The sequence below is a fragment of the Glycine max genome, chromosome 14, assembly GCF_000004515.6.
Source record: "Glycine max cultivar Williams 82 chromosome 14, Glycine_max_v4.0, whole genome shotgun sequence".
Classification (NCBI taxonomy): Eukaryota; Viridiplantae; Streptophyta; class Magnoliopsida; order Fabales; family Fabaceae; genus Glycine; species Glycine max.
The window spans coordinates 4,979,606-5,121,742 of NC_038250.2; the positions used below are offsets into that span (position 1 = coordinate 4,979,606).

Genomic DNA, 142,137 nt, shown 5'->3' on the forward strand with positions numbered 1-142,137 from the left:
GCTTAAAAGGCTTAGGATTGAACGGGGAGATGATGATCAAGGAATGGAGGATGAAGAAGGTGTTGTTTCCCAGAGAGGACTAATTGCTTTGTCACATGGCTGTCCAGAACTCGAATACTTGGCCGTCTACGTATCCGACATTACAAATGCATCTCTAGAACACATTGGTACTCACTTGAAAAACCTTTGTGATTTTCGCCTTGTCTTGCTAGACCGCGAAGAGAAAATAACTGATTTGCCACTTGACAACGGAGTGAGGGCTCTACTGAGGGGTTGTGACAAGCTCAGAAGATTTGCTCTATATCTCAGACCTGGGGGATTGACTGATGTAGGGCTCGGTTACATAGGGCAATACAGCCCCAACGTGAGATGGATGCTTCTTGGTTATGTGGGAGAGACTGATGCAGGGCTTTTGGAATTCTCTAAGGGTTGCCCCAGTCTTCAGAAACTTGAGATGAGGGGATGTTCCTTTTTCAGTGAGTATGCACTAGCTATTGCTGCAACTCAACTGAATTCTCTCAGGTACCTATGGGTGCAAGGGTATGGAGCATCTCCATCTGGACGCGATCTTCTGGCAATGGCTCGCCCCTATTGGAACATTGAGTTGATTCCTTCTAGACGCGTTGTTGTTAGCAATCAGCAAGAAGAGCCCGTAGTTGTTGAGCACCCGGCTCATATTCTTGCATATTACTCTCTTGCTGGCCCAAGAACAGATTTTCCAGATACTGTTATACCTTTGGATCCTGCAACATATGTTGACACCTAAACTTGTACATACCATTTTTTTTTTCTTCTTCTTCTTTCCAAGGTTTTTTTTTTCTCCTTTCAAATCTTGTTTGTAAGTGGTGGGAGTGTTTTAGTTTAGAGGGTTTCAATTTTCTCTGCAATTCCTAAACTGGTGTTCTTTGCTTCTTATCAACTCTTGCAGAAGGTAGTTCCTTTTCCACTGAAGATGCTCAATTTTGTGAATATAAAAGCATGTATTGTTTCTATTTGTTATTTTTTCCTTGTTTTTTTTGTTCCAATTTGTAATTTTGCAAAATTTTCTCTGGCCTTCTAAGGATTTTAAGTGTGAGATTCATCTTCCCTGGGCTTCCGAAATGGGCAATGAAATTCGTATATCTGTGAGTATTTGCTTAAACTCGTTCCGATTTTGATGGGAAATATTGAAGTTGACTTACGGGTTTGAATTCGGGAATTATCTGACTTTTTTAATCGGGGTTGGGGACGGAGATGTTACTATCCGTCCCATACTCATTCTCGTAACTTTTCGATGATGAAATTATTAAAATTTTATTAATTACTTGTTAATTTTTTTATAATTTTTACATAATTTAATATTTTTTTTTATGATTTTTTTAAATAAATACGCTGCAAATACAAGTAGTTAAAAATAAATGTGTATCAATTAATTTTTTAAAAATCAGATTTTTAATATAATTTATTACAAAAAATTTTATAAATCTTTACATGTTTTGCTTGGTTGAATCGTTTCCTCACCCCCTGACTAAGCAACAAATTAAAGAAGAGTACCTACAACATAAAAGTAAAAATGTGTAGAGGTTTTCAAGGGGCCGAAGAGTTCAGATTTGCTTCATGCCGTAGAATCTATAACAAATGTTTTGGTTCATTAGATATAAATTAAATTAAATTTTTCTGCACAATGATTGCGCGTTTAATATTTTTTCTAATTATAATTTTTTTAATTAATTCACGTCTCTCGAAAAAATTAGTTAATTTAATTAATTATATTAAATCTATAAATTATTTGCACCATTATTTTAAAATTGTATTTTTTTATTTATTTATTTTAATTATTAATATTTGAGGAAAAAATAATTAATGTATTTAAAAATTAAAAAAATCTTTTATAATAGGATAAAGAAATTTTTGAAAATGATGTTCTAATTAGGTTGATGAAGGAGATAGTGATGAGAGTGAAATGCGAATGAGTGAAAGGGTGAAACAATTTAGTAGAAAGTTTGGAACAGAATGGAATGATAATTTCTTCAAAATTTGGTTGCTCACGTTAATATATACATAATTTCTTTTCTTAAGTAATATCTCTCCCTGCCTTAAAAAAAAAAAAATCTTTTTCTGCAACCACCTTGCTATCAAGGTGCTGTCACTTTTGTGACCACTACACCATCAATATTGCCCATCACCATTCACCATTGTATGGAAAAGGGAACATTTGCGGATTGAAAAATAAATACGTGAGGTGCAAAATGCAGTAATAATACACATTTGATTTATAATTTTGATAGGCTGAATTTTGTTATAAAATATTTCGGATTTTGTTAAATTTTTAGAAAACTGCAAACCATACAGCTCTTGAATTAAATGAATGTCAGCATCTCGGATTTTAGTGTCTAATTATTGGTCGGGAATATCCTGAGATAAAGAAGATAATATTGTCATTGAATAGTTTTTCATTCGGTTATTATCTGATGTGATATAAAATATTAGAATTAAATTTGTTATTGGATATACATATTAATACAAATTGTAAATAAAAAATTACTAATACAAATGACCATTATAGGCCACGGTTTTAAGATCCACCAGATATTTACTTTGTTGGATTTTCAAAATAAAAGCGGATGAGAATATACTATAAATGATATTGACTCAAATGCAAAACTGAGGTTTATTATTTCATTGGCTCATTGCCAAAGTTTTGTTTTATTTTTATTTCTAAATGAATTTTTTTTTATTTCTAAATGATTTAAATGAATTTTATTTGTAAAAGTAGAGGGAAAATGTCAGGATAAAATACATGTGTCTTTACTCTCTCTTTTTATTACTCAATTGTTAATTTTTTTTGGAATGATAATAAGATTCAAACTCATAATTTTTTTTTAAAATTCTTACAATATCAAACACAGAAGATTTTTGGTCATATTGACGCCGGTTAAAGGACAACAACATAAAATTTACCCTCTGTTTAGAGGACATTTTAATGGCTGCTCCCTTTACCCTTTGCACAGTTGTGCCCCTCTTATAGCTAATATCATGCAGATATGTGCTGAGGAAGGACAGGTTCAGTGGCTCTATACACTCCCATAGGGAAATCAAGGCGCAGATATAGTATTGTCGTTAATGCAAGAATTTTTCAGTTTCCTGATTTCCCTCGTGGTTTTTGAGGTGATGTAAATCCTTTTTCTAAGAAAAAAAAACTTAATTAAACTTTTGTTGAATATAATAGAAGGGACTTAAATCCTTCACAATGTTAAAAATTATGGTCGAATTTGTGTTTGAAAGAAATACTTAATTTTAGTTTATAATAATTTCTTAAATATAATTATTTTTGAAGAAGGATATTTTTAAAAAAAAATAGAAAAAGTAATCTTTTACATGAGATTATCTTCACCATATATGAAATGAAACTTCACGGACGTGTTATGCATAGCTAAGTCCAAAAAAGATGTTATGCATATATAGTGAAAAGAATCCATGGACAGAAAGAATCCATGACCACGTGGGTCAAATGGAAGTACAGTGGAACAATCTTTTTCCTTAGTGACTGGTACAGTTAATTATCCATTGTCGTTGCAGAGGTAAGTCCAAAAAAGATGTTACAAAATTTGTGTCCTAAACTCTTTTGAGAGATTAAATGAAAGATAAAGATGTCAAAGTTGTACGATTATCTTTCTGATCAAATTTGGTTTAAAGGTGTGGCCTACACTTTTCTGAATTAATAATAGATAAAGTCCGTATCACTGTATCAATCAACCTATATATAAACTCGTTATCAAACAGTAGAGTTTACTATCTTTTGTCTCTAAACATTTAGATTTTCTGTTTTTTTTTTTTTTTAAATTTTTTTGTTGACGGTTAGATATCTAAGGGTGTTTATTGTATTAAGATTTTAAAAGATTATATTAATATAAAAAATATCATGAATTTTAAAATATATGTAAGAATATTATGAGTTATTAGATTTTTTTATAAAACTTTTATAATAATTTAGATTTTAATAAATTTATATTATAAGAATTTAAAAAATTTAAAAGAATTTTATAAATTTATAAGATCTGAAAAGATTTTATGAGTTTTTAAAAATACATTCAAAATTACAATAAATAATGAAAAGAAATAAGAAATAAGAAATGATAATGTTTGGATAAAAATAAAACAAAACTAATACAAATTTTTTAATCTTTTAATAGTTATATTGATTCTAGTTTTATGTTCTCATATACTAATTTTTCTTGTAATAATATTTTCTCATTTTTACTTTTAGATTTGAACAATAAATTTAAATTTATACGTTAATTTTTTTATTTTTTAATTACTAAATCTAATGACATATATTTTTAAACGAGATACAATAATAAATAATAAATATGTACTGGAAGAGAGTAGTGAGAGTAAAAAATTCGTGATAAACATACAAGAAAAAATAAGATTAGTCTTAACAGGATAAAATTTATTTTATTTAGAAAATAAAAGAAAAAATGTAGAAGAACATAGTATATTTAATATTTTTTTATTCTAAAATAATAAAGAAATATATATGTGACACACGTATTTTGAAAAATATTAAAAATAAAAGATGATATTTGTGATGAGATAAAAGGAAATTTGATAACTAATAGAAAAAGAAAGAAAAAAATCTATCAAAATTTCAAAGATTTGAGTGAAATTATTTATAGATATTTAATACTAAAAAGTCCAATGAAATCCATTGATTTTTTTTTTAAAATATAATCCATCAAAATTTGTGTATTTTTTTAATACCAAAAGACTTTTTATAAGGTATAAAAAAATCATAATTAAATACCATTAAATTTTGTTACATTCATTAAAAGTCTTAATTAAATATCACAATACTTATTTATAATATTTAAATAAATATTTAAATTGAATATTACAAGACTTTTTTTTATAAAAAAAATCTTTTAAAATTCTAATCCAATATATCTCCTAATTTTTTTTTCATATTTTTAATTATTATTATCTTTAAACATTGATGTTGCCATAATTTTTCGGTTGTCACATGTAAAAATTGAATGACGTGACATTAATTTACATGTATCTTTTCAGTTTCTAAATTTTTAAAATTTTTTATTTTAAGTCCTTAAATTTTTATTGACTATTGAAGGTTCCTAAATTTATTTTTCATCTATAATTTTAGTCCTTATCATCTATAAAAGTAAAACAATACAAATTCCTTTGATAGAAGTAAATCAATAAAAAATATTCATATATTCATGGCTAAATGAATTTGTATGATTTCATAAAAATAAATCAATCCTGAATATTCATATATACAAACTTAATCAATTTTAATGATTTTGTTTTCTTTTTGTTACTTAAATGCACATGACTAAACGATTGTGTGGTGTAAATGTCACAATATAACTGTTTAGATGCCATGGCATCACCTGATTGTAGATGTGTATGACCATGTCAGTATTTAATGATAAAAATAGATGATAATGACTAAAAATACAGATGAAAAATAAGTTTTGAAATCTTAACTATACAACAAAAATAAACATGTAAAATTGTAAATGTCAAGTCATTAATTTTACACGCAACAACCAAAAAATGGTGATATGTACGACCACGCAGAAATCAGTGATAATTAATGATTAAAATTATGAATGAAAAATAACTTTAGAAACCTTAACTAAATAATGAAAAGTTTAAGATCAAAAGTAAAAATTCCAATAATTTAAGAACTAAAAAATAATAAATCCAATAATATATTATATAGATAAATAGGTAATGGATTTGGTAACAATTTTTCATCAGGGGATTAGGATTTAGAGATACAATGAGAAAAATTGTTCACCTACGTAAGCGTGTTTTTTATGCCACTCAAAGGGGTACAATTTTTATCAGTTTGGAGACTAAGGATATACAGATCCAAAAGAGTGAAACCTTGAGACGTACCTCCAAAACAACATGTTTGGTGTTGAGTGTAAACTTTGATAATATTTTTAAAAAAAAAATTCTTTTAAGAGAAAATAAAAGATTTTTTTGTAAAATTAAACTAAATTAATTTGCTCTTGTTGGGTAATACTATCATATTGCAATCATTTATTATTTATATTGCTAGGAACCAATCGTGCTAGAATATAGTATTAAATTAAAAGTAACATGGTCTAATAAAAGGATTAAATATTTTTTTTTCATTGTAATTTAGCAATTTTTTAATTTTTTTAATCATTATAAAATGTGTTTATTTTATTTTTAATTTTTAAAACACTTTAATTAACACATTCAATGGAATAGTAAAAAATACTTTAAATAATAAAAAATATAATCTAAAGCGCTTTTAGGAAAAAAAATAAAATAAACATATTTAAAGGCTAAAACAATTTTTTTTCCCTAAAGATTAAAAAAAAACACTAAACTACACAGACGAAAAAAGTATTTAAACATTTAATAAATTAAGCAGTTTACGCACAGATAAAAATAATAGAATGATTATAATAACTTTATCGCTAGATATACGTGTACACATATACATATATATGCAATGTTTTTCTGATTTTTAGGTAGTGCCAGGCACTCGTAAGAAATGGCATAGAATCCATTTGGTAAAACTTTAAGTTATTATAATTTTTTTTAAAGAATATATTGGAATTATAAACTCCTAGTACCACTAATTTCTGAACAAAATCAAAAGAAACAATTCTAATCTAAACTCGGGAATATCAATGTATATAAGCTTATATTCTCAGAAAGACTAATGAATATAGTCCTTCCAGATCTTGAAGAGCCCATTCTGCAATATATATAGTCCAAGGTCGGTTGCTTTATTCCTAGGAAAGTTGTAATAGTAGATATAAAAAAAAAGAAAGGAAAGTAGTAATAGTTTTAGTATGAACAAAATTATGAGCATAATGCATAGGACTAGAATATGCTATGGGGTTCTCAAGCAAAACAAAGAATCAAAATAAAGCATGATGCTTGGAGAGACCAGTAAAAGAAGGAACATGGCTAACGCAACAGTGTTGCCACCACCGAAATATCAAAGAAAAGGCAGAACAAGATTGGATGAGAATCAAAATTAATAAAAGTTCACTGTGATAGTGTGAACCACATTGGCGCATGCTTACGTTAATCTGCCGATATTCTGAACCAATGAAGCATGGGATTCTAGCTAAGTGGAATGCAAACTCGGATTCGACTAGTAAAGTGTGATCCTAATCAAAGATGGTCAACTTGGCCATATTGCTCTCACAATGAAAATGATTAATAATCATCTGATTCTCAAAGACACACAAGGCTTAATACGTTACCATGCTGCCCAAAAATTTCAATGCAAGTGCTCAAGTGAGTCAGCCACATCAGCAAATGAACTTGCTTTTCAAGTTTTTGTGCAGTGGTTATTAATTACTATTTCATTTTGAAAGGCACGAGGAGTGTTAGTTTTGGAATATCTAATAAGCCCATTATGGCTAGAGGGTATCATGTCTTACTTTTTGGGCCTACCCTGTGGCTAGTATCAGAAAACCATCAAATTTGAGGGTGGCCTCAAATATTGAGGGCTGGACAACTTATGCGGTTCAATTTGTAGCTTGTTGGATAAGGATGAGAGCTTATGATATTTGAACCTATATAGTAATATACGTGTGATAATTGAGTTCAATTATTAGTGATGTTTGCCATGTTGCTTTTGAGACATAGCATGCCTGAATGGTACATCATATTGATTCTGATCGGGTCACCAAAGAAATAGACATAAAGAGGAAAACTTTAAAATAAGTTCATTCCAAATTCAGTTTTTAAGGATTGAAACATTATTCTAGTTTTCTTTTAGGTTGTTCACTAACCATGAACAAAGTAGCTAGCTAGCTTATGGTCATCTACATTAATCCTACAGAACAATGATCTATGACGTGGAATTTTCTTTGTTTAACATCATCAGGGTTGGCATTACAGTGCATGAATACCAAAAACAGCTTCATTATTGAAGTCTCTAGGAGCCATGCTGAAACCTGGAACTTTTACCTTGGCATAAGCCTCATGTAAAGCACAGTCATAGAGATCTTGCCCTTGCATTTTCAGGGCCATAGAAGTGACATCAGGTGAAGATGACACAAACAAGGCATCACTATTTGGGTTGAAAACCATGAATGATCCATCATTGTAGTGGCTACTAGTCCAGCCCAGCTGTACCTTTGATATGCTATTCAGCTTCTGCTGTGGTGCAAGCACAGGAGACGCATTAAATAACTGAGGCTTGTTCTTATCTGATGCAGAAGTTTCTGTAAGATTAACAGTGGTTATATCATGAATGCTTGGTCTCCTTTTATCTTTCCCTCCAGAAACCTTTTGCCTTATGTAGTACTTTTGTGCATGGCTAGCAACTTGTGTCGGAGTCTTAGTGACCACAAAATTGCGAGAGATATTTCTCCAGTCTCCTTTACCATACTTTAAAAGTCCCATCAGAAAACGTCTGTAATTTAAAACCAAAGTCATCAAGTACAGGAACCAAAAAGGATAGAGATTGAAATACCTCACTTAGCACAACAGATAAGATGAAAAGCAACAAGTTTATATAGGAAACACACAAAAAAACTCAAAATTATGTTTGACATGCCGGCTCTTTTGGCCATGCCCAAAGTTCAAATTGCAAATTATTTTAAAAAATTAAAAACTCACTGATCAAATTATAGTATAGCTGCTTTGCTAGATAGACAAAATAGCTAGTATAGAAGACAATTGGATCAGTGATAAAAACATTGGAATTCAAGGTAAATGATATGAACAATGATTAAATATTTAATCCAAGACTAATTGGTTGGTAGGGCAATAAAATCATGTTCGATCAGCAGAATTTCAATACCAATATCTTGCAGCAACTACAGAAGGGAGCAAAAGGTCAAGTCAGATAAACTATTGGATATTCTAAATTGGTGAAACTCACCTGTGTTCATCTTCAGTCCATGGGACTCCTTTCTTTCTCTCTTGATCAGAGCCTCTGACAGGTGCAAGCCTTCTTCTGCATCCATCATAGTTGTGGTTGTCAACCAGCTCAAAGGTGAAAGAAGAGGCAAGATAGCCAGGAATTGGAACACGCCCGGCTTCGATTTCACTCACATCTTCTTCCAGTTCCCTATACTGCTTGATCACATCAAACACAGTCTTCCCAGGGATCATAGCTGCCACCTTGAACCATCTATCTGGGGTGTCGTTGTCATATATAGCAAGGGCACTTTCAAACTTCTTGTTATCTTCTCTAGTCCACTCTGTGCTGTGGCTCTCTTGCACAAACCAATTTGAATTTGGCATAAAACAAGGAGGGTAGATGGTTTCCAATTCCATATCTCAAGCCACAAGCATACAAAAACTTAGTTGAATTAAGTTCCTAAAGAGATGGAAATGGAGAGGAACTAGAAAAGGGTGCTCACAGAAACACAGAAAGGAAGAAATTATAGAGCTTTGATTCACAAGGTGCACAGATTTCAGAATCTTTTACCTGTGTGATCAAGATAAAGTTGAGAATCTATAAAAGCCATACCTTTTAGATTCGTACAAAACCTTGGAAAAATCATGGTGTACCAGAATTTTGGTGTGTGGGTGAGTATAACGAATTCTGAAACTAAAAACAACAAAGATGTTAGTGTCTTGTAGATGAAACCAGGAATAAGATAGCAACTCTCACCCCCGCCAAAAAGAAAAGAAGTTTTGTTTCTAAGGTGAGCCTACAAAGTTGAGGTCCACGACAAGAGAGAAAAATAGGAGAACCTAAGAGGAAGAGGGTGCAGAAAGCTATGATCCAATATAGAAAAGAGAGAGATTATTTACAATCAGCCAAGAAAAAGCTAGAAACTGTTTCCCTTTGTCGTTACTTGGTGACCAAGCAAACTATAAAAGCAAATGCAAATATCATCAGTTCATCACATACATACATATACAGATATACAATAGAGTGGAAACTGAGAGAGTAGAAATCAGGATATCAAACGAGATAAGGAATTAGATTTGGATTTCTTGGTGTTGTGTAGTGATTTCAAAAGAGAGAATGGGAAGTATTTGAGGTGAGAGTTGGTTTTGTTAAGGGAATAAGGTTGGGATTAGAGTGTCACAATTGAAAGTAGCTATTAGCCTATTAAGTACTAACGACAAAGTTCCGTTCTTAATCACTGTATTCAAAGAGATTCAAATAAAGATAAAGGTAAAAATATAGTAAATACACAAACTTTTTCAGGGGAAAGTATAATTCCCCTCCAGATATTTAGTCTATTTACAGTGTCGTGCAAGTATCAAATTAACCTTAATCTAATAGGGTCTATTGTGTTTCTTTTTTCTTCTTAACATAGCAATCAAGACAACATAAAAATGAGAAGTTAGAAAATCTTTGATTTGGAAAAATATTTTTTAATTTTTATTTCTTATTTTTATAATTAATTACAAAATTACCATTTTATTTCCTATTTTCAAATATTTATAGAGAAAAACGTGAACAACTTGTTACTGATTTTTATTCAATATTACAAATGGCATGCATATTTACAAGTCTATCTAGTTTGTAACTTCTAATGCTCCATTATTTTTTGAGTGTTGATTTATAGACATTTAAAATAAACACCCAATTAACATTTCTCAATTCTTTATATTTCTGTCTTCTATCATATCAATTTTTTAATCATAGTAATAACTTATTTCAGTCTTAGTATCTATACCAAGAGAGGTGTACATAGATTTTTTTTTCCTTATTTATTTGGTACCTTAGTAAATGTGATTATTTATTTATTTCTTTCTCTTTCATATCTTTGTTACAATTTAAAAGATAAAGTAAGTAATATCAATTATTAATGAGAAAACTGATCATTAATATTATATACGCACAGATAATAAATCATACGAATGTTAAAATATCAACTCTTAATCTTTTTATCAACTAATTAATTCATCCTTATTTCAGAGAAATGAATTTTAAAATTTTAGTTAATAAGGATAACAAAGCGGTGATTAATGAGGACGACTCATCCCTAAACCGGTCCTCATCTCATTAGATGATCAATTGATACATAATTTTAAGAGTATATATTTAGATTAAATAATACATAAAAAAATTAATGTTAGGAGTGTTAGAAATTATGAAATTTAAGAATCAAATCATTGTTAGTATAAACATGTAAACTTAATTTTATAATTTAATTATCATCCAAACAGAGTAAAGTCGGCTATCTATTTACCTAACTTGCCCCATCCCTACCATTCATCTATTTACCTAACTTGCTTTTAATATTATATTTACAAGTGATTAGAAGTTTGAACTCTTTAAAAATATGATAGAAATTTGATGTTTGATTATATAAGGAGCATGTATGATAGAAATTAGTACTCTACTCTCTCATAAGATTAGTTTCATAGTTTTTTACTGTAGGGAAATACATATCTAGATTTTATAAAAAAAAAAAATAGAAAATATGAAAGTGAATTGTGCTATTCTCGACGGAGCCTTTTTCATACAAATAGAGGAGTCAATTCTTAATATATTGTTGATAATTATAATTATGTATATTTTAGACTTCAAAAGGTGGCCTGTAGCTCAGTGGATAGAGAGTCTTTTTCCTAAGCAGAAGGTCGTAGATTCGCCCCCTATCTGGAGCGTCTTTTTTTATTTTTGGTCTTTTCTGCTCATTTACTTACTTTCTCTTGGATGAGTTGTATCCAAGCAACAACTACCAACCAAACTAATTGGTCGATATATTAATATTAGAACATTTTGAAGCAACGGATGAATCTTTGACACGGTGACAGATTGTTCTCAAGTTGAACATAGATAAGGAATAGGAATTCTAAAAGACCATTTTTATCAAATTGAAATTTTACCAAGCACATACATCACATTTTTATGAACCCAAAACTTACATTAGTATCCTAAACTTGACAATAGAATAAAAAGGCCTTGAATTGCTATCTACAGCAAGTTTTTATTGATTTCTGCTACAAATCCAACTTCACAAACTGTCACAAACAATTTGATGTCTTCCCCTTAGGCCGTGACATCACCTCTCCAGCATAATAATGTACACTCTCATTGTCTCTCTCAGATTCCAAATTTCATCAGAAACTTTAGCACATTGGAAGGTCTTTGGGTGGTGGAAGCGAGGACTCATGGGGACCGTTCCCGTTGTCTACTATGAATGCCATCTTAAGTCCCCATGTGGTGTGTACTTCTAAGTGGCAATGCAGGAACCAAACACCTTCACAGTTCACACACATTATAAACATCAATTAGGCAACAGAAACTAGATGTTGATTATATTATAATATTCTTTTCATATCTGTAGCATAACTTTAAATCTTGCATACTAGAAGAAACGGAGCATAAAAATTATAGTACAAAACTTATTTACAGTTCCTTAAGTGCAGTTTGTATTGTTCTCCAATAAAAATGGAGTTTCAGTTTGATAATCTCCTAAATCTTTAATACAAATCTTTAGGTTTAATTATTTTTTTCATCCGAATAAATATTTGAATTTTTATTTATTTATACTTATTTTTGGTCGTTGATAAATTAGTAAATTTTATATTTTTTTAATAAATTAATAAATTTTGTTTTAGCCTCCACTAATAATAAATAAAAAAATTTATAAGAAAATAAACACAAAATTGACTAATTTATTATGGATTAAAAATAAATATCAAAGATAAAAAAATTATTATTTTATTAAAGACTCATCATAAAATAAAAATTTATCAACAAATAAAAACAAAAATTAAATATTTATTAGCATAAAAAACTTATTTAAGTAAAATCTTTATTACACAGAGATTATAGATTATGAAGGTGCGTAAAACTCAAATTCTGACTAAACAACCAAACAAAAACAACACCCATAAAATTTGTATAAAGCTTTGTCTTTTTTGGAAAAAGACAACATATATAGCTCCTTAGGTGCTATTTGTACTTCAGAAAAAAAGAAACACACCTACACATACAAAGTGAATAATAACTACCTGGGTTATTTGCTCTGAATCTGATTGCTGCCCATCCACCATTTGGTACCCCAATGGTGTTTCTCTCAACTGGATCAACAAGATTAAAACTCAATGGGTCCTTCTCTGGATCAAAGTTCCCTAGCCCCTGGCCAACAACAAAGAAATTGTACCCATGCAAATGAAAAGGGTGATTTTCTGGTGCTATCATTGCAGTGCCCTGGAGAATAATCTGAACAGTTGAATTGAAATCCAATCTGTATAGTCTTGTGCCATTATTTGTCTGAATATTAGCTGGTTGAGTACCAGTGTAATTAAAAGCTATAGGTGGGAATGAAGGGAAATCATCAGTGAAAACACCCTTTATGTTATAGTAATGTGCTTCAAGAAGTGATGTGGTTGTTGGCATTAGAAAGGTGATGTTATTAATAGCAGACACAAGCCTGGCCCCAGTGAGACACGTGTGACATGGGTTAAGGCCTACAGTTATGGAAAAGAAAAGAGAGTGGTCAACGGTTAAGGGAGCTATTGCAGGGTATTCTTTTGAGTTAAGGCTTCTTAGGGAATCAATGAAGTCACTTGTTAAAGGAGTTGCATTTAGTGCAGGAATGGTGGTTAGTGTTGTTTTGGGATAAGGTGGTGTGCCTTTGTAGCGAAGTGTAGCAATTGAAGTAACGTTGTCAAAGCCTATAGGGGCGTCCATGAAAGGAGTAACTGCTATTAGGTATTTGCCAACAACTTGGTTAGCGGTTAATAGGACATTGGTGGTTTGGCCTGGGCTCATGAAAATTGTGTCTGTTTCAAAAGGCTTAACGTAAGATGCATCTGCTTCAACCACTGTTAACTTGTGCCCCGCAATTTTGAAGAACAGTTCATCGTTCAAAGCAGCGTTTATTATGCGTAGAAGATAGGTCTTGCCACTTTCAACATGCAGAGTGTAACCTGTACAGGTTGATAAAGCTCTATATTTCAGGACATGTCTAAACACAGGTTGATAAAACTGTAATCATAATAACATGCTTTATTAACAAAAGGACAATGATGAACTTAAATTATCCAATCACGATGAGTTTCATTTGAGTAAATTATGGGTATGCTTGATTTATATATTTAAAAGCCATTTTTAATTTTTAAAATGCAAACATTTATTACACACTTTGCTGAGGTAAAACTTGAACCAAAAACCGTATCAAAGTTTAGCCCTTAACAGAAAAAACTGCTAAAAGATATGAAACAACATTAGTGAAACTCAAAGAATCTCTAAACTAAAACAATTTTTCCCTCTTAAAATAAGATCTTCATTCTTCATTAGTGTCCATTTCACTCGTGATCGATTAAGATGCCATTCATAAGACTTTCCATAAAAGGAAATGAATAGCACTGTTGGTAATATTAAGCTATGAAAAAACAAATAGTTAGGCTGTAATAAACTCCATTATATTATATTAATACCCTGAGAAGTGCAACCGGGAATTGGTCCTGTATGACCATTGATGGTATGAGCATCTGATATGTTCGGTGGCAGACCAGAATTTTCAGCCTGATTGAGAATTGCTTCAACATCTGATTTCCACCACTCACCTGTAACTCATACAAATCAAACTTAATAAAAAGGAATATAACGTGTAAGTGCTAAGGAAGCATAGTTGAATCAATACCATAAGGGGTAAATGATTTTAGTCTCTAAATTTTTTAAAACGTTGGTTTTAGTCTGTATTTCTAAAAAAATTGGTGGATTTTGTCTCTTATAAAGTCAAATGAAGTATATGATCAGAGACAAAATTCACCACATTTTAGAAATATCAAAATGAAACCATCATTTTTAAAACATAGAGACTAAAGCCAATTTTGACTTAAGACCAAAAACATTTTATTCTAACATAAATCTTGCCTAGAATGATTATCTTTTCTTTGTCAGGTTTAGGAAATGGATAAGAAATGCCTCGTTTAGGCAATATGACAATGCCACCATACACCGTGGCTCTTAGCCACGTGATGTGTGCATGCCAGAGAAGTGTGCCTCTTTGACCATTGATGGTGAAGTTGTAGACATAGCTCTGCCCTGGCTGAATCGGACATTGTGTAACATATGCTGGCCCATCAGACCAACCAGTTCGAAGCTGTTTGATTCCATGCCTGTTATAGTCCAAAATTTATGATCTAGTCAATTTTTTTTATTGCCAACTTTCTTGGTTCCTTGCAATTTGTATAATAGTGGAAATTCTCACCAGTGGATTGTAATATTGTACTTAACGTGGTTAGTGACCTTTACAATAACCGTATCATCCTCTCTTGCATAGAGAGTAGGCCCTGGACATTGTCCATTGACCGTGACAAATGATTTTGTGGAGCAAAGCTTAGTGGTATTCTTCAAGACCACCTGTAACATTGACCAACATGAATTGGTCAAATGCCTAGCAAATAATGATTTACGATAGTATTATTTTATCATAAGAGTAGCATAGGACTTTCAGTAATTTTCACTTGTGTTAGACAGTGCCAGCATAGGAAGTACTTACACTAAACTTGTAATGACGCACCAAGGACTGAACAAATGGTGAGAATGAAAGAACCACAAAGAATATTGTCAGAAGGCGTGGCTCCATTCACTTGAGCAAATAATATTTTTGTGTGTCTCTTCAATTCTTCCTTTGCCCTTATTGATCTCCTCTCTTTTCAATACTAATTAACACATGACCAAGAGCCACCTTATAATGGAACAATCTATGATGTTATGTCGTTTTACAAGTGGTAGGTGACTATTAAATAATGCTATCTAGTCATGCATTTTAAGCGTTACCAAGTTTTCTTGCATGCTACACAATATAATCCTTAGTTGTCCACTTCGATGTGAACCATTTAGGCTATTTTCAGTCGACAGAAACCCTTCTATAAGTTGAAAAATACTTCTCAGCAATAACTTTTTTTTCTTTTTTCATCCTTACCTAGAGCATGTTTCTTAAATTTCCTACCCATCTTTTTCTCATGTATGTATTTATTTGAAGGTCTACTCTCTTCGAGAAGATACACCATACACTGTTGGATTGTAGCAGCGGGTAATGATCTCCATTCACATTTAGAGACAGACTTTAAGATGTCGTTGATATAAAATTTCTATGGTTGGGCTATGATTTTCAGCTCATCCACTTCATGCCCTTGATTGGATGTTTCAAAGCTTAAGAAGAGTACAGACAATTTACACAATCTTGTGGTCATCAAAACCAACTAAATGATTCAAATGGCGCATCTTTTTCAATGTGGTTTTTTATGATTCTTTGTCAAAAGATGCTGTGTTTGTACTTCACTAAAATCACTTTCCCTGGCAAAGATGTTCAAAATTAACTCACATTTTTGGCGTTGTTAAATAAAGCTCAATCCTTCTCATCTCCTTACATTAGTTGGAACTTGGAATTGATAATTTTGATTTATTACCACTGCTAAAAAGGCTTATCCTCAAAACTTACAAAGTTAGCAATCAATACACGGTTAAGGACTTCAACTGTTTTCTTGTGTAGATTTGAAATGTGAACTAAGAAGTTTGGTTGAAAGAGATGCCACCTCCTTTCTAACTATTAAAACAAACAAATTACATAGCCACTTGCACAGGGATATGTATGCTAGAAGATTAAGTACAGCTACAGAAGAAAAGGAGCCAACCAACGCAATAACAATTCTGCCCAATAGCTCAATTGCCTTCATTCCGTAAGCAAAGCAGAAGGAGGGACCGGAGAGTTAAAGGAAAGAAAGGAAAATTGTAACAGTGGAAGAACGGAGAAAGGGTCTATTCAGTTGAGTGGAACGAAATGAAAAGAAAGTGAATTGAAATGAAAGTTTTGAATTCAAGTAGAGTGTAAAAGAATGGGTCTCATCATTTTATTGTTCATTTCTCTCTTTTTTCACCCTCTTTCTCTACAAACTAACTCTGCCTAAAAGAAGAGAATTTATTGCATGATCCCTACTAATCTTCATGTGACACAATCATTTTTAATTTAGGAAAGTGAAGATTTTCCAAAACCACATGGTCTCATACTAAACAATAATTTCTCGTAAATGACAAATTCGATACCACATTAGTTGCAAGATTATTTAGTTCTTGCTGGTAATATCATCTGCACTCTGATCTTCTTTATAATTCTGTCCTCATAAAATTTTTGATAGGCCATCAAACTTCAGAACTAAAAGGATATGAAGAGGCACAATGTTTCATGTGTCAAGTTAACAAGGTGAGTAAATTCCTTTACAAGTAAACAGTTGGCTACACCCCAAGTTGAAACCCAGAGAAAATGACACAAAGCCCTATTCACATAACTTATATATAAAAAAATAGTTTGGACAATCACATTGGAAACATGTTATTGACTGTGTTTTATGACCTTCAATAACAAAATTACCCAAACCGTGCAACAACCAAGTAACTCACATAACTTAAATATATATATATAAAAGTTGGATCAATCACACTAGAAACATGTTATTGACTGTGTTATATGATCTCCAACAACAAAATTACCAAACCGTGCAACAACAAAGTAATTTAACCCCAGCAAGAAAGGTAATGGTGCTATCACTTTAATGCCGGCTTCCAAAACTGTACCTCCTTTGTTAAAAGAATTCCCCTCCTCAACTCTCTCCTTTACCAATTGAATCCTTACAATATTTTCATTTTATCGTTTGAATATCTATTACCAAGTGATTTCTTTGTCATATTCTACCACAATTCTTGTATATAATTAGTCCCTTTTGACTTTGATACCCGTGAGACATAACAGCAGTAAACTAAACTCACACGGAAGCAAGAGAGGAGAGGAAGAGATTTAACACATTGTTTCAAACTGAAAATTTTAATTACAAGATAGTTGTACTGGTAGCCTATCTATAGCTTTAAATATACATATTAGTATAATATATTTAGAAAAATTCATTTGTGTAGAAAGTATAAGATAGGGTATATATGTAAATTGTCTGCTTCCACTTCAATTTGTGGCTTCAATTAATCGGTGCATACTACTGCTCTTACGTGATTCAATGAAAAATGCCTGCTTAGCAATTAAGAATTAAGAAATTTAGTTAATTTAATTAATATTATTAAAATTGTCACCATTTTATATATATATTTTTAGAATTAGAATTGTCCTTAAAAGTATTGACATTCAAATCTCTTAATCTCTTTCTGCTTAATTAATCAACTAATGCATCTCTATTTAAGGGCACTTTCGTAAAAAAGGTAAGAAAATAATGGAAGACAATTTTGAACCAAGACAAACTTAAAAGCAATACTCAACGAGAATTGAAATATTAGATTGTTACCATCACCAGGCAATTATTATTCATCATTAACATTATGACTCCAAATTATATCTTAAGGGAAAAGAAAAGCATGAAGAACGACTCCATCTATATCTGCATACATATGAATTGAAAAGAAGCTTATAATGGTTGGAATAAAATGATGTTCACTATGGTGGTGAAACATTTCTTGATGCTGCTTCTATTGCACCCTCAATCTTATTGATGCAAGATTTGTAGAGAAATCCTAGATAATCCACTATGGTGTCCTCAGATACATCTTCTAAAGGGTTTATCTCAAATGACCAGCGAATAAGAGTTGATTCATCCCCATAGTCAACTAGTTTTAGAGAGTTTACAGATCCATCTAGACCTACATTGCTTGCTTCCATTCTGTAAACATAGCTATGTGATGATGAGTCCAGTGAAACCAACCTCTCCTTGATCCATGACCTTTCTCCATCTTGTTGAGGAAACATGAAACCCGAGACTAGCCTAACATAGCCCGGTTCATCGTCATCTCCAGCCAAGGAACTGCATCTTTCTACCATTGGCATCCATTCGGGTAGTCTTTTAGTTTGAGAGACCAAGGTCCAAACCTTGTCAATAGGTACACAAACTATGCCACCAACTGAACCTTGCCATTTACCATTTCTCACTTCAATAGCCTACAAGACATGAATTAAGGTTAAATTAAAATCATCTCTAACTATAACACAAATACACAATAATATATAGTTCAGGCAGGCTTGTACTGAATGACAATTGACAGTGCAATGTTAGAGTAAGTACCAAAAATTTCAGTCTATATGTACTTCACCTAAGAGAAGGAAACTAAACATATAATCTTTCAACAGAGTGCATAAATTGCAAGGAAAAGGTGACTCAATGACTACTGTGAATCATATCAGAACATTTGTATACATACCATGTTTAATTCTATGATCCTATCCTGTTTTGGTGTATAACTTTATTTCTAATTAATTGGAAGGATCTTCACTGTTTCATCTTTTAATCACTTGCACTTTTATATGAAGGGTGATACCATAAACTCTTTAATTCCTTATTAGTCATCAGCCAAAAAAATAGCAGCATAAGTTGATAACAGCTCGAACTCTAGCTTTCTACAGCAAATTAAATACTTATCGTTATACCATATGAACGCAACATCTATCTCGCAAATTAATCGGGAGATGCAAGGCAAAATTTGTCATGTTTAAAGGAAAAATACAAAATAGTTCGGCTACTTCCATTTCTGGACTGATAATTCCAATGCCAGTCTTGAAAGTTGCCACCATTTGATGCCTAAATTACTATTTATGATCTTGTGATATTCTAAGTATACCTTAGATGATTTCATTGAATAATTTCATCTCAAAATTTATTATTAGATTCAAAGTTCATATCATTAAAATAAATCGTGTTAATAAAATTTTATATTAATTTCGTACCTCAATTTATTATATACTTATAATTATAATTGGTGAAATAGTTAGTGTAACTGTAACACTGATACAAGGATCTTTCATCAAATTCAGGATCACTTTTATCACTATAAAAGTATTGACGACCAGGGTGGTAATTTAAAAAAACTACACAATGTCTATGATGTTATATGGTCCCTGCACATCTGAATCTGATGACCATCACTGCTGAAACCTCCAGCTTTTTCAATTAAAAATCCTGAAGGAGTCTCCCTTGGATTTGGCTGATGGGAATGTCCCTTTATGCACTTCTCTTTACAATAATCTGCACACAAGGAGACATTTTGAAAGCAAATCATGATACGCTGACCATCAACTTAGAAATATCAAAACAAGGGTATTATATATAAATAAATTGCCAATGGCCTTTTAGACTAATGACTCCAAGGGTTGTGGGGTTCAAGGTAGGAAGGTTCCATTCCTCCATACCCCCTTATACCTAATCTAAACCCCACCTACATCCCATTTTACCTAGCAAAAAAGGAACAAAGTCATGTATTATGCACCATTTCTCTTGTATATCTCATTGTGTATTTTTTGCTACATAGTTTATATTGAGGTTCAAAATGTAATGGTCTTTGTAGTAGCAAAGTGATCTCATAACTTCAACTGGACCTCCCATGTACTTCTGAGCACTTAAGAGATGCCATATTATTATTATTATTATTATTATTATTATTATTATTATTATTATTATTATTATTGAGATGAAAATCTAAGGTCCAATTCATTGTAGAAATAAAGAAATTGATCCTAGAAAAAAAAAAAAAAAGGAGTTCTGGGGTACTCGAATAACCTGCGCAGAAGGTTAGAATGGGCAGTAATTTACCAGCAAGACCTCCTGATTAGTCGGCTAGCTGGGATTAAATCTGTTGTGTTTTTTTAATCAAGTTTTTAGTTCCTTTAAATTTTGGATTTTCTATAATTTTTTTTTACTATTTAGTCATTCATTTTTTTTATTCATCAATACTTTCTTTTTCAGAAACAATACTTTTTAAAAACTTAATTAACTTATTTTTGTCAAAAACAAGAGAAATATATCAAAACATAGGTAATACCGAACTTTGTATACTAGTTAAAGTGAAATACAAAAGCTAAATATTAATAGCATCCTAGACTTGTAATCTTGTAAATCATTATAATATATAATAACTATTATAATATCTCCTTTAAATCTGTCTGCGTTGTCATGTCTACATTCTTTTCACTCTTCCTCATATACTTATAATTTTCTCTCATGAAATTATAAACTTTACTCCCCTAGACTAGCCTGCATATCATCTTATACTTTTAAATTTTAATAATATGCAACTGAAACCAATTTAAGTATTTTATGTTTAAAATTTAAATATGATCCTATCATCTTATAGTTTTAATATTAAACTGTTTAATTTAATTTTGATTTAATTATTTATTTTTTATAATTTTTAAACTTATTTATTTTAGTCTCTATAATTAATAAATAAATTTGTTAGTTCTGAAATTTATTAAGTGAATTTTTTAGTCTTTAAAACATTTTAATTTTCAAAAATCCTTTTCATTAAATATTTTTATGACCAATAGTTAAATAATTTTAACCATAGAGATTTTTTGAGAATTAAAATATAAACTTTATATACTAAAAAATTTATTTATTAATTATAAAGACCAAAAGGGATAAATTAAAAAATTATGGGTAATCAAACCTTCATTTTTTTTATCTCTTTTAATCTATCAGTTTTTAACATCTTTAATACTAATTTGAATTTAAATATTTTTTTAAATATCAATTAATATAAAATGACTATCATTATTGACACAACAAATTATAATATAATAATTATATCATATCTTTAATATCTTGGTCACCAAATGGACTTAAGTTAATTTTGGGCTTTACGTTTACTTCACACCTACAATTAGCCTCGGAGAATCATTTTAGTTATAATCTTTTTAAATTTTCCAATTCGGAAGGGTCAGCTTAGCTTTATTTTTGAACAAGACTGATTTGGAATAAAAGGATAAAATAAATTCAAATAATAAAAATAAGAATTGTGGGGAACAACACGGTTGAGTTTATTGCATATGATCTGTATAAGTAAATATTTATTTTATAAACTAAAATTCATGATAAATAAAAATAAATAATCTTGAACATATGAATTATATTAGTGTTTAAATTGTAAAATACACATGATAAATATTTATTTTATATAATTAAAATTTATAATAAATAAATACTTGCATATAAAAATTATATTGTAATTAAATTTATAATAAATAAATATTTTTTGGAATATAGATTATGTTTTAAATTTAAAATAAATATTTTTTATCTAGTAATGTTTTTTAGAAAAATATATTGAAATTTTACTTAAAAATAAATAAAAAATGATATATTAAAAAAAGATATTATTTAAAATCACTATTGTTATTTTTGTTAAATCCTCTCATGTTTTGTGGTTTGTTTTACTAGGAAGACGAAGACGGGTTCTTCTGTTTGAAAGTGTGACTGCTTGACAGGGTTCTTCTGTTTCTTCCTCCAAAGCTTTTCATGGAGTTCGCGGCACTCTCTAACGCTACCCAACTTGGGGGCTTCAACCCCCTCAGAACCAACCTTCAAAGTTCTCTTCCTTTTCGGCATGCTTCTTTCCCTTCTTCCTCTCGCAGAGATTGCTCATGCAAAGCCCTTCTCAGCACCCGCACACCCACCTCTACCCACAACATGTTTGGACCCCATTCCACCGATTTTGAGCTCTCTGCTTTGACGGCTCTGTCCCCATTGGATGGTCGTTATTGGAGCAAAGTTAAGGAACTTGCTCCTTTTTTGAGTGAATATGGCTTAATCTACTTTCGGGTTCTTGTTGAGGTACCCTTTCGTTAATTCCCCTCTTTTCTGAGAGCCTTTTGATTAAAGTACCCTTTTTTGTTTTTTGTTTTGAATTTTCTCTTCTGTGTATTGTTGCTCTCTGATGTGGTATATGTGTGTGTGCTTCCTGTTAGATAAAATGGTTGCTGCAGCTGTCTGTAATTCCTGAAATTGTTGAGGTTCCCAGTTTCAGTGACGGTGCTAAATCTTTCTTACAAGGTCTGATTGATGACTTTAGTGTTGAGGATGCCTCGGAGGTTAAAAACATTGAGAGGGTCACGAATCATGATGTGAAAGCGGTGGAGTACTTCTTGAAACAGAAGTGTCAATCCAATGCTGAAGTGGCTAAGGTCGGGATTCACTTTTGTGTTTCTTTGTACTCTGAGGCTGTGCACTGCTTTACTGTTTTGATTAAGGGTTCTGATGGATTGTGTTATTCTAAACCTTTTCGCAGGTGCTTGAGTTTTTCCACTTTGCTTGCACATCTGAGGATATAAATAATCTTGCCCATGCCTTGATGCTGAAGGAAACAATGAATTCTGTCATGTTTCCTGTCATGGATAAAATAATGATTGCTTTGTGTGACGTGGCTAAAGATAATGCGGATGTTCCTATGCTTTCTCGCACTCATGGACAGGTATGTTCATTTGTGCATTTGTTGCATATTTTAAGAATCAATATATATTGTGGGATGTAATATTGGGCTATTGCAAATACTTTAACTTTGATGTGACAAACAATTGGATTGGTAGATAATTCCTTTTTAAACAGTTTTGCAATTCATTAGTGTTATTGTTCTTCCACTTTATTGGTTTTTAGTTCTTCATCTTTAAACAGTCGTGATTGACCTTTGCAATTTTTCTGCACTACTTACCAGCCAGCTTCACCAACTACTTTGGGAAAGGAAATGGCGATCTTTGCTGCAAGATTAAGCAGAGAAAGGAAAGATCTGTCTCAGGTTGAGATATTGGGGAAATTTGCTGGTGCAGTTGGAAATTACAATGCACATGTTGTTGCATATCCCAATGTTAACTGGCCTCACATTGCAGAACAGTTTGTACACTCTCTTGGATTAAGTTTTAATCCTTACGTTGCTCAGGTATGGTTTTACCTTTCCACTTTTTTATCTTTTTTTTCTGTTCAATTTTACCAGATCTTTGTGCAATTTTTTTTATAAAAAAAAACTGAATCATAAAATTTTAGACTTCTGCTATCTCTATTGGTATGTACATGTGCATTGTTTTAAATTTTTTCATCAATTGTCAATGAAGCCTGTGTTAGTTTTTTGGTTAGTTCTTCCCTTATATTATGATAGTTATATCTTGAGTACTTACACAATCAAAGCTAAGTTGACTTGTCATTTCATGATCATCTGATCATGCCAACTTGAGATGGTAACTTAATGTATGGTGCTGATTATATTACTCCACTTGGTTAACAGATTGAAACTCATGACTACATGGCAAAGCTTTTTCATTCGCTCATCCAGTTCAATAATATATTAATCGATTTTGATAGAGATGTGTGGGGCTATATATCTTTGGGTTACTTTAAGCAGGTGAGCTTTCTTATATGGTAAAATTAACCAGAGTATGGTGCTATACTTTAAGAGCAGCAATAATCTTTTCATTTACAAAACTTTTTATGCAGACCACTAAGGCTGGGGAGATTGGGTCATCAACTATGCCTCACAAAGTGAATCCTATTGATTTTGAGAACAGCGAAGGTAATCTAGGTGTAGCTAATGGAGGTCTGTCTCATCTAAGCATGAAGTTGCCGATTTCACGTTGGCAGGCAAGACCTCTTGATTTTGATTTCTTTTTTTGGTTTTATTCTGCTCATTTTGGTATTGCTATTATTCTACACTATGATGCCAAGAGGTTTTTACTAATATATCTTCTGGAAATTGGTTTGTGTAATTTTCTGTACACACACTGCCAAATTATATGCTGTGGAAAGTGTTACCAGAGCTATTGTTGTCCATAGTGTGATTTGGCTAGCTAGTGATTTGTATCATAACAAATGATTTTAAATCTTTTTTGTGACAAAATGATTTTAAATTTTACAATACATGAATGAATTGGTAAGCGTACGATTTAATATCATTGATACAAATCACACGATTTAATGATTCATTATTTTATTTTATTTTTTCACTTATCTTTCATCATTTCTCAAAGAAATTGAAAAGTAATATAAGCTAAAATTGTTAAATGAAAATGAAAATGAATTGAAGAGAAACACTACTGAGCTTATCCTATTTGATTATTTCACTACACTTTTTGGCACTCACTCATTCAATGCATGCATTCTATTTGGCTGTTTCATTGCTTTGTTTTCATCCTTCCTAAAATAGAGGCTTCACAAACTCATATAACTATAATTTTGCTTTATGAGACTTATGGCTAAGTTGCTTTATCTATTTCTAGTTTAAATTTTTCATATAAATGAGTGTTCAAGATTCAAAAATTATCTTGACAATTCACAGTTTGAATCTTTAGTTGATAACCTTGTTGTAATCTATTGACTTTTGAGCATAATTTAGTGTAGTTATAATCTAATTGTGATTAGCTCTTGGAAATAATTGTTGTTTTCTATATTCATTTTTTTCTTTTGTGTAGAGGGACTTGACTGATTCAACTGTCTTAAGGAACATGGGTATAGGTATAGGTCATTCTCTTCTTGCCTACAAAAGCACACTTCAAGGAATAGGGAAGCTTCAGGTATGCAGTGCAACATGGGATTGTTGCTTTTCTCCTACTATGTGCATGATTATCTTTCTTTTTTTTATTGGAAATATAGCATTATTAGATGATATATTTTGGTTATTGCAACTGTTTCTTTGACTGTAGTATAATGTTCATTTGAGCAAGATGCATGTACAAAGTTCCTATCACTGTCTATTTGCATAACTATAGAGCAAGTTTCTCTAGTTTTCTATTAAATCTAGAGGAAAGGCAGTAGGTTTTTGTATTTTTGTTGAGCTTTCTTGTCATATTTTAATTTACAATTTAGGTTAATGAAGCTCGCTTGAGTGAAGACTTGAACCAGTGCTGGGAGGTGCTTGCTGAACCAATTCAGACTGTAAGTATATGCTTCTGGCTTTATATGTTTATTTAGTTTAATCTATTTGCATTTTATATGGAATGCTTAAAATATAATGAAGTCTTGAGTTCTTTGTGGTGATGCTATTTACTTCATGGGGTTCAAGTATAAAAAAGAAGCAAATTAACTTGACTCTTTGAAGATAATATAATTTACTAGTTAATGCCCTTTGGGAGATGAAAGGTTGGCTCAATGATCTCAAGCTTTTATCATTTTCTTATCAAAACTGATTTCTAAAGTTAGCTTTTGAAGCATAACCAATGATCTGAAGCCTTTTTGCTAGTTAAATAGTATTTACGTAAGCATGTTTGAATTTAGACTCAATTTCTATGGAAATTGAATAACCTTTTAACTTAGCATCTTATCCAGACCTTGCTTGGAATGTGAAATGTCTTTTATTATTATTATTATATTCATAAAGATGCTGAGTAAGTTATATACGGGAGTGTGTTGTTTTAGGTTCGGTTAAGCAATGGGCATAAATTCTTATTGAGTAAAGGCATTACTCATTCAGAGAAAAAAAAAGGGAGGGGAGTAAAAAAAAAGGAAATGAGGGGACATAGAGTAAGTTAAGAAAAAATTATAACACCGTATGGCATTTGCTCAACTTGTTTAATTGCTTCTCCCTTATGGTTTCAGGTTTTTATCATATACTTCTGAAATTCCAAATGCTAATTGTAAAAATTTAGGCATTCTTGTATCAATGGTTATATATTGCTGGTCCCATGTTGAAACAATTTTTCTTTTCTGTTAGAAATTTTCTAAATTTGTAAAGTTACTGGCGTTTATGAATGAAATGCCCTCATTTATGCTGGATTCATGTGTACTTCTCTGATGTTGCTTGCTGTCCCCCCCTCCCCCTAAAATTCTACTATCATCATTTTGCAAATTTTATTCAGGTTATGCGAAGATATGGTGTTCCTGAGCCTTATGAGAAGTTAAAAGAACTAACCAGAGGAAGAGCAGTTACCAAAGAGAGCATAAGAGATTTCATTGAAGGCTTAGATATTCCAGAAGAAGCAAAGAATAATCTGTTGAAGTTAACACCTGATACTTATGTTGGAGCAGCTGTTGAATTGGCTAGAACAGTGGAAAATGTGGTTAATACTGTGATTGGAATAAAGATCTAGGAAATAAACAAGTGGTTGAAGCAGTTTGCTTGAGATATTAATGAGTTGATGAGACTATTGGCAAGGCAATTTTGCATCCTCACCACCATTGACCAAATGGCTATTAGTTGATATATGAACTTTTAAATAAGACGTTCCATTGGGGAAAAAGGGAGAAAAAAAATTATATTCCCTGATTTTAAAACTATTTTGACATAGAATGGTGTTAAGGATTTTTTAACATAGGGAACTTGTACTGTACGAGTTTAAAGTGCCAGACCTGAATATTAAAATAGGGGTCTGATGAAGCATACAAATATCGTGAGTATTTTACAGGCATTTGAAAATTATATTTCTCCCTTCAGGTGAGTTTAATAAACACAACCTGGGTTCTTTAAAAGAATTTAATTGGAATTTGATTATAGTGTAAAGGTATTTTATCCTGCAATCAAATATTAAAGGTTGGAATTTACTGTTGGTCGATTTCATTTTCCTGTAAGCTCTTAGTAATAGCAATTTGTCAATGATCGTTTACTAAAGAGAACAAACAAAAGTAAGCTTAATAAATTTTATATAAATAATGATGGAACCTGTAATAATTTTTCATTTTTCTTTTATAATGTAAAAAGGAACGTGAGACTATTCAAATGTTTACTGATTTCTGCATCTTGCAAATATTCCACTAATATTTGGTTAAAAAAATAGTTTCCAGCATGTTTTTTTCAATATTATTTTTTATATATAATTTTTAAATTTTGGATGTTATTTTATATTAGTTGCATTTGCATCCAATAACTTAGGCTCATTCTGCATTATTGAGTCAGCTCGTGATTGTATCTAATTATGACAAAGAAGAGACGGTGTTGTTAAGTTAGTATTTTAATGTGATTAATTAATTAATTACTTGTAAGAGTTAGTAAAAGGACAGCATTAGTTGATAATTTTAATGTGTGAAATCTGTTTTTATTAGTAAGCATGGTCTTAAAGGTTGCAACCTCTATGATTGCTCCAAGCGACTATTCTATTATTGTGCATTATTTTTTTTTCTTTTATTACGTGGGACTCGAATCTAGAATCTAGCTAGCCACTAATAACTTTACCCCACACCAACCTGACTCATGTGCTATGGACGCCAAGTGGGGCTTATGTGCGTAATTTCTCAGTCTTGAATGCAACCTGCGACAGTGACACGTATCTAACAATATCAATAATATTACATGTTCTCACAACATCGTACTTTGCTAGTGTTTAACTTTGTTACGCTAATCCCACTAAAAGAAAAAAAAAAAAAAACTTTATTAGGCTATTGGAGTTGGACAAAATTAATAATTTCAGTTGGGTATATTTATCTTCTGGAAAATGACAGAGTAGGAAAACAAATTTGAAGTGTTGTTTTGTTACAATTTGATTGGTGACAGAGTAGGAAAACAAATGACAGAGTATGAATATACGCACCGTAATTGAATAAACCACCAATTCGTTGCTTTTTATCCCTAACAAAGGATAAAAGATAAAGGAAAAGATTATTATTATTATTATGGTTACAGTGACTTCACTGTTCTCTCAATGAAATTATTTCACTCCTCAATCATGTAATAACACATTAAATAAATAGATCAAGCATTACAATGGCGAAATATCTGTCCTGTGGCACTCTTGATCTATATACCATTCCAGTCAACTTCTTTTTTCTTCCATAATTCCCTTTGGCGTGTAATAATGCCTTTCTCGTGTGCTGTTTTCTCTCACTGCCTTCCCAAATCACCAATTTAACAGCATACATTCACAAGACGGTTGATTTGCTTGTCTTGTGTTAAATCTCTTAACAGGATTTGGGTTTTGAAGCTTACTGGGATGTAACAAACAGAAACAGCTTTCTTTTTGGGTCAGTCTCTACTTTTTCTCTTTGACTTTTGTTTTGAATCAATTTGAGTTGTTTGCTGTGTGCTGTGTGATTGGGAACCAATGTGGTTAGGAACTTATGGACACCCCAGATCGTGTGCCAGCTGAAAGTTTTATCTAACACAACTTACATCTTTTATATTCTGTAAATTTTAAGGTTCATTTATTCAGTAATAGAATCAGGTGATTCAGTGGTGGGACAATTCTGATGACTTCTTCCCCCTCTCCCCATCCCTTGAAATGTGTAATTTTCAGAAAAACTTGGGAAGGGCTAGAAAGAGAGAAAGTGTGTGTGTGAGAGAGAGAGAGAAGGTGTTGAGTTTTCACTGTATTTGCTTGTAACTTCTGATTATGCCAAAAGTAGAATGCATAGCAATCCAATCGCATCAGTTGAGACTGATATTATGAATGATGACCAAGTTTTTTGTCTAAAATTTCAGGATGCCCCTTTGATTTCTGGTTCTGGACACAAGCTGTAGGTGTTACTTCAACTGGATTCTGGATAGATATTAGATACAGCTTGAAGTTATGTCTGCTTATGGCCATCAAATGGAGCAGATGTATTCTGCACGGAGTCTCTCAGGTGGTGGTTCTGGTATGTAATGCCAGCTTTGTCACTCTTGGACTCTAAATGAATAAGAAATATTATCATGTATAGTAGATCCCACCCATGTATATATTCAATGTATTGGAAACATAAAAAGTATTCAATACTTCATCTTGTAAGAGAATTTGCACAAGAATGTTGTAGGAGAATTTAGAATTATTTAATGTTTAATCACATTGGAAGCCAGATAATACAGAGCTTGTTCCCATCTATCTTATCTTTCAGCTATGATTACGCTTCGAAATTATTATTTTAGAATGATTTGGATGATTATTTATCCGGTTTCTTTCCTGGTTAGAGTTGAGGAGGAGCAGTTTTGTGTTGGAATCAGGATTCTATATCACATCCTTTGTCGCCACCATCTTTGTTGCTGCATTAGCCGCTGCAGGACTTCTATTGATTACTTTATTGGTTTCACTTGCAATGATGCTGCAATCTTGTCAAAGTAGCCATGCTGGAATCATTGAGCTTCAGAATATAAATGATCAGTACAATTATTGCAAGGTTTATTCTCTGCATGTTAAGCTCAATAACTTGGAAGGACATAATTTTCCTAGCCTCTGCAAGGACCTGGCTATGAAGTATATCAAGGGAGGTCAATATGCTAGAGACTTGGATTCAACCAAGTCTGTGATTGAGGATTACTTCAACAGTGTTAGACCATCAGATGATGGTCTTGATGTGGTGTTGATAGACATAGATGGCATCTTTCCACCAAATCCCCATTCTTCCAATTTATTTAAAAGGTAATCTTATCATCCATCTTATCCCCGGTGTTGAGGGCATAATCTCACCGAAGGAGGAATCTTATATCTAGTGGTTCAGTTTTAGGTATCTGTAAAAGAAATTCTACTTTCTAAACATAATACATCCCCCCACTTTGAAGAAATTCTTGTGGTGGCATGTAATCTCAATCTTGATGGATTTTGTCATTTATTTTTGTAAATCCCCATTTATGTTCCCCAATTATAGATAATATAAAAATTGGATAAAGCTCAGATCATGGACAGCTGGAATTATGGTGTCCAAAATTTTTATGTAAACTATTTGTTACTCCAACTTATCAATTTACCCCAAATATTTTTTGTGCACAACCCCCTTGTTGTTATGTATTTTTAAAGTAGGTTATCCAACTTGATGCAGATCTGCATATCTTTTTGGCTGTAACTTGATATGGTTTTCTTTTTGTTGTGTGATTTTCATGATAACAGCAGCATTAACAATTTTGTATTAGAGGCAAAGAATTTAAAGAGGATGCTTGTTTTAAGATTATACATGAACCTTCAAGCTGGTGGGTGGTCCATAATTTTGTTATCAAGAGAGCATGGAACACGCCAAAATGTCACCATCAGTCATCTTCTCTCCGCTGGATTTAGAGATTGGTCTTCCTTGATGATGAGGTATGTGTCACTAGTATTTATTATGTTCCTTTCGTATACCCAGGATAATGATTAAAGGAATATCTCAAATTCTGTTTGTTTAGACCTTATTATGGTAGATATCTAAACCTCACTATAAAAGAATATATACCCTTCTCTTACTTTTATGTCTTCTGAATTCTCAAATGATTTCAATGCTTATTAATTAACATTGTCGATGTGGATATTCCATTTTCTAATCTCTCTTTGAAATCTCCTGGATCCTATAACCATGTTTAAAATTGGTGGTCTTAAATTAAATTTTACCTTACAAACATCCCTTTCCCCACCAAAACAATAGCCAACCTATGATCTAGTTTTTGCAGTGAAGAAGATGAAGAATCTACCAAAGGGAATGAGTATTTTTCTAGGCAAAGGAATGTGATACAGACGAAGGGCTTCCGCATAAAAAGTATCATGAGCAGTCAAATGGATGCTTTGGCTGTTGCAGATAGAGGAATAAGATTTGTTTTGCTTCCGGACCCTATATTTGACAAGTTTGAGCAGCAAAAGAGAGCATAGATGCTGGATATATAATTGAATTTTTTGCTCACTAGTTTAATTCTCTGCATCTTCCATTGTTCATATTAGGGATGTTGTAATCACATGTCATTGTCTGCCAAAGACAAGTAGGTAACAGATTTGTTTTAATTGAACATAGCATTACTGCTTCTTAGATAATTCTATGACTCTTGGATATGCACATGCATGCATGTGCCGCTTATAAAAGAATTTTACTAAAATCTTAAATATAAATAAGTTTTTTATGAGTACTTAATAAAATTATTAATTATTTTCAATATAAAAGTATAAATGAAACTCTAACTTATGTTCATTTGGGTGCATTCTCACAATCTTAAAAAGAACCTGACACTTATATACACTTAAAATATGCATGGCAATAAGTTTCTTATGCAAGAGCAAATTTGAATTCGACTGATCCGAATAATAAAAACTTCCGTAAGCTGTTATCACAAAACCAAGGATTCCATGCATGTTCATACAAAGTAACATCGAGCTGCTATATTCATCTTCTTACAAACTATGAGCGCCCGGAATTACTTACGGATCGAGGAGAGGCTTTCAAATTTTAGAATATGGTGGGATCTATAGTTGTTAATTCATGTTTCTAATTTCCTCATCAGTAGTCATCATGCTGCACTAAGCCACTAGCACCAGACTCAGCTATCTCTGAATTTTATACTCATCAAACTTCAAAGTGATCATCATATAATTAAGGGAAACTTTGTTAAAAACTTTAAATAATTGTTTATTTTAATAAAATAAATCATTTTAGAACGTCTTTAACCTTTGAGGTAGTTTAGAACTTTAGATGGATTAATTTCTGATTTGCATTACAGATAAGGAGGGGATGGGACTAAATTCAACTTCACGATGCATGGCCTCTACAGAAACTTACCATTCACGCTCAATCAAAGTATATATATGTGTGTATAAGTTTTGCTGTGCAAATATACTGTTGGTATTGAAATATTTATAAAGCAAAATGTCTTGATAATGGAGTACAAAGGAGTATTATCCTTACAATTACATGAAGATAATACAGCAACCTACTTACATAAAATGCAATGAGAGCATAAACAAGATAAAGGATCTAGTCACCACTTAATCTCATAATAACTCATTAATTAAAATAGTTTTAAAGTTAGCCTTAATCCATAACTAACTCCTAATTTTAATCATTTTCATGCATTTATCAAAGTTCACGATACCAAAGTTGAAAATAATATAGTTCCCATACAACTATAAAGTCCATATATCATCATTGGAGCTTCCAGATGTTTTTGTATTTTCTATCTTTAGAGGGAGACTTTTACTTTTTTGTTTGTCTCTATGTTTGACCTTAGTCAAGGGACATTTTGAAGATATGTTTATCAAATTAATTATGCCGTGTTTATATTTTACTTGTATGTGGGAGGTGAAAGAGAAAGAATGTGTGTTGAAATCATTATGTTTTCCTGTTATTTAAAAACAGTAATGCATGTAACAATGGTGTATAATTAAGAAAATTGATAAGCAAAAATTACTTAACAAATTTCATTTGTACAACTTTCTTATAATTATATAAAAAAAAGTATATAAAATAAAATAAATAATGTAATAAAGTTATTAAAAAAAGAAAAGAAAAAAAGATATTAACAGATAAAGGATGACAAATCACGATACTCACTACTTTTGAATCAATCCATTCATGTGGTGAACATTCCCTAGTCATAATCCAATATGTTTTATTTAACAAAAGAACATAACACATTATCCCAATTTATATAAAAAATTTATTTTATTATTTTTATATAAATTTCTTAAAATAGAAAATAAAATAAAAATTCGACATCTATATATTAAAATAAATAAATCTATTTTTTAAGTCAAATGACCTTGTAAGTTTTCTTTCTCTCAAGATTGAAAACGAGAAAATTAAGTGTCATAACTGATATCATATGTATTTTTTAGCTATTATTTCATTTAAAATTAAAGGTCAACTTCAATTATTAAAATAAATTTTAAACCAAAAATAATATAAAATAGCATTTATGATAGTGTCCTTAATTAAGGTTTTTCCATTTTTTGTGTAAAAATATATATCAGACATGACAAAACAGCAAGCACATTTTGGAGGAGCTGAAGCATACCATGTGTGGTTAATAAAACTTATTGAAAAAGCAGCTAAAAAACATGTGCCCTGCCTTATAATATCACTGTAGTTAAGTTTTGTCATAATCAAAACTGTTTTACCTACTGGCCCTATCCGTCCAATTATTAAACCAGCCATTCATCCGTGATCACAGGGCTCTAATTTTATTTCTTTTCTTATGTGAAGTAGATTTTATTTCCATAGTTATGACATAAGCAAAGGTTTTCTGATATTTCATTTAGCAAAAGGTTTATTCTTTTTTTTTAGTAGTGATAAGACTAATGTTAAAGAAAGTGCAACATTTAAATTAAAAACCCATATAATTGTTTTTTTTTCACACATTAAAAACCCATATGCATTTCAATACTATAGACATAGATTGATCCAAACCTATGGGATACTTTCTCAAACTTTAGTTGTTGCTTATGGTCCTATGCACTTAATTGGTTTTGGGAGTAGACAAGAGCTGACAGTGGAGGCAGGAAAGATATCTAATATCTATATCCTATCTCCCAAATAGTAGTTTATGGTTAATACTATATTACTTGACACTGGTCATTACTCATCATCATTTGATTTGTTGTTATCAATCAATTTAATATATTCATATCCTTCCACCTGAGTTCTTAGTCCTGAATGTCCTTGTCTGTCTCAGTGTCTCTCTTCACAACCTCACCGATCTGCCATTTCTCACTCATAACAACTTTGTACAATTTGACTCGATATGTTGAAGTTTCTCTGCAGCTAAATTGACCAATCGTAAGATATTTATCTTTCACTTTGCCAACTGGGGTGGTTTTCAATTCATGTAGCAGCTGAGGTTATATTGTAAAGGTCTAATTAAGAAGCTACATTGTATTGGTTTGGGCATTTGGAATTGGTGGTGGTAGGTTTGGTGCACTTAGATCTAAAAGCTAGAAAGATGTCTTTTATTGGCACTCAACAAAAGTGCGAGGCTTGTGACAAAACAGTGTACCCCGTTGATCAGCTTTCTGCTGATGGCACTGCTTATCACAAAGCATGCTTCAAGTGCTCTCATTGCAAAGGAACCTTGAAGGTAGTTTTGCTTTTATTTTCTTTCATTTGTTTGCTTTTGTCATTTAGGCTGCATTATTGGTTTGATTTAATGCACTGTGAACATATTTCTTCATTCTCAAAATTTTGGTCTCTATTTCAAAAATCCTTGCCTTTTTTCAATGCTGGCAGCCGCTGACACATTATAAAAAATCCCACAAAAAAAAAAGAAAAACATTTAGAGAATGGGTAAGGTTACTTGATTGCTGCAATGCATTACTAGTTCTTATGATATTAAACAAATTTTGAGGTTAATTTTTGGGTATTTAACTTCTCACTTATAAATTTTCATGTTTCAGCTCAGCAACTATTCCTCCATGGAAGGTGTTCTATACTGTAAGCCTCATTATGAGCAACTCTTCAAGGAGACAGGATCTTTCAAGAAGAACTTCCAGTCACGTACGTCTTCTTCTTTTTCTTCTTCTTCTAGGTTAGATTTCTGTTTGTGATTTCTGAATCAGATTAATTGGTGATGATTTCAATTTGAACAGCTGCTAAGCAAGCTGTCAAAACAACTCCTGAGCTGGTAAAAATCTTGAATTTGGCTTTTTGAAACTTTGTTGGGAATGAGCAATTTAGAAATGGGTCTTATGACATTTGGTGTTTCTGCTTACACTGTTGGCATCTTTTGGTTATTCTAGACAAGGTCTCCTAGTAAAGCTGCTAGCATGTTTTCTGGGACCCAAGAAAAGTGTGCTACATGTGGCAAAACTGCTTATCCTTTGGAGAAGGTAGGATTCAGATATCTCATTAACAAATGGTTTGATGATATTCGTTGTAGGGGTCATGAACACCTCAGTTACATATTATATTGGTTATGAATAAGTGTTCACTGTTCATGCCCTAAGGACTAAGGACAGGGATCTTTATTAATATTCACATCTCCTCTTTCTCTAGTTCACTAGTTGTAATGTTGTATGATTTGTGAGTGACCAAAACATTTAGCATTCACTTGTCATTCTGAAAATTGAGGGGTTTAGTAGAGAGCATCAAGTTTATGTGAAAAGTCTCTTTGCTCCCTTCTTTGGAAATAACTCACTTAGTTTTGGGCTAAATTACCAGTTTGAAAAAACATACTAGTTTTACCATTTCTTCCAACGGTTTCAAACTATAGTATCAAATGTAGAAAGTTTGAAATCCATTATCAATATGTGGCCCATAAGTAGTAGACTTTGATACGGCTTCCTTGTTTCATGGGGAGAGTTGTTTGCAGAAATATCATTTCTGTTTAAGGAACTTCTTGGGTTCAGCTGAAAAATGTTTAGAGAAGAAATTGTATTTATATATTTTTCTGTCTTTAGACGTTGGTGAAGAGTATATTGTGTTTTAAATCATAATTGTCACAAGAGAACAAAAGTAGCATTTGGATTTGGCAGTAACTTATACCTGGTGACCTGATTTTGTTGGGTTGGTCGAAATTAGAGATGAGAACAAGTAGCTTTTAGTATTTTACATCAATGTCAAAGGTGCTTGGTTATAACTTATAAGGCAAGTAAGTAAGTGCGACTTCTGTCCATGTCAAATAAATAGTAAATAGTGATTCTAATTAGTCATTTGTTGCATGTTTGCACAGTTAGCCTGAATTAGAAGATTTAAATTTTCTGCTTGTCATGTATAAGTTTATCTCATGTTTTGAGTGTAGGTAACAGTGGAAGGTCAGGCCTATCACAAATCTTGTTTCAAATGTTCACATGGCAGCTGTCCCATAACTCCATCCAACTATGCAGCCCTGGAGGGCGTTTTGTATTGCAAGCACCATTTTTCCCAGCTTTTTAAGGAGAAAGGGAGCTATAATCATCTTATTAAATCTGCATCAATCAAACGGGAAGCAAACTCTGTTCCACAAGCTTGAGTCATGGTGTTGTCTTTTGTTGTTATTATCATCTTTGGAATAAGTGTTTGTGTTTTTTTCATTTTGATTCTACTTACCATGACAAGTTTCCTTCTTGTTCACTTTATATGTGGGTGTCGCTAGTGTGCAATTTACAGTGTGTGATGTATTTGACCAATGCACATTCAGTAATAATAGTGTGATTTGCAAGATGTCGCGTATCTGAAGTTCATGTATCCTCTCTTTTGAATCCACTGAAATTGTGGTATATCTAATTTAACACCAAATTGTGAAATACTCTGCATGAAAATAATAGGAAACAGATTTTACTTTAAATGGGTTTATCTAACTAAGATTAGCAGGGATTTAAAGTAATTTATCAAAATGTATTAAAGGTTTTGAAAAGAATACGCTACATTCAATGGGTTGTTTAAGGGTGTGTTTGAATACCAGTTCTTACATGTTACATTCAATGGAAAAGCTTCTCTCTTGATGAACTCAAATGAATGGACCTTTAATATATTGAAACGTAAATTCAAATACTCTATGTTATGTTTATGCATTTCTATACTATTTCCTGACGAGAGGGAAAAAAGGAAAAGAATAAGTTCAATAGTATCTTTTAAGTTTAATAATTCTGCGTTTTAAAATCAGTTTTGATGGTTTTGAAATTAATCTACAAAGCATTCATAGGTTTGCCACTTGTTCATAAAAACGAAAAACTAAAATCGCAAACAAAATGTATCAGACATGCAGAAGATTCCACACGAAAAAACTAAAAAGTTGCAAAGATCAATATATTAATTCATGTGCATGATGCTGTTGGCGCATCCCAGATACAAATTTTATCATCAATAAATAAATGTAAGCAATGTAAACAACAAATGAGTAGAGATCCTTCTACAACTCTTTCTTCAAAGAATAAATGACAAAAAGACATTCCTCGATTATATGCCAACATGGGTATATATTAGAGAGATCAGTCACTTATTGAAACTTTGTACTGTGGGCTATTTCTGCACAGGTACTAATACAATGGGGAACCCGTTTTTCCATGTAGGGCCAAAAATTTATATAGAGTCTGAAACATTCTGGTCATAATCATGATAACAAATTTGCCTCATGGTATCTGGAGGTTGTCCGCACAGAGATGAAAACAAATATAGGGATTTCACTGCTGATTTCCACAGAATCATGAATGACACCATCAGTATCACTTGCTTCGCTTTTTGGCTTCACTATAAAGTACAACTCCGAGGACTGTGAGTGAATAACCCATCATTCCTGTGACTGACACTGGGTTTCTAAATATCAGAATCGAAACTACTACTGCTACAGCCCCTTTAGCGTTCCCAAGTACCTGCAAGAGTAAAGAACCCACTCTTGGATTAATAGTTGTTAAAGCATGAACTTAACATAATTTTAAGCAAATATCAAATACTGGATTACAGGAAAAATGTACATATTGCCACTGATTAATTTATCCACATTTGAATCACACATATGGTGACAATTTAAACACCATTTAAAAAAGAAATAGCCTAGAAACTAATTTTAAATCCACAACACCTCCAAATAATAACTCCTACAGTTCTTAAAAAACTATATATCTATTAATCAACTTGGCCCAGAACTTAATCAATACCACCTGAAATGTCACTGAACAGTGAACACAGATAGCAACTCTAAGTCAAAAAATTAAAATTTACAGAGAATTTCACTAAATAATTTGGACACCATTAGCACTAGATGTCTGTCAATAGCAACAGAGGCATTTGAAAATACTGTCCTAGCACTAGTTTTAGAAATACAACATAAAATATTCAGCAGTAATCCACGGATTCATTTTCCAAGAGGTTTGAATTACTTATGAAATAGAAACTGGAAAACTAAGTACTCGAGAATTTTCAGAAAGTTGATTACTAGACAATCTAGAAACTCTTATGATAGGTAAATTTGCTTCCAAAGAATTTTATTTATAGAGAAATGAAAAAATAACAATGACAAGACACCAAGACAAATCACAACCACACGAAAATGACAGCACTAAAGGACATATGAAAGTGAACAAATAAAAAAATAAAACAAGAATTAGAATAAACAATAACATGCTGAATATAATATCTGTGAATTGACAATGAACTTGTGTATGACAAGCACAAAATTTTGATGTATCAACTAAAAAGACAGCAGATATGTTCATTTGAGTAAAATATTAAATTTAAAAAAACAAGGACATATGCCTATATGAATAAGTAAGGCATACCTGAAGGGTAAGAGCACTGGTATGTTTGGTGACCAAAAAATTGGTCAGGTTGACAAAATAAGCAAGTGCTGAATTAAATAGCAGATACCAAATGATCTTCACATCATCTCTGGCAAGAGCCAATGTAATACCTACCACATTTTCTTCCATTATAAGTGTAGCAGGAAGAAGGAAAACAACAGCAATTGGAGCCATGTAAAGAAGAAGGTTCATAGAATTCAACTTCTCTCTGATATAAGACAAGAAGGATATCAGTAGCTATTTAATATATATAATCTGACAACAGAAGAAAACAAAGTAATGAGGTAAATAGCATGTTCCTTATACACACCCTTCAGAAGAAAGCAAAATTCCTTGTAACACAGATTTTAAGGCACGTGCTGCAGTAGCTGCAATGCATACTATGAACCCAAATAAATGGAAGCTCGGCTCACCCTATAAGCAAGAAACAAAAGAACAAATACATCAGAAGCCATATATTATTTTTTTGTTTTTTACTCATCAATATCACTTGAATAATAATACATAAAAGGAAAAAATATCTAGCTCTGCTTAAGCTGTCTCTCTGCAAAGTTGAATTTGATTCATGACAATTTCCTAGTTTCTTTTCAAACAAATCAATCATCAAACTGAGGACACCAAATAAGTATACTGACAACCAAGAATGCTACACAACATAAATCAAGAATATGTCATTGAATATCACATAAAGCATGTCAGCTCTGCTTTCTCAAACAAACCTAAACCAGACATTTCTCTAAATAAAGTAAAATATAGGAGAACAAGTTCTTATGTACTATCCGAGTAACACACCACTTTACTGAAAAGTAAAAAACATTTCCAAATGGAGCAGCAGCATAACCCTACATTTTATGATCGTACAAGCAAGTGCCACCAATCAAAAACTCAAACCTCCAAAAATAACAGAGGTAAATCGTCTATATTCTATACACAAACAGTATCAAAGCTTTTACAGTCAATAGACGAAAAATCATCCTTACTATTTAAGACTTTTTAATATACTAGTTATTATAAAATACTGTATTTGGATAAAGGCGACTTCAACAAGATTTTTTATTTTTCATTATAAATAAATAATAAGTGGAACATATCTTCTTTAGTCTTTGAAGACTTGTTTGTAAGTGTCGGTGGTGCTATAATTGTAATTATAATATCATATCCCTCAATTAGCCAATAAGAAAACGAAAAAGATAATTTAAATTTATAATAATTTCATGAAAAAATAAAACAAACCGCCACAAACAAGCAAGAAAATTGCAATTAAGCAAGATCGGGGGATGGCGGCTTGTTACCCCGCTGGCAATGACGACGCCGGTGACGACGGGGACGAGGGTGAGATAGGTGAGCCAGGCCTCGCGCTTGAAGGTCATGATGTAAGCGAAGACGGCGGTGAAGAAGGGGGTGGTGGCGCCGACGGCCTGGTTGAAAGACACAGGAAGGTAGCGGAGGGAGACATTGCCGAAGACGACGGAGACGCAGAAGACGAGGCTGAGGGCGGCGATCTTGAGGAACTGGAGGCGGGAGCGGATGGTCTGCATGGGGACCATCTTGAGCCAGGCGATGGCAACGTAGCTAAAGAGGGAGCAGGCGGTCATGTGGCACATGGTGAGGAAGATAGGATACTTGAAGCCATAGTTGCTGAGAAGGTACTTGTTGAGGAGCAGTACCCCAATGTTGGAGGAGTACCACGCCGACACCAGTCCGATCGTGAAGAGACGGCTTGAGGACTTCATTTCCGTCACGCCGCCACCGCGGATCTGAGAGGCTTTGGCTTAATAATATGAGCCTGCTCCATGGATCTGAGAATCCGCTCCGGAGAAGAACAACATCGCCACCCACGACGGAGGATTAAGAAATTAAGAACAATACTCTCTCTTCGATTGTATTTAAAAGCGTAGGGAGTGATTTTGATGAATGAATTGATGAGAAAGGTAAAAGCGCGTGTGTATTCCAACAGGAACAGGGACCTACCTCACTGCCGCTCGTTTCTTTTATTCTTTTTCTTCGCTTTTATTTCGGGTATGACGGGAAATAATATAAATAAACGGGGTAGGTGATGTTATGTTACGGAAACAATCGCCTTTTATTTTCTCATCTATTAAAAGAAACTTTAATTAAGTTTTTTATATTTAAAAAATAAATCATTTTTATATTATTATCTAATATTTATTTTTTTAATTAAGTGTATGAAAAAAATTTATGTTTAAATTTATTATTGTTAGTTCATTTTTGTCAATTATTATTGTGACAAACAGAATGTTACGTTATCACGCTATATTAGTGTTACATTATTTTTTATTATTTTAATTTTTTTCTCTTTCCGCTTCCCCTTCTTCTCCTTCTCCTTTTCTCTTTCTTTTTCTTCTTCCCTTTCTTCTTGATCGTGCCGTTGCCATCCTCTATTGTCGGCTCCTCCAATCGCTCCAGCACATCGTCCTCCTCATCAGAGTACCCAGATCTCCAACCATCTAAAGCGCATGCGAATATAACATCCTCTTTTTGTGGGTGAAAAACATCCTCATGATCGTCATAATCCTCAAGGGTCTCACCAGAGGTGGTGCTAGTGTCAGCAAGGAGAGAATCCATGTCAGAGGCCTCGTCAACAATTCATAAGAGGCGCATGTAGGCCTCGCAGGGGGTAACTTTATTTTATCTTTAAGTATTTATTGTAATTGTATATTCAAAATCGATATTGCCACCACTCAATAAATTAAAACAACATCACATCAATTGATCCATGGTTTAATGATCCTAAGACCTAAGACTATGTTTGATAAGGCCTTTGAGGAGCTTACAAACTCCTTTGACTAGCTTATAAATTGCTTTAATCAAAATAAGCTTATTTGGTACAAAGCTTATTTTAATAACTTATTTTTCATGAACTACTTGAAGTAACTTATTTCGATAAGTTACTTGAAGTAACTTATGAAAAATAAGCTAACTTAAAAGCTATTAATTTTTTTTTTGTTCTCAATTTGATCCTTACTATTTAATTTGAACTTATGCTTTACTCTTTTATTCAATTTCAAAAATATTTTATTTATTTTTAAATATTTGAAAAATATCTCTTATCTAATTTATCACTCTTACACGCATATGACAATTAACTCATCATTGTCATATCACACTATTTCCTAAAGTTATAAATTATTTTAATCGTATAAATTTTACAATTATTTGTCAAATTATTTTTCTATTTTTTAATTATATAACTTAATTTAAATGAAATTTTAAATATATATAATTAGTTTTAAATATAATATCTAATTTGTATAATATTTCCTAGTTATGCAAGTGAAAGTGATACACGTCCAAGTTATTCATGTATAAATAAAAAAATAAATATTTAAGAAAATTATAAAGAAAAAATACTTTTATTTGTTTCAAAAATAATATTATTAATAAAGTATTTAAATGTAAAAATGATTTTGAACAATATAATTTTAATAAAAATTATTCTATAAAAAATATTGAATTCTACAATTTGAGTTCTTGAAAATTGGAACACTCTTCTGCCATGGAACTAGGGATGCGTTGGATGTATGTGGCAAAGTAACCTAATAGAACATGTTCCATTTTTTTATTTTTTAATTAATTAAAACACAATAAAAGTTACATGACCAAATTTGATAGAGGACTATTCAAAGAACATAAGAACCTATAAGCACTTCATGAGTTAAAAGGCCCAATGACAAGGTTCAAAGCCAAACTTCTACAAGAAGAGATGACCAAGAGAATCAAGGATGGACTACTCATCAAAGGCAAGGAAGAAGAAAATCACAAGGAGCTGAATTGGAACACGTTGAAGATTGTTGAACAACTTGCTTAGCCGCGTTAGCTCACTAAGCGCAATTTCAGCAATTAGGCTAAACGCAAATGTCTGGATTAGTGCAATTCCAACCCGAAGAGGAATTGGGCTTAACACAATTCCAACCCAAAGAGAAATTGGGCTTAGCACGAAGTGTCTAGCTTAGCACACACCTTTAGCATGAATTTACGAAAATTATTAATTTTTGTTTATTTGTGCAATGAACATGAGCTTGATGTAAATAGATCTTATTAGAGGCTTGATTATTTTCTTAAGCCTAGATCTATAAATTCTCAGAAACTCTTAATTGTAGGAACTTTTTGCATAATTGAAATTAAGGTTGTGCTTGTAGAGAAGTTAACATCTTCTTTGGTTTTTTTTACTGAAAACCAAATTGAATCTTATCAAGGAAGTTATTCCTTTGTGACAAATCTTCCTTTAACTTATCAATTATCTATGGATTGTGACATCGTTTTGTTCATCTTCTTCATCTTTTCTGTTTTTCTATCTTGTGTTCTTTGAAGATCAATAATGATATTCATAAATTTGCTCCCGAAATGATCAGGACCAAGTATTCATGGCTTAGATTGCATCAAATTTAAAAATTGCAATTGCTTGTCTGTGTAAAGGTGTTTTACACTGAAAGTGTACAAACATTCTTCTTTTTAAATTTGAGTTTTGAGAAACTCTCATCCCATGTCTCGTTAACTTGCAATAAATAGATTGTGATAAATTTTAAGATATACTTGAGTGTTACTTGGGTTCAAACATTGTAAAAAAGGTTACACTCACAAGATTTGTCTAAAAATGTGTGTTTTTTGTTTAGACACATTGGAATTCATGTAATCAAGATTCTAAAGGGGTTCTCAAACATGCACTTAATGTTGATAATGTTGATATAAGGTGGGTTTCAGTGTTTAGGAAAAAGTGAAAGAAGAAAAGAGGAAGAAAAAAACTATGGGTTTGAACTTTGAATCCTTAAATATTTATAATAAAATTAATAAATTAATATTTACCAATAATAATAAAAACTCTCGATAATGTTATACCCACCGTCGTTTTCTATTTTCTTTATGAATTAAGCATGCTTTGGGGTGGCGCAATTTGTGAAGAAAATTGGTTTCATGCAGAAACACCGGTCTGAAAGTTGGTACGGTCTGATTCTGGACCAAGTGGTGTAGGACCCTCACCTGACGCCAATTTACCACTGTAAGCGTGTGAAAGAAAAAGGAAAAATAGAGGAAGCGAAAATGACAGCGTTCATATCAAAATTGAATTCATGTAGTCATAATTAATGTACAACGACTTGATTAAGTAAACTATATCCAAGGAATTGTTTTTTTTAATTGAAATATACTTACAGTAAATCTAATTTTATACTATCATATATATGAAAATTTATTGATATTTATATTTTTTTTTAAATCATACTTGCTTAGTTAATTTAACAATATAAAAATTTGGTTAAATTGTATTTATAACTCTCAATATGAAATTTTAGTCTTCTAGTTTTTATTTCTATAGTTTTGGTCTTTCAATGTTATAAAATCTGAACCCATGATCTAATCCTTTTCTTTCACCATCTAAACCATTAAACCACTTGTCTTGTTTGAGTTATATGGAAAAGTCCACTATATTATATTTAAGAAAAATAAATAATTTTTTTAAGTACTTATCGAATTTTAAATTTAAAAATAATAAATAATCAATTTGTATAACAAAAATAAATACATTTTTAATAAATAAATCATATAATTTATTATTAATATATTTTTTCTTACAATAAAATAAATATACAACCGCTTTTGTCTTTCTTCTCTTTTTTATCCCATTTTCTTCTCATCTTTTTCAACACGTGACTAATATTATAGTGTTATTTATTTTAATATTGTAGAATTTATATTATTTAATATATTAAAATAACATGGTATATTATGTTTTTCACGTATAAATATTTTTAAATTAAATAAAATTTGAAATTAAAGACAAATTAAAGAAAATAATAAGTACTTCCATAATTAATAAAAAAAATATATTGTATTATATAGAAAATTTTAAAATTAAATTAACAAGAAATTATGAAAATAAAGAACTGAGATCAAAATACATTAAATTAAATTAAAATAGAAACAAAATTTAAGAAATTGTATTTAAAAATTAAGAAAGGAAATGGACTGTTCGAAATAAGAGCTACATGACATAATGAAAATGATAAAGATTCTTTTTTTAAGGATAAAAGTTGGATAATGACTCTTAAAAATAGTCTTATTTAATAATAACAATTGAAATTTATAATACAAGTATAGATTTGATAAAAAAAAATGAGAAATGTTATTTATACTTCAATTTGTATAAAAGTGTTTCTTTTTCATATCTTGTGCACATCATTTATTCTGTATGTCATAGTCATGAAGAGAAGTAAACACACAAAAATTATGTTGAATAAATTGTTGCATGAATTTTTGTATATATATCACATCTAAAAAATATCATTATGTCATTGGTACAAAATATATCCTAGTTTTATTAATAACTAATTTTTATCAAATAATATAGCTTCAGTGAAGTTTTTTTTTTTCTTCCACCAATTACATTTTTTAATTCATATAGTTCAAATTTGAGATCTTATTCAACTCCATTTGAACTAATGACATATTTGTAGATTTGATAGATAAATCTATACAATGTAGTGTGTTTAGATCAAATAATTAATATGATAATATTTAGAATTTAACCTAAATTTTCATATATATTACCCAAACTATTGACCACTACGCTAACCTTATTGAGTATCAATTAATTTATATAGAATTTGTTTGAATAAATTATTGACAATAACTAGTAAAATTGAATCAAACTTTTCTTAAAATTAAAATTAACTTGTACATCTAAACTTTTCCATACTCTTTTATTTAACTTGTCCATAAGTTTCAAATGTATAAGTTAATTTTAATATATAAAAGAAAAAGTTTGATTCATTTTAGTTTTATGGTTTATTTTATTCCATTTTCTTGTAAGTATTTATTAGAAGTCTATCCAAACTAACTTATAGTTATTATATTAGCTAATCATATACTAAAGTGAATCAAAGTGTTCTTAAATGTATGAATCAATTTTAAAGATTAATAACTTCTTAATGAATATAACAAGTAATGTGAATCATGTGATACTAAATAAATAAAAAGTTGGTATATGTTACATATTTTCATGATATTTATTGGATCTGATGTGCTTCTCAAGTGGGAAAACTCCAAACCATAGGTAAGACTGTGTCGTGCTTCCCACCACCCATCAGTCAAAGCAGAGTTAGGTTATTGTTAGGTCCAAATTTGTTACTTCATGGAATTGAAGGTGGATGAGTAATGCAAAGCCACCTAAAGCAGTGCACTTAAAGTGTTCCTATGAAGAGTCCAAACCAAGTAAGCAAGAGGAGCATCTTAAAATAAGATTTATCATTAAAAAATATATAAGAGACCTTACAAGATTTTCAATTCTACATGATACCTTGAGTTTACTAAAAAGTGATTTAAGATTTCAATCTGAAATCTATCACAAAGTTACTCTTATAACATTATGGATCTAAAAGAGTTATGGTGAATCATCCAATTCATTATGGATCTAAAAGACTTTAGTTCAAAATTATATTAGATATTTGGGGGACGGCTTTTAACATTGAAAATGGAAATACGATCTCATCTCATTTCAATCTGACTTCCGCGCAGAATAAAGTGAGTAAATGTAATCCCCTCGTTTTTTGTAGTGAGCCAAATATTTTTATTTGTTATTAATATCTTTAAAAGTAATAAGTACATAATACATAATATTGTCGGAAATAATTAATATTTTTTCTATAAAAAGGTCCTCCTATTCGTATAAAAATAATATTATTTGTATCCATTTTTTTTCCATTGATTAGTAACATTCTTTTTTCCCTTCCCTATCTTTACTTATACTCTCTCATTATCGTAATTTTTGTTTGTGTTTTCTTCTACTTGGTGAAAAACTTGGACTTTTCACTGATTAGAATTAAGAAAGGTAGTAGTCGTACATGTACTAAGGAAACGTTACCGTAAATTATCTACTTTTGCATCCAACTGCATAGTAATGTTCTGTAAAAGTAGAAAATGATACATCAAATTCACATACTTAATAGCACAAGAAAGATTTATCTACCAGTCAAAAATAAAAAAAAAAGTTTGATCTCTTTTTGTTAAATACATATATTATTTATAGAATAATGTTAACAAATTTTAGTAGCCATTGCTTTGGAGAATTTTTTATTAATTAAAACAGAAATGTTAAACGTAATTGATTGGGATAATTTACTAATTATATCTAACTAAGAAAAGTTGAAATATTATTTTTAAAATATGAATAGTTACGACTATATTTATTTACTTTTGAATGGTGAATCGGTGATGTAGTTTCAATAGACTGGATGAGTTGAGTGCAACTCCTCTAATGCCAGTAATTTCACTGAGACTTGCACAAAGCAAATTCGACAAATTTTACCCCACTTTAATCTCGTTATTTCTCACGTGCCAGTTGCTTTCAGTTGAATGCTGTCACAGAAACACCATCGCCGACAAATTAGATGACCAATGAAAGATGCTTTCCCGTCAAAATGCAGTGCAAAAAGTCATTTATATATAAAAAAAAAACATGTACTCAAAACAGTGTTTTCAGTTCCCTCTAAACGCTCATCACAAATTTTATATACCATACACGATTGACTTTTCCGGGAGATCACAATTTAATCCCTTTAACTTCATTCCAATAATAATTAATCCAATAGACATTTCCTTAAGATGGAGATGAAAAGTTCCAATTTTTTTATCCCGAGAACAGCGAGCTCGAATTCTTCAATTCCAATTTTAAGGGGACGGGAAAATGCAACAAGTGAGGAGAAAAATCCGTTTATAAAATTGAGACTCAATCCTCCTTAATAACCATGGCAGTGAGAATAAAGAAAAACACGGGGTTCATTCTCCATCCTAAACAAAGATACTATTCTGCTCAAGAGCTACCAAAAAAGAAAAACACAAATTTAACTCGCAAAATGCAAATTCCTTTCAAATACTCTGACAAACTAGCCCCACGACACACGAATCCTGAGAATCTGCAAAGACAACCAACATGCAATTTCAACGTCAATTAGATCATGTAGAGGATAAAATAAGGGCATCATGATAATTCATTAGATATTCCCAAGTCACTGACAGCACTAATAGGAAACAGAAGCTGGAAAAAAAAAGGTACATTTTGAATCAATTTCAAACAACTAAACAGTCCAACAAAACACACCTCATGTCCTTTAATCATGCCTTTAATAATAAATTAAAACAATCTCAACCAATGAGAAAGCTACCATTAATCATGCCTTTAATACCTTACTATGTGCAAAAACAGCAAAATCACAACACAATAACAATCAACTTTTCACAAATGGATGGATCTGTAAGCCAATTACATTGGAGCATATCTCCACGGATAAAGGAGTAGGCTCAAGCAGAAAGGTTTTACACTTAATATCTGCACAAATAAAATCCAGGGAATTAATATTAGGTTCCCAAGAAGAACTATGTGCAACTTTAATAATGATAAAGTGTTCAAGTCATCAACATTATTTCTTGAAATAAGGAAATAGGACAGATAGAACATATAGACAATACAATGGAGTTTTTGAAAAAGGAAGTAGCTTTGTCCCCAAGTAAGATAAGGTAGCAATACAAGTAACAATCAATTATGAGGCAATGTGAAAACTATTATTAAACATGCCTACTAACCACAACACAGCAACAAATAATAATTTTTTTCAGAAAATGAATGAAACTGTAAGCCAATTACATTGGAGCTTATCTCCATGGATAAAGGAGAAGGCTCAAGCAGAAAGGTTTTTCACTTGCTATCCGCACAGATAAAATCCTGGGAATTGATTTTGTAAGGGTTCCCAAGAAGAACTTTGTGCAATTTTTTAAGAATGTGTTCAAGTCATCCATTTCATTTCTTGAATTAAGGAAATGGGACAGATAAAACACAGACAATACAATGGGGTTTGATTAAGGGAAGGGAAAAAAAAAATGAAGTATGATAATGATTCAATCAACCACAAATGCACCTAGCATGAAGTAATGCTAGGAAAGGCCCACAAAAATTCAATGGAGGAGTGGGGTACCCATCATTGCAAAAACCATTGCAATTGAACTCTCAGTTTCATCTACACACTTATCAGATAGGTTTTATCTTAGAATTTCATTTCTTTTTTAAAAATATAAAATTTTCAAGGTAGGTACACACATTGTGATTGCACAAGCTCTATTTGCAAAAAACATAAACACAATTTGTGATTGCACATTGGCATGAGCAACAACTTGGGGCAGTGAATAAATCAGTGGCAGATGTCAATGTAACTCACGCAGACACAGTGCAGATGCTCGGCACAGCCACTTCGGCTGCACCAAGAGAACAGCGCTAGACATGTCATCAGAAGTACCTGCATTATTCATCACTTTCTACCACAGCCCCATCATAACTGAAATATAATACTTTTATTTCCATGAATATTCCATTCATATCATTGAGTTTCAGAATCACATTAGTAATAGGACACTGTACACTAGTATGGTTGGCAATTGATGAAGCATACAAATAACTTAAAATGTTAACAAAAACGGTAACATTACCTCATATATTGCTTGGATACATGAATACTCTAACCCTTGCACCCTGCAGACGCATCAACACCCAACCGTCAGAAACCACAAAAAATGCCAAAAAAAGGAACCAATTCCGAGTCCAAAAAAATTACCATTGACCTAGGTGGCAGATTGGACTTGAACTTAGCTCGAACTATACCACTGTTACCATGAGGCCTGGTGACCTTACCCCAAATGCAGCGATAGTGGCTTCCGTTCTTCTTTACCTTCGCTTTGTAGATGTAAGCCATGCGCTTCCCACAGTACCACGCAACTTCTTCCTTAGAGTTTACATTCTCAATCTGGATTAGGGAGGTGCTTGGGTATTGATTTGACTTGGACCTGAACAACACCACCATTAATCAATATCAATATCCAATACACGGCACAGATTGAAACTATTTATGAGAAAATCAATAAACCTAATACTGTTGTTTATTGTACAATCTCCAGAAAACCTTTAAATTAATTAATAATAAATAAAACGCACCTCTTGTATCCAAGAATTGAACCCCTGACGTAGAGTCTGGTAAAAACAAGAAAAACAACGATAACGTTAACAAATATTCATGATATGTGCATTACGCATGTTGTACGAACAACTGCTAAAATTTGTGAAAATCAAATTATTATTAGGAGACACTAAACCCATAGATTAAAAGCGATGCCATAAACATAGCAAATGAAAGGAAAGAGTAAGATCGCAAACCTTACACGTTCTCCTTGGCGACCTTTAACCATTGTGGCAATGGTGATGCCTCCTGCTCCTCTTCTATTCTCCTAAGCTCGGCGGAAGCAGTGGCAACAATTGCATCAGTTTCGGGGTTCTTATAGACATAGTCAAACGGAGCGAACTAGCTAGGGTTTTCTGCAAGGCCCATTCAATTGGGCTTCCCGCGGCCTTTTGCTTTGCCTTTTTTTTTTTTTTTTTAAAATGTTCCATATTTATCTTGTTTGTTTTCCCAATAAACTAGTAGCTATACATACTGCATACTATATTTTTAACTCGGTCAATGTAGGAATGAATAATTTTTATATTTTATTGATATATCTATATTAAAAAATAAGTATAAAAGATAATGTATTTTGAAATTAAATAAAAGAATTCAAAAATATAAAGAAACTTCTAGTTTATTAATAAATGTTATTATAATTTAAAGTTAAAATAAAATGAGAAGTCAAATAAATTAAAGTTTAAGAGAGTGGAGGTTTTTTTTTTTTTAATTTTATCTTGCTCTTATATAATATTCTATACCTTTACCATCAAATAAACCCTTAATGAATTCCATAATAGCTTTTTACTTGTAATAGTAATTTTTAAATTGTATTGAAGTAGTGATGAATAATATAATATAAGGGTCAAAATAAAATAAAAATGATAGAATTGTTTAATATAATAATTTTTTTTGATATGATAGAAATGTCTAAAAATTATATAAAATAAATTTAATAACACGATAGAATTTCTTGATTAGAGATGCGTTAAATATGTGTTTTTTTAAAGAGCGTTAAATAATATGATTATTGACTGGAAGTTGATTAGTCAACTTGTGTTACTTATATCAAGATAGTTTCAAAATATTACAGTAGTTAAGATTAGGTCTAATAGAATGAATTAGTCTTGAATCAAGATTTTAATTCTCGCTAAAAGAATTTATATTCAATGTTGGATTGTGTCTCAAACATGAGTACTTTGAAGAAGGAGATCTGTGAAGAAAAAAAAAACTTAAAGTTCCATATCATATTGAATTTATCTTATAAGTATGCTTGCATATTTATATTATGATTTGTCCGCATTATAATCCTATCTATCCTATCCTTTATATAAGAACAACTCGACGTACATCACTAGGTAAAATCTTTTACAGTATCCCACTTTCACTTAGTCATGCTATTAAAATAAGATTGATATAGATTTTTCCATTACAAAAAAATTGGCTAAAATACCAAAACAGATCCTCTCTTGTGGTGTTGTTTTATAGCAAAAGAAATCGAAGACAAAGAGAGAGAATGAACAGAACAGAGATATAATGAAAGAGAAAGGGAGAGAGAAGAGTCATAGAGGTGTGCAAAAAAGGTTACAAGTCCTTAATTTCATCAACCTAACAAAATATTTTTCTTTAAGGAACATACTTTTTTTTAATCATAACCAAACCTTTCCTTATGCCACATATAAAAAAACGTAATATAAATGTAAAAAAATATTCTCTCTTTGTTTAAAAAATTATTTTTATGTTACTAGTGTATTGTTGTCAATTTAATGCATACATGAAATAGTTTGCCACACATTATAAAATTTTATTAAACTCGATATAGCACACAAACTAAAAACATATGAAATAGAGAGAGTGTATCGCCTCATATTTCGGTCCCATGACATATGGACAAATCATTTAACTATACAAAAGCCTCACCAAAGACAAATGAAGAAAGCAAAGTCCATCCCACAAGCCAACCTTCGACCTATGCATGGTTGCATGTTTCTCATGACCTCACACTCTCCCTTTGTTAATTCCTTGACCTTAATCTCTCTAATAATATCTTATCTTTATCTCTTTGCCAAGCGTGGCTCTTAATCAATAATTATCCTGTGCACCATGTTCAAGGTAAGGAGGGGTCTATTAGATGGCACAGAAGAACGATATGGGTTGATGTCTTCTAGCATGAGAGGCATGTCCTCCACGCGACGTAAGATAATACGAGATTGGCAAAAGCTTTTCAGGCTCAAGCTTGGACGTCACATGTTTTTAGCCTTAATGGTTTTGGTTTTTATGTGTGTGCTTACCAAGTTTGTGTTGTTGAATATGCTTTTTGATCAACTCGCCTTGGATCCTGTAATACATGCAAACCTGGTGAAACACGTACCTTCACCAAACAAGTCACCGGTATACAATTATTTGTTCTACGTGATATTTTTTACCCCATTTTGTTGTTATATTTTTTTCATGAATTTTATGATTCATCTTATTTTTCCATCGTTTTTTTTTTAACGTTCTTCTTTCATTGCTTCTAACATCTTCTAACGATGAATTGGGTGTAATTGGTATTGTTTTAGTTGGTTGGATAGAAAGTTTGTCAATCATGTATAGGGTTGTTGTTTTTTTCTTGGTTATCTAGGATTTTTAGTTGCTTGGTTTCTTAATATTTACCATTACACATTTCTTTTCTTCTGTGTATTATCCATTGGAGGTTACAACTATACAAAATCTATCTTCTCTCGTAAATCTCACATGTAATCTCACAATTATTTCAAATATATTTTTTTTGTCTTTTCAACTAATTATTAAATTGCTCACTCACATAACTCAAAGAATACATATAGATCAATACACATATTAAACTCGCAGAGGAAGAAAGTTGAATGCATATTTAATCTCAGGCTCTTGTATTCACTGGTATAAAAATTTACTAGCTTAAGTTAGCAAACGCCTTTTTTACTATTACATTGTTTCTCATTGGAAAAATATATATAACTTTTGTTTTAGGAGAATTTCAGTGTGTTTCATCTGACTTGTTTTAAAAAAATAATTATGTATGTTGTCAATTTCTTAACGAAAAAAACCTTTTGAAAAATAAAAAATTATTTTCATCAAAATAATCATTTCAAATATGCACTTAGTAGTTACATGCCTAAGTGTAAGTGAAGTGTATATATTTTATTTATTTAATGTGGTTTAAAGCTAAGGTTTTAATTTGTTTTGGCGGGTGAAAAGAAAGTATAAGAAAAGCTCTTTAGATAAACTTTCATCCGAAAAAAAAATCTTTGATTTTTTCCCCTTCCCATTATTTTTTTTATACAATGGAAATAACTTTCCCTCTATTGATTTCTTTGTTTCTTTTGTTTTGAACAACTGAAAATATCAAAGTTATCTTTTCACCCTTTGTTGCCTTACAAAAAGTTGGTCAAAATTATCATATTGGACCGACACATGGTGTTATATTATTTTTTGTGTTTGCTTCATATATTTTACTTCACAATATAATCAATGTAAATATAACTTGGCGTTACCTTTAGATTGTGATGCTAGTTTTCCTCTGATATATGTTAGTTAGACTCTTAAAATTTGGAAGCATCCCAACAGTGACAACTACTACAAATGCATGGATCGATCAGAAAGTGACAGACGTGAGTCCAAAGTTCTTTATTCATCAAACTTTGAGTAAATTAAAGTTCATTACAAGTGATTCACACTCTGCCATCTTTGTAACTAGGAAGAATTTCTATTCTACAGGGAAAGAAAACTTCACAAATGGTTACCTTATGGTCCATGCCAATGGAGGATTAAATCAAATGAAATCTGGAGTACGCTATTAAATTGCTTTTAGAGCCATGCCAATGGTTACCTTATTTAGGGTTATTATTTTCAAATTTCTTGTTTACTTTGATCCTATGACATATATATTAGTATATTTTCCATCCAATTGCAGATAAGTGACATGGTTGCTATTGCAAAAATTATGAAAGCCACTTTGGTTTTGCCTACATTGGATCATGATTCCTTTTGGACAGATTCTAGGTATGGAATCTCATCTACTTGAGTTTTGTGTCAAAAATATGCGCATCTCTGATTTCCTATTGTTCTAATTTTATTGTCTCAGTGATTTTAAGCAAATTTTTGACTGGAAGAACTTCATTGAAGTTTTAAAAGATGATGTTCAAATAGTGGAATCTCTACCACCAGAATTTGCAACAATTAAGCCAGTTTTGAAGGCTCCGGTTTCTTGGTCCAAGGCAATACCACACATTATCTACATAGAAACTTCTAGCACATTCACAATGTATCTACTTCGGTTTTTAATCTAAATTCTGTGACCGTTTTGAATCATGTAGGCAGGTTATTACGCAGGGGAGGTGCTGCAATTATTGAAGAAACACAAAGTGATCAAATTTACCCATACTGATTCTCGCTTAGTCAACAATGGTTTAGCTACTCCGATTCAGAGTGTACGTTGTCGTGCCATGTATGAGGGGCTTAAATTCACAGTTCCAATTGAAGAGCTTGGAATGAAGTTAGTAAATAGACTTAGAGACAACAACACCCCTTACATTGCTCTCCATTTAAGGTAATTCCTCTAATATGGTTTATTGCTTTAATTAATTGATAGAGTTACATACTATCACATTGACTCGGAAAAAATAATTAACATTTCTCTCACAAGCACATGTGAATATTGCAGATATGAAAAGGACATGCTTGCTTTTACAGGTTGCAGCCATAATCTGACTAAAGAAGAAGCCGTGGAGCTAAAGAAAATGAGATATAAAGTGAAACATTGGAAAGTGAAAGAGATTGATAGCAAATCAAGGCGCTTACGTGGTGGTTGCCCCATGACTCCAAGAGAGGTTGCAGTGTTCCTTGAAGCTCTTGGCTATCCTTATGACACAAAAATTTATGTAGCTGCAGGCATGATTTATGGTAAAGATGAAATGAAGTCCCTCCGAAGCAAGTATCGTTACTTGCTCACACACTCCACTTTAGCCACAAAAGAAGAGCTTCTACCCTTTAAGGATCACCAAAACCAACTTGCTGCTTTGGATTACATCATAGCAGTAGAGAGTGATGTTTTCATTTACAGCTATGATGGGCACATGGCCAAAGCAGCTCGAGGTCATCGCGCATTTGAAGGGTTTCGAAAAACTATTAGCCCGGACAAGTATTAATTCTATTAAACAACATATTAGGCTCCATTTTAGTATATTTATAGTATAGTTGATGAGTTTATGGTACATTGTTAATCTAATCACAAATCATGGTTGGTATGATTTTTAAGGTAATTTGTAAAAATTAACAAATTTACCACAATGTTGATTTGTGATTGGATAAAAATATAAAATTATTTTACGTTATTGGTATATAATCTTTTTTCTCAAAATTGATATTAATCCAATCTGGTTTTCTAATTGTTGCACCTTAATATGCTGCAGGCAAAAGTTCGTGAGGCTGATTGATCAGTTGGACAATGGTTTGATTTCTTGGGATGAGTTTTCATCGAGGGTTAAGAGCATACATGCAAATAAAAATGGAGGTCCTCATCATAGAAAAGTTAATCGACACCCCAAGTTGGAAGAGAGCTTTTATGCAAACCCTTATCCTGGTTGCATTTGTGAGCGTCGTGAGACAATGATGATGATGTAAATAAGTCACGAATCATGACATAGTAAATGGTATTGAGTCATGAGATGAGACATAACTGCTTTAGATTTGTAAATATGCAGAGCATTTTGGCAATTGGAGCTGCAAAAGCCAAATAACTATTTTGAATTGTATATTAAAGTAAGTAGACAGAGTAGGCTAATTGGTGGTTTTGACATTAACCTGTATCATAGTCATATTTCGAGTTGTAATTTAATTTTTGAAATGTACTTTGAATGTTATGCTATTCAATCATTAGAATTTAAAATGACATTAAGTCTTCTAAAACAACCTAAAATGACTTATTTGCTAATGTCAGTTGAATTATTTGATGATTCAGAAGAAATTTATTGAGCTAAATCTCAATCTTAGACCTCAAGATCGCTTTAAGTTGAATGTTGATGGTGCTCTTATGAGAATTTAGGCAAAGCAAGCTTGCTGATGTCTTATTTGGGATCATCATGGTAAAAAGACAATTGGATTCTTGCGCTTCAATGGTCACAAACGATCATTTTCTTAGGTTTGTTTGCTATGTTTTTCAGAATCAAGTTTAAAAATCTTTTAAAAATATTTTTTTTAGTTTTATTTTCTTTTCTTGTACTTTTAGTTTTTAAATTTCAATATAAAATCTTAAATTTTACAAATTAAGTCATGCCTTTTCTTTTAAACTTGTTTGGAAATGGGGTAACAATGATTAATCAGGTAAACAAAGTAACAATCACACTAAATATACGTGACATTTTTAATAAATAATAATCAATAATGAAAATTATTTCCAAAAATTTTGAATCTATAAAATTTAAAATTTACAAAAAAAAAAAATCAAATTTAATAGATGACCGAAAACATGTTTAAATGTTTTATTTTTGTTTCTAAAATCTAAACCAGAGAGAGGTAAAAAAAAAAACACGCAAAGCAATTGAAAGAAAAACGGTGCGCTTTGGCAAATTTGGGGTTTTGTCTTCTCATTGGTTACCTTTTGTTGTCTTCTCTGATTCCACCGTCCACGGCGCCACCGCCACCGCCATCTACTTTTCGTTTTTGCTCCTTTCTTAGGTTACCTCCTTCACCTTCTCCATTCCTCCATATTGTTTTTTATATTCTACTGTGCTTCAGTTTTCTGACCGTATTCAATCGAAGGTGGTCCTTTAGTTTGTTCCGCTTTAAAAATCACTTTGATCATATGCACTTTTGGTTGTTGGATTTGTTGGCAGATCTAGGGTTCTGTTCTTTGTTAAGATCAGTCTTGCGTCTGTTATTTGATCTGAGTTCCTTTGTTATTGTGAATTCTGATCCATGCCTTAAAATCACTTGTGCCTGCCAATTGTTTCAATGTGTTTGAAGTGTGTACTTTGCACAACAATTATTGACACCCAGATAAAAAAAAGGGACAGAGCCGCAAAAGATAACTACTATCATTGAATTCGAAATTCTTCAATTGAGAGTAAGAGTTTATTTACAAAATGACATGGAATGATTTTTTAGGTCCTTTATGTGATTATTAGAGGAATTTTGATTTTTCTTGCTTTTAGGCTTCTGCTAAGGCCTAAGGGAAATTGGGTCAAGTCTGTTATAAGTCTGTCAGTTCTTTGACAATGGAAGCATCCCCACTGCTTTTTCCCCTACATATATTTCAACAAATAGTATTATCTACTGAATCAGATTCAGGGATAACATGCTTCACTTCAATTTAATGGTTATTGGTTATGAATTATGGTTACTTTTTATCAGCATTTATAACTGCAATAATTTACCGAAGATGAGGCACTATGAGGATAACTGGTGTCTGGAAGTCTAGGATTTGATTATGTAAAACACTTACATAGTGCTGCTAGTTTTTTTCATGCTCATGGTTAATAATTCCTTTTTCCTCCAAACATCAGCTGCATCAATGATCATTGGCCATTTTAATAGAGACAAGTCAATGGAGGAACTACTGGTTAGTGGTTTTGTAGTAGCTAACACTTGATTTCATATGATGCTTCTTGCTGTTATCTGTCTCAATCAATGCTTTAGAATGAACTTGATATTTTTTCTTGCTTGCCAGTGCATAGGTTTTCAGTGATTTGTAAAGCATCTACTCGTCTTTGTTCTAACGTATCATTATCATATCTCCCAATTTTCGGTAATTCATTAGTCATATGATAGGTACCAGAAGTGGAATTAAATTACTGAACTGAAATGGTATTCTAATGCTTTAGGAACACTGAGGAAGTGCCCTCAATAGTCGGTACAAGGATTACCTATAAGCTAAAGTAGAAGAAGAACAATGTAATGAATGGAGACTAGCTCCTTACAAGATGATCAAATTAAAAAGTGTAAAATAAGAAGATAGTGACTCCTTTTTGCTGAGATAGGAATTGCTCCTATACTCAGCACCCCCAAAATTCCCTGAAATGATATCCGATACCTGTTCCAATCCCCTCTCATGCCCATATTCCCCCTCTCTTCTCTCTTGCATGATTCCTTCATGATTCACATGCCCTCCTCCTCCACTCCTTTGCTGCCATCTGGCATTTCTGTAAAGCATCTAGTAGTCTTTGTCCTAACATATCAACTGGTTTTCTTTATAATGCAGGGAAATGGGATTGTGGACCTTACTTGAGGGGTTCCTGCTTCTTGCAAACGCACTAGCAATACTAAACGAGGACCGCTTTCTCACACCTAGAGGATGGGGCTTATCAGATTTCTCAGCTGGACAGACAAAATCTTTCAAAGGCCAGCTTATAGGTCTCATTTATGCAACTCAGTACCTAAGATTTCCTCTTTTACTTCTCAACTCTGTCTTCATTATCGTGAAGTTAGTTTCTGGATGATGCCTGACAAGGTGAGAAATCAATACATATGTATGCTTTAGACACGTATCTAGTGCATTGCCATTGTTATTATTTTCAGATGCTAAATTTTACTTTAATCATAACAATATCTGTTGTTCAAGTCACCTTGAGCTTTTCTTATGTTTGACTAATAAACAAAACACACAAACATGAATTATATATGTTGACATTTCAGACAAACGTATTTTTCTCATTGTTTTGAAACCCGGACTGGATCAGCCAGTTCGACCAGCAACCAGTCACGTGTCCAGTCCAACGCTTTCTAAAAACCAGTGTGTCCTTAAACTCGCTAAAAACCGCTGAACCGGTCAAAAACCAGTAAAACTCGGTGGGTTAACCAGTTTTAAAAAACTTTCAAAACGATGTCGTTTTGGTTTTTGCAAAAAAAATAAAATATTATAACTTATGACACTTTTAAGTGAAGTTTACTTTTTATTATTATCAATTTATGCACATTATGTTATTTTTTGTTTAATATTACTAGGATATTATATTAAATTTTTTAAAAAATTATTTTTTTAAAACCGGTTTGACCATTGACCCTTGAACCATTACCTTGATCGGTTCGATGACCGATCCAGTTCTGAGAACATTGATTTTTCTAAATGTGATGTTTGAAGCATTCTGACAGATATTGCAGTATAACGCATGCACACTTTGTACATGTACTGAATTTAGTCATAGATTGTGAGCTTAGTTTGCTACTTGGGTCACAAGGAGGTTTTTAAGTTCTTCATTTGGATTGTTGAGAACTAGCATGAAATAACTGCTGAAAATGTGGCTGTTTTTGAAGTTATGGAATTTACCTTGGACTAAGCCTAAATGGATAGTTTTAAACTTACCTAGGATAATTGTGAAGTTAATAATCTCTAGTGTTGTTTGATTCAATTTATTTGGAAAAATAATCGCTTATTTATGTTAGTTTCATGAGAGTGTTTAAAAAACAAATGATTTTTTTAAAAAAAATAGTTTATACCAAACATGCACTGCTAGCAAGGTGAGCAAACCTTTTCCTTAATATCTACCTACGCATTTTTGTCTTCTACGTCCTTTCTCTTACACAGATTGAAGAATATGGTTGTTTATTTTCTAATTAAGAAGGGGTATAATGGATGGGCCATGACATTTAACACTATTTTTTTTTTCTCTCTTAATGATGGCAGGTTCCAGGAGTTATCATCAGATTATTTCAATTTGTTCTTAGGTAGGAAAATTTGACAGTAGTAATCTACAAAAAAGTTGATCAAAGTCTATTATTGTAGAAATATACATTAAAAGTATCTTTTTTGAGATATTGATCCATTGATGTTATTTATTGTCTTCTTAAAATCATGTTTGCCATCGTGACATAGGTGATGTCTAGGGTGAGAGACCAGGATAGGTCTCCCTCCGACTGTGAGAAAGTAGTAGATTTTTACCGTTGGATCTATTTATTTTTTAAATGGATGGTTTAGACTTTTTTCCTTTTTCTTTTTTTTTTTACTCATTTCTTTGTCTTTCCTAGTTTACTCCTTTGTTTGCCACACACAATTCACCCTAATCAGACCGTGACTTCTCACTCCAAAACCCCCCATTCTCCCCAACCTCAACACTCGCCGGCGCCGCAGCCTCCTCCTGAAACCGACCACCGCCGCGACGTGTCCATCTCCCCTCTCTCCGACCTCCTTGAAACCAACGTCGAGAGGAAAAGACCGAGAGAGAACGTGGACAGGGGTAGATAGGGAAATACAAAGAAAAAAAGACTCAACCGTTGATTTAAAAAACTAATAGATCCAATGGTAAATTTTTAGTTTCCCACTGTGGGAGACCTATGTAACTCTCACATTAGCCTTCCCCTCGAGACATAACTAGTCAGAAAATTATATGATTCATTTTTTTAAGAATTAATTACGTCTGCTAATGTTCCTGGTGCAGATTCTCATTTTGTTTTTTCCTGCATCTTGCTTGATAGGCGATGTATCCAAATTGACACTGCTAGAGTAACTTTCACGAAATTGTATGATTCAATACCAAGGCTTTGCTCTTTTTCGATTTTTTTTTACCTCAAAGCAAAAGCTTATGTTTACTACCACAATTTAGGCAAGTATATACAAGCAAAGTGCGCGTTTGGTGGTGTGTTGCGTGAGTAAATTTTCACATTCGATATTCACGTTTAAGCAGAAGTAATACATATTAGTTTCTGATTTCTCACGTTTTGGATCTTAAAAGGTTTCGTGCATAGCCCACACAGAGTTTTATAATTTTTTTAAGAATCTCATTCTTAACAATCTCTCTCCTCGAAAAGTGAGTGTCTGTTTGGAAAGCTGTTGGGGCAAAGCAACATTGGCTTGTGAGAAGAAATAAGCACTAGGCGGTCCAGATTGTAGTGTCATAATTAACGAAAGACATTAAATGGCAATAATTCTTAAGCATGTTTGGATTTGTGTTAGAAAATCATGTTGAATATAGTATCATTATGAATTCGCTACTAAAGTTATTATTTGTTGCGTCAAAAAATAATTAATTTTCTTCTTAGCTTTTGGTCAAAATTGATTTTGACCCTTGCACGAATGAAGCCTTAATTGAGAATGAAAGATTCCTCACTCGCTCCTAACCAGATACACTTTTTTTTCTTAGCTTTTGGTCAAAATTGATTTTGACCCTTGCACGAATGAAGTCTTAATTGAGAATGAAAGATTCCTCACTCCTAACGCCACTTAAAGCTACACATTGAGCTATGCAAAGTACATTTTTCTTTTAATGAACGCATATTTGAAGCACAAACCATCAACATTAGAATTACTGATAGAATATAATGCATTTAATCATATATCCGCAAAAACATGGTACGTTTTGGAGTCTAAATCAATAAGCCGCAGGGCTGCAATAGTTGCCGCAACAGACATGAAGGCAAAGAAACAAATATTGATCCAATGCCAGAGCTTTTGGATGGATGTTAGTTTGTTCGCATTTGCCACAAGGTACATATGGTTTGCAAGAATAAAGGTAAGGGGAAATGTGCTGATAGCTCCAGTGAGGCTCATGAAATCTCCAAGAAAGGGCAATAGAGCTGATACAAATGTGTTCAAAGTCAGGTAGCCACCTCTTACCAAGACTCGAAATGACAAGTTCTTAAAAGCCAGGGCACTCCCTTTGATCCCATATTTGGTATCCAAATACTCATACATTGGACTTGCAAATATCTACCAAAAGCAGAAGAGAGGTTATTAGGCCAGTGACACAAATTAGATAAAATATTTAGTAGCTCTAAAATTGAAGTTTAGAAGTTACTACATGCAATGCAATGACTGATTGAAGAAAGGCTGCAATATTGGCCATAGCCTTAGCCCAAACTGGACCATTGACATCACTCATCAAATAGGTAGCTGTTGAAGATCCATAAGCCCAGTATCCTGCAAAGGTTACCAGATATAATGGCAGAACTCCAACAGTAAACTGAAAATACAGGGCTTTCATCATGTTCTTGACTACTGGCTGCCTGATTGTCGCCTGTTAAGATTACAACCATAAATAAAACTCAGTTTCAAGAGCACATGAAGAAATGAAAGACTTGTGAGTTATGAATCCACATAAAACTCGAGAAACAAATAAATATAAGCTTGTATGATACCTGTATCTCAGGAAGCATTCCTGTATTATATGCGAACACAAGATTAGCAGACGCCCCAATTGTTGTGGATATTTTACTGGTTGATGTCCCCGGAATGCTATAATCACGAGGTGGTGATTTTATACCTAATGATGCAAAGAGGGAGGTCAGTATGCAAATTCACACTGAGTTCATCAAGTTAACCTAATAAAAATATATAATAACTTAACTGACTAAGCATAGAGAAAAGCCATTGTTCTGAAGTAAAACATTGTGATTCTCAATTATAGTATAGTCAACCGTTAAGAAAAGTCAGGAGAATGCTTTAGCCTAATTGAAAGCTTGAAAACAAGGTAGAAGGGAAATGGGAGGAAAAAAGATGCTAATCATCCTTTTTATAGTGAATGTTCTGTAATATGATTTGATGTTTGAACTATACTCTAGTATATAAATGAAAGAGCAAGTCTGTATATCGTTTAAGAATAACTTATATCCTTTTGCTAGTTCTCAAAGAAAGAATTCTTTTTGACACCAATTGGTTGGTTCAAATGGTATATACTTGTTTCCCCTTCATGAAGGTCGTGGGTTTGAATCCTGGATAGGAAAAGAAAATCCCTACTAAGAGAGCTAACCCCACCATGTTGTAGATGTTTCCAGCTCGGGCATGAATACTGAGTATGTGGAGGTAAAATCTAGACAGAAAAAGAATACCTTTTGACTTGCATTTAGACACAGCAAGTGATGAATATATAAAGGTAAATCAACAATGAGGGATGCAGTTTCCTCAAAAAAAAAAAAAAACTCACCAACTAATCATAATACTAGACATAAGCTAAAATATTATATAAAGGAATGGCGGCATTTTAAGATCTATTTTTATCCTTTATCAATAAAACAATTAGCTGCCCACAGTATACCAACAGCAGACCAAAATCACAAATGAGGGACATTATAATCACTGGTAAGCACAAAAAAGGAATGGGAAGAAGAAAAAAGCAAAGATAATGAGATTACGGATGGCAGAATGAAGAAACTCAACGGACTAACAAGATTTAAACAGGAATTTAAGATGTATGCTAGAACACTAGTTATTTATCTCTACTTCCGATAACACAGTTAATTATCGTTGGTAGTAACATGAACAGGAAATAAAAGAAACACTTTATTGCTGGGGCACGGGGAAACAGAAAACCAAGCATCGGTCTTGCACATTTCTTTCTTCAAACACAATAGTATATTCATAGAAAAAAATTCAATGAAAATGTTTACATGTCAGATGACATGTTGATGCAAATTGTTGTTAAGTTCAGAGGAGATAAAGTGGATCAACAAGGTCAATTGATTTAAAGAAGTAGTGGTATTGAACTAAGATCAAGTCATTGCATGATAGAAGTATGCAGGTACATAGAGACACAACAGAATGAGAGATTACCATCTTTAATTGACAGTACAAATGCTATAACAATGTATACTAGGCTGAAGACTGTCGAAAATCCCAGCCAAATTCCGAGAGCTGAAAGATGGGGAATGCAAATGGCAAACATTGCACACACAAATCCAGCAATGCCTATAAAATACGGAAGCTTCATCCCATCGTCTTCCCTGAATAGAACATAGGTGGCCTGCACAAAAGTGAACAAACAAGATTCAGAAAAATTCTAAAAGCACACAATCTGTATAACACATGTTCTGCATGACTCCACAAAGCGAAAGCAGAATTGACAGAATAGGTATATATCATGTTTGTTTGTTTTACTGGTCCATAAATATAATAATCCAATCAATATTACACATTAAGTAGAAGAAGTAACAAAACTAAATGAAGGGCAGAGAAAGCAAGGCTCAAATTTTTAAGCAGGCTACTTGAGAAGCAGAAAAATGAAATCACTAATGATTGATGAACAGTTGATATAAAGATTTTAAAAGTGTTACTTTCTGCAACAAAAGAAGAAAAATCACTAAAAAAAACGATAAAATCATAATATCGTTAACAATTAATACACTTGGTTGATTACCTTTAAAGCCGAACCAGCCAAAATGATGTAGCCGGCATTTATCATGAAAAGGTTGACATACTGTAGAGCCCATGTGAGGGAATAAGCCTTTCTACCTGCAATAAGAAACAAAAAACGAGATAATAATAAGAACAAGCATATATGCTTATCAGTTATTTAAACAACAACATAACATGAAAAGAGAATAAGGAAACTAGGTAGTACTAGCCAGTAATTGATTGTTTTATGTTATGCTATTCATTTTTTATTATCTTAGATAGATAGACAGATTAAGGGTGAAGGAAAGAGAGAAAATGTAACCAGTTCAATCTTTTCTGCTAACAAAACTAATATTTGACGATAAAAAAAAAAAATAGATAGATAGATACCATAAATAAATCCAGCAAGATCTCTATATCGAATATGCCTTGTTCCTCCATATTCATGGAGCCTAGCAATAAGAGCATTCGCGTAGAGTGATATTGCGGTGGCGAGAATCAAACCAACCACACCCCCTGCCCAACCCAGGGGAACCATGATGGTCCCTGAATATCCAAGCACATAGGCGCTGTTGATGCCCGTCGTCAGCACGAACCCCACTTGAAACCATGAATCTGCCACACCAACAATAATTATAAATTAGTATCAGTATTTCCCAATTATTGTTCTAAATTCGCAATCCAATAGTAAGAAGTAACGCACCGGTGCTAATTTGATGCGCGGTGTCGGGGATTTGGACGTCGGCGTGGCTTTCGACGTCGGAATTGGAAATCAGCGTCATGTTAACCTGTTCCTCCTCCTCCGCCGCCGCCGCAGAAACGTTCTTCACCGCCAGCGTGAGTCTCTTTTAAAAAAATCTGAATCTGATATCAGAATGAGAATCAAATCTTGTTCCTAGTCCATAGTAACTATAAGAATAAGTGGTTGTTGCATTTGTTTGAGACAAGACGAGTGCGGTGGGGGGTGAGGTAGAGAACAGAGACCAATAATTTTCTTATGTTGTCAAATGTATGGCGGGTGCTGCCACTGGAATTGTAGCTGCTCGTTTGCTGGGTCCCGCAACTGTAGCTAGCTCGTTCATCGATCGCATTCAAATTTGAAACAATCAGCTTCCATCGTCCTACTCTTACGTGCTCTCTGCTCTAATTATCATTTTCAAAGTGTTCTTTTTTTTTTTAATTTTTTTATAATTTGAAAAAATTAAAAAAATAATAATTATTAAATTATAAGAAGTAAGACCACTCCAGAAAAATAAACTAAAAAGATCACTTTTAAAATATTAAAAAAAAATAAAAATCATAAAATTATAAAAATCAAATAAGTAATTTAACCTTGATAATAAAATTTATTTAAGAGGCTGACATTTTTTCAACAGATATCATATTTTCATACGAGCCAAATAAGGATCAAATTTCTTGATGACATGCTTGAAAAACAAGGTTATTAGCCAATTATGCAAATTTGATTTTTAATGTGAACTTTATTTTATTTAAATTTTCATTTTTTTGTAAATATTCTTTTTAAACTCATAAATTAAAATATTTAATTTTATTTAATATAAAAAGGTCTCACATTCTATAAGATATTTTAAAGTTTATCAATTTTTTTGTAGCTGGTTTAGAGTCGCTATTGGTTGTTACTGTATTGGGATGACAAATATATTTAGCTTCTTGCTTTGGTTTTTTATTTGGTATACTTGAATCGTGCTGTTTCTTTGTGAAGGCAATTATCACAGATAAAATAAAAAAGGGTTTTGCTCTTTGCTTTGGATGTTGTTATTATAAAGAGAGACTCTATGAATGATGGAAGGCAATTTATGTTAACAGGCCTTGAGTAAAGGAAGTGATGAGGTAGGGCTTATCAGTTAGGCTAGTCAGAATTGCCCAATAATTGTTGCTCCATGAGTAAAGCAAGTGCCTAACTTTTGCTGTCTGTTTCTGTTGTCCTCTTTGTGTGACACTGTTTCAGGTTTTGTAATATGTTTTGCTGGCTCTGTTCATTAGGGCATTGCTTATCCATTCTACTATTATGGTCGGCCATGTATAGGGGTTCTATTCTTTCTGTCCCTTATTTTTTAATAATATTTTTATTACTGACTATTCATTGACTTTTTAATGATTAATTTTCTTTTGAAGAATTTGATTGATTATTTTTTATAGGATTCTTTTCCTTTTAATCATATTTTTTTCATCTATCAAACTCACCCAACAATTTATAGATTTAGACTTTTTCATCTATCAAACTCAACCAACAATTTATAGATTTAGACTAATTATAAGACTTAAAAGTATATTAGAATAGATTTTTCTACAAACACTTGTAAGACAAAGACAATAAGAGAATTACGTTTTTATAAGTTTAAATTACTTTAAGCATAAATTAAAAATAAACTTTTAAAAAAGTGAATACGAGGAACCTTTTATGAATTAAATTATTAATAAGTTAATTTTAATTTATGAAAAATATTATAGTTTTCATTCTTATTTATTTTCTTATGAGTGATTATAGAAAAATTTATTTAGACAGGTTTTAAGTTATAAGTTATTGACTACCTACGTGGTCCTTTTTAAATAAACATCTTCCTAAACACTTAAAGTTTTTTTTAAAAAAAAGTTGAGTAAATCTGTGCTGATACGAGAAAGACTTCAGAAGAAGAAAAAATTAATCTTATTTTCGGTAATAGTATAGTCTATAGATGACAACTTAAGATACAATCGACAATTGTACTTATTTATTGGTTATTAAGAAATTCTACTTGCCTCATCTTTTACATTTCTATATGAAATTCATGAAATATTAATCCAATGAGCAGGACCCCTCATCATCATGTTGTCTACACTGATATTTTGATTTAGCTTTTGGGATATTGTCTATCCTTTTTGTTTGAATTAATAGTGAGACATCGATTAATTAAAATAAGAGGCAGACCAAAATCATCAATTGGGGAATTTTTAAGGCAGGGGCTATCTAAATATTCATTCTTCGAGCCATTGATTACTGAAAATTGCAAAACATCAAGACTTGTACCATTACTATACGATGAAGCATTTTTTACCAGATCTTTAATTTCTTTTTCAAAATTTCCACTCACAAGTAACATATATATACACGAAAATGAACAATTTAACATAAAAACGATTGGTTGATAGAATTTACATTATAATATACTATTGTTATAGCTTTTTGGTGAAATTAATAAATTTAATAATATTGTGAAAGGGCAAGTTGTTTTTATTAAAAAAAAAAGATAATTAATAGACAGGAAGTAGTGCTCTCAACCTTTTTGGCTTTTTGCAACAATCATGAAACAGTATCCCCTCACGCAACATATGTATTGTTTTTACTTAACTACACTTTTGGTCTTCTTGTTTATTTATTTTTCAATTTTACAAATTTAGATTATTCTGTTTTTTTTAGCAAATTTAATTCTCACTATTACAATTTGTGAGTGTGAGCCAAATGTTGATTATTTATCAATATTTGATAATAAAGGTGATGATCTGACACATTTGTGTGACTTTTTTTTATTATTTAAGTGATAGTATGATTATATAATATGACTTGAATTATTTTTCATGTAACATGCCCCATGTAAAACCTTTCAAATCATAATGTCTCTTAAACACACATGCACACACAAAAAAAGCACGTTTGTGTGCTTCTGCTATCAATTTGATAGAGTTAACGATTAACTTATATTTACAAAATTAAAATAATGAGAATCAAATTTGAGTAAAAAATATAGAGAAACTAAGTTAACAAAATAGGAGAAAAAAAAGTGTAATTATTTTATTTTCTTCTCTTTATCAATTGAGAACATTTTAAAATTGGTCTTAGAAAATATAAGGTTAGTTAAGCAATTGAGAGAGAAGAAAAAAAAAGATCACAGCTTTAATCTCTTATTAAAAAAAAATTAACTGTTAAGATTTATCGATAAAAAAATAATCTTTAAGTTCTACTAGAAAGTAGGATTAAAACAAAAAGAAACAATATATAAATACTTTATATTACAAACACTTGTTTGACACTTATTTTTTCTTTTTATATGTTTCTTTTTACAAAATAAGATTACTTGTTATATTTATATTTCTCTCACTTTTCCACTCAAGGTGTCAAATGTGCATGCATCTTTGTCTTAAAGTAAAACAAACAAAAACGTTGAGTACTCTTCTAAATGTTTGATGCCCATACGCTTCAAAGTTCAAACCTTATATAAAGAGAAAGATGAGTTTGCATTTGCTACGAAGACTAAAGTGGTGAAGGGATGAGACATTCATTCTCTTATAAATTTTATAATTTTTAATTAATTAATATGAGTATATATTAACAGAAAATTGATATATATTTAATGAGTGAAAATCGATTTGGTCCATTAAAAAATAATGGAAATGTTAAACTCTAATAAGTTTAAAACTTAATGTATAATTATGGTCCCTAAAATATCAAATTAGAATCAGATTCTCCTCTTGATCCGAAGAGAAAATAATAATTTCATAAGAAATAAGGTAATTTAGTTAAAGAAGGTCATAAAACTAGCTGTCCATGATGTTCTTATTTTATTGCGTTTGTTTGATCAAGCTCCAAGTATTTCTTAAATCCTTTTGATAATCTAACCTAATGTGTTTAAATTTTATATGATTTGTTAAATTTCCAACACATTACACATCCTTGTGAAAATTCACCTTTTTGTTATCGCTATTTTAGAGTTTAGTGACTAATCACTCCGTAAGGCCATCATATTTTCTGTTTTGACCCACCATGCATGGCCCAGCAAGCCATATTTTCTGTATATATCTTCTAAAATTGAATGCCGAAGTCCACTAAAAGGAAAGCATAATATAACTTACAGTCCATTTCTTTCTTTTTGCTTAGCTAAATATATTCTTCTATAAAATCAATGTAAAAATATATGTCTCCCACTTTCTACATCAAGAACCACCAAGGCCACAGATTAACTAGTGGAGTTTATTAAGTTTGAGTTCCTAAATATACAGTTAAAAGTTTAGAAAGAGAGCTTTGTTATATTTATAATGATCTTATTTGGCCTGATATCTAGATTAGTAGAATTTCAATATGATTTTTGGATATTTGTCTTAGACAAAAAAAAAAGGTCATTTTATCTCAAGAAGATAATTTACTTTGAAAATGTGAGTTAAGCTGATAAATTATTATTATTATTTTGCTGTTGTTATTTGGTGATCTTGTATAACCCTTGAGCTCAGGGTTTTGTTGATCATATTATTATGGACGAGTTAACAATCATGATTATTTATAACCTTTCATTGTGAATGAGGACCAATATAACGTCTATCTATTGTTGAGTTAGCTCCATTTGGTCTTAGCTTTGCCGTTAATTTCATCTCATACCCAAGCCCAACAAGACCTCCTACAGAAGAACTGTTATTGAACCGCTGTTGTTTCTTGCATTTACCAAGTTGTTTCTTGTATTGTTTTTGGAATGTTTATTTGACCTTTGGGATTGGTCATTCAGGAAGTTAAAAAAAGGTGTGCATTCTGGTATGTAATTTGGCCAGAAAGGGAGTGCAGGAAGCCAGGAAGCAGCAACCAAAGAGTGCAGGAAGCAATAGCCAAAATAGTATGACTTCAAAGTTCAAACAGAATAGCAATGAAATTTATGCAATGTTGTACATTCAGGATTTATACATGTAAACAGGGAAATTTGTAGCCGCTTCAATCTGCATATATTTGGGCATTATAACAAATTAGTCAATTAGCAATATCTATCTGTTATAGCAAATTATGTTTATTTTATTTTTAATCTGTAAAACATTCTAGTCTGGTCTGTATATGTTATTTTAATTAGCAAATTTTGTTTTTTATGACTTTAAAATTAAAAATCATTAGTTTGGCTCTTGTATTTTTTTTAATTTTCATCTCCAAAATATGAAATTATTATTTTTTCCTCGACAGTATTTTAAAGTAGATAAATAATTTTTATTTTAGGAAATTCTTGTAGAGGAATTATATGTTTACATAATAGCACGTTTAAGGTAATATCCACTGATGCAGGTGGCACATACATTAGTGGGTATTACTTAGGATAGTTTTATTTAACTTTTTATTAAACAAGTAGTTAATGAGTGTCTTATGATAATAAGGACTTAAAATTAAGGTTTTGCGTTTTTGAAAGATAAAAATGAATATTTTTAGGAATCAAAATCAGTTTTTGTTACAATACCTCTTATAAACTGCTCAAGATATATAAATTATTCGTACAAAAGCAAAACTATAACTAGTTAATTAATCAAACAATTCCAATCAAAATTAAAGAAAAAAGAACACAATAAACTATATTAGTTTGATAAAGAAAAATATCATTTTAACACTCTAATCAGTCTAATGGGGAGTATATATATATTTTTAAGAGAGGAATAAGAAGAAGAAGAAGAAAATAGATGTAGTCAATAAATAATGAGACAGAAATAAACAAGTATAAAAATTGAAATGTGAAAATTCATGCTTATTTTAGTAATCTGATAGATTAACTTCAATTATGAGTCCTTTCCTCCATCACATGGGTCTCCACCTTCAATCACCACCAATGGCACCATGCAGCATCACACCTATGGGGCCAATATTGACAGTACTGCCATCCCACTAATGGTATTGTCGTGGCTACTCTTGTGTAACATGCAGTGCACAGTAGCTAGCTGGACCACGCAAGATTATACAATATACATCATCATATGCCGTTTTATATCCATCCAATTTCTGCGCACACCCCCATGCTTGTGTTGAACTATACTATATACTAGCTCTGCCCACTTTAATTTTCTCCTGTTTTATTCACCTTTAATAGCTCTAACCTAGCTCGCTATATTTGATCAGTCATTTCAATATTATCATAAATACGATGCATCACCTTTTATGGGTTAATTATACAACTAGCAACATAGAAGATCTCTATTCCGGCATTCTTTGTTTAATTCTTCTCTGGCCCAAAGATGGGGAGTACATGGACATGAGTAGCTCAATGAGTCAATTAATAAATGATTGTATTTGAGGGGAATAAATACTGGAAAGATTTATACCAATGAGTCATAAGTAATCATATAAGTAAATTTAACACCACACTTTAACCCAAAAATCTTAAGACTCAGATTTATGAGTCTCCTCCTCACTTATATGATACTTAACTGTTCTACTCTTACCTTAAGTGAGACTTCAACTCACACTTGTAACCCAACAAATTCTAGATCTCCACAACATTGACTATGTTTGGATTTGTTATTGTTTCACAAGATCACAGTTTCTCTTACCGATAGACTTTGATATGCATGTCATGATAGCTGCCTTTAGTCAAATTAGTTAATTTTTTTATTATCTCATATTTTCAAACTTTTATTTTTAATATTTACCATTAATCTTGATCTATTAAACGATGACATGAGAAACTAACATAATATCATATTATCGGATAATAATATGACAAACTAACAAAATATCACGTCATCATTTAATAAACTTAGACTAACGGTATCAAAAGTAAAAATTTAAAAATTTCAAGTAATAAAATAAAAATATATATTTTAGATAGTAAACTAAAAAATAAGTATATTATATGTATCAAAAACATATTTAATAAAGAAAAAAAGCTATATAATGCATGGTGTGTGAGTTTTCTTTTCTGTGCGCCTCAATTCTCTACAGGGGACGTATATCAAGTGAGCAGGGCGGCCCAACATTATTTTAGTTGAGGTGAGATTTAAAACAAAAATAGTAAAAGTAATACAAAATTAGGGTCCTTACTAAACATAAAAGTATTTTTTCCTCTAATAGGTTTGAGCCTCTTCTGTAAAAAAAAAAAAAAGGTTCGAGCCTCACTCACAACAAAGACACCTAAATTATAGTAGTACTGATTAATAAAAAAATTGTATAAATAATTAAATATTAATACTGATTTATTTTTTTATGAGACCAAAAGCAAGGGTTTACATCGTCTCATGCTTGGGCCGATCCTACAAGTGAGAGGAGTTTTTTTTTTTTTATAATGACAGTGAGAAAAATAAATATGGACTATACAATTATATGAATAATTAGGATTAAAAGTTATTTATTGATCATATGACTATATATGCAATAAAAAAAAACTGTTTTATATTTTAAAATAAAGAACATTTAATTAGGACACGTGGGAGGAGGAGAAGGATAAGAAGTTAAAGTTGATGCAAAACCCTTTGATAAGATTTGATCTCGAAACTAAGTTCATATCACTCAAATTGAATTTTGTTTCCTTTTAAATAAGATTAATATGTTTTAAGAATATCAAACCATATTAAAATTTTGTTTTACATTATGTTTACTTGTACTTTATTTTTTTGTTGTTATTATTTTAGTCTCTATATAAAATAGAGATTGCACACAATAGAGATTAAAATGTTTTTCTCCAACAATTGGAAAGCATACTAAAAAAAGTTTCCGAAAACAAAAATTTCTGATAGATTTGAATATTTTATGGGTAAGTCACAAGACAGTTTCACGTGAAGATTTTGATAAAGTTGAACTTGTTGATTTTACCCAATAAAGGAAGACAAACTTAGTCCTCAAACTTTACGAATGATAGGAACAATTGACAAGCATGTACGATGAGGCCATTTGTTAAAGAAAATTAATTTTTTTAGGCCCTATTAGTATTTAGTAGCTGTGATCATGTGGAGAAGATTTACATCAGATGTAAAGAAAGAAAAGAAAAGATATGAAAGGATCTAGACAGCTAAAATACCCGCTTAATGTGCCTATCCATGTGCAAATTTACTGGATTGGATTGGAAGGAAGGAAACAAATGCTTCTCTTTTGGGTGCCCATTATGTGTTTGTCTGCCCATTAAAAGGGAGAAATCTAAGAAAAATCATTTCCTTCTATTTTTTCCATTATGACTAATTAATTTATTCTAACCATTTCATCAACTACAATATTTTTCCTGCAAATTAAACTTGTAATGTCACTATTTAGCTTACAGCTTTAGTTTGCTCAATCTTCAGGGAAAAAACACATAATATAATTTGAAAACAATTATATATACTTGATGGTCATGTAGTTACCAATTAACTTTTAAGTTGACCAATAGTATAAAATTGTATGTTTCAGATTTATATTTCTCATTTTCTTACAATAACTAATAGTTCTAACTTGATGATCTTATCAAGATGTGCAACATGTATGCACAGTGTCTCACTATTGCTAAGGTGATTAAATCGATTGGTTCAAACTTCTTCCTTCAATAAATAAAACACCCTTATAACAAATGAGATTTTCTTTTCCACACACATTAAAAGAAGATAATGTCTACGTGCATAAACTTGGAATATGACTTTCCTATACGGCGAGTTGAATGATTTTAGGATTGAGTAACTGTATGTACTTATATGCGTAATATAATTAACTTACAATGTAGTGGATATTATAGATAAAAGTTTTAGACCATAGCGTATTAAAGGGAAAAGAATTCAATTAATAAAATAGAAGAATTTTTTTTATTTGTTATTGGTGAGATCTTAGGATTCTGATGTCATAAAGGACGGTCGAGTGTGGACATTAGAACTTGCTAGATATGGAACATGAAATCAAATACTTTTTTTTAAGAAAAAGAAGCTTGATATAACCACTAAATTATACAGTCGTTAGCAATATAGAAAAATAATAATGTACAGCCATATGCTTTATAATGTAATTTAATTAAATGATAAGTTATGCGTTATATTAAGCATCTTTGACCAATAGACACAACTTGGATTTCTTCAAATATATATCCCCCATATATTTAATTAGTCTCTGGTTCAGTCATATATATGATCATTCATATCATGCATTGATAAAGTATATTTAATCACGCGTACATACAATGTCATAAATTTTATAATATATACTTCTGAAACAAGTATTATTATAGTTTGTTGTGTGTGAGTGGGAACATGGTTTGGACCACAAACTTTCATTTAAATAAAGACGAAAAGAAAAAAAATTAGAGAATAAAATTACTTTTCTTTGGGAAGACAGGGAATAAAATTCTAATATATATTGCCAGCCCAACTTGTAGAGAATTTCCAATAATGGATAGCTGACCCATTGTCGGGTAAATTTTCTTTCGGGGTGTCTGGATTGTTATGGAATGGGGTCTACATCTCAATCAATATCATAATTTCTTGAGAGAAAAAAAACATTTTCAGATTATTCTGCAAATCTTAATAAATATAGTATTAATCAATTCATGGACAGTTTTTGAAACAAAAGAAACAATGATGGAAAGAGAGTTTTTGTTGTTAATATAAGCACTAGCAATAGCTCTCTTTTGGTATGAAAGCCTCTCCTTCAACCCTCAAACTCAGAGCCATCCATGATCCTTCTACTTTCCTTCAGCACAAAAGCCTGCAGAGAGAGGAGAGAAGGGTTACACACACTTATATATATCTATGTGAAACACCAAAGAATTAAGAAGGTGAAGTTTGGTTATTATATTCCACTGCAACTGGAGGAGGCATCCAAAGGGATCGCATTGATCCCAAATTTCAGATTTATAAATTTGTCTTTCTCTTCCCTTGTCAATATTTGGGATCATTTCTCTTCCCTTCTCAATATTTGGGATCATGCTATCCCTTTGGATTCCTCCTTTGGTGGCTTCTACTGTATACAATGGTTAATTTTGGTGGACTGCCTCTAATTACTGCATCAGAAACCATCAGATGCTTAATACCCAGTTCATGGCCTAGAAACTGCATTCTGCATATGAAAGAGAGTGGTATGATTCATGTAAGTCCATATTATATATTGACCTTGGTATTGCTCTCTTGGTCTTACAAAACCAATTTATTTAATCTTTCCTTTCTTCTTTTTATTTATTTATTTTATTTTTATTTTTAACTGTGCTAGATGGGATTGTGGTGTGATTCATGTAATCAATTCAATTTCAGTAGTCAGTGGAATAAGACTTTTGTTGTTGTTGACTTTTTTTTTTTTTTTTCCTTTTTCATTCTTTTCATTCTATTAAGTGATAACAAGTTAACTTTTTTACAGAACCCCATATATTATACTCTTAAATTTAGAAGAAGAAAAAAAGACTTAATGATTATACCTTATTCATGCTTGTTGAGCATGGTTGAATAGATCCACTAATTCAGTCCCGGGGGGGCTGGATCCTACCAAGGTAAATTATTCGTGAACCCAAGTATATATATATATTTTACTGAAGTAGTTTTCCATGAATGTCAGTATATGTCAGTGTATATGCAGTATATATATTTCAGACCCTCGAGTGAGGTCAGCCTCAACTGCTGGGTACTAACATACTACAAAATGACAACATAAAAGTTAAATGCCAACTTTAACTAATATGGAGCCGTTGATGCACTAAGATTTATGAATTAATTAATGGCCATTCGATGTTTTTCTATTATATGATAAGTGTGCTATAGACATTTTGGGGTGCTTCTAATAGATTTCTTCCATCTGTAGGAGGTAAGACATTTTAAAGCCATAGACTAAAAACAACTTTGACCAAAGAATTAAGGATACTTTCCTCATATCTTTCATGGGATGAATAAGAAAGATTTCATCCTCTCTGAGTAATTTTCTTGATTTTAGTCAAGCACTTTTTTTATGTGTTCAGAAATGAATGGAAGGAAAAAAGTAATCTCTCTCCAAAGTCACAAGCGCATATTCTCCCTCTTACAAGTTGAGGATGTCAAATAAAAAATAATATTTATCAGAAAGTAAATTTTTATAATAATATTTATCAGAAAGTAAATTTTTATGAGAGGTTATGTACGATTTTTAACACACCCCTTTATCTAAGTGTAAGGTGAGGATTATTCTTTATTTTTATAATTTATCTTAACGTTATCTTTATTTAATACACCACTTTAACAATATTCAAGTCCAATCCTAGCAAAATGGAAGCAAGCTAGTTAGTTAATTTGCAATCCATCGGTATGAATAGAACAGTGCCGAGTGATACATATTCTATGCATTAATTCTAACTTGGAAAAAAAATCATTTCTACCCCATTTAGAAGGTTTTGAATTTTTATCATTACATATATTCAACAAATCAATTTCACCTTTTGATAGAGCATCTTTTTGCCTGGTTGAATATGATCATTTAATGGACAAAAGCTAACTGGGCAAACTTGGCGCTCATAGTAATAGTTTACTGATGACCACACTTGAGTTGTCATATGTTGACATGATATTTTCTGTTGAACCAAACAGTTTGCTGTTGCCATAGTATTGGAATAGGCTTCATGGGTCACACACATTCACAGTCACAGTGCCTATATATATATATATGATAACCTTACAATTTTAAATTAGCTATTGTAAATAATTTCAGAAAAATACAACTGAAATATTGGTGATAAAGTGGAGCACTTTATATAAAAGTATAGTATTGTAGCCAATTGAAGTAGCATATGGCATTTTGAAACCACTGAGATTGAGTCAATTGCACTCCGAAACCACATGGTTTTATGGACTTTAATTAGAATCCAAGGCAGTGAAAGTTTTTATTTAGGCAATTCTGTATATTGCTTTGAGACTCACACTGAGTGTTCCATAGGAAATGGAATCATACACGTCCTTATTCTTAGCACATGACTCCCAACGTTCTAAATTTAAGCCCACACTTTCCTCACGATTGCTTTTATCACATGGTTCCAACCCCCCTAGCTACCCTTCCCTCCTCTCTACTGTTAAAGAATGAGCTGTTAACTCTCTTTATCAGTTTTCCTGAAAGGACAAAAGATTAATTCTCCAATAAACTATTAATGTTGGAGGGCCAGTTAGGAACACAGTACACACATTTCTGAAGGATGGCACTTTTGTTTCATGGTCTATTATGTCAATTTCTTATAAATTAAGAAGAGCGCTATTTACACAATTTTTATATATGTCAAAAAATATGCGCATATTTAATTTTGTTGATGCGGATATATTTAATTTGAATTTGATAAGGCATAATAGAGATAGTTAATTAAGCCGAGCAGTACTCATTTCACAATTATATAATAATGAAGCTACAACACCATATTTTATGGTTTTAACAAAAAAGAAAAAATTATTCTTTTTTTATCAATTGATTCTCTGCCAGGTCACTCTTTTGCCAACTATGAAATGCAATTACATTGTGTAGACCATTTTAGTGTCACTCAAATGGTTTCCTTGAGAATTCCCCGTTGTCCTCTCGAATTTGACTATTATGCATGCAAAACCTTTTCCATTAATCATTTTCCACAAAGCCTGTAAAAAAGTAAATATAAATTATTGGTCAGAGAAAAGTACCAGATCATTAATAATCGTGTCTACCTAAATACCTAACATTGTTTTAAGAATACTACTAATTAACGAATCAAATAAACGGATTTTTTAAGAAAAATGCTAATTAGCATGTGTTAAAAGAATAGAATTTTATAGATATCTACTGTCAGCATAACTATTTTTCATATATAATTATTTATAATTAGATAATAGTAATAATGTAAACAAATATTCACATTGTTAATGTAATACAGTATTATTTATTCTAAACATTATAATGAGAGTGAGTTAATAAATATTTTTAATAAGTTAATTTTTTTTTTAATTCTTGAACCAGTGTTGTTGTTGAAACACGGTTTACTAACATTTACCTAAATAATTTAAATATGGAACAATGCCTCTAGCAGCAAGAATATATGCTTGGTTTTGTCATCATTTTTCTCATATACATGGATGCCTGGACCTCAAATTTTCTAAGGAAATGACGTTGAATTGCAATAGTACATGATATGGGGTCCTAGGTGAAGTAGAATTTTTGGACAAAAGAGTGTACAAATTGTCTACAAGTGTGAATATGTAGTTCACATGTCCCCCTCTTGGACTACACAAGCTTTACGAAGAAGACACGAGCTGCCAAAAGAAAATAAAATGCATATTAATTTTTCTTCAGGAAAAACAAATTACGTACAGTGCTATTAAGTATAGAAGGGGTTGGCTGAGCGTGCCAGGGGTAGTGGCCCTTAAGGCCCTTCTCTTGTCTCCAAATTTAAACTCCTTTAATTTCCTCAATTTCTTCTCATTCTTCTGTACTCCACTTTGTGAGGCTAGTGACAGATTTAAAATCCTAAGTTGGTGGAAATAAATTATAAAAAATAAAATTAATGGATTTAACTATATAAATGTATATGAAATAAAATATAAAAATATAAAATTTTATTTACAATTTTTAATTTTAAAAAAATTATTAATAAATTTTAAAAAATAAGGGGGTGCAAGTGTACACCCTCACCACAGTATAGGTACTCCAGTGTGTGAGGCTTAACTTGCAACCATAAGTTTCGGATCTCAGGATTTTATATCTTCACTTTGAGAGGGAGGATTTGATTGAGAATTCTTCATAAAGTTCGAATATATATAAACAAACTTCTTTTAATTGTTCTTTCTACCATTTCTTGTTCCCAATTTTTTTTGAATAAAAAGTAGTCAAAGATAAAGACAAGTCAATAGCGTTGTAGATGAGAAATATTATTTCAGTAAGAAAAATGTCATATATATGCGATTAGGTCTTGTGTTAATTTGTCCTTTTTAATATAGCTTTAATTTTCTCTAACAGAAATTAAATTATTGATGTAAGTATTATAAATTTACACTAGTAATAAATCTCACCCTTCGATTTTTCCATTCTATACATTAGATGCAGAAGATAAGAAATAAGTTTAAAAAAAACTTAATATTATAAGTTATAGATTATCAATGTAATATATATATTTTTAATTTTGGACACGATAACTTGGTACATGGGATAGAAAAATTAATTTTTATATTACATATAAGCTATATAATAAAACAAAATATGTATTGGTTGGTAGTAGTGCAGTGGAGAACCATTATTGCACGATTAAATGAAATGGTTGGCCTTTAAAAAAAATTGAAATGGTTGGTTTCACTACCCCACCAAGCGAAAAGAATAAAGAGGAGTATTTATTTGATTATAAAAAGAAAAGAAGAAGTTGTTATTAGTCTTTTTCCTATTATTTTGTAGACGAATTTATTAGGGTTTTTCTTGTTCATTTATGTTCTAGGATAAGCATGCTCTTGATTGTTACAACTACAATCCTCAAATGAGAAAAGTTATCGTATATATATTTATATACATAATTTTTCTTTTATCTCATTTTTACCCTAGTTTTCTTTTTATTCTTTTCTTCATTTCTCATTATATCAATTTATCATATATTTTCTTTAAAAAAAATCATATATCATATCTATTAAAATTTTCTTTCTCTATCTATTTCTTCTTTTCACCCACACCTAAAAAATAAAATTATAAAAGTGTACATTTGGAATTTCCAAGTGAAAATTAGCAAGAATTCATCTTCATGAAGTAGCTAAATTAACTCGTGTTGGTTATTTTGATAATTAAACCATGAATAGAGGTCAATTACAAAGGGATCCATAAAATCCACCCCATAACATAATAATCATTCCTGGTTAAATGCCGCTAGCTAAATAAATCATACAATAACTAGGTAAAACTAGTTGCAGATTAAAAGTATTATCAATGGACTTTCATTAGCAATTCCAACACGTCATTAACATATTTCCTGATAATGTATTGTGGTGCTTCCCATTTTACTACTTTCTTAAACAAAACAAAAAAATCATACAAGATGATATAAGTCAGTGTCACTTGTTTGAAGTTTTTTTTTTTTTTCGCCACTTAAACCGGAATAATTAAAAAGGAAGGAGAGAATACGGTACAAAAACATGAAACATATTTTAAGAGACCCAACTGCATCTGTACTATTTGACAGAGTGCATTGCATTCACAATCAATGTCCTGCAACTTAATTAACTATGCCGACTCACAAAATTTAATCTTTTGCAAACTGTATATTTTACTTGGGCTGTTTTGGGTCAATGTGGTAATCGAACAAGGCTTAGCTGCCATTCTAAATGCGGAGTTGTTGTTGTTACTATTAGAATTGCTATTGGTACTACCAAACCTTACCAAAAGATCATTTTGTCCTTATGAGGTTTTCCTTCATCCCTATCCCTTTCTCTCACTTCTTCACCACTTCTTCCTTCCTCTTTCACGACAACCCAACACTTCCCTTTCCAATTCATCCTTTTGTCTCTCTTGTCAGACCAATTCGAGAGAAAAGGTAACTTTTCCAAAAAGAAAAAAAAACATTCAATGGAATACTATTCTAATGTGTATTTGAAATAGTGAATTTTTGATTCCATTTATTTATTTATTTTTGAAACTCATAGTAGAACCACGATTTTTTGTTGTTGTTTGAGTTTTAAAACAACTAAATCATGATTATGTTGTGTGTCAAAACACATACAACAATGAAATCATGATTATGTTGTGGGTTTTTTTTGTTGGATTTTTTTTTTCATATTTCTGAATTTTCCTTAATGGTTCTTTGTAAATCATACATGGATTGGAATACATTTATTTATGATGAAGTTACAATGTCACATGGTTGGGGAAACATGATTGACGATAGCCAAAATGAAACATGGTTTTTGTTGCATACATGGGGGTGAAAAAAATATAAAAAAAAACATGATTCTATTTTGTAATTTTTGAAATGTGCAACAAAATCACATTTTTGTTATTAAATGGGATGAAAAAATTAAAATGCAACGAAAACATGATTTCATTGCACACTTACACAATAGAATTGTGTTTTATTTTTCACCCCATTTATGTAACAAAAACACATCTCCATTGAATTTTCGTCTAAGAGACAATTTGGGAATAGAATTAAAAGGCACCCACACAAGTAGTACCGATAGAAAAAGTGGTAGTCCAATAGCAATACCCTTCTAAATGGGCTCAGAAGAGGGTCCATTAGTAGGGTTTATTTATCCGCAAGCCCAAATCCGTAATTGGAAGGGCAAACTCGTAATCTAGAAAATACCATTGCTTTTCCAAAATTCAAATTCCCAAGGCGGTTGTTAAAGGATGGCAATAGGGTTAATAACCCATCATTTCGAAACCCGCAATCTGACGTGTCATAAGTCAACGCGCAACATTCTCAGTCAACCAAAGGCATGAGCGTTTCCGAAACGGCACAGACGCAATCTCTTCACATTCCTTCAAAACTGCGTCGTTTCGTTGACAGCACAGGGACAAAGAAGTCATTTGAAGAAAAGCGGGCTACAAAACGGGCAAAGAAGACGAAACATTATGCGTGTGCACCAATCGGAATTGCAGTTAGTTAGAAAAAGAGAGAGAAAAAGGAAAGAAAATAAAATAAACTGACAGTAACAGATAGCGAAACAACCAAACCTACCACCGCCATGACCGAAGAAGACCGCTCCGCCCAGGAAACCGTCCACAATGGCGTCGCCTCGACGGAGCTAGGCGGCGAGGAGATGGACATCGCTGAGGTGACGGCCGCCGGAAGAGTGAAGGGACCGTGGTCTCCAGAGGAGGACGCGCTGCTGAGCCGATTGGTGGCGCAGTTCGGTGCAAGGAACTGGAGCATGATCGCGCGGGGAGTGCCGGGACGCTCCGGCAAGTCGTGCCGGCTCCGGTGGTGTAATCAGCTGGACCCTTGCGTGAAACGCAAGCCCTTCACTGGTAATTAATTAATCTCCGTTTCACACTGATACGCTGTTTTTAAGTCGATGGTTCTAGAATTAGGGTATAAGGTTAGAACTGTATGAGTAAGTGTGTGTGTGTGTTTTTTTTTTAAATTTAAAGATATGAAGAATTAAATATATATAGATATAAATATAATGCTCTTTATTTGTATAGCTTTTGGTTTTAGTTGTTTGTTTTGGATTGAATGATGCTAGTAGCTTGTGTTTTTTCATGGTCTTTTTTGTTTATTGACATTTGGAGTTGGAGCTGATATGTGAATTTTCTTATTTATAATGAAACTGACAGTGATATATCCGTTTATAAAGAGATATTCAAGGAAAATGGGGGGTGGAATAACTATTGTTCTGTTACTTTAGTATAATCATTTTATCAAAACAGTGAAGTCTCGCTCTCAGTTTCACTATCTTTATTTGAGTCAATGTGGTAAGTTTGATGTAAAAAATGCTATTATCCACACAAGTAGAGTGATTATTAAGGGGATTGACAAATAGAATCAGCTGAGAGCAATATACTAATATGCTATTTGTATTGTATGCTAAAATACCATTATATGTTTCAAATATAGTAACAGAATGTGTTAGTGGAAAGGAGATATCTAATGCATTTTTGTCTTTTTAAAGTTGTCCTATTTACAATTGAGAAATATAAGTATATTAGTGCAAGTATCAAGTATGATATAATCTCGGAGCCAATGTGTGTTTGTTATATATTTTTCATTTAATGTTTGATTTATGATAGTTTCAAAAGTGCTGGGAAGTCTGAAGAGCAATTTATAGTGGCAGCTGAAAATGCTGTATGTTATTCCTGGTGTTGAGGTTGATTTTCTGTTTTTCTCTCTGTTGTTTTGGCATGTTCATTGTTTGCAACCATATTTCAACCAGTTTATGCAATAAGAAGAAATTAAAATAGTTCCAGAAACTAGTAGAGTGGTGTTAGCATCATCACCTATCAGTTTTAACTTCATCACTACTTTGATACCTATTGGTATTTCTTTAATCATTTTGTACATCTATTATTATCTCATGATGTGAGACCTTGTCCAGCTCCATACTATCTCCTTAAACTGTATAGTGACCATTTTAGTTACTATTTTTGATAGCCACGCTACATAATACATTATGGGTCCGTCTGATGCACACCAAGGTACAACACAAGAAGAATAGCACAGCACAAACCGTTGAGTTATTGGACAACTTTTTTGTCATGTGTATTGTTTGGTGGACAATGGACAACACAAAAAAAGATTGTAAAAATCACCAAAATACCGTTTTTAGTATTAATTATCTTAATGTGATTCATATTATTGTTATATATTATAAAATATATTATTATATATTTTAATATATATTGTAAAAATTATATATAGAAACATATAATATAATATAATATAAAAAACTGAGAACTGAAAATAAAGATTTGATGGAGCAAGTAACAGTTACTAAAAAAAATAGAAAGAGTGCAGAAGCAAGATAATGGGGTGGGAGAGAGGGAAAAGAGAATAAAAAATGGTTGTTTTGGTCTTTTAAGTAGTTTGTACTAGGAACAAAGATGGAATAACAAATAATCAGAGTTTTGTCCTGTCCATTGGCATTTAAGTTGTGTTGTCTCATGATATATTTTAAAATCAAACATTGAACAACTAGAGTTATCTTGTCCAGTACCAAACTTTTTTGCAAATCAAACGGACCATATGTGTTATCTTTACATACTTGTTGGTAAACTATGGTTTGTGGCTACGGTTTTTTCTATAAAATGACCGTGCCTTTCACCTTGTGCTAGCTTGCAAATTGCTAGATGTTGACTATATTTTTGGGTAAACTATGGTTAGTAGCTACAGCTTATCATGTTGGATTTTTTTCTTAAAAAAAAGTAGTTAGCATTTATTCTTTGGTAAGGCTGATAGTTTTCTAAAGGATTGAAGTTGAATGTTGTTATTTAGTTCATTTTAGTTGCTAAATATTCATTTAATGTGGCTCATACCATCTCTATATTTATTTGATTTTGGTCATGAATAAAATCGCAAGATAAATGTTCTCTAGCGCACAGTTGAGTGCTATACTGCTTATGTAACTTGTTATTATGGTTATTAGGCTATAAATTATATGATCTATTTTAAACACTGATATTATATTATATTATGTTAAGGACTCAACTCCTATAAACTGAGACATGCACCTTAGTGGGGGAAAGTGCAGAGTTATTAGTTATAACCACTGATCGGAAAATCAAGGAACTAGAGTTTAATAACCTTGTAGTTAATTGTACAAATGCTTGTATTTTTCATAATTTCAATTGTTGATTTTCCAATCAACAATTATAAATTAAATCCACACTTTTCCATCCAAAGTTTACAATCCTGTCACTTGAGGTCTGAACACCAATGAACCCTAGATTTTTAGGTTCTTAAAGTTTTTGTCAGGTAATACTTAACAAGATCCATTGGCAAAGAACTTAATGGACCTTCCTGTTTTCTTTTTTGTTCTTAGAGTTTGTTGTTTATTTCTGAAAAGGATAATTCTAGTAGCTTTTTGAGATATTATTTTGACAAGAAATCTCTTTCAATTTGCCATATATTCCTAATTTTCTATCAGGGAACTACTAATTATAGAGATGAAGAAGAAGATAAAATTAAAAGAAATGCCCCAGAGTTATCACTTATCAGTGACCCCTTGTGGTTTTGCAAATAAATAGGGAGTAAGAAGTGAATCAAAGATCTACATGCCATACAGTAGGTCGGTCGGGAATAAATTCAACTACCATGTTGATATGGAAATCAGAAACATGATAAAAAAAAATTGTGGTCTCTGAAAATGAATGCTTGGTTTAGAACGCCTGTGAATTTTTTTTAAAAAAAGAAATATAAAACAAATGGTATTATTTATGTTTAAGCTTGCAACCATGTTGTGTTGATGTGTGAGTGTGTGACACACCTGAATTGAATGAAAGAAAATCTTGAAAGTTCTTGTCAGACCCTGTCTAATACTTGTACTTTCCTTTCCACCAGTGAATTTTCCAATTGTATGCTATATGTTCTATTATCATTTAATTGACTGATTAGCAGTCATTACGAATATAATGACTGTCAATTATCAATATCTAATGAGAATTCAATTTCTGCAGAGGAAGAGGATAGCATCATAGTTTCAGCCCATGCAATCCATGGAAACAAATGGGCAGCAATTGCTAGGCTTCTTCCAGGAAGAACAGATAATGCAATCAAGAATCACTGGAATTCTACACTGAAGCGCAGGTGTATGGAAATGGGAAGATATGTCCCAGCACATGCTGATGTGATGGAAGATGGTACTGGCAGCTTTGATAAAACAAAAGCATCCTCTGAAGAAACCATGTCAATTGGGGATATCAATTCAAAGAATCCTGCTGAAGTCAGAAATGTCATGATGGATAATGAAAATAAACCTCCAACAAAAGATGATGCTAAAGTGGAGGAACATCCTACTCTTCATCGACCAGTAGCACGTGTTAGTGCATTTAGTGTTTATAACACTCCAGGAAGGTCAACAATGGGATCATGTTCAAAGATGTTCCCAAGGCAGAGCCCTTTGATCCAATCCCCCAAACCAGACGTAGGATCCTGCAAGTTATTTGATGATATTGATTGTGAGCCCATGGTTCCATCACAATGTGGTCATGGCTGCTGCACAGGAGACTCGAGGGAAAGCCATTCGCATGGTTCACTTCTAGGTCCTGAGTTTGTTGACTATTTGGAGTCACCTTCCTCTAGTCATGCATTTATTTCTATAGCTACAGACTTGAACAATATAGCTTGGATCAAGAGTGGCCTTGAGAATTGTAGTACTGGAGTAACTGAGAATACTGCAAACTTGACAGCATCTCGAGGAGTTGCCAGTGCTTTGCAAACAAACTTCTTAGGACAAGATCTAAAGAATGGCTACGGGCAATTTGAGGAGGGACATGGCATGTTTTTGGGTGCGATGCAAGAAGTGTTGTCAACAAAGATGGCTAGGCAACATTATGCAATGCCTGCGGAAGTTTAACTCTAACTTAAGGTTCCTCAATTGGATTTTTTATTTTTTATTTTGATGTGCAAGTGGATTTCAATCTTAGTTTGTGGCATTTTGTGGTGGGTGGATAGATAGATCATAGATGGTATAAGTTTGTTTCACTACAATCAAGCGCACCGTGTAGAGTGAGTAGCTCATTTCGGTTTTCATTGACTTGCAGAGTTCTTGAATTGCATCTTGGTAACTATAATCTGAAAATATATATACCAAATTACCAATTTGATCTTGTACAGGAATATTTCAGTTCTTATTTTCTTAACTTTTTATCCTGTCGATTTATTTATATCTGATAACATCAACATTGTGATTCGCTTTTGACATTAATTTGTCTCAGAGAATCCTTTGACATAAACACGAATAACACGTTATTCCTAACATTCGTAATAGAGGTGTCAAAACTCCAAAGTTGGGTTGGCTCTCATCATGAACCTCTCAGAAAGTAAGTTAACTTGACCCTTCACTTCCAAAAAGAAAAAAGCAATCTAGGTCGATTAGGTAACGGGATGACTAATTTTTTTTTAATAGAGATGACTTATTTTATCATGAGTGATGTACATGTAGTATATCGACAAGTTTTACATGGTGACTATAATGATAAAAAAAATACAAAGCAAAAAACTATAAATACAAAAGATCCAGCAACATATTAATTCTTAATAAATTCAAAGAATAGATAAATAAAATAAAAGTATCAAACTAACATTTATAACAAAAAATGAAAAGCAAATATTAAGTATCTTTAAAAAAAAAAAAAAGGGTGACATGGGTTGGTTCGGCTTAATGTAGGATAGTTCACCTCAACGGGAAAGTTAAATGAGTCAAACGAGGAAGTAGCGTATTGTTGGAGAGCCAATTAAGTCCTCCATGATGGGGAAAAAAAATTAGTTATGGAAAGTTTGTATTTGTTGGGATAAGTATTGGACTATCATAGACTTGTCCACACTAGAATTTTTTTTTCTTAAAAAAAAAAGATATCCCTTCAGTGGCACCTTCTTCTCACCTGCACCATCCCTTCAGTACCCCATCAAGATCTGCTGTTGCTAGGGCTCTTTTTTTAAAAAAAAAAAATATTGTAATATAAATATAAGATATTTATTGATATTTTCTATTAGTAATATTTGCAGATAAAAAAATTGATTGATCACTTTTAATAAAAAAAAAAAATATTTTTAAATATTTTTTTTCATCCATAATATGATTGAGCGTAACAATTACATATTAAAATATAAAGTGAAGAATTAATATTTCAGAAAATTAAAGATTAAGATTATAATAAATTACATATAAATAATAAACAATGAAATTATTTAAATTATTTTTGGTTTATTTATTTAACTGATATTTTTTCAACTAAATTTCTTACTTTAAAGAACCTGTACTTACAGATGTTTTTCTTATTCGTCCGGGCAAAGCAAATTATCTTTGTCACCGAATATTATCACATGTATTTGGTTATGCCAATTTAACCATACGTCACTAAAACCATGTAAACTAATAGTGAATTTTATAAGAAATTAGTACAGTATTGCATAATATATTGAATGTTAGTCAAATAATATTACAGTATATTAAAAATGAACTCATATCAGTACGAGGAAAAAAAGACTCGTATTTCATATAAATTCTATTTTTATATTTAGTGTTTTATAAAATATTTATCTTTGAAAATAACTATTAGTTTATAAAAAAGTGGTATGATGGTAAATGAAGTATAACTGAAATTAATAGTAAAAATTAGGAATTTAAATAAGATGAGTTATTTGCGTTTGGTTATAAATGTGTTTAGATAAACAAATTTATTAAAGGTTATATTAAAATTTCAGTATTTAAATGAATCAAGTTTAAGCTTTGTATACGTCAACATCTTTTAAGGAACATTATTAGCTTTTTAGAAGAACATTATTAAGTTATGAATAGCTTGTGTGCGTTACTTTTAGGAGAAAAAAAAAAGAAGCTTACGTGTGTTACACAGATATATCATTATTTTTATATTTCATTTTTGTTTTTTGATCACATTATAATTACATAAGTTGTAAGTACAGTCTACAATGCACAATACACAATACACGTCCGTGCGAGACATAATATACTGTTAAAATAAGTTTAATTGAAATTATAAGCATTACCAGCATATTTTATAGTATTGTTTAATAATATATTATAGTTTTTAATAAACTTAATAAAACATAAATCATCAAATTTAATGGAAATATACAATTTTATATATAAATAATGTATACATAAAAAACTTATCTAATTAACTTACCTTCAATTAAAAAAAAAAAAAAAACCTTAACTTATCTTCATTGTCATCCATTCAACTACTGTATATTTTAACCTCACCAAAAACTACTTTATATATTTATTTTAGGTTTAATTACTTTTTCATCTATAATTTTTTTAATTTTTGATGAATTTCATTTTTAATATCTTAATTTAACACATTTTAATTTTAACTTTTTAAAAATTTACAAATTTTATCCTACCTCATTTATTTATTAATAAGTTCAAAAGATGGGATAAAATTTACTAAATAAATAAAAAAGTTAAGAATAAAACTTTCCAAAAAAACGGTCGGTACAAAATTTGTCAAAAAATAATCGATAGTAAAAGTGTAATTATATTAAATGAAAAATCAAAAAGGATAAAATTTATAAATTTATCAAAAGTTAAAATAAAATAAGTCAAATTAATTTGTTGTAAATAAAATAAAAAATTAAGAATAAAAAGTAGCATTAAACCTTTATTTTATTTAAGTTTAGATAATTAAGAAAATTGAAAAAATACATAAAAGACCAGAAAAAATAGAAAAGAGAAAAGTGAAAGCGGTGAGTGCCAAAAGAGGACAAAGAATTTTGTTCTTTTCACAGTTTGATTGATCTGTAGTGTAGTGTTGTTGGCAGCGGCAAAAGAAAGAGCTTTTTAGGTGACCTCTATCTATCAATCATAACCTCACTCTTCAATTTTATTCCCAATGCTCAATGTTCATTTCATTTTCCTTCCCTTTTTCCTTCTTTCTTGCATTCCTGCTCTGTTACACTCATGATTTTGGAGCCCACAGTAGAAAAACCCACCGTATTTTCTCGCCAGACTCGACAAGAGAAAAAAAGAAAAAGAAGAGACGTGGGCCCCACTTATCTATTACTCATTACACCATGTCACTCCACCCTGACCCGTGTTCAACAATATCTCCCTTGTTTAAGGTTTCTTTTGCTTGTTATTATGGTAACGACGTCGACATTCAGAAAATAATAAGACATATATTAAAAATTATACCTTTGTTGACTATTTGAGACACTGTTAGATTTTCAAGACCCATTCTTTACATAGAAACAAACAAACCAATAAAAAAATTGCTAAATTTCTCCCATCAGATCACTGCATAATCATAATGCTGTTCTTCTTATATCATCTTTATTGATTCATTTTTTTTCTCTCTCTTTCTCTCAAAGGTCGTGTGTCAGGGACTCAGAAGAGAGAGATCACAAATATCACGTACCTACTACTCCTAGCAAAAAAATCACACAACTCGTGCTGGGGTTCAGAAAGACTGAAACTTTCTCCTTAAAAACTTGGTGGGTATTAATGATCTTTGCCTCCCTGAGTCATTACATGAAGATTCTCTACTTGGGTGTTCAAAATGTTGGTTACTGAGGACAAGTCTCATGTCGTTGTTGCCATAGACAATGATGGCTGTTGTCACCGGAGCTCTGCCGGCGGCGAGGGTTTCGCCGACGCCGGCGAACGGTCAGATGAGGAGCAAAGGTCCTCTCATGATTCTGGCACCGAGATTGTGGGAGTGTGTGAGAAGGAGAGAGGATCAGAGTGTTCTGTGGAGGTGGATCTGGTTCCTGAGGTTAAGGTGCATTTGGCCAATGTGGAGAGGGATTGTAGGATTTGCCATCTCAGCATGGATATGACCAACCATGAATCTGGGACTTCCATTGAATTGGGATGCTCTTGCAAGGATGATTTGGCTGCTGCTCACAAGCAGTGTGCTGAGGTTTGGTTCAAGATCAAGGGAAACAAGTAAGTACACTTTTATGTCCTTGGAATGGCTTGGTTCTTGGCCAAGTATTTTGAATTTTTAAGTTTGATGAGTACCACTTACTAGTTACTACTCACCAATTTTAATTTGTTTGTTTTTTTATTGGGGCCAAGGTACCATAGTGTCCTTGCTTTAATTTGAGGCATGGATAATTTTTTATTTTATTTTTCAAATCTGGTGCTGTTTTGACTTGTCTATTTGCTGCTTACTTGCCCTTGACAATTTAGCATATGCTTATGATGCGAAGAGGATTTGGGATAATAATGTGAGTTAAATGATCACTCTTGATGAAGTGTCTCAATACTGGAGTGTGAATCTGGGATAATAATGTGGATTAAATGGTCATGCTTGATGAAGTGTCCCAATAGTGGAGATGTGAATCTGATTCTTCTTCTGCTAACATTAGGATATCGTGAGCTAAATTAGGCTACATTATTCCAAAAATGGTTTAGGTAAATGATTTCAGGAAAATGTTGGAAGGGAACTGAAAATATCCTATTTGCAGGTCTGACTGTCCAGACATATATCAGTTATTACAATATTTGTTTGATTTGTTTCTCTACCTCTGTATATTCTGTTGCTCGTAAACAGATTGGATTTTGACTGGTATGTTTGGGAGTAAGGTTTTGAAGGAAAAGGAAAACAAAATTTTCATTTCTAATAAAATTTTGTAATTTTGGTAATTTTTAAAATAAAGAGATAAAATGATATTCTAATCCTTTGTTTATTTGAATGAACAATATATAACTCTCTGAATTAAAAAATGACAATTTTGCACCTCCCTTTCCTTTTCCTCCGAAACCTCACTTGTAAACATGTCCTAAGTCAACTGACATGAAGATCCATCATTTATTTATATGGGATAATTACCCTGACCTTCTTTGCTTTGTTCTTTTTAATGAGACTGCATGTATGTTCCAAAAATAAAAAGTTTGAAGTTTAGGAGTTATGAGGAATTTTAAAAGAAGGATGTCAAAGTGTCAGTTAATATAGGGAAATGGGTGTAGTTTTCTAATCAAGAAAGCTGTAAATGCAATTAAGGTTAACCTCAATAGAGGTTAGTATAATTATCCGTTATTCATTAGTTCCTTTCTTCTTTTTCCTTAAAAGAAATCATGAATAGGTGTATCATTCATTGATTCATGTAGGACATTTGTGATACCTGTATTTCATGAAGTAATAGTTTCACCTATTGTTGACAGGATCTAGTAATTTCCAAATTAAAAAATCACCTGAATATGGTGGAGTGCATACTGAAAAATTGCAATATATAGTCAAATTATACTCATTCTAGATCTGATTTGTTCTGGCTTTCACTACTGGCCAGCACTAAATAAATTAAACTGCTGCAAGTATGAAATTTGGTTATAATGTTATATGACATTTTTTGTTCTTGTTTATTCTTCATTTACCAATATTTGTTTCTAGTTCTTCATTTTGTTCCGTAGTTGTGATCTGAAACCTGCAAATTAAGCCTCCTATCTTTCATTTTAGGGATCCTAGATGTTACTAACTTTTAATCACAGTTTAGCTTTCTGAATTTTCAACATATAAATAGGGCATAGAATTGCTCTGGGGAATTTATCTGAGAACAAAATGCTGCTTTGGTGGTAATCATGACACAGTTTTCTCAGTAGTTTTTTACCTCTGATCTTTCATAGTTTATAGTTCTTCCCTTGTAGTGCTGACCTCATATTTTCTTATTCTTGGTTCCTTTTTCGCCTTCAAATGGAAAATGATGCTTGTCTAGCCTGTTTCCATCTAGATTCAGATAAATGTGCTTAAAACACTAAAGCATTAAAAGCATTCATACATTCAGAGTGCATACGGGTTTTCAGGAAGACTTGCAGCAAAGCCAATGTCTCATATAAGTCTATGTTTGGATTTAAGTTGGTGTATTGGAATTCGTAATTGTGCATTGAAATTTGCAAAAGTAATTTCCGAACTTCCATCCAAACATGGGCTAAAAGTTGATCATTAGTATTTGGTTGTATTTGTTAGGCTGACCAACTGTCATGTACAGATTAGACCATTGAAAAAAGTAATTTCGTAAAAAAATTGCAGACTTTGAGATTTGATGTCTTTTTTGAGCTACTCATAGTTCTGCTTTTGAGATTGTAAAAGCATATGAGCTTCTTTTATATCTGCATTAGGTTTCTGAAAACGTAGAGATAAGCCAAAAATGCATAAATCTAATGGTTAAACAGTAGGAAGAAACATGAAAATTGCTGCATCAAGATCCTATATCTGATTGGTATTTCCTTCTTTTTACTGTTCTATTTCTAAAAAAGAAACAAGTTCTTTTAGCAGTGGGAGAGGAAAACATCTAGCCATAAGAAAAAGTCACTAACTTAAAATCAACTGGTCAGACAGAGGCAGGAGCCTGCCACTACTAATCATATAAGAGAAAATAGTTGTCAATTTGGAAAAGTTTCCTGACAGCCTCTTACTTTGGGTTTTTCATTATAAGCATACTGATTGAATGAAGGGGAAAAGGTTGAAGTTTGAAAGGATTATTGTATTAAGTGTGGTGGAATTAGTTATTGATAGAAAGTATAAGTTCAATTATTTAATGTTTGATTGGAAGCTTATGACACTTCAGTCTCTAGTTTATTTTTAAATAATATATTTATTAGTGTGAACTGAAATACCAAGTTTATAAGAGTTTTAGTTGTTCTACAGAAAGATATTAAGATGAAAATAATAGCTGAAGTTTTTTTTCCAAATAATTTTAGTCTCTAATTCATTACGGGATTAAAATCTATTGGCTACTTTCATCTGATCACTATTTTGTTCTTTTTAAATTGTGGTTCAAACTTATATGACTTCAATGTGCAGTTAAGCTTCATACTTTCTGGCATCAATTTTCCTTAGGCTGATTTTCTTGGTTTACCTTTCTCTTTTTAAGTTTGGAAATTCTCTAGTTATGAAATCACATCAGGAAGTTCGGCACTATGAAGTATCGAGATCCTTAACAATGAATCATTGTTGGGCAACTCTAAGCTCAATTGTTGATCCACAGGATATTGAGGATAATCTCATTGTTAGCTTTCAATGAATAAACACTTTTTTGTGTCTTTATCTTGACTGTTTTCCTTAGCCTTTTTTCCTTTGAGTAATCTGTTCCCAGCCCAAACACAAAGAGAACATTAAGAAGTGACAGCAGTTTGGCAAATCAGTTATTGTTTGCTGTTATTTCTGAGATTATATATCCCAAAATTAGATTGGTTAAAGTGAACTGGGTGTGCAAAGCATTGCAGAAACTGGTTTGATGGCTTTAATTGTTTTTGCATAAAATATGGCTCAAGATCAATAATTTGATCATCCGTTAAGTTTTGGAATAGCACGTATTGAATGCAGTTTCTATTGATCCATGCAGTTAGTTTACTTCTGCTTGTGTTTTTGCACTAATAAAATTTACTGCACGAATGTTTTACTTTTATAGGCTTGTTAGATGCACTAATCATTTGGTTTGTATGATTAACAGAACTTGTGAAATCTGTGGATCGGTTGCACGCAATGTAGCTGGAGCTATTGAAATTCAAATGACAGAACAGTGGAATGAGGCAAATGATGCTTCCACGGCCCCACCATCTGGACCAGCACCACCCACAGAAACTCGAAATTTCTGGCAGGGTCACCGTTTTTTGAATTTCCTGCTAGCCTGTATGGTCTTTGCCTTTGTCATATCCTGGCTTTTTCACTTTAATGTGCCCTCTTGAATTCCTGTGTAACTTGAGGATGAAGCAGATTAAGATGATGGGGGGTTATTAGACCAATCTATGGCTCTTAACACAGGTATCAAACTCAATACCTGTGCTTGCTTAGTTGATTGGGATCTGTGTCTTTCTTTCCACATGATGTTCATATGTGTATTTTTATTTGTTGTATTTTTGTTGGTCTTATTTTGCTCAACTTAGAATAGCACCATGGATGTTTATCGCTATTTTCTTAATTAAATTTATATATCATTCTCGCTGGATCTTGTGGAAATTGTACTTGAATGGATGGTCAAACTTGGACGTTTCTACTTTCTACAATGCACCTAACAATTTTGGGTACATTAGTGCACCACCTAGTTCTAACCATTATATATGTGTGTGTGTTTTAATCGAAAAATGAGATCATATCAGATCTAATAGCATTCAAACTTACATTGTTATCCTTTGTATGAAAACTTATTTCTCATTCATGCTTGCTCCAATTGTGGTCCAATTTCTTAGATATCTAACTAAGAAATCAAGAACATGCAACACTAAAAATAGAGTCATTGCTCAAAGTGGATGCACGATAATCTCCAGGAAGTTTATACTTGATAACCTTGAGCGATCCATAAGTTTCAACCACATCTATTACCCCAAACCCAAAACTTTGAGGCTCAAATATTTCTCAAGACTAATGTTTTGAGGTAACTGTAAATGGTTTTACTTCTCTGCCCTCCAGCATATCTCATCATTCCATTACCAAGTAAAACCATTTACACTTACCCCATCATCGTACTTCAGTTGTGTGAGCTACAACCAATATAGCATTGGATTTGTGACTTAGACTGTTTCAGAATAATTGACATCAAGGATCTTGAATTTGGACCTGTTTCCCATCTCTACTTTCATGAGGCACTTTAAGAACAAGAGGCATTGAAGGGAAAATAACTACTAGTTTTTAATGTTTATGTATTAGTTGACTATTTAATGCCCCAAAGGCAAATAAAAATGAGAAAATCGAACGCAAAACCGAAAATTAATTATGCAAATGAGGAAAATAATCATCCATTATCACTGTCTATCCATTTTTTTTAATAAAAATACACATTTTGATGAAACTAATTTTATCTAATTATACTCTAGTGTTAAATCAAATTGATATTAAATTGAAATACTAGGATTTGTCTTGTAATGAGAGGTTTCTGTAGTTTGTACAAGATCTTGTGTTCTAACTTTGTTGTTATCATTAAAAGAAAAAAAAAATTGATACTTAATCGTTCAAATAAAGGGTGTGTAGTATAAGAAAAGAGGTTATATAATTTGTTCACTTATAAATAATATTATCTCTATTTCATATTTATTGATGTTTAAGATTAGTGTATACAAATTAAGAAGGAAATAAATAGGGTGTTCATGAGTATGGGTTACCCATCAACTCAAATTGACCCGATCTGAATAATTTACTTGAGTCAAAATTGAATAGAATCAGTCAAAATCATTTATATACAGATTGGGTCGTGGGTTTAGATTTATAAATCTAATCAAAATCGAACCAAATCAATTAAAATCGATCAAAAGTTTTAGAGTTATTTGGTTTGATTTTAAATAATGTTAATATTGAGACTCAAAACATTAGAAGTGCAAATGTTGAGACGACTAGTGTTTAAATTTCTTAAGGTATTATTTTTAGGTCCATTGTTATTTGTTTTACCTTTTTTCATATTTTTTTTGTCATGTTTATAATATTAATGGATCATATTTTGTTAATTTGTTTAGCAAACTTGATTGTAGCAAATCTGAGCACAACAAAATTTATTGCAAGAAATTAGTTTGTAGGAAATAGTTGTGATTCAAACTATTATAATATATCTTGTTGAAGAATATTTTATTTTAATTTGTAGTAGTCTATTTTAGAATATTAGGTTAATGATATTAAATGAATCAATTTTATTAATTTCAAACATTTGATAATATTGTGTTAATTGTATTGAATATTTTGATGAATCATAATATAAAATAGTAATTTTAAGAAAAAAATCAATTTTAAATGAGTAATCCGTTGGCCCGAACCAAACTAAATCGTTCATGAATGAATTGAGTTGGATTTTGATCAAAATCGACAAAAATTGACCCGTGAACACCCCTCGAAATAAAATATTGTTGTGTTTGACTTTAAATATCCTTATTTAATATTTTATTATTGGTTATATCTTAATGTAGCAATTATTAAATTAGATATAAAAGGAAAAATAGAGTTTAATAGCTATGTATAACAATTTTACATTATCATTTAATCATATATCATTATTTAAATTATTTTAATATAATTATTTTAAAAATTAATAAACTTAACATACATGAGAAATTATAATTAGATAACTGTGTAAAATTTTATATACTTTCAATGTACAATCATTTTTTCTATAAAAAAAAAAAAAGAAAGACTTTAGCTTTACAAAATATTAATAATTTGGGGAAAAAGATTAAAAAAAAAACCTAAACTTCAATAGAGAATGAGTGAGGGTAGTATTTTCAAATCTTGGTCCTTTCTTAGAAGTACCGAGTTACGATTCCCTTACCATGCACCTAATCGCTTTGTAAGTAAATTCAATCCAATTAAGATTATATTATGTACAAGAATTGTCCCTGTACCCCGAATAAAAAAATGTACATTTATAATTATGTTTAGCATTCATAAAGACTTAAAAAGAAGGTAAAAATAGAATGATCGAGACTTTATCCTCTAAGATTCGTACAATGATTTTATTCCCATGTCAATTAGGACTAACTTAGGAGCATGGGTTAACAATGAATTTATAAAAGGCGAGATTCGATTCACTGAATAGATTATTTTATTCCAATAACAACATATAATGATGTCTTCTATGATTGTAACATTAACATTTGATCACTAATCATTTCATGGTATAATGTTTTATTTTCTCTAGTGCTCCAAATGTCATTATAAATTTTTTTGAACATATAAAACATGAATCTTATTTTAATATTTCAGTCCCCTTCTGTTAATTTTTGCCCTTCTGTCCCCCTCTACGATCCAGACAGACCATTTAGATCCATATATACTATAAATAATGTAAAAAAAAGAATCAATAAACAAAGAAGAAAAGACAGGAAAACGTGAAAGACTTTATCTGAAGTGTTGAATGCCATGTGATGGTCAGTCATAAAATGTCCATATCAATATACCATCATCAGAAATTTAGTTTTAGGGGAAAAATATAAGGGAAGATTTCCAATTAAAAAAAAATATAAGGGAAGATGAAAATATGGGTAAATGTAATTTACATTTTTGATCATTTTGATCTGAACAAATAATTTTTGGATAATTTTACATTTTATCTGATATATATAATAAGTTTATATACTTTTAAAGATCATATTTATTTTAATTTTTTTATTGCTAACATTATACTGACAATTCAGTATTTTTTTTTTATCCTTACAAATATAAGATAATTACAAAAGATAATGTCAATAATTCTATCATAACTCACTTATTATGTTGAATCAATTAAGTTATATGTTATGATATTTGTTTTTGTTATTATCCTAAATATAGACCTCTTAACATTGCATCACCTAAATAATGCCTGAAGGTAAATACACCTGTACAAACATAGGAAATTAGGAATGATGGAAGATAACAGATCGAGTATGACAATTTAGTTGAGTATGAAGCAGCATCATTAGAATCCTATGATTAATAAGCAATTTAGTTGAGTCAGAACACGAGTTGCTGCCATTAACTCGGCGCGATTAGCGCTCATTGATTTGTCACCTTAATCTGCAGAATCTGAGTTCACCACGTATGGAACTAGAACTCCCTACTCCCCTAGGTTGCATTATATATGTGTGTGTGTAAAATGAACATTATTTATGAAAAAACGATTTCATTGAGGATAAAAAAAGTACATGGGTTTAAAATGTTTAATATTAAAAATAGTTTAATTAATGAAAATTATTGTAATAATAAAAATAAGACTTAAATATGTTTTTCACATTTGTAATATTTTTTTTTAATTTACTACCTAAAAAATATTTTCTTTTATATTCAAACTTTTACTTTAAATATCTATTATTAATTTAAGTCTATTAAAAAATATAATATTAGTCTGTCACGTCTTCATTTAATTGATATTATAATGTTAGTTAATAAAAAATTAATTTTTAAATAATAAATTAAAAAGATGATATATTAAGTGTATAAAAAATATATTTAAATCTATTATATAAATAAAGAGTGAAACTTATTATGATATTCTTGTACATATTTTTACAACTTATTTTTTCTTTTCTCTCTATTATATCTGTCTTAATTACAAAGTACCACAAAAGTGTCGTATCAATATTTTTTTTTCATTTTTGTAAAAAAAAAAAGTTTTTCATAAATAATACACGTCTCGATTGTTGTAACAACAACAGTTAAGTAACCCGGCCCGTGGCCAAGCCATGTCTCTTACTGCAGCATTTTGATGAACGTGCATGAAATGATTCAGAATCCAAAAACGTCAATGTATATTTTGTCGCCTAATACCTTTATTGTCAGCTTAACTAGACCAATAATCAGAAATAAAATCAGACCACATGGCTCTTGTGGCCCTGTTCATTAGAGACATGAACAGATTCATATGATCCTAACCTGTAACCAGCAACCACCAATGGCCAAGGCCATGGGCTACCATTCTCAATTCCAATTAGAATTAGAATGTTGGTCGCATCTTGCATAATCACATCTTCATCTTTAAGTTCTTTTGCATATATCATGTGTCGCCGACATTATGCTAAGTTAAAAAAGTAGCGCGCTTATCTTGAATAAGCATGATCTTATCCTTTTAACTAGTTAGTAATTATTGGACAAAAAAAGAAAACCTTATAAAAGTATATGTCATTGTAGGAGGTAACAAAATTTGAATTGTGGGGCAATGTACTCTCTTTCGAGCTCATCCTTGTGTGCTTCTCTTTTCTCCCAATTGCAAACTTAACTAATGAATTTCTCTTTTCTTTTTGTTTGTTTCACTTTTAATTTAAGTTGTTTACCTCTTAATCAAATTCACTTATTGTGTATATGTGTGTGCCTCAAGAGAAAGTGTCTCACTTGTGTAGCGGACACACTAAGTATATATATTTCACCTCACAATCACATACGATACAATGTCAATTTTAACATAGTTAATTAATCATAATATTATCATGTGAAAAAGAAAGGATACCATATTGTTACATCATTAAATTTCCATGTACGTTTTTACCTAGAAATAAAAAAGAAAAAAGGAAAAACATTAATTTTATATAATTTTGATGGATTGTTAGTTTTGTATTGATATAATATTTACTTTATTTAATTAAGTCAATATTGATGTTTTACATACCATCTATTTTTTAATGTTAAAAATGTTTTAAAATTAAAGTCTAAAGTACCACATGAGAGGAATAACAGAATTAAGAAACTTTAGGTACGGCAAGAATTTTTTTTGTTACCAATTTTTTAATAGTTGACACATTATAAAATTTAGTCAAATTTTCCAGAATTTAATACTCAAACGATTGGGTGAAATGTAGGCGGTTGGTGATACAACTTTCGGGGCAAACTTGGGTTAGTAATTTAGCTAAACATTTCTATAAAAAAATTCTTATAATTGGAAGTTTATTTATAAGCTTGATTAAAATAAATAAAAAAATTATTTTGATAATTTTTATTAAGGCTCGAAAAGAATTGTTTCTAGTAAAGTATATACATGATCTAGAAAGAAAGAATATATATATATATATATATATATATATATATATATAAACTACTTTTATTAAGTGTAAAAAAGTTCTTGCAGAATAATTCATTTGGTTTGAGTGTTTGTTTTTTTTAAATAATTTTTATTTTTGAATTTTCATGATGTAAAAAACATGTCGGGAGAAAAGGTACTCTAAGGTGTTATTCCGTTTCCACTTTTTTTTAAGATTTTGACAATTTTGATTTGTTATTTCTAGTCTTTAGCATGTTTTTGAAAATATTTTTAGTGGAAATATTTTTTACATTTTAAATAAACATATTTTTACTCTTATTTTTTTACTTTTTTTATTTAAATAAAAACAAAAAATACTCAAACCAACCAAGAAATACCTAAGATTTACGATTCTCAACTCTCAAATTCTAAATCCCGTTACTCTTACTCAAGAGAGAGGAAATTTGACAAATTAATTTATCCCAAGATAAATAAAATCAGGTTGAAAGAAAGACAATCAAGTAACAAAAACATGAAAAGATATAAGATTGATTGAATGATTAAAAAAAGAGGAGAAAAAAGTATTTATACGTTACTTATGGATATTTTATCACGATTTGGCCATGAAAAAAAGCAAAGTAATAACAAACATGGTATGAACTCAAGGACTTTTTATCACGATTTGGCCTTTCTTTCTGCCAGAGTAAATGGAGATAACCAAGCAGCATACGTTACTTAATCTCAACAACCTACTTTCGTATGCTCCCTTTTGAAAAATAAAAGAGTCTTATTAATTAATGTTTTTAGGATATTAGTTAAAGAAGGAAAAGATAAAAGTATTTATCATAAGCAAACGTAAAAATGATTATAAATAATATAATTTTTCGTCTTCTAATAAAAATATTTTTATTTTAAATTCTTTAACTAATATTCATAGAACACTACTTACCGTTTGTCAAAATAAAATAAGTTGACATAAATATCTTAAAATTACACTACAAACAAACAAGTACATTAATTTTATAGGGAAACCGTAAGTTATGTTGCCTACAAGTTAGTATATAGTATGAGAGGCGTGCCAACACGACGACATAGACAAGTGAGGGTCCCCATAGTTTGGTTTCTTTTTCCAAAGTTACATACTAAATACTCAACACTCATAACTATTAGGATATTTCAGGTAGCTGTAATATCTGATACAAATCTATAGTTCCCTGAAATATAGTAGTTTCCTGATTTCTAGGAACACAGTTTCTTAATTTCCTCAAATATCCAATTAATAACTATTACCAAGCTCGCTTTTCTTCTCCCTTTGAATTCAAGACTCCAATCCTCTCCTTCGTCACTTCCCCATCTCATAAGCTACCTATAGCCATAAACACAACCTTTAACATCTCCAAAGGCTTTCTTGTGTTCATGGTAATCAAAATCAAAGTACATTTTCTCAACTCATCTGTTTAATTTCTCTCTCTCTCTCTCTCTGGTATGAAGAAGCTCTGTCCCAATCTTACTCGCGAGGATGGGCTCGAAACGGTGCTGGAGGTTCCTATTCCAGAGGAGATTTTCACCATCAAAAGTGGAACCAGCAGAGCTTGGCATAACATGAAGTCATGGATGAAGCCAAATGTTGAATCTTCAAGATCATCATCACTCTTTGGAGGCCAAAACACAGATATCCAACTATTGCTTGGTGTTGTTGGAGCGCCATTGATCCCTCTCCCTATAACCTCTCACAACCAACCTATCACCATTAAATCCCATAACACTGTGAGTAATGACTAATAAGACAACACTCTCCTTTTGTTTTTGACAAAATTTAGATGCAATTCCTTAGCGTGCTACTCTCCAAACAAAATTGGAGTTTCATCTTGATAATCTATGTTGATGTCTATGCAAACCTTTCTTATACATATTATTGAGATGAAACTTCAATTCTCAATCCCATAACATTATCACATTGTTAGTATTGACCAAAACACATTCTCTTTATGTTGTTGACAGGCGTTTTTAGCCTTGTCCTCCAATAAGAATTGGAATTTCATTTTGGTAATCTATGTTAATCTTTATTATTGCAAACCTTTATCATGCAGATTACTTAGATGAAATTCCAATTCTGATTGGAGAACAACACCTAAAGAACTGTATCTAAATTTTTCCTTTTATTTTTTAAACATATACAATGATCATAATCGATTAATTGAGTATATAGATGTATATGCATCTCAATTTTAACTCTTTGATTGTTTGTGTTGTGAAGGAGGCTTCGATGGCGAAATACATAGTGAAACAGTACGTGGCGGCTGTGGGAGGAGAGAGTGCTTTGAATTCGGTGGAAAGCATGTATGCAATGGGGGAGGTGAGAGTAGGGTCAGAGTTTTCAGCAGGGGAAGAATGTGTGAGTAGCAAGAAGATGGGGAAGGTAAAGAAGGTGCAGATGAAAGGGGAATTGGGAGGGTTTGTTGTGTGGCAGAAGAAGCCAGAACTGTGGTGTTTGGAACTGGTTGTTTCTGGGTACAAAATCAGTGCCGGGAGTGATGGGAAAGTGGCATGGAGGCAAACACCTTTCCACCATTCTCATGCTTCTCGTGGCCCACCAAGACCACTTAGGCGTTTACTTCAGGTAATCTCAATTTTAAATTTAGCTTAATTGTACAGCCCCTCTTTCTATTTTGCTTGTTATATTAATTTTTTTTTTTAATTTTTAATTGTCCATATATTTCAAAATATATTATCTTTAGTTCCAAAAGTAAGAAACACATACTTTTATCATTACACTTAAGTATTTATTTAAATATTTAACATAAAATATAATATTAATATAAGTTTGATATGAAAATAATTTAATATTTAAATTTTATTCTTTTTTAATTTATAATATTTTTATGATCTTATATATTATTTTTAAAAATATAATATATAAGATTAAATTTTATTTATATTTATCTTTTAAAATAGTATTTATGATTTAGTGACAATATTTTTTTATCTATACTAAGATATTCATGTTATTTATTATAATATAGATAAAAAAAATAATGTCGATAAATTACATAAATAAATATTTTTAAAAATAGAAAATATTGTCATTTTATTTAATTATGTATCTTTATTATATAATTTAATTCTTAAAAAAATCATATCTGATTAAATAAAGTCAAATATAAATAAAAAATATTATTATAATAAATAGCAAGAATGTCTTAATTAATATAAGTAAAAAAAATATTGTCATTAAATCACATATATAAATATTAAAAAGATAATAAAATATAATTATTTTATGAAATTATAATTCATATAAAAAAATGCATTTAAGATAAAATTTGTATTATATATTTAATTTATAAAATAAGTTTTGAATAGTGTGATAAAAATATATAAAATTATAAAAATATGATATATAAAATAAAGGTTATATAAGTATACATATTCTAATTTATGTGAAAATAAAATTTAATCTTATATATTATATTTTAAAAGATAATATATAAGATTATAAAAATATAATAAATTAAAAAAATTGAATTTTAAACTATTTTCGCATAAAACTTGTATTAGTACTATATTTTACCTTAAATATTCAAATAAACACTTGAGTGTAGTGGTAAGAGAATATATTTTTTACTTCAAAGACTATGATTCTAGTTCTTAACAATCAACGGTTGTGGAAACTAAAATGATATATTTTGAAATATAAAAAGACTCAAATAGTGAGCTAAAAAATTTATAAAAAAAAAAAAAACCAATTTAGTGTAATAGGTAAAATAAAGTGACAAATTTTGTAATTGAGCCTTTAAATTTCATGTTCACTAATATGTTTCCTTTTGTTTTTCTGTTTTGTTTCCTTTAATTAAAGTTGCTAGTTTGCAAAGAAATGTGTGTGCTTTTTTATATTTGACATAATGGAACATGATTAATTATGATTAGGATTTGTTATGTTATGTTACTGTTTTGTATTCACTTTTTCAAATAGCATTTTTTTTCTTGTGTCCTTCCCAAGCCTTTTAATGTGTCACAGCTAGGTAATCGCATTTAGGCATCTTTTGGTTATTGCCAGGACATGAAATTTGACTCACAAAGAACGCTCACTAATTTGATGTCCCCAATTCCTTTATACATGATTCACATATCATAGTCATACGCCCCATTTCAGGCTTCCTACATACAATCAATCAATTAAGGAATAGGAGAGAAGAAAATAGGGGAAAGAAAATCTACCGTGTTAAGAAACCTAAATACCAGATTACTAGCTAGTAGCTAGTGTCAAATATCACACAGGTTACAGATACACATTTTAATTATAATTTTAATATAAGACAAATATTAATTGGTATGTCAAGGGTACTGATTAAAAAATTTAAAATAGAAATATTTTTATTGAATGACAAAAAATTATGTTATTCATGATTTTTTTAAGTCTTTCTATAATTTACAAAATAAATATTTTTTCTTGAGACCCTTGTTAGCACACCCTTCAATGTAAATAATGTCTTCCATTCTGGTATAATTAATGCCTTTCGAACAGGGTCTTGATCCAAGGTCTACGGGCAATTTGTTCAACAACTCCATATGCATAGGAGAGAAGACAGTGAATAATGAAGAATGTTTCATATTGAAACTTGAAGCCGATTCCAATTCACTTCGAACAAGAAGTAGCAGCAACGTAGAGATTATTCGCCACACGGTGTGGGGCTACTTCAGCCAGAGAACAGGCCTTTTGGTCCAATTAGAAGATTCTCACTTGCTCAAACTCAAATCCAATGCAAGTGATGCCATATTTTGGGAAACCAACATGGAGTCCCTTATACAAGACTACAGAACTGTAGATGGCATTAACATAGCACACGGGGGGAAGACTTGGGTCGCATTGTCAAGGTTTGGTGAAGGCCCTGAGAGCCATTCTAGGACAAGAATAAAAGAGGTTTGGCAAATTGAAGAAGTGGATTTTAACATCAAAGGGTTGTCCATGGATTGCTTCCTACCACCTCGTGATTTGATGAGAGATGAAGAAAAAAGGGTAGAAGAGTGCCGGGTGGTTGCAAGCAATTCAAAGTTGCCCTATAAAATTCAATCTGCTTCTTCTTTTAAGATTAGTGTTTCCAAAGTAGCTGCCGTTAACGTGGATGATTCAAGTGCTAGTGAAACTGATGATGAGGATGTGTAAATCTTTACCTTACATTTTCTAAGACCATCCATCCCATTTGTGGGGCTTGGTCATGCTTGTAGGGAATATATGGTATTTGCTAAATAGCTTAATTCCTTTATTTCAAGGTGATTTTCTTTCAACAAATATAGAACGTAAAATTTATATTACATGCTCATTGGAAACTTAATAATGCAAATAAAAAATGTAGGTTGGTACAAATTAAAGCTCATAAGCCATAAGAAATCTCTCTGTTTTTGAAGAAAAGAACCAACAAAATTAAACAAGTCCTTGTCTCTTTCTTCTCTTTAGCCCTCAATCAATCCCTGATGATGGCGGCAGAATCAGCATTTTGCGGCGGTGGCACCCGTATATGACTTGTTCGGAAAAGTGGCACAAAAGTATGCAGGTGTCCAAGGATTGGATTTTCAAAAATCTCATAATTCATATCCAATTAAATGGATTGAATTTAAAATTTATATATGCTTTAATTAGATGAAAATAGTTTGAATTTTTTTTTCTAACTGACTTAAAATGATTTTAAAATCGGATTATAGATCAAAATTATTTTGATTTTAAATCTAATTTTAAATCATAAATTTGTTTTCAACCTATTTCAGTTTGGATTATTTTTAGCTTACTTTAATCATGATTTTTTTTATTTTTGTTAGGGTTATTTTTTATTGACGTCAACTGGACTATTTTTGGTCGATGTGGAATTATTTTTTGGTTGAGATCGATTGAAATTTTTCAATCAATGTTTGTCAATAATTTTTTCTACCTACATCAACTAGGGTTACTTTCCATTGAGGTCAAGTAAGACTTCTTTTTTGTTGACATAAGTTAGGATTTTTTCTGTTGATGTCAGCCAGTGATATTTAGTTTGACCGACATTGATTGATCATGTTTCGTTGTTGACATCGATTAGGGTTACTTTTGGTTGACGTCAACCAAAAATTCTAGTTGATGTCGACTAAAAAAATAGTTATGATCGATGTTGACAAAAAAAAACATCATTGACCGACGACGGCAAAAAAACCCTAATCAACATTGGTTAACCCTGATCAACAACGGCCAAAACAAACCTTAGTCAATGACAACTAAAAAATAGTCTCAGCTAACTTTGATCAAACAAAAATCTAGTCAACGTCGACTGAAAAATAATATTGACTGAAGTCAACCGAAAAAATCATCAGTCAACATCAGCTCAAAAACTCTAGACAATATTGATCAAAAAATAATTCCGACAAATGTTGGCAAAAAAAAAACTCTAGTTGACATCAATTGAAGAATAATCTCGCCCAAAAAACATCATTAGTTGGCGTTGGTCGAATGAACTTTGAACAACATTGACCAAAAAATAGTCTCGACCAACATTCGCTAAAAAAAATCTTAATCAATGTCCTCCAAAAAATAATATTGGTTGAGGTTAGTTAAGAAATATTATCAATCGATACTAACTGAGAAAATCTGCATGTCAATCTATCAAAAAATAACCTTAATTAATATTGATCAAAAAACAACCTCAACCGATGTCAACTAAAAAAATTACTTTTATCCGACCTTGACTAAGATTATTTTAGAAAAATGTTATAAAATTTGAAAAACTAATGAAATATTCAATTCATATCCAATTATTTGGATATGATTTAAATTTTTTTAAAAAAAAACTAGATTTGGATATAAAATCAATCCATTAAAATAAATTCAAAGAGGTATAAATATGGACGATTATGAATTAGTTTTATATAACCGAATTTTTTAAACATCCCTCCTACCTGCAAGGAGACTCCAATGAAGATAGAAGTCGTAGAGTACGATAGGGTGCTCCGCATCGGCAACATGATACCAAGATTGACGTGTGGCACTATATGCAAAGCGCAAAGTTGGTAGATTTCAGGGGAAGTTCACTCTCCCTCATAACGCCAATACACAAGACTTTTAGATTAAGAGTATTTTCAATTGAAATTTGTTAAGTGGGATTTTTAAGTTATTTTTTTAGTTCTCACAATATTTTTTTGGTTTTTTGTCTCACATAGTCATGTTATTAGTAAGAAATTTACTTAAATAAATATTTTTGTATTAGTAAGAAATAATTTTTTATTAAAAATATAAATTTTATTTTTAAAAAAATCCCTTTATCACATAGCTTTACTCTAATAAAAAAAAATACAAGAAACAATCTCCTAAACCCATTTCACCATTAATCTCTCCAAGTTTCACCCTCTCGAAGTCCTTATGCTATTGGTTAGCTCTATTCACATTAATTACTGCCTCAAACTCAAACAAAACAATAGAGCAATTGTGTTACTGTTATCACTGTTATATATGCATGTGCCCTCGTGCACCAATTGTTATATTTACTTTTCAAATTTTATTTTATTTTTCATTATATCATTTATTATATTTATTACCTTAAGGATGGAATAATGATATAAGATCATGTTACTTTTACATATTGAATATGAATCACCAGTATTTAATTATTTCATTTTTCATAAATAAAATTCTCTTAAGTGAACTAGATTCATATAAAATAAACAAGATTAGTCGTTGAGTCAACAAGAGAGATGACGACCCACAAGCAATTTTTTTTATCATATTTATTAGTTTCCTTGACATCATCCACATGCACTCTTTCTTTGATTTTTTTTTCTTGAAAATCTTGTTCTATTACTCAGAGTTCATATGAAGGAGCCAGTTGCATCCTACAAAATAATTGATGTGGGCGAAAAATTCCTTGAAGATAGCGCTATCACACGATTGAGGTTGTTGCTTAATTGTAGGTTCAATTTGAATAAAGTGTTGATCGTAGAGTACTTGTCCCGATCCTTTCAATTTGAATTGTTAGTTTTTTCACTTTTTTGCTTTTGTTAAGTTTATCAGTTGTTTGTTGTCTCTACTTGTTGAACGCGTATTGAAAGGCCTGTTCACCATTCAACAAGATCAAATTTGAAGCCTATTGTCTAAATACTTCTCAAGACTCCAAGGTAAGATTGAAAATGAGAGATTTAGAAAATCATATCGAGATAAAGCAATAAAAGTTTATTGATACATTTAACGGAAAACTTTCAACTTCCCCAGTATTAAACCATCACAAATGACATAAAGCACAACACACAGCATAAACACATACATGGAACAACATACAGTAAAGACAGAACAGAACACACTTGTTTGGAATGAGAGACAGCAACAACCAATTAAAGATCTAGGCAGATATTTGAATTGACTTGACTTGAGGTTTCTTGTCTTCCTCCTTGGGCACAGTAACAGTTAGCACTCCATTCTCCATAGCAGCCTTGACCTGATCCATTTTGGCATTCTCGGGAAGCCTGAACCTCCTCATGAACTTCCCAGTGCTTCTTTCAACGCGGTGCCACCTATCATCTTTCTGTTCTTGTTCTTTGGTCCTCTCACCACTAATCTGCAGCACCCTCCCATCTTCAACTTCAACCTTCACTTCCTCCTTCTTCAACCCGGGAAGATCAACGTTGAACACGTGAGCCGCCGGAGTCTCCTTCCAGTCCACGCGAGTGTTGGCTATGGCACTGCTTTCCCCACCAGAGGAAGGCACGTGACCTGTGGAAAAAGGAAACCCCTCGAAAGGGTCCCATACGTCCAGAGAGAATGGGTCGAAGACGTTGCTTCGTCTACCACCGAACAAGTTTGGGATGATAGACATGGTGATTTTCTTTGTCAAGTTATCTCTGATGAAGGGCTTTCTTACAATGCTAAGGAGAAACAGAGGAAGAAGCTTTATATAGAAAACAAGACCAGTGTCTAGTATTTTCGAGGAATTCTATTAAAGATACCCATGCATGGAGACACGTACATTAATTACCTTCTATAGCTTTCTAGGGGTTTCTACTTCTATTAAAGTTGGGTTTTGTTCCCATAATTTGTTTACCATTGTTTGCTTGGTGAATCCCTAAAGAATCTAATTCAAATATATTGTTATGATTTTTAATTATGAGTTATTATATTAATAAAAACTATTAGTTTATATAATAATTATGTACAAGTCATAAAGTAATTTTAATTAATTTTTTTGGTACAAATGTAATTTTAATTAATTAATTAATAGTTCAAAATCTTTATATTTATAATGTATTGAAATTAAACTAAAAAACATAGAGGCCATCCCTCTCATTTGAACATTTGTGTATGATGTGGTGTTCTGTAAAACGAAGTATATGAGGTGTTGCAATAACAAATGTTTGGTTGTATTGAGTGTAGATGCCAAGTGCAGCCACGTCCAAAAACACTTTTTCATCCTTGATAATTTGTTCACTTAGCTTGGTGGGCTTTTAGAATCGTGATTTATAATCTAATCTAATAGTATATAGTTAAATGAGAAATTTTTAATTACCCCGATTCCTTGGTTAAAATTTTAATTTACTTTTTTATATTAAGCATTTAAAATTTTGTTTTCTTTCTTATTTTATTTCCACTGGTGGCAAGAGTTAGAGCATGGATTCAGGCTCCATAATTCTACGTGGCAATCCTTATTTGTTCGTTCCGGAAGCATCTTCATCATTCTACCAGGTCCACGATGCCATCTCATGCCGAAACATTCCCCAGAACCCTCTAAACATTTCTTCCTCTTTATTTTTTTTGTTTGCGAAACAAAGAGCACATTCATCGTGAACCATCGCGAACATCCCAATGACCAAAAATCCTCCAATATATATATATAACTTCCCCGTTCTCTCACACTCAACAGAAAATTGAAAACCAACATAACAATGTCGTTGATTCCAAGTTTCTTCGGCACCGGGCGAAGAACCAACGTCTTCGACCCCTTCTCCCTCGACGTGTGGGACCCATTCCATGGCTTCCCCGGCACCACCGCCCTCTCCGCTCCGCGCTCCGAGACGGCGGCCTTCGCCAACACGCGTATCGACTGGAAGGAGACGGCGGAGGCGCACGTGTTCAAGGCAGACCTGCCGGGGCTGAAGAAGGAAGAGGTGAAGGTGGAGATCGAGGAGGAGGGAAGGGTGCTGCAGATAAGCGGACAGAGAACAAAGGAGAAGGAGGACAAGAACGACACGTGGCACCGCCTCGAACGCTCCAGCGGCAGCTTTCTCCGCCGCTTCCGCCTGCCGGAGAACGCGAAACTCGATCAGGTGAAGGCCGGCATGGAGAACGGAGTGCTCACTGTCACTGTTCCCAAGGTGGATGTCAAGAAGCCCGATGTCAAGCCCGTTCAGATCACTGAAGGCTAAGTTGTGTTCTCAATCAATCAAAATTCATGTGTCTCAATAATTGAGTTTGAGGTGTGTTGTGTGAGATATTATTACCATGTATTGTTATAGTGTGGTGAACTGTTGGTCGTGTTGTGTAACTTTTTTTAATAATAAAGAATATTGATATATGAATATTTTTATTTTAAATATTCTATTATTTTTTTTATCATATCATACATATTATAATATTTATATTTTTTTTCTTTTTCTATATAAATGTATGCGTAGGAATGTGCTGTTATGAATTATGTATCCCAAATATTTTATTTTATACTACTAAAATATATGTCTTTAGTTTTATTCTTTTAAAATCGATGTTTAAAAAAAACGATTTTATATGTGGCTTTTAGTAACAAAAGGAAATATATGCGGTGTTGCAACAGAAAAATGTCATGTCCTGTTTAGTGTTGATGCCAAGGGCAGTCACGCTCCATAGCTCGCTTTTCATCCGTAAGATGTTCACTCGGTTTTACTTGGAATCATGTTTTATAATTCCATAGTACGTACTATTAAGGTTGGACAACTTTGCCTCGTTCCTTGAATAAAAGTTTACTTTTCGTAATATTTTAATTATGTAATTTTGATTCATATATTAACCTATGTTAAGTTAATACACAGATCAAAATTACACAATTAAAATACCGAGGAACAAATTTGAGAAAATAATTTATGAAATTAAAAAAGTGGAGGAACAAAATGGTAGATAACTTTTTGTTTCCTTTTCTTGGCAAGCTACGTGCCTGCTTAGTGCTTACATGTAATTCAATTTCGAAGGTGCTAGCTGGATTGGGCTAGTCTGCATCGTAGGCCCTAAACACAGATGGACTAGGCCTAATAATGTCTTTTCAAGAACATAAACTTCATTAATTCGGTAAAAAGCCCAAGCGTTCATATTTGATTGATCAGCTACAGACATGCACCATTGAGCATTGGAGCTGGTATATCTTATTCGGTGCTAGTGAATAGTGAAGACTTAGCGTTCCCCTGCATTCCAACAAAAAAGAGAGAAAAAAAAAGTGAAGGATTAGTGTTCAACATTCATAAGGAAAGAAAAAAGATCTTGTTAAATATTGGCTTAGAGGTATTACTTAAAGAAAATAGAAAGTTTCTTATTCTAAATTCATAAATTAAATTGCCCTTTTCCATCTTTATTCACTATTTATCCAATTAATTGTTATTATAAATATTTTTTACTTTTAAATTATTTAAATATTCTGCAATTATTTTTCACTTTAAGCAATATTTACAAATTGCATAATTTATTAATAATTTAATTTAAACACACTAGTAGTGTAAAAAAAATTAGAACATATTCATAATATAAAGATGTTTTACTTTGTTATTCAATGATAGATTACCATGTGTAAAAATAGGATTCTTAAGTATTTATAATAATTACTTCAAAAATTATATATAAAATAATTTCTAATTGATTAACGGTTTCAAAATCATTATACAGATTGTTCATAAAAATTAAAGGCAATTTTTAATCTATGTATAAAACACCATAAGTGAAAAAAGGAAAAAAAAGTTGTAGATATTTTTAACATCAACTTTTTTTATAAAAAATAAAATACCAATTAAACAGTTGTAGAACATCAACTAAAAATGTTTATTCAATTGAGAAATAATCTTATCTATCAACCATGCCATACAATATTAGTTGTCCATATATATTAAATCCTAACAAAAATATCCATCCGTCTCGAATCATTCCCGGGCCATAATTCTAAACACAATTGGAACCAAGTAACCAATCCCTCGTTGCGTCTATTATCTACATCTACATCAATACATCATTGACAAAAGCTTTAATTTAGAAATCAATTGCTTTAATTAAATAACTAAAAAATAAAGAAAGAGGGTACAAATAAAAAAAATTCCTCACAATTGACGAAAGCCAGAAATGTGATTCTCTCTTTTTTAACAGATTGGTAGCTGCAAATTATTGAATTATGTGCACGCCAGTCACTGATAAGGATCAAGTGTATGCGTTTATCATAACACAATGAATCGATGAAGAATGTGCGTGGTTGTGGGCCTTGGAGGATATGATTGATGCCAAAACATTAGCGAGCTTCATCAAAATCCATACACTCATTTAGTATTCATATTTAATTTCGTCAAAAGAAATGGACAGGTGATTAATCTTCACCTGACATCATAAGTATATATCAAGTGAGTATTTTCTTCTTAACAGAATTTATTTCATACTTAATAATCAATCAGGATTTAAATTTTAAACTACTTTAATTAAGAAATATTAATCATTATTACTTATATGAACCGTTGTTAGTGAAGAATTCATTTAGATATAATCTGTTGTAAGCAAAATCACTTCTTGTTTTACTTAAAAAATTATGTACTTGTTGCTTAAAAGTGTGCGTATAGATAAAATCTACAAGCATTTGGCATAGATATTGTATTGCAATTAAATATTAACAGGATTTTGATGTATGTTATCAAACAAATGTTGTATTGCGAACTGTCTTGTAAGTTAACAAATCCAAAAAAGCAAGTGTAAGTTACAAAGCTTGTAGATAGTATGAGCAAAAGTGTTAAAATATAGATGGACGTGATTGACCGCTAGTTATGGGCCAGAAATTAAGCAATGCAGAACCCATCCATCAAAAGCCGGAAGAGAAAAAAAAAAAAAAACAAAACAAAAGTAAAAAGAATATCTTCACAACACCCATGATATTATCACAGCCACTCCTAATGGCATCTATGTGACCCTCCACGTGTTGACAACCCATCTCTGCTTGCACGTTACTTTAAATTATTTTGCAGACTTTGCTTGGTATCTTTGTAGCAAAGACAAGTCCATAATAGTGAATGAATACGCACAAAACTTTGATCAATCAATATATATCTTTCTTTCTTTAAAGAGAAGGGGGCTATTCCACCACCAAGAAAACCTAATCAAAAGAGCCTTCTTGAACCCATATGGGCGTGCAAGGTGCAACTCCAACGCACAAAAAAAGAACAACTAATAAATTGGTTGAAAATGAAAACTAACATATACTATGATTGAATTAATTAATTGTATAGTAGATAATACTTTAACAGCAGGCTTGAATGACAATAATTGAGAGGTGATCAATGCAATTTTTCGATAGAAATTAATCATTAATAAAACTAATAGATATTTCATATTAATATTATGGAATAAAAAAATGACAATAATTGACTTTTAATGGAGACAGGAGTCCGGTGCTTTGTTTTGTTGGTCCCTGGGGACAAATCTAACACCCCCTATTCGGTTTGATTAAGAAGAGTAACCAAACAAAAGAAACTAATTAATGGTATGCAACAACCGCCACCGACCTCAAATTGTGCTTTGTTTTACACTCTTACTGTTTCAAGTAACCACTTCCCAATCCTAATTCCTAGCTAGCTGAGTCCAATAAACCACATTGATCTATTTCATCTAAAAGACAAGGACTATAAGAGCGTCAATTAAGCGAACAGGAGTACAACAAAAACTATGGTCTGAACTGTCACCAACTCAACGAGTTTTTCTCTCTTGGATCCCTGAAAAGACAGCTCTTCTTATTCTCCATTGAATATGAGACACCCATGATGCAGCTAAATGGCCTATTATGGTTCCTAATCGATTATTGCAACTAAAAATAAATAGCCACACTCGTACATTGATTAATACCCTAAGAATTAAAACCGAATTGAAGGTGAAATGTGTCAATTATAAACTTAATTAGTAGCCAAGTAAAACAATCAATTCCGGTGTTCATTGTTTGATCTAACCACGAGTGACATAGACTACATAGAGGTGTGTTTTATTCGATGTGTTTGCTTGCATAAGTTGCAAAAACCAAATAAGTGAAGGTGCACCCTACTCTTACCCCCCCACATGCAAACACAACACACACAGCCTCAGGAACCCTAACCCTAATCAAAGAACCAACTCATCTGCCCTGTTAGTATTCTCTGTGACAAACTTTATAGCTGTACTCCACTACGCCACCACTAGTCAACCACTAAGGATTAATATAAGCCAATGTTACGGATTTTTACGTAGGATGAATATCACAATGACCCTTTTGTTCAGCTTGTTCGTTTTAATTACATTTAGGTCATTATTCATTAAACGCAACAAACAAAAAGAAGAAAGAAAAAACTGTCGTAGTAGTTGTCGTTTACCCTCTCCTTGATATAACTCAACAATGTAACGCGTAGAATTAAAAATCTGGAGATGAATTTCTCTTTTGTGCTGAACCAAAAAGATGGATTTATGATATAGTCATAATTTATATTATTATATTATCATAAAAAGAAAAAGAAAAAAACTCCACCAATCTCTTTACTTTTTTGAAGCACCGTAAAAGATTTATTAACTCACCAGAATTATTCGTTCATTAACTTTTTAGAACCAAAATGATTAATAAATAGATATTGCATGTAGGATAATATACTATTACTTTTGGTCACAATTAGGGACGGTAATAGATGGCATCACGTCCATTTATCTTTAAACAAACGTAACTTGGTTTTTAAATTTATAATCTAAACTTAACTTATTTATGTGAGATATGTCTATTTTTAGTCTTAAAAAAATGCAACCAAACCTCAACACCTGTTTAAAAGATTACTTTATATTAATATTTTTAAAATAAGACTATAATTATTTTAAATTAACAACATAGAATATATTTTTTTTAATACAAGCTAATAACTATCACCGAGTGTATAAATCAATTGAGATAGAATTTTTCTAAATTTTAACTTATTCACATACGTCTTAAGTTTAAGTCTTAAAGAGAATATTCATGGTCTTGAAAAAATCAACTCACCTAAAAATATACAAGCTAATGACTTAATCCATTATATAATTTTAAGATTTATTTGATAAAATAACTGTTTATTGAAGGCTTCTTTAGATTCTTAAACAAGCAAGCAGAACAACTAGCAAGTAACTGCATAATTTATCAAGTTGATGTGTTCTAAATGCTAACGTGCCGTCCATAAGTCGTTTCTTTTATTAAAAAAAAAATTCGTGAGGTCAGTTCTATCTTCTTCATACTATAAAATATTCTAATGGTTTCTATTTTATTTTTTTACAATAGCGAAAATAAAGTTTTTTTTCAAGCCTTAAAATAAAGTTAGAACTTAGGACCTTACGTAAATCGTCTAAATTGTATATCATTAAATCGATTCTAATAGTTTACGCTTCCTAATAATTTATTCACACAAAGGTTAATAAAATTTATTTATGTGTTGTATTTTCATTCATCGTAAATCAATATAATCATACAAAATTTATACTTATTTAATGAAACAGAGTCCTTATTATTTAGAATAAGGATACTTGATTGCGCTTTTTTTCTTAACATAGTTTTTCCCACTGTAAATTATATGTTAAATTAAAAATTATTTTAAAAATATCTTGATCTCTCTTCTCTTAAAAGAAATGTCATTTTTATAATATTTTCTTTCATTATAATTTTAATATTTTACATGAATAAGTTATGCATACTTTTATTTATTCTTTTCTTTAAACTTTTAGTTTCCAATTTTACCTCACTTTAAAAAATATCAATACAACTTAGTAGTTACGGTGAGTACTAAACGTTAGTGTACGATAATATGACCAACTTCTAAGGAGCATAGTGATCTAGAAATACTGTCGTAAAACATAAATTCATGAATATTCAGCTTTTCGTGTTTGGTAATGAAAATCAAGATTCCGTTTCCTGTAGAAAGCCGGATTACCAGATTCTATTAAGCAACAATAATGCTTATATAAATAATGATATGAAAAAAGCGATAGAGACATAACACATTAAAAAAACATTAATACTCCTTTCCTCCAAAATAATTATGCTCCAAGTTTGTTCCACACAAATAAAAAAAAAACAAAATAGATAAAACAATAATGATTTTATAAAATTAATTTTATATCATCATTAATTTATATCATCATTAATTTATAATATAAATCAAAAATCATAATTAATATTACATTTAAAAAATTAAAATAATAATTATTTTAGAATAATTTTTTCTCCAACACAAATTATAATAAGACAAAACGAATAATAAATTATAATATATCTAACTTGTTTAATAACAAAAAAAATTGTTAAAAATAATGTTAAAATACACTAAAACGGATGTTGGTCTTTTTACTTTAAAGAAAAATGCAAATTAAAAATATAATTAATATTTTTTATTTTTATAATATTTAGAAAAAAATTACCTTATTTTGTTTAATGAATAAATTTATAAAATATTTAAATTAGATAGAGAAAGCCGTTTAATTAAAAGATTATGTCAAAGTTGTAGAAGAACGAGTGCAATATTTTAATAATGAAATGATTGACCTAGTCAAAATCAGAAAAGAAACGCTCAAAATCAGATCATGAGTTTCAAAACAACTCTTTAGATTGCTTTTTTGATAAATAAAAAAGGCGGGAATGCAGATGGATGGGGCCCTAACACTGGATTCAGAGAGGGACCCATCGAACGTACCCTCCTAATCCCATTTCCCCACAATCCATCTTCAGCAAGCAATGCCTATTGTATTCAGTTGACAATGACTAATGACTTCTTCATTCCAGTGAAAAATATAAGTATGGATAAATTTTTTATAAGTTTATAAATTTCTGCCTTCATCCATTTCCACCAGTATCATTAACTATTATTTTGGGCATTGTGTTACTAATTTATTGATTTTCTTTCCCCAATTTATTAACTTTCCAAAAAATAAAGTAAGCATTTCTGTAAAAATTAATCGAAGTCAAACATATTCATGTGCAATAAGATGCGGTAAGAAGGTACTGAGCGAGTCATGTGTCAATGACGCATAATTGACATTGCCCTTTGCCCACCTTGGCAGAACAAATTCCACAAGAATACCAACTAAAGCTTAAAATGCAACCCTTCAACAGTAAGAGGATAGAGACACGGAGGATTTTGAGGAATTACACAAGACTTGCCTTTCCTGCATATATTGTATAACTTATTAAATACTATTCTATTACCAGCAAGAGCTTTTACAAAGAGTATGGCCAATCTTCTAACACTTTTTCCCAGCTAGACTTTGAACCCTCTCTTCCAACACAATAAGCCCTTTACCCTTCTTCCATCAACATTAATTTAACATTAACATGGAAGAAAACGAACCCCACTTATTACAAATAATAAATATATTCTTAATCATAGATTTAAATTAAAAAAAAAATCCCCTAAACTGCTTACTATCTTTCACTGTTTCTTCAACTAACAACAGATCCCAAAAGCTGCATCTCTCTCAAAAAACCGGATGATTTATTGCCCCTAAACTACCCAAACACATTCTTGAATCTCATCTTTATACCATAAAAAAACTAAAAAAACCAACTTCCCTATCACAAACCTACTAATTTCACTAGCTTTCTTTCTTCAGCAAGGATTAACTTATAGGAATTGAATCTTGTTTGAATGAACACTATTATCAAAGGAGTCAGTACGTCCATTCTTGAGGCAGGCTAAGAGCTTCATAGTTAGCTGCCTCTTCTCGCAGCATGCTTAACTTCTGCTGCAAGAGAAGAGCATTCCTCCTCGCTAACAAAGCATCTACCAAGAAAAAACAACAAAACACTAGTCAGACATAAAATCCAATTAATAACTCTACTAAACTTCACTCTGAACCGAAATGTTACTCTTATGTTAAAGACCCACTTACCATAGTCCACGTCAAAAGCACCCAAGAAACGTGGTTGGCTATTGAGGTCATCAATTTTGAGGTTCAGAGCATGAATAACCTTAGCTGGGACCAAAACAGGTGCAGCTATAACAACAGAACAGAACAAAACATAAAAAACATTTAAGTTACCACCAAATAAGCAAAAACAAAGCTTAAACCAAGGAGGAAAAACAAAACAGATTCAGTGATTTTACCTGTTTGCTTGCGAGATTCAGGAGGAGGGGCCCCATATTGACGAGGCAAGAAAACCCCCGTTCCAGCGCAACCCCTTTTAGTAACACCGGATCCACCTTGCAACCCGGGTCGCGACCCGGATCCGAAATAAGGCACCTGTTGGGTATTCTGGTTCTTCACTTGAAGAGGGTGCCATGCAGAGTGAGGCAAAACGTGCGTGCATTTCACAGCTTCATAGTCATACCCAAACTCACGCAAATCACGAACCCTATTCTGAACTTGGGGCTGGTGGTGCTGCTGAGTTGCCCAATTAGCCTTCTCTTGCCTCCCCCAAACCGAACCACACTGCTGCTTCAGCACCTGCTCTGTTCTCACTTGCTGGTACCGAACCTACACAAACAAAAACAACACTCCATTTTAACATGCAAGTTCTCACGAATTTTCACAATCACCTTGAACGCGGTTTTAACTTTTTCAATTAACTCACCTGAGAAACACCCTGGTTTGCAAAAAACGCGTTCTCCGCCGCAACAGGTGGAGGAAGACCACCCAGCACTCCCCTGCTCTGAAAATCGAACTTCGAAGAGACTTCGTCGTTCATCTTCAACCTCGCAACTTGCCCTGCAGCTGCATACAGCACATCCAACGCGTCGTTTGAGCCCTCAAACGGCGTCGTGGTTGGCGACGCAACACGGGAAGACCCGTTCGGGCTTCCGTCGCCGGACCCTCCGCTCCGACCCGACCAGCTTCCGATTCCGCTCAGTATAGACTGAGGCGACCCGGCCAAACCGCGAGCCATCATCTTCTGATTCTACAAAAACAAACAAACAAACAACGTTAGCTTCCCCGAAAAGAAAAGAAAAAAGACGAACCAAAACGACGCGCTTTGGTTATCATTACCTCGGTTTTGTCACTGTTGCAGATGGGAACATTGAGTTTTTGTTGTTCCTTCCTTGTTTCATTGAGTGAGGTGTGACTCAGCCGGCGAGTCAACCCGGCGAAGAAGTCTTCCTCGTCGCTGCACTCGGTCCCGGTCGAACCGGAATCAGCCGGTTCGGCCCCAACCGAGTCAAACTCGTAGGGGAACTCAGACGGAAACCCGAACGCGGCGTCCAACTCAGCGTCATCCATGGCTCACTGAGTGAAGCAAAAGATTCTAACTTGAACGAAGGAAAAGAAAGGGGTATGAAGCCGTTACGAGTTACGAGGGTAATGAAGGGGGGGAACGAGGAAGTTGAAGTTGCTGGTTGAGGAAGATTTAATAATGAACCAGCTGTGTGTGCAGGGATTGGGACCCAGCCAAGGAGAGAAAAAGGAAGAGAGAGAAAGAAAAAGGAGAGGAGGGGGGGTGGTGGTCTAGTAGAAGTGAGTTGGAGGATAATAGAATGTAAGAAGACAAGTTGCTTTTATTAAGGTTTCATGGTCCCTTTGAGACAGTTCAAAATCAAAATATTGGTATGAAGAAGATGAAAGAGAAAGTGAGAAAATGGGGAATTTTGTAAACAACTGGAACGCTGGCCCAGTGGTTGGGGACATTTGTCCTTGCATGCAACCCACCTGCCATTTGTCCACTCTATTATTACTGCTAATCTTTCAAATTAATTAAGCGGCAGAGCCACATTTACATATGATTGGCAATGTTTGGAGATATGGACTTCATTTTTTGTAAAGGTTATATCTTTTTTCTACCATATGGTATTGAAACGAAGTACAAGTCCAAAATCAAATTCTATATCACTTGTTTAAAGAACTTAAATTGCTATCCTTGTGCTTGGTTACTATTTCTGTTCTACTTCCTTTGCAAATTGCAAGGTTTGTTATGTTTTCAAATCAAATTTTCAAAATTTTGGACTGTTCACAACTGATGGACTTGCAGTTCACTCACCTAATTCCGCTGGACTCCATTTTTTTTTTTGTCCCTACTTGCTTTTGGTAAACTTTGGACTTTGCCCAAATTCACTCAAAATTTAAATTCCTATAAGCTTCTGAGTTCTGACTCTTTTTTTTTTCTGTGACTAGATCAGCCGCTGATGCTGACCTGGAGATTAAGGTTTTATGTAAATTTTGAAGACGGTGGGGTCGTTTGTGTAATGTTCATGGACAGTGTTTTTTTTTTTCAAATTAAACGAAGAGGGACTTTTTTTTTGTTTGCTTGGAAAATGCATCGAATGTGTGTCGATACTTGATACTTAATCACTACGAGCAAATCGACAAAATAAGTCCCGATGCTAATTTATTTTTCAAATTTAAATTTCAAATTTGACTTAAATACTATACTTAATAAAAGATTATTTTTAAGTTTCATTTAATGTCTTTAAAAGTTTGACTTAATTTAAATACTACTAGTATTTAATAGTAGTCTTCTAAAGGTTAAAAATGTACTCTACTTATTTAAATAGGTTAATAAACTTGAATTTATATCTATTTTGGCATACTCCTACTAAGCATTTTAAACAAATCAATAGATAATATAGCTTTAAAATATTATACTGCAAATTTAATACAATGATATTTATATTATTATTATAAACCTACATATTATCATTTATATTTATTTAATAAGTACTAGACTTAAAAAATTACAATGACTTGGAGTAAACCTTTTTAATCAACTGACTTTTAAAAGGCCATAATCCAACTGCTTTCCTGATATGTAGCTAATGTAAACTAAGTTGTATATTCTAATTTTCACATGAAACTTACAAGCATTCAAATTTAAAGTTAATTTTTGAAAATGCAAGTTGTTTCTCACAAATAGTCTAATTGTTAGAATTTTTTTATTATTAAAGTTAATATTTGTGTCCACCTGATATGTTTTTTTTGTCTATTTGACAACTCAAATGTACATGAATGACACATGACAATTTTACACATGTGATCGTTGATGGTATATATATAAGTGATACACGATAACTCAATTGGTTATACTGATATGGAAGTTTAGTTTTTTACCTTCTCAATACTTATAATTTTACATGTGTCATTTTCAATTTATTCCCTGAATTTAATCAATTGTTGTCATTTTAGTCTCTAAACTTTATCATTTATTATCATTTTGGTATTTGAAAATATTTTAAAAATTTTAATTAAGTATCACATTACAAATAAATTATTAGCATAGACATTACTATCTTATCATTTACTTTCATTCCATACTTTTTACCCTCCTTTTCCAAACTTTCTAGAACATATTGACTTACTCCTATACCATTCACATACCAAATCCACCATTTAAATTTAAAAAACACGCAGAGGCAAATGTAAACCATAAGATACACTTTGATTTTCATTAGAGCTTAAAAATAAAATTTAAAATAGATTATTCACACATTAATAGCATATAAGTGAATACCTTGATTTGGGTAGAAGACGTTGTTTGGTTTAATGTGTCCATGGGGTGCATGACTAACACTTAAGTGTCTAATGGTGGTCATTAGTATTGTGGGTGAAAATGATGGTGATATGAGGTGGTGTTGAAGGATGGTTGCATCGAACATTGACATCTTAGAAATCTTGTTTGAAGCTTAGGCCTCATTTGGTATGGTTGCGAGTTTTTGATTTTCAAATGTAATTTTTAAAACAAAGCGCAATCAATAAAATTGGAATTGAAATGGATTTTAACTCAATTTTAAAATAGTTTTACATTCATTATCAAAATCAAGACAAAATGTTTTCTGAATTTGATTTTATTTTAAAAAATACATTCTAGCCACCATCACCATACCACCACCACCATTACTGTCACTATCCATATCGTCACCACAACCACCACCACACTTGGTCATTGCTGCCTCCACCATCACACACTTGTTGTTACCACCACTGTCATCGTCACTGTCGCTCCCATCATTCCACCACCACCGCACCTCGCCTTTGCTACCTCCACCATCACCACCACACCTCCGTTATTATCATCGCCACCGCTACTGTTGTCGTCGTCGCTACCATTATTCCATCTCACATCATATTTAATTTTTTATACTTGACCTCAATTACCTACATGGTCCAATGTGTTTCCTTACTTGGGTGTAACTTGGTCTAGGTAAGTGGGTCACCAGTTTAACTATAAACTTAGTCGGTCATACCAGGTTATATCAAGTTCAATGTATGATCGATCTGATAGGCAACTTGATCTAGCCAAACTTTCGGGTTGCGATTGAACTAGATTGACCAATCATGGTCAATCTAGGTTGTAAAACATAGGCACTACCATTTCACCACTACTACTGTTACTGTTATCATCATTGTTGCTACTATTTCAACCCGACCATCGTCATCACTACCACCACCACCACTATTTCATTGACACCATCACTATTGCCACCACCGTCATTGTCCCCCAATTCCACCTTGCTACCCTTGTCATTGTCATTTTTTCATAATAGAATAAGAAAAGAAAAAAATTGTTGACTCGTTTTATTTATCTTTAATATGTAACATGTTTTTAAAAATTATAAACAAGGAATAAAACTAAAACTCAAAATTCAAAACTAAAATTGATTTTGATTTTTAAAAATTTCAAAACTAAAAATTAGAAACCACCTCAAATGGAACATTAGTTTTATGCTCTTACAAAAATTAAAAACTTTTCCTATGGCTTGCATTTAACTCTACATGTTTTAAAAATTAAAAGTGGTGGACTTGGTATGTAAATGGAGAAGGTTAGAGTTAAGATAGATTATAAACACAACAAGATAAAGATGAAAATATAAGGGATAAAGAATGAAGGGAAGGAAAAAGATGATGATGCCCATGAACTTAATTGGAAAATCGAAAGTAATTTAATGAGAATGAGTGATTGAGTTTAAAGACCAAAATAATAATAAAAAGGTTAAACTATAATTTTGATCCCCTAATAAATTATTAACTAATAACTATGATTAATAGAGTTGTTAAATTAATTATAAATTAAATAAAAAATTATTAATCATTAAAAAATGTTAATAAAATATTGTTAATCATAATGTAATTTTGTTGTTAGTGGGATCGCGTGCAGTGGTAGAGTTGAAAAAGGTGTTTGTGAAGAAAAAGAGGACTACAATGTTGTGAAGGATTAAATGGTTTTTTAAGTTATTAAGGTAATAATTTTTTATTAAAGTTTTTAAATTAATTTATTATTAACTTGATAACTCTATTAATTAGACTTATTTGTTAATAATCTATCATAAGATCAAAATTGTCCGTTTATAAGCCTAAAGGATCTAATGTTACAATTAAAAATCAAAGAACCAAAACCATAAAATTTATAAAATAATTTTGAATTAAAAATTTTAAATTAATTTATTATTAACTTAATAATTCTATTAATTATAATTATTTATTAATAATTTACCATAAGATCAAAATTGTCATTTTATAAATCAAAGGACCAAATGTTACGATTAAAAATTAAGAAATCAAATTTATAAATTTAAAAAATTAGAGACAACAAAATAATAAGTTAACCTAAGTAATTTTAAGGGAGTATACCACATCACAAGTTTTGAAAAAGTTAAAAAAATGACAAATTTTATTTCAGTTTAAATGATTAAATTATTGTGTGTCATCCGCATGTATAATATTTTTGCCATGTTAACAAATGACACGTCAGATAGTCATGAACATTAACTTCAACATATTCTATCTAACACTGAGACTAACTTCAGTGATAAATTTACGCTTTTAGAAACTATTTTTTAATTTTAATGCTTTCAAGGATATAAATGACCGCGTCCCACTTTTCAAGAGACCAAATTGAGATTTCACCTTTTTTTTTCACTCTTATAAATAGATATGGATATACAAAACAGTGGAGCTTTGATAGTTTGTTAAATTGTTATGACTGATGAAAGTGGCTTTCACCGTAAAAAGCACAGTAACTACAACTTGTATTTGTAATTTCTCTGTTTTTTTTTTCTTTACTACTTGTATATGTAATTTCACACATCATCAAGAGGTTGCTAAAAATAGTATTCAAGCTAAGAGCATGTTTGGAACCGAGTCTTGCACCCAAAAAATTTAGGTCTAAAGGCTCTTTGATGCAGAAGCTAGAACTAACTGTTTCAGCTTTGACATAAAAAATCACGTCCCGAATGTTAAATCAAACTAGCTATAAGTTTTATTTCTAATTATATTGTCCCTTAATGCTGATCTTGTCACTTTTTATAGTGTCAAAAATAAAAATAACTAGATTATTAAAAATAACTAGATTATTATTGTTACTACTGCTACTATATATTCATCAACATCTCTATTTGATTAAAAGTGAAAAAAATGAAGTAATTTAAATACACCGGGTATAACTAATAGATAATTCGATACTATTATCTATAATTGTATATAAAGAAGATGTTAGGTTTATCAAAAAAATTAGCCAACATTTTTTTTACTGCAACCCCAACTACAACTATAATATAATATCATATACTTTTTCATCAACATTAACATAAACTATTCCTAATTTGTTATGAAGTTATGTAAATGAAGGAAAATAAAATAATATTAAAAATTAAGTACAATTTCATTGAACTTCAAGAGATGTGCCCCTAATTGATCCTAATATTTAAGGGTTTTTATTTATTTATTTAAAGCTAAGCACAATGCCACAATCACACTGCCCCATGTGGCCCTGATTCTTCCTTCTCTTCAAAGGCACGTCTCATTAACTGAATGGGCCGAAACAGACTACTCTATATTATAGTCCTTAGCGACAGCAGCTATTATATTTTGGTCGTGTTTGATACATAAGAAGATTAAAAATATATCAATTCTATTATAAAAATATATATTTCTGTTTTATATTCCATATATTTTAGAATTAAAACAAATCCAAAAACAAAATATCATCATATAAAATCAGGATAAACAAAATAAAACAATCTATATTGTTCTGATTTGTTCACACGAGCATTGTATCTATGTATTTACTTTTTCCAATACATTTTACAATATTAAACAGTCTAATACTATTTTTGTTAAGAAAAACATACTAATAGCACGGTTGGTATGTGCAGTAAAAAAAAAACACGGTTTGTAGGTGGTTAAAATTAATTGATCCAACTATCGTAATTGTGTTTCACATGATTTTTATAGCTTTTTAAATTAGTTTTAAGATAAAATTGATTTTAAAAAAAGTTGTTTGTTTTAATTGAAAATAATTAATTTTGGGTATGAAACCCACAAATTAAATTAATATTTAAGACTTTGTTTCTTTAAGATTTTTTCCTAAAAAAAATCACTTTTAAAATATGTACAAATGCTTGGGTAAACCTTTTTTCTTCTTAAAAATTACATTCTAAAAATAAACCACATTATAAATTATTTAAAGAAAGATTTACATTCTCTATAAATTTGACAAATTATTTTGCCTATTAAAACAATTATTTCAATCATCTATTTTATTAAAATACCTATTTCTATTCTAGCCTTGCCATTGGATGAAATATGTTAAATTTCTTTTAAAGCAAAAAAATATGTTAAACTATAAGAGCTAAAAATCTCACCTATCCAATCTCGAGAGCGTTATCTTGAAATTTACTTGAAAAAAAAGCTAATTAAATAAATATTAAAAAATATATTTAATCATTTTAAGAAATTAAAATAAAATTCTTCTTCCAAAAATATATCTGTAAAGAGTACTTTTTACACAATGTTAAAATTAATGGTCAAGCCTTTTGACTATTTACATACACTTCAAAAGTTATTATAATATACTATTCAAATAAAATAATTTTTAAAATACTATTCTCAAATACAAAATATTATTATTTTTACCTCGATTCATATTTAAGACCAATTCAATCAAAATTTAACATACAATTCACAAATCACTCTAAAGACATTTTAGCAATTTTTTTGTTACCTTAACTTCTTAATTTACCTGAGTCTTTTCTTCTTTTACCATCAATTTGACTGATTTAAAGTAATTAAAAATAAAAAAATCGCTATAAAATTTATGATGCCAAAATACACAAATATATAAGATTTTTAAAAAATAATTCTAAAGATATTTAACAAATTCCCTACCCCTACTTAAATACTACAAATTAAGTGCACCCCCACCCATTCCATTTCGTTGTGATTTTTTTTTTATTGTTTCTTTAATTAGCCAACTCTGTTCATAAACAAAAGATCAGACATAATCATCGTACATTTGACTCATAACTGTACATTATTAGTGCTTATTACTAGCATTCCTTATTGCTTTCTGCTGTCACACTGCCAAAGAGGCCCCAAGATACAGTGACATGGTCAAAAACTCAGAAAATATCCCTATTCTGGTGTTTGTTACTACTTCACTGACATGCAATAATAAGTTGATAACATCAAGGTCCCATGCTACTTCGGCGGAAACACCATTACGCATGCTCAGCTCGTGATTCCTGAACATGGCAAGCTAATTCACGAATAATGTGTTTAGATTATATTTATGATAAAAAAATAATAATAACTTGTATTTTTATGGTGAAGATAACACAATAAAAAGAGTCGCTTTTATATTTTCATGGTATTGTCATATTTTGAAAACTACAATTAATTCTTCATGTTATCTAAACACTCTAGAATACGCCGCAAGTAGGTGTCTGGAATCTGGAATAATCTAGTGCACGTTTATGTTTTCGTTCCACACCCTTTTTTCAGTTTATGGGCGAAACGTGCTTGCTTGGTTCCCTAATTAAAATTCTCTGTTTTCCAAAATATAAGGGTTTGTTGGAATAAAAGTTGGACAGATATTTTTATAAATTTTAATGTATCAAATAAAAAAGGAAAAAAAAAGGTTTTTTAGAAGTAAAAACATATTGTAATTGCTCACGACTCAGGAGTATTGAAGTATTTTTTTTTTCTTTAGTAGAGTTCTGTCAATTTCGGTTGTGTTTCTCCTACTCCAAAATCTTTTGTAGTTTACTTGGCAGGAACACTCCGACACTAAAAGTTAGTGATATACTCTATATGATAGTTATTAAGATGTAATAATGAAGATGTACAGTGTAACATTACATTGAGAATCTAATTTTTTATATACAATTAATACTTGTGAATCATAGGATCTATGCACCTTACCTTTTTTGATTAAGAAAATTTTAATCCGATATTATCTAATAATAACATTAAGATGATGATTAGATTAGAATAATACTAAATGGCCTTCTAATCCAAGAGGATTAGGGTTTAGCCGAGATATAATCGGATTGTCAAAATATACTTGGCCGAGATACTTTCTGGTTGAAATCTAAAATATATTAAATAATAAGTTAAATTATAATTTTTGTTTTTTATAATTTAAAATCCATCATTTTAATTATTCTATTTTTAAATCAAGACATAGTCCTCCTACTTTTCTAAATAACAACTTTGATCTTTTATTAATTGATCGTCTAAAGTTAAATTTAATTTTGATTTGTGATGTGATATATTAATACTAACGTGATACTTATATAAATGGTTGAGGATATTTATGTTATAAAAAGTTACATAAAGTAAAAAATAAAAAAAAAATTAATAAGAGTTAAAATCATAATATTTTATTTAAAAATAAAATAATAAATCACTAACACACTTATTTTATTTAATTAATTGCATATGAAATATCCAAACTTGATACTACTAATTAAAAATTTAAATTACTAACCAATTAATCTATATGCGGTAAGTAATCTATATGCTTGGTAGTTGGAATGTAAATTTATGATTGCGTGTTACTTTTCAGGAGGGATAAAGTACACTCTAGAACTGTGAAAATGTTAATCTATATGCTTGGTAGTTCAATTCAGGTTGACTTGACTTTTCTTTTCTTTTTTTTTCAAATCACACAAAATATGTATATATAGATTAGAGGGTATAAGGTATACTCAACCACATATAGGATTGAAGCCGAATATTGAACCCAAGTGCTGGTTACAAGATATTAAGGGGTACCCAACCACATAAACTTTATTGAATGACTCATTTTTGCATCACTGCTATGTTCTTTTCTCTCTAATTTTTAAATATTTGGTTTTAATCTTTTAAAAAATTTGTTCTATTTTTCTTCTCTAATTTTCTAAATACTTTCTATGGGATCTTTAAAATGTATTTTGTGATGCTTTACTTCTATAATTAAATATTAATATTAATTATAAACATTTTGAAGAATGAAAGTTGAGTATTTCCAATTCACACGAAAATAAGATAAACCATTTTAAAAAAATTAAATTCGATTTTGAAAATTAGAAGAAAAAATATAGTACTTTACTTTTTTTCTTTTGTTAATAAAAAAATTAAAATAACTATTAAACAACTCAGATACCTGTGCATTTATTGCAGCTAATTTCTGAGAGTATTCTCAGGAATCCCGTGAATCAAGCACTGGCTGACGTGGACCAGTCGTACGTGGGCATCGATGCATCATCGGCGGATTTGAAGGCATTATTCAATTTCATTTAATCCATTACCCGCCAAATCGAAACAACCTTTGTCAAACTAAGAATCCAACATTTGTTATTAATTAAACAAATAAAACATGTGTATTTTTTTTTGAGATAAAATATGTGGAGTTATAAACTCTTAAATGAAAACTATCTATTTGTATTGATAAAAAAAAACTATCTATTTGTATCAATAAATCAATAGGTTGACACGTGGCATTGCATAAAATTATTAAAGTTAAAAATAAAAAAAAGTTAGTAGTGACATTTTATCATTGACGATAGTGTGAAAATACATCATATTTTGAAAGACTTTAATTCTCTCAAAATTAGTACTTATTTGATAATTTTTAAGTGATATGTTAGAATTTACTGTAAGATTTTAGTGTTTTTATGTTATTTTCAATGGTCTAGAGTCATTTTAGATAATTTTTGTTATTTTTTTTAAAGGCGAAGAATATTTTATTAATGAAGGTCCTATACGCTGACCAATCCGCCAAATTACAGTGCATATACTGTCTTGCATGCATAAAAAATCTCATTATCCGTCTCTTATTTGTGTGACTAATTTTCTTTTTTATCAAGCGTGATAAGTAAATTTCATCTTTATGTTTGAAGAAGTAAAAATATAAATTTTGGAACCTGTTAAACACATATACAAATTTGAAGTTTAACGCTCATTATTGACGTAATTTCTCGTGTATAGTGTAAAACTAGCAAGATGTCTATTTTTTAGTATCCATTTGTAAGTTTCAAGATTACGTTTGCATCGATATGGAGTGTTATTTTTGTGTTGGTCCGTTAGATTAATCTTAAAATGCACGTCTCATGTTGGACGACAACTCATACATACTCTATAACTTTGAAATCATTTTTACAAATAAAAAAATATTTTGACATGATTTTATTAAATTAATAATGTAAATTTTTACATTTATATTGAAATTTCAAAAACACAAGAGAATAGTTTCTTCTCACACATATAGCCTGTGTTTGGTTTTTCATTACAGCCACACAATATAGATCTTGGAAGCTAATTGTTTAGTGTGTGCTTGGAAACGATTCGCAGCTTGACGTGATGTGAATTTTGTAAAACAACTATTCTTAATTTCTCTATTGATAGAGGATTTTGACGTGAAAATAACAAGATATGTGTGTTTAAAATGTAATGTATTTCAAAACATGAAGATAGCTTCTTGTTGGACATGGGCATCAAACACACAAACATTCACTAATGCACTAGGTTTTCAAACATGCACATCGTATCTTATGTCGAGAAGATAGTCACGATCAATCATCAAAGTAGAAATAAGTGTTTTCAAGCATACTTGTACTTAGACACAATTTTTGGTGCCTTGGTACTAATCCAGCAACACAAGAAATAATGTTTTAATCGCACAACTAAGAACATGTGGGACCCCGTTGTTTATGAGAGTTGCTAAAAATAAGACGTATTGTTTAACAAAAATTGTGATTGAAGCATTTGACTTGTGATTTTTTTTATACAAGTAATGTTACTTAATTGTTTTCTTATGAATAAAAAGGTACTTTCAAAAATAAGAATCCCCAAATTTATATGAAAATTAAGTATCTTGGTTAACAACTTTAGTATTAAAGTGAATTTTTCATAAAGTTTCTAAATTTATATGACATTATGGAGTCCGCAAATTTAAGACGGATAATCTATTTAACTAATTATGCATTTGTAAATTATGTGAATAGTTAACGTTGTCTGTGTTGGAAATAATTCAAGTTCCACCTCAATTAAAAGTAATCTCATACTAAAATATATAATGAGGGACACTTTTTTCACATTAGAATATATAAGTGAGGGATAATTCTCACCTCTTGAACTAACTTTTGGGACTACGCTTTCGCTAGCCCTTGTTCCTTAAATAATAAAAAAATAATTTTATTATTTATAATAATTTTATTCAATTTGAATAAGATTATTTCAAAAAGAAAAAATTATAATCTACTAAAAACAAGAATACTATTTATACTTTTTGTTTACTTGACGTGAAAATTTGAGAAAATATAAGATAATAATGTCAATCCAATTACCTTGTTAGTTTTTGTTTCTAAAGAATTACGGTGAGTTGAATCTAAGAAGTTTAAGATAGACATTAAAACTAAAAACTTACTTATAGATATGTTTATAAAATATACACTAATAAAATTTTCACATTGAAATTGAAAATAAATTAAACTTTTATAATAAAGTAATAAATATAATGTAAGAAAAATAATAAAAATATTAATTAATTCCATTTTATTTAACAAGTACCAATGATATATAAATCCTATTTCATTAATTCTATTCTTACCAATTGTTCTTTAAAGAAATTATATTTGTTTTTATTTCGTTGCTTTCATCATGATTGTGTCAATATTAATTTAAACAAATGAGCAAATGTGTTATGATGAATGAAGGGTGTATTTTTTTTTTAATCTTTCAATTCAATAGTAAAATGAGACTTTAACTAATTTGAAGTTCAACGATAAAAATTTGCAAAAAATTATTTTCGTAAATGATTAAACTTAAATATTATTTAAATTGTTTAATCTTAATTTTAATATATTAATTAGTTGAATAGAGTGATTAATGAATGATGCATTTAATCATTGTTGATCGATAAAAAAAAAATTAAGCCATAAAGTTTATGAAATATAAATACAATACAATCTCATTATGTGACTAATCCTTTCACTTTATTCTCTCAATCGTATGTCCCTTTGAAAACTTGTAATGGGGAGGTGGTGAGTTAGGTATCCACTGCGAATTTGAGTCACTACTGACAAGTGAGATATCAGGACAAGTACCAATGATATTGAGTCAACCTCAATGTTTTTTTTTTTCTGTCCTTCCTATATTACACTGTTTTCTCGAATACCTCTTACTCTAAGCTGGCACTAGAAAATTTTCAACAGAGTGGGTCCAACCTTCACATGCCATACACCTGACATGCACAACCCATTCTATCCCCAACCAAATATATTAAATCACCTTGCTTCCATTTTAACATAAATAAAGGGTGTAAGTTTACAACATTCATAGCTAGTTTTTTTCCTTTTAAATTGTTCACAAGAGAATATGGATAAGAAAATTTCACATCACATCACATATATAGATTAAGTAACGACATTTTTTTTTATAGAGCAAGGTGTTTGATTCACAATAACCGCATAGATGGCCTTTGACGCTGACAAAAATTCAAAACAGGTTAAGTTGTTCATTGTTGGTATTACTTTCCCCCTTTAGATCAGATGCATGGGATGTGATTCCTTTGGGATTAGAGTATAGTATCCTACCCAACAAGAGGCTCACGTGACTAGCAAAATGATCACGTGATCCATAGACCAAAATTAAACTCTAAAGTCAAAGGTCAAACTTATGGTAAAAGTGCACATGTGGCTGTAGCCGGAAAGCATTTTCCTTATAGTGGAAATGATCTAATTAAACATTGTTATGTACACATATTGGTATGACGTTAGTCGTTGACTACTTTGTGCATTTTCATAAAAGTTGATTTCTTGATTATGGTGTACTTAAACACATAAGTAATCAAACAGATAACATGATTTATCTGATCACTATTTAATCACGTCTCCATCCAAATTAAACTAGGGGGAGAAGGGTATAGTATTCTTTTTGAAATTGGCTTTTTTGGTGGATGTACCCCTCCAGCTTCATACAATCCAGCCAAACATATTAGAGTTTAGAGCATAATGCTGGACTAGGAGAAAAACAGTACAAAGTTACAGGCAAACAAACAATCACACAGAGAAGCAGTTATGACTTATAATATCAACGATTTGGATCTTCTGAATTATTATTACTATTACTATTATTCATCTTTTTTCATTGAATTTGGACCACTACTACATAAGGGCGCACGATATTTATTAGCTTATTCGATGTGAATATAAACAAATGGGTAAACAATTTCCAGCAAAAGGACAATGATTCGTATTACGATGATAAGAGGTGTCATTGGTTCAACCTTTATGTAACATGGGTTAACGTGGTTTCACTTTATTACTTGTTTTATGAAAATGTCGTCTACAGTGTGTTATAGTCATGGGCTAATGGGCAGCACCTATACAACTGTCCATGGTGCCTATGCCGCACCACTTTAACTAGCCAGTACTCTAGTTCTCTCTCTCTCTCTCTCTCTCTCTCTATATATATATATATATATATATATATATATATATATATATATCCTTTGTAATTTGTGTTCTGTATTGTGCTTATATCTAACCAGAAGAATGACCTTTTGGAACAAGAGGAAACAAAAGAATTTGTTACACTTGCATTGCCATGTTTCCGAAACAAAAATAAAGCAGACTATTGTTATCTTGTAAATAACAAAGACAGAAAACGTAAATAAAGAGTATAACATTATTAAAACTGGAAAAATATATAATTAAAAATTTAAAAAGTGGGAGGAGGGGTTAAAAATAAAGAGAAAAGCAATGACGACGTAGGGAATATGGTTATAATCGGACCTACAACCGGAGAGTAATTTCCACAGAATACGAACAGATAACAAGCACACACAACCAGCAACCATCACATCATTTTAAGCAAAATGATAAAAATTATGCATATAATCACAAACGAAATTATAAGATTAATTTTGTGGTAAAAAAAAACCCAGATAGATTCATATCTTTTCTACTAACATTTTTAAAAAAACTAACTATTAACATTTGCATTGCAGATAAAAATCACACACGCCAAGACATGGAAAGAAAGAAGAAATGACATTAAATACTACAAATACAAACTAATCATGGATAAACATTTCTCATTATTATGAGGGGAAGAGAGGACTTGTCGGGGAACTCTGGTTTAGAAGATTCTCGGAGACTTGGAGTAGAGAACATAGAGTAATTCTTGATTCTTGCATTATCAACAAATTTCCAAGCCTAGGTTACCGTTGTCAATTAAAAAAATCCTAGACTCATAGTAATGATCAATATCAACTATTGTTTGAGAAAAATGCAGTGTAGCCAATAATTCAATAATTTATACTATAATATGGTGGAAGGTCTTGGAACTAGGGTCGCATTCCACTACTCCTCTGGTAGCAAGGAGTGTGCACATATACAATATTTTGTGTATCAGTATTATACCCTTTTTTTCTTATTAAAATATTTAGGTGAGTTGAGTTTCAATAAATTCACAAAAACTAAAACAAGTCTTATGATTCAAAGAATATTTATAAAAATATTTATAGACAGTACTTAATAATAAAGTCTTCGAATTAGAAGCGGAATTTGAAGTTAGGTTCTTATTAGACATAAGTCCTATCTTTGTAAACTGAACCAACATTTGTTGGTGTGCATAAGTATGTAATACATGCATCTAGAGTCAACACACTTCTAATAAACTATCAGTGTCATGTATAGTATACAAATCGAGGATGCATTTAATGGTTCGCCAAGGAGGTCATGAATTAAATGCGAAATTGACTGAATGCACTGTCCATAACATGTACATTAATTTAAAGTATGCAGATACCTGAAACAGTCTTGTCTCCTTCGTGAGGAATGTTATTTCTATAACCATGTATGCCTGTCTAGGAAGTACTAGTATACCTTACTGACTACTCCACCTATCTACAATACCAATATTAACATTATTCTACCAAGTGAAATCCACTGTATAGATCATAGAACATTATCAGACTTGGTTAATATCTAAATTCTCAAGAATATTATTCATCATAAAATCTTTTTAATAATTTCTTTCAATGACTAGTAACAGTTGATGCAAATAGTAGTAATTTGTATCCCACCTAATACCATGGTAAAAACAAAAATCCCTTCAATGACCTTAGATTGTTGGAAAATATCACTGCTGTAAAATACAATTTTTAATCCCCAAAACTTAAGCCTTTGGCAATGGTCATATCCAATCATCAGGCAGAGAAATCTGAACTCTGATACTGAGTTCTTAATCTGTTAATCATCAAAAAGGGAGCTCCCCGTTAGGTTAACCAAGAGAGGGGAAAGAGGAAAGAAAACGATGCAGATAACTTAATTTTAAAAGGGGAAAGGGAAAAGAAAACAGTGCTGATAGCTTAATTTTAAAAATATTGTTCAATCAAAAAGCAAGTTTAAAACAGCTACTTTGAGACAAAGTAGCAAATAAAAAATACATTGTGGTTAGATTAAAATACAAGGAACTAGCTTGTTGAAAGTTGACTAGATGTGATATGGTATATATGTTGGCACTAGCTCAGTAAGCTCATCAATACAAGATCCTCATCCCTAGCGAAGACTTTGCGAGCTTCTTTTAAGGATTTTGAAGATACCCTCTTGTGTTTCCAGCATAATTTTTAGGGAATTCTGAATTTGTAAATTTACAAAGTTGAGCAATATTAAACTCTTACTGTACGTGAGATCAAAATTGAATAGAAGAACTAGTTATGCAGAACGATTACACAATAGTTTATCCACTCTATAATTTGCTTATGTTAGTCACATTCCATCAATTAAAGAAAGAAAACTCTAAAGAAATGACAAAGATCATTTGTATATTGTCTCTTGGTATATCAGGAAATCCAATCACTTTAAATAATGACAATCGAGTTATCTTGAATAAACCTCATAAGATAGTCTAGAACCATGTATGCACAATTTTTGGCTACAAAAATCACATGGATGATTTTTCTTATCATGTACTTGTTTAAATTTATGCAATTTAAGGACAGGAGGGTGCCTAGAGTTCACAAGATCTCTACATATTTGCTCCAACATCATAGCCATATAATATGTACTGACATAAATGGAAATTTCCTACATTTTATTTGATTAATTTCAGAATTAATCCCGCAATGAATAGTAACACAAGTGTGAAGCTACAATGAGGGGAGTGTCTGGTTTCAAACTTTAGAAAAATACCAGCACTAGTTCACGACTGGAAAGCAAGCACAATCTTAGAGTATAGGAATTAGAACTTTAGAAGATCAAAGCTAATAGTGCTTTAAGTGATGTTGAGCAGAAGCATTTACATAAGCTACACTATAGTTTAAATGTTTAACAGACACATACACGGACATGATGATTTAACTAACCAAGGTTCCTGACCTAAGAGTTGAGAAACATGATGGTAGAGTCCAATAGAAGAGAGAAATTTAGAGTCATTTAGAAAATCCGTGTCTAATTGATGCATATGAGAGAGATGATACAATTAGGCCATATATGTGCCTTATATACAAGTTGAAGATCAATTATCAACCAACTTCAACTAATTTTAACTACTCATCCTAGATTATATAGCTGCTAATATTCACTTCCAAATGAAGGTTTATGATACGAATACAGTTTAAAGGAGTAAATTACGTGCCGTGGTCATTTATCTTCTGCCCTGAGAGTCTCAAGTCTCAACCAAAACAAAATATACATATACTTAGATAGTAGTATATAATATATATACTACCTGCAGCAGCTTTTACATGAAGTTTATTAAACGTTATGCAGACAATTGTTTCAAATTTCGAATTTCTTTCTGGTTAGGTGCTCCAGCTTCTAAAACCATTCAAGGGCACAGTTAGTAAGAAAGATGGAATCACGGTTTGATAAATCTTTTGCTCTATAACATTGAATATCTAATATTTAAGCTACGTGGTTATCACTTATCAGTGTATTTAACTACATGTTTGTTACATATCATTGGTTCGATAGAACAAATAGTTTTAACAACGTAAGAATTAATTGACCTTATCACACTCTATGAAAAAATATAGTAAAGTCATGGGATTGCAAACTGGAAACATGCAAAGAACCTGCTCGACAATTCAAATTGTGTATCTTCTTTCCGTTTTCACGATCAGGATCGACAACTTGGGCCAACTTTGCTTTGGTCTTCATAAATTATGGTAATTACATTTAGACCAACCCTCCATATTTAAAAAATAAATAAATTTAACATTGCTCTTATACACATGAATTCATTGTTCTGAAATTTAGTTTTCACTTTTCAGAAATATTAAAACTTCAACAATTTTAAAAGTTAATTTTTAAAAATAAGAATAATTTTAGAAATTAGTTTTTCCAAAAATTAAATTTCATAAATATGAAAATTTTAACATTTCCTAAATTAAATTTTGAAAAAAGGATTCCACCTTATCCTTTGCAAATAATAAAGACTCGGACACTGGTGTCATGGTCGCCATATAATAATATCTGGTTGTCTCAGTCTTTTCACTTTCGATGACTTACGTCCGTGAACATGGTTAGCATAGAGACTATATTTTTTAGGTTCAGAGAAAATATTTTGGCGAAAAGAATTAAAACAAAAAGAAAATTACAATGTCAATTTCAAAGTTCCAAGTTCCGACTATTAATTCTTAACCTATAATGCTCATATTAATACATTCTTATAAAATATACTAAATAGTTTGATTTAAATACGTATTTTAGTTCAATCACGATTCAATCACAATTAAATAACTAAATAGTGACCTAATTTTATTTTATTTTTTTACTTTTTATTATTATTTTGATTTAATTTTCAAAACATCCGATCATAACATAAAGATTTACAAAGCTCACCATGTTTTGCCCTATTTAAGATCAGTTGCCATCAACTGAGTCTTTTAAAGGGTGGATGAGGCCTTCGTAATATACTTGACGGTTGGAGGTGGATGTAGGTGTCACTTTCAGAACAATGGTGAAAGGTAGGAGATACCTGTAAAGGTATTCTAAGGTCCAAATCAGTGTAATGAACTAATGATATATGGGTAGTATATGTGTACAGTGTAGCTATTGTTTTTATTGGTATTTTATCTAACAAATGAATATTGTAGTGTGATTTGAACAAGGGATTGTTTGGTTTAGGCACGCGGAGTTTTGAGCAAAGCAGACCTTTGGTGGTTTGAGCCTTAGATGTCCTCAGTCCAATGCTGTTATTAACTTTTTTTTACCTCCTTGATGCTTGGGTGCATGGTGAATTGAGTCAGTGTTACCTGATCTGAAACAAATTAGATAACTATGATAATAATTGTTAAAAATTAACCTATAATAAATATCTTTTTTTTATTAATGTATTAATAACTTGTACTTATTAATTGTATACTAATAAAACTTCCTTCTTTATTACTATTACTAACTTAATAATACCTGAAACTTTTTTTTTGGACAAAAAAAATGATATCTGAAACTTGGAATAATATTACACACATATTTTACTGATATACAAGGAAGAACATTCACTCAAACTGTTGGCATTAGCTAGGTTAATATTATTTTGTTTCTAATCCCAAACCCAAACCCATCTAACGGATACAAGTAACAAACTTTAGGCCCAATACACGTCATCCACGTGGTGCGTTTGAGGCATTAGCGTTCGCTATTCAGTGAATGGCGAGCTTCTTTCCTACGCCCTAACCCATTGCCTTAGTTGAGTAGTGATATTGTGCATGAGTGATTAGGGTTGGATTGAGATGGGACTTTGGGGAAAATTACTTCAAATTAGTTAAATGAGTTTGGATCAAGTAAAAGTAAAATGGGTGTTCGGAAAATTTTATCACTCAACTAGTGAATCATTCAAAACAAATTTGAGTTGATATAGATCCAGCCTTAGCTATAGAAAATATTATTACTTTTGATATTTTTTTAATAAGAAATAAATTTTAGCATAAAATACATTAAAACTTATTTATTAGGAAAAGGATAGGAGAAAATATTTTTTTTTATTTGTACCATTTGGGTGGGTGCAATTTCAACCATACCATGACTATGCTTAATTATAATGTAAAAACCTCATCAAGAAGCTAAATTCAAAGTAGGGGTGTTTAAATTTAAATCGGTTTAAAATAAAAATAAAAAATCCCTAAAAAATTCAAAAATTGAATAAAATCAATTTTTTTCATTTGTTTGGATGATTTTTTTTCTTAAATCGATTGGTTTGATTCAGTTTACGATTTGTGTTTTTGAAATCAAACTAAACTATAACACTTATATTACTTTAGTCTTATGCATTTATTGTTTATATCACTTGAGTTTCACAGTATTTTGTAGTGTTATCTATATGAAACTTATATAATGTTTACTATTTTCTTTTTTTAGACAACTTTTAAAGATATGTTAGTTTAAAATGAATGAAAATTTGACAAATTTTTACTATAAAAGGTTTAACATAATAATAAGTTTCATTGATTGTTATTAGTAATTTTTTAATGTAATTTAATTTAAAAGATAAAAAAATAATAAATTTTAATGAAATGGTACTTTAGTAAAAATCACAAAAATCAAACCAAATAAAACAAAAAATGTGATTTGATTTGGTTTAAATTTTATTTTAAATAAAAACCAAACTATATAAGTTTAATTCAAATAAGTTTTTGATGAATAATCAAACCAAATCGAGCCATAAATATCCCTAATCCAAAAGTTCAAAGTTACTAACATTGAAATGGAACACCGGAAAGAAACTGAGACTGAGACTTTGATCCACCACAAAAAATGATCAGCAACCCTTATATGAAATCACTATAAAAATTTAGCAACCACAAAAAGAGGAATATAAAACAACAAAACAGAATCAAAGCATGCCAGTGTGCCACCTTAAATAGGTTTTGTACTTTTGTTCCTCAACGGTGCTCGTTACATGCAGAGGCAAAAAATAAACGATGTTGAGTTTTATCACCAACGAAACCAAAAAACAAAGAACCAAGAATACTTTAGAAAATTTGAAAACAAAATTTCTAATCCTTAGGGGGGACCATACTATATAGTGAGTATTATTTCATAAACGCTTTTTCAAACAAAGAGTCTGCGTGAGTTCACATGAAAAGTAATGTAGAATTAATGTTGACATTTTTTAAACAAGTGTTGATTAAAAAATCAGAAAAATATGAAGTGTAATCTTATAGAAATCACAGTTCATGTGATTATATCGAAAACCGAAACAGTTAGCATTTTTTTATATTAAATAAAACGTTACATGTCATTTGCTATTGATCTATTTCATTTTAACCCGAAATTAAATCAATGGTCAACTCCAAAAAACGTAAACAATCGAAGCATTGAAGATGGAAGCTAAGGAAGGGAACTTTGAGCTAAGCAATTTCCAATCGCGTTGTATGAAGGATAAAACCTCATAATGAAAGTAGAAAGTAGAGAGGAGTTAGATGGGGATGGTCCATTTTCGTATTTGTAGCTATAATTGGAGAATTAATGGAGATTATTAGCAGTGTTGCCATGGAATAAAGATGAATCCGCAATGCTCAGAACATCACCTGCTTGGAAATATGGTTAAGTTGTTTCGGTTTGAAATCCACCATTGGAAAGGACATATTCTTTATTTTTTTGGTTTAAATTCAAACGACTAGCTTAGGTGTGCAAAAAGTAGAAGAAAAGCTTACCACGAAGATACTAGCAAGTGGTAAAGGTAATTATTGCGTCGAGAATATGGATTGAAGGGCAACCACTAATAGCCGAAATGAACCTTTAAATGCAATTTTAAGAAGTGGGATACACAGTGGACCAATAAAACTAATTGCACCTTAATATTAAAAGAAAAAAAAGAGCTTAAAGTTGGAATTTATTTACCAACAGTTTTTTACCTTCCATTTGAACCCATTTCAATACTTCTTTTAGTTGCTTTAATTTAATTGGTGTAGTTGTTGTGGCCGGTGAATATGAAATTTTAGTACTAATAATATAAATCCAAATTTAATTTGTAGATTTTATCACATTTATTTTTTAATGTGCTTTCAATTAATACAAAATTATTCTTAAGATGATTATAAAAATAATTATTATAATAACTAATAAACTTATTATGTACAATAAATTTATTAATTATTATACATGAATTTAACTTAATCGATGGATAATATAAATGAGTTATAAATTTTTTAATATTAAAGTAATAAAGTTCAACTCCTTTCAAAAAGAAAATATTATATATAATAATTTGTGATTAAGAGAAAATATAAAATATTTCTTATATATATATATTAAAAAATAAAAATCTTTTGAACTATGTTTATGTTTATGTTTAAATTGCTTCAATTCCTTAATAATTCAAAACGTTAGTGTATTCTGTAGATTTATTTTTTCATAGGAAAATCTGCTAAGAAATTTTTGCGGATTTTGAAATCGCAAAAAACTGATTATATATCTACGAGTAAATTACCTGCGGATTTGAATTATTTTTGAATCCACAAAGATAATATTAACGCTCGAGAAGTAGTAGAAAATACAAAAGAGAGACTAGCTGAGAGGAAAGAAGAGCCAAGTACAAACATGCATGCATATACCTAGATGAACTCCCTCAAACGAAGCAGCTCAACAAACAGAAACGAAGCCATAGCCAGCACCCCAACCAAAACCTCCCCAGCCCGGGCTCAGAGAAGGCCATTAAGCTCCCACCCTCTGGCTATGGCACAACCCAGAAAGACACAGCATATGGCTAGATTGCCAATCGAGAAAACTTGTTTCCTACGAATTTTTGTGAAAAAACGCCAGGAAAATCCGCACCTAATAAGAAAAATTCTAGTAGTGTGATTACATGTAGATTATACTTCTCCATTGACCGATTAATTTGCTGCACATATCTTGCATTTCAATTTGCATGCTAGCCAAAGTACAAAATGTGATATGTGGTTTAGTTATAGGCACAACCGGTGACTTACTCCTTGCATAAACAAGTTAATGGGTGATGCCATCACTGTCAGAAAGACACAGAGAGTGCAATTAAAAAGGAAAGAGTTGACAAGATTGTATTAGTGGGGGTCCAAGTGTGTATAGAATGAATTTTGGAAAAATAGCAGCCTAGCACAAATCAAAGTTCAACGGCTAACAGTACCTCTGCTTTCCCAAACGGATATAAGAAACAAGAACTTTTTTTTTTTTCTCACTTTTCTCTTGTCTGATCAATCCACCAATGTGCTAACCGTTGTTGTTGGTGGCTTATGGGCAAAAAGCCTTTGGTACGGTCCTTTTGTTGGTTGGGAAGATAGTTGTATAAAGAGGGAGAGACATTTGAATTTCCGAAGCATCTAAACCACAATCACAAGTCTTATATACATTGTACTAAAAAAGAAAAAACCAACAGAGAGACCGAAAGGAAATGTTTATTGATTTATGTACTTATTGCTCTATGAAATCGAGAGCTATTCCTCTTGGAAATAATGCTAGTCTAGAATAGAAAGACAAAACTTACAATTAGATGCAAAGTGATTATGTGCAAATTATGTCTTAAAATATAATTACAAGTAGTTTCTAAGATTCCAAATTGTCCATCTCTTATGTGGAGATGTTTTGAATAATTAAGATGGATTTTAGAAATGTATTGAATAGATAAACATTCTTATTAGACAATTAATTTGAACTACTTTTAGAAAGTCAAATTAGAGCATTGAATCATAGTCCTTAAAATATCACGACTAAAATTAGTAAGCTCATGCATGACCAATCAAGAAGTTAAAACATATTACAACAATTCAATTGTTTCAGTTATATATATATATATATATATATATATATATATATATATATATATATATATATATATATATATAATTATTTAATTATTGTGGCAGAGCCACTCATATACATAAGTTTTGCCAACTTAACTCTCGATAGCTATGTCTCTCATGGTCTCGAGCTTCCTCTCTATAAGTAATGATTCTCAATTTCAGCAAAGGAAAACCCTTCTCTTGATTTCTAGTTTCTAGTTAAAACTGAGGCTTTTCCTTCCTCTTATCAAACTGGCCTCTCACTTTTCCTTTATCCATGTGAGCTTCAACACTTCCCCTAGCTCACATGCAACTCATAGCTCTTAATTAAGGATTGTGGTTTCCTCTCCCTTACCTCGGTTGAGGTGACCTTTGAGGTCTTAAAGCTCATTTCTAATTATTCATCGTCAAGCTTGGTTTGGGCATGCATATCCTCTTCTTCTTTTTTTTTTTTTTTCAATCTTAGTGGCTATGCATGCGGGTTTCACAAGGTTTGGAAATGGAGGCAGTTGAAGCAAGCTCAAAGAAAATGACGCATTTTTCTGTTCTAATATGGATTTTAATGACAAAATGATGCATAATGACGACATATCACAATTTACAATGGCAATTACAAAATGTGAAGACATATACCTAAAGAGGAGATGAAATCAATATTTGTCACTTTAGATAGAATCACTAACCGTGGAATACGAAAAAACCCGTCTTTGTGTATGACGGGCTAGAATTTTTTATACAATATTATATCATACTATTTTTTTTTAGTGGAAGATAATTTTATAATATCAAGATAAAGACATGAGATTCCTCATTTGAGCACCAAGTGAGGATCTAAATATTTATTTTTTAAATAGAATGTGTGCTAGGGTTCCCATACAATAATTGCTGATAACATTTTGGAAATAGAATAGAGGTAATTAAAGTTTTTTTTTTTACAATTGGAAAAGTTGTTTTGTGAAAGACAGAATTTTAGATTTTGAAGGCTTTCTCATTCACAGTTTATTATCGTAAGGCTCCTAAGATTCTTCAAGTTGTTTGGAAACCTCCGTCTTGTCACTGGGTTAAATGCAACATGGATGGGGTTGCTAAGTGTGCTCTTGGACCTGTGGGTTGCGGGGTATTTTCAGAAATTATATATAGAGCTGCTTTTTGGGTGATTTCTCTTTCAATTTGGGATTTTTTTTTTGCTGTTCATGTTGAATTAACGGGAGTTATGTTAGCTATTGAAACCGCTCTTGGGAGAGGTTGGTTTAAGTTTTGGATTGAATGTGATTTCAT

At 31.2% G+C, this 142,137-nt stretch overlaps 17 protein-coding genes and 2 non-coding genes across 33 annotated transcripts in view; 11 read left to right on the forward strand and 8 right to left on the reverse strand.

Moving 5' to 3' along the window:
• The window catches only part of LOC100793081 (coronatine-insensitive protein 1), a 5,918-nt gene extending 4,919 nt beyond the window's left edge, over nucleotides 1–999 (forward strand). Inside the window, exon 3 of the mRNA XM_041009274.1 lies at nucleotides 1–999. This exon is cut by the window's left edge and continues 56 nt beyond it. Coding sequence (XP_040865208.1) covers nucleotides 1–766 — 766 coding nt within the window. The 3' untranslated portion in view covers nucleotides 767–999.
• A 6,675-nt stretch (nucleotides 1,000–7,674) lies between these two features.
• MYB75 (MYB transcription factor MYB75) lies at nucleotides 7,675–10,021 on the reverse strand. 2 transcript variants are annotated; one of them, NM_001406496.1, is made up of 4 exons: nucleotides 9,772–9,966; nucleotides 9,485–9,565; nucleotides 8,891–9,290; nucleotides 7,675–8,419 (listed from the first exon to the last, which is right to left on the reverse strand). In NM_001406496.1, the coding sequence occupies exons 2-4, from the start codon at nucleotides 9,516–9,518 to the stop codon at nucleotides 7,897–7,899; spliced, it is 957 nt and encodes a 318-aa protein (NP_001393425.1). In that variant the 5' UTR covers nucleotides 9,519–9,565; nucleotides 9,772–9,966; the 3' UTR covers nucleotides 7,675–7,896. The 2 variants fall into 2 exon arrangements, with proteins under 2 accessions (NP_001393425.1, NP_001235748.1); NM_001248819.2 differs by having other exon boundaries at nucleotides 7,703–8,419; nucleotides 8,891–10,021.
• Nucleotides 10,022–11,765: 1,744 nt separating this feature from the next.
• Nucleotides 11,766–15,651, reverse strand: LOC100796779 (laccase-4). The gene is made up of 6 exons (XM_003544075.4): nucleotides 15,435–15,651; nucleotides 15,144–15,295; nucleotides 14,807–15,051; nucleotides 14,368–14,496; nucleotides 12,937–13,857; nucleotides 11,766–12,179 (listed from the first exon to the last, which is right to left on the reverse strand). Exons 1-6 carry the CDS (start codon nucleotides 15,519–15,521, stop codon nucleotides 12,049–12,051), a joined length of 1,665 nt encoding a protein of 554 aa, XP_003544123.1. The 5' UTR covers nucleotides 15,522–15,651; the 3' UTR covers nucleotides 11,766–12,048.
• A 2,720-nt stretch (nucleotides 15,652–18,371) lies between these two features.
• LOC100780153 (uncharacterized) lies at nucleotides 18,372–19,499 on the reverse strand. Its single transcript, XM_003545192.1, has 2 exons — nucleotides 19,449–19,499; nucleotides 18,372–18,869 (listed from the first exon to the last, which is right to left on the reverse strand). The coding sequence occupies exons 1-2, from the start codon at nucleotides 19,497–19,499 to the stop codon at nucleotides 18,372–18,374; spliced, it is 549 nt and encodes a 182-aa protein (XP_003545240.1).
• Nucleotides 19,500–22,116: 2,617 nt separating this feature from the next.
• Nucleotides 22,117–26,837, forward strand: LOC100801575 (adenylosuccinate lyase). The gene is made up of 9 exons (XM_003544081.5): nucleotides 22,117–22,533; nucleotides 22,668–22,883; nucleotides 22,988–23,170; nucleotides 23,411–23,632; nucleotides 23,975–24,091; nucleotides 24,184–24,327; nucleotides 25,155–25,256; nucleotides 25,549–25,617; nucleotides 26,538–26,837. Exons 1-9 carry the CDS (start codon nucleotides 22,219–22,221, stop codon nucleotides 26,766–26,768), a joined length of 1,599 nt encoding a protein of 532 aa, XP_003544129.1. The 5' UTR covers nucleotides 22,117–22,218; the 3' UTR covers nucleotides 26,769–26,837.
• A 1,408-nt stretch (nucleotides 26,838–28,245) lies between these two features.
• Nucleotides 28,246–31,355, forward strand: LOC100802632 (uncharacterized protein At2g39920). Of its 6 annotated transcripts, none has more exons than XM_014767174.3 (5): nucleotides 28,246–28,632; nucleotides 29,090–29,244; nucleotides 29,555–30,002; nucleotides 30,471–30,656; nucleotides 30,992–31,355. In XM_014767174.3, the coding sequence occupies exons 2-5, from the start codon at nucleotides 29,178–29,180 to the stop codon at nucleotides 31,194–31,196; spliced, it is 906 nt and encodes a 301-aa protein (XP_014622660.1). In that variant the 5' UTR covers nucleotides 28,246–28,632; nucleotides 29,090–29,177; the 3' UTR covers nucleotides 31,197–31,355. The 6 variants fall into 6 exon arrangements, with proteins under 6 accessions (XP_014622660.1, XP_006595875.1, XP_006595874.1 ...); XM_006595812.4 differs by having other exon boundaries at nucleotides 29,090–29,232; nucleotides 30,468–30,656; XM_006595811.4 differs by having other exon boundaries at nucleotides 28,260–28,632; nucleotides 30,468–30,656.
• Nucleotides 31,356–33,673: 2,318 nt separating this feature from the next.
• On the forward strand, nucleotides 33,674–36,445 carry LOC100807765 (LIM domain-containing protein WLIM2b). 4 transcript variants are annotated; one of them, XM_014766922.2, is made up of 7 exons: nucleotides 33,674–33,859; nucleotides 33,986–34,089; nucleotides 34,221–34,387; nucleotides 34,704–34,803; nucleotides 34,896–34,930; nucleotides 35,046–35,135; nucleotides 36,047–36,445. In XM_014766922.2, exons 3-7 carry the CDS (start codon nucleotides 34,253–34,255, stop codon nucleotides 36,254–36,256), a joined length of 570 nt encoding a protein of 189 aa, XP_014622408.1. In that variant the 5' UTR covers nucleotides 33,674–33,859; nucleotides 33,986–34,089; nucleotides 34,221–34,252; the 3' UTR covers nucleotides 36,257–36,445. The 4 variants fall into 4 exon arrangements, with proteins under 4 accessions (XP_014622408.1, XP_040865268.1, XP_014622407.1 ...); XM_014766921.2 differs by having other exon boundaries at nucleotides 33,699–33,884; XM_006595813.3 differs by having other exon boundaries at nucleotides 33,699–34,089.
• Nucleotides 36,446–37,018: 573 nt separating this feature from the next.
• On the reverse strand, nucleotides 37,019–40,590 carry LOC100806704 (probable sugar phosphate/phosphate translocator At3g11320). The gene is made up of 4 exons (XM_003544086.5): nucleotides 39,815–40,590; nucleotides 38,833–38,936; nucleotides 38,502–38,730; nucleotides 37,019–37,595 (listed from the first exon to the last, which is right to left on the reverse strand). Exons 1-4 carry the CDS (start codon nucleotides 40,253–40,255, stop codon nucleotides 37,449–37,451), a joined length of 921 nt encoding a protein of 306 aa, XP_003544134.1. The 5' UTR covers nucleotides 40,256–40,590; the 3' UTR covers nucleotides 37,019–37,448.
• A 6,640-nt stretch (nucleotides 40,591–47,230) lies between these two features.
• On the reverse strand, nucleotides 47,231–49,857 carry LOC100499746 (uncharacterized). 5 transcript variants are annotated; one of them, XR_001384440.3, is made up of 6 exons: nucleotides 49,735–49,857; nucleotides 49,516–49,551; nucleotides 49,139–49,367; nucleotides 49,014–49,056; nucleotides 47,801–47,862; nucleotides 47,231–47,449 (listed from the first exon to the last, which is right to left on the reverse strand). XR_001384440.3 is itself a non-coding variant. In NM_001248523.2 (5 exons), exons 1-4 carry the CDS (start codon nucleotides 49,764–49,766, stop codon nucleotides 49,015–49,017), a joined length of 339 nt encoding a protein of 112 aa, NP_001235452.1. In that variant the 5' UTR covers nucleotides 49,767–49,825; the 3' UTR covers nucleotides 47,258–47,449; nucleotide 49,014. The 5 variants fall into 5 exon arrangements, 1 of the variants encoding a protein (NP_001235452.1); XR_001384439.3 differs by having other exon boundaries at nucleotides 47,720–47,862; XR_005888167.1 differs by having other exon boundaries at nucleotides 48,746–49,056.
• A 1,732-nt stretch (nucleotides 49,858–51,589) lies between these two features.
• On the forward strand, nucleotides 51,590–55,180 carry LOC100780690 (O-fucosyltransferase 19). Its single transcript, XR_005888446.1, has 7 exons — nucleotides 51,590–51,910; nucleotides 53,079–53,328; nucleotides 53,454–53,542; nucleotides 53,625–53,757; nucleotides 53,857–54,089; nucleotides 54,204–54,680; nucleotides 54,952–55,180. It is a non-coding gene; the product is annotated as an O-fucosyltransferase 19 (transcript).
• An 856-nt stretch (nucleotides 55,181–56,036) lies between these two features.
• Nucleotides 56,037–59,294, forward strand: LOC100527874 (immediate early response 3-interacting protein 1). Of its 2 annotated transcripts, XM_006595815.3 has the most exons (4): nucleotides 56,037–56,215; nucleotides 57,043–57,098; nucleotides 57,738–57,986; nucleotides 59,160–59,294. In XM_006595815.3, the coding sequence occupies exon 3, from the start codon at nucleotides 57,742–57,744 to the stop codon at nucleotides 57,973–57,975; it is 234 nt and encodes a 77-aa protein (XP_006595878.1). In that variant the 5' UTR covers nucleotides 56,037–56,215; nucleotides 57,043–57,098; nucleotides 57,738–57,741; the 3' UTR covers nucleotides 57,976–57,986; nucleotides 59,160–59,294. The 2 variants fall into 2 exon arrangements, with proteins under 2 accessions (XP_006595878.1, XP_003544138.1); XM_003544090.4 differs by lacking the exon at nucleotides 57,043–57,098 and having other exon boundaries at nucleotides 56,039–56,215.
• Nucleotides 59,295–60,713: 1,419 nt separating this feature from the next.
• Nucleotides 60,714–64,704, reverse strand: LOC100500168 (proline transporter 1-like protein). The gene is made up of 7 exons (NM_001250925.2): nucleotides 64,282–64,704; nucleotides 63,969–64,193; nucleotides 63,601–63,695; nucleotides 63,018–63,207; nucleotides 61,607–61,731; nucleotides 61,270–61,485; nucleotides 60,714–61,178 (listed from the first exon to the last, which is right to left on the reverse strand). The coding sequence occupies exons 1-7, from the start codon at nucleotides 64,358–64,360 to the stop codon at nucleotides 60,801–60,803; spliced, it is 1,308 nt and encodes a 435-aa protein (NP_001237854.2). The 5' UTR covers nucleotides 64,361–64,704; the 3' UTR covers nucleotides 60,714–60,800.
• A 9,363-nt stretch (nucleotides 64,705–74,067) lies between these two features.
• Nucleotides 74,068–74,208, forward strand: MIR393E (microRNA MIR393e). The gene has a single exon (NR_126736.1). It is a non-coding gene; the product is annotated as a microRNA MIR393e (primary transcript).
• A 6,545-nt stretch (nucleotides 74,209–80,753) lies between these two features.
• LOC100781228 (transcription factor MYB25) lies at nucleotides 80,754–85,453 on the forward strand. The gene is made up of 2 exons (XM_003545194.4): nucleotides 80,754–81,165; nucleotides 84,310–85,453. The coding sequence occupies exons 1-2, from the start codon at nucleotides 80,883–80,885 to the stop codon at nucleotides 85,206–85,208; spliced, it is 1,182 nt and encodes a 393-aa protein (XP_003545242.1). The 5' UTR covers nucleotides 80,754–80,882; the 3' UTR covers nucleotides 85,209–85,453.
• A 3,141-nt stretch (nucleotides 85,454–88,594) lies between these two features.
• On the forward strand, nucleotides 88,595–93,376 carry LOC100818979 (uncharacterized). Its single transcript, XM_003544094.5, has 2 exons — nucleotides 88,595–89,264; nucleotides 92,771–93,376. Exons 1-2 carry the CDS (start codon nucleotides 88,876–88,878, stop codon nucleotides 93,003–93,005), a joined length of 624 nt encoding a protein of 207 aa, XP_003544142.1. The 5' UTR covers nucleotides 88,595–88,875; the 3' UTR covers nucleotides 93,006–93,376.
• Nucleotides 93,377–99,832: 6,456 nt separating this feature from the next.
• LOC100820581 (uncharacterized) lies at nucleotides 99,833–103,995 on the forward strand. The gene is made up of 3 exons (XM_003544095.4): nucleotides 99,833–100,492; nucleotides 100,983–101,345; nucleotides 103,251–103,995. Exons 1-3 carry the CDS (start codon nucleotides 100,211–100,213, stop codon nucleotides 103,887–103,889), a joined length of 1,284 nt encoding a protein of 427 aa, XP_003544143.1. The 5' UTR covers nucleotides 99,833–100,210; the 3' UTR covers nucleotides 103,890–103,995.
• A 2,898-nt stretch (nucleotides 103,996–106,893) lies between these two features.
• Nucleotides 106,894–107,604, reverse strand: LOC100500475 (HSP20-like chaperones superfamily protein). Its single transcript, NM_001251751.2, has one exon. It carries the CDS (start codon nucleotides 107,551–107,553, stop codon nucleotides 107,080–107,082), a length of 474 nt encoding a protein of 157 aa, NP_001238680.1. The 5' UTR covers nucleotides 107,554–107,604; the 3' UTR covers nucleotides 106,894–107,079.
• A 705-nt stretch (nucleotides 107,605–108,309) lies between these two features.
• LOC100779969 (17.3 kDa class I heat shock protein) lies at nucleotides 108,310–109,249 on the forward strand. The gene has a single exon (XM_003544098.5). The coding sequence runs from the start codon at nucleotides 108,617–108,619 to the stop codon at nucleotides 109,094–109,096; it is 480 nt and encodes a 159-aa protein (XP_003544146.1). The 5' UTR covers nucleotides 108,310–108,616; the 3' UTR covers nucleotides 109,097–109,249.
• A 6,836-nt stretch (nucleotides 109,250–116,085) lies between these two features.
• On the reverse strand, nucleotides 116,086–118,508 carry LOC100781579 (uncharacterized). Its single transcript, XM_003544099.5, has 5 exons — nucleotides 117,897–118,508; nucleotides 117,484–117,807; nucleotides 117,017–117,386; nucleotides 116,802–116,906; nucleotides 116,086–116,692 (listed from the first exon to the last, which is right to left on the reverse strand). Exons 1-5 carry the CDS (start codon nucleotides 118,125–118,127, stop codon nucleotides 116,580–116,582), a joined length of 1,143 nt encoding a protein of 380 aa, XP_003544147.1. The 5' UTR covers nucleotides 118,128–118,508; the 3' UTR covers nucleotides 116,086–116,579.
• Nucleotides 118,509–142,137: the final 23,629 nt, after the last annotated feature.

Bases quoted from the DNA above. Each gene is read 5' to 3' on its own strand.
- MYB75 (NM_001406496.1), bottom strand. From the start codon at position 9,518: ATGATTTTTCCAAGGTTTTGTACGAATCTAAAAG. The intron at 9,291-9,484 runs GTATGGCTTTTA...TTGTGGCTTGAG, and splicing joins GTTTTGTACGAATCTAAAAG to ATATGGAATTGGAAACCATC. The intron at 8,420-8,890 runs GTGAGTTTCACC...TTTAAATTACAG, and splicing joins TGGACTGAAGATGAACACAG to ACGTTTTCTGATGGGACTTT.
- LOC100796779 (XM_003544075.4), bottom strand. From the start codon at position 15,521: ATGGAGCCACGCCTTCTGACAATATTCTTTGTGGTTCTTTCATTCTCA. The intron at 13,858-14,367 runs GTATTAATATAA...CAACCTGTACAG, and splicing joins TCCCGGTTGCACTTCTCAGG to GTTACACTCTGCATGTTGAA. The intron at 12,180-12,936 runs GTAGTTATTATT...TGAACTGTGAAG, and splicing joins ATTCAGAGCAAATAACCCAG to GTGTTTGGTTCCTGCATTGC.
- LOC100780153 (XM_003545192.1), bottom strand. From the start codon at position 19,499: ATGGTGGCAACTTTCAAGACTGGCATTGGAATTATCAGTCCAGAAATG. The intron at 18,870-19,448 runs GTAGCCGAACTA...CATGTCTTGTAG, and splicing joins TTATCAGTCCAGAAATGGAA to GCTATTGAAGTGAGAAATGG.
- LOC100801575 (XM_003544081.5), top strand. From the start codon at position 22,219: ATGGAGTTCGCGGCACTCTCTAACGCTACCCAACTTGGGGGCTTCAAC. The intron at 22,534-22,667 runs GTACCCTTTCGT...GCTTCCTGTTAG, and splicing joins ACTTTCGGGTTCTTGTTGAG to ATAAAATGGTTGCTGCAGCT. The intron at 25,618-26,537 runs GTAAGTATATGC...AATTTTATTCAG, and splicing joins TTGCTGAACCAATTCAGACT to GTTATGCGAAGATATGGTGT.
- LOC100802632 (XM_006595811.4), top strand. From the start codon at position 29,178: ATGTCTGCTTATGGCCATCAAATGGAGCAGATGTATTCTGCACGGAGT. The intron at 29,245-29,554 runs GTATGTAATGCC...TTTCCTGGTTAG, and splicing joins TCTCTCAGGTGGTGGTTCTG to AGTTGAGGAGGAGCAGTTTT. The intron at 30,003-30,467 runs GTAATCTTATCA...TCATGATAACAG, and splicing joins TCTTCCAATTTATTTAAAAG to CAGCATTAACAATTTTGTAT.
- LOC100807765 (XM_014766922.2), top strand. From the start codon at position 34,253: ATGTCTTTTATTGGCACTCAACAAAAGTGCGAGGCTTGTGACAAAACA. The intron at 34,931-35,045 runs GTAAAAATCTTG...TGGTTATTCTAG, and splicing joins TCAAAACAACTCCTGAGCTG to ACAAGGTCTCCTAGTAAAGC. The intron at 35,136-36,046 runs GTAGGATTCAGA...TTTTGAGTGTAG, and splicing joins CTGCTTATCCTTTGGAGAAG to GTAACAGTGGAAGGTCAGGC.
- LOC100806704 (XM_003544086.5), bottom strand. From the start codon at position 40,255: ATGAAGTCCTCAAGCCGTCTCTTCACGATCGGACTGGTGTCGGCGTGG. The intron at 38,731-38,832 runs GTGTGTATAAGG...GTCTTATATCAG, and splicing joins ATTTTGCTTTCTTCTGAAGG to AGAGAAGTTGAATTCTATGA. The intron at 37,596-38,501 runs GTATGCCTTACT...TTACTCTTGCAG, and splicing joins CCAGTGCTCTTACCCTTCAG to GTACTTGGGAACGCTAAAGG.
- LOC100499746 (NM_001248523.2), bottom strand. From the start codon at position 49,766: ATGGTTAAAGGTCGCCAAGGAGAACGTGTAAG. The intron at 49,552-49,734 runs GTTTGCGATCTT...TGTTTTTACCAG, and splicing joins CGCCAAGGAGAACGTGTAAG to ACTCTACGTCAGGGGTTCAA. The intron at 49,368-49,515 runs GTGCGTTTTATT...GGTGTTGTTCAG, and splicing joins TCAATTCTTGGATACAAGAG to GTCCAAGTCAAATCAATACC.
- LOC100527874 (XM_006595815.3), top strand. From the start codon at position 57,742: ATGGGATTGTGGACCTTACTTGAGGGGTTCCTGCTTCTTGCAAACGCA.
- LOC100500168 (NM_001250925.2), bottom strand. From the start codon at position 64,360: ATGACGCTGATTTCCAATTCCGACGTCGAAAGCCACGCCGACGTCCAA. The intron at 64,194-64,281 runs GTGCGTTACTTC...TTGGTGTGGCAG, and splicing joins CGCGCATCAAATTAGCACCG to ATTCATGGTTTCAAGTGGGG. The intron at 61,179-61,269 runs GTAGTAACTTCT...TGCTTTTGGTAG, and splicing joins AATCAGTCATTGCATTGCAT to ATATTTGCAAGTCCAATGTA.
- LOC100781228 (XM_003545194.4), top strand. From the start codon at position 80,883: ATGACCGAAGAAGACCGCTCCGCCCAGGAAACCGTCCACAATGGCGTC. The intron at 81,166-84,309 runs GTAATTAATTAA...CAATTTCTGCAG, and splicing joins GAAACGCAAGCCCTTCACTG to AGGAAGAGGATAGCATCATA.
- LOC100818979 (XM_003544094.5), top strand. From the start codon at position 88,876: ATGTTGGTTACTGAGGACAAGTCTCATGTCGTTGTTGCCATAGACAAT. The intron at 89,265-92,770 runs GTAAGTACACTT...TATGATTAACAG, and splicing joins TTCAAGATCAAGGGAAACAA to AACTTGTGAAATCTGTGGAT.
- LOC100820581 (XM_003544095.4), top strand. From the start codon at position 100,211: ATGAAGAAGCTCTGTCCCAATCTTACTCGCGAGGATGGGCTCGAAACG. The intron at 100,493-100,982 runs GTGAGTAATGAC...TGTGTTGTGAAG, and splicing joins CCATTAAATCCCATAACACT to GAGGCTTCGATGGCGAAATA. The intron at 101,346-103,250 runs GTAATCTCAATT...CCTTTCGAACAG, and splicing joins CACTTAGGCGTTTACTTCAG to GGTCTTGATCCAAGGTCTAC.
- LOC100500475 (NM_001251751.2), bottom strand. From the start codon at position 107,553: ATGTCTATCATCCCAAACTTGTTCGGTGGTAGACGAAGCAACGTCTTC.
- LOC100779969 (XM_003544098.5), top strand. From the start codon at position 108,617: ATGTCGTTGATTCCAAGTTTCTTCGGCACCGGGCGAAGAACCAACGTC.
- LOC100781579 (XM_003544099.5), bottom strand. From the start codon at position 118,127: ATGGATGACGCTGAGTTGGACGCCGCGTTCGGGTTTCCGTCTGAGTTC. The intron at 117,387-117,483 runs GTGAGTTAATTG...TTGTTTGTGTAG, and splicing joins CAAACCAGGGTGTTTCTCAG to GTTCGGTACCAGCAAGTGAG. The intron at 116,907-117,016 runs GTAAAATCACTG...CTGTTGTTATAG, and splicing joins TGAATCTCGCAAGCAAACAG to CTGCACCTGTTTTGGTCCCA.